The following is a 117,395-nucleotide window of genomic DNA, read 5'->3' as shown; positions in this document are numbered from 1 at the left end:
ATGTTGTCAAGGTAGACATGGCATATCTTCCCAATCAAATGCCAAAGTGCCATCATCATTCGTCTCTGGTGTACTGCAGGAGCGTTTCATACCCCCATCGGCATAACCGTCCACTCAAATTTGCCAAATGGAGTGTGGACTGCTAGATACTTCATATCATCAGGGTGCATGCATGTCTGAAAGAATGCATTAGTCATATTGATTTTCCCAAAGAACTTGCCCTTAGTGCAGTCTTTCAGGATTTCATCAATCCATGGCAATGGATGATTATCTGGTATTGTGTTCAGATTCAGATGCCGGAAGTTGTTAACCCATCGTGGTAGGACAGTAGGGTCCAGTTTTGGTATGATGAAGGAGGGTGAGGACCACTCACTATCTGATGGATGTAGGCGTCCACTTTCAAGGTGCAAGTCGAGTAATGTCTTCCAAGCAGCTTGATATTTTCTTGGACAATCATAAGAACGTTGTTGCACTATTTTGTTAGCATCTTTCAAATTGATATGAAATAAAACATCACTCAGCATTGTGTTGTTATGAGGAATATCTGCTGGAAACTGGTCCTTGAACTTGTTCTTGAAATCTTTATTGCATTTTTTTAACCAGTCCTGCTCAACCAAGTCATCAATCTTGGCTTGTATAGCTGCAACGACATTGATGCCCTTTACTTCCTTGCATTCACATTTGATGAATGTCTTCAGTTCAGGGAGGACGAGGTTAAGTTCATTCACGACATCTCACTTCATCCAGAGCAGTTCATGGCCCAAACATGGCCTTTTGTTTCGCCTTGGGTGTAACTGACATTGTCGAATCCTTCAAAAGATCATAGTTAGTGTCTTTTGCAATGCAAGTATGTAGCTCATGGTCAATGACAATGCAATTATGTTCAAGAAAGGGCCCTCTGAGTAACAAGGGCATACAAAGGTTTGGTGCAATGATTGCGTGTACAGTCTGCGACATAAACATTTGATCAATAGAAGTACAAGTCAACTTGACATAATGCGAGAGAATGAATTTTTCTTTGCTTTGAGACAATGCAGGCGTTAACTGGTAGCGGTTTGGCGAGTTTTTGACGGTGCAGACCCAGTCTTGCAATGAGAGCTTCACCAATCAGAACTAAAGAAGAACCATGGTCAATAAGTGCCGACACGGAGATAGGAGACATGACCACAGGCCCATCAAGAAGACAGTTCCAGCGAAGGTGAGGAGTTTGTATTAGGGCCACACACTCTTTGCCAGAGTCAGTACCATCCCCTAGTACCACTGACAGGCATCACAGCAGCAACCATGTTCTTTCCTTCATCCTCAACATCCACAGCAGCCACAACATTTCCGCCCTTCTTGGCCTTCTTGGCAGCGATGGTGGCTGCTGTTAACACCTTGTACATTGCTCCATTGGGGAAACCCTTTGGACATCTGTTCAAAGTGTGTCCAGCAAAGGGTTCATGACATTTGAAACATCCTTTGTTATTACATAGGAGCTGTCGTTCAATATCGGTTAGGGTAGGTAAGTGTATGAAGTTCTTGTTGGTAGCGGACAAGCCATTGTTTCTGACATTAGGACATGAGTTCATTGTACTCTTCCTGTCGGCACCCGCATGGGCCCGTTCAGCTCACAAGGCAGCGTCAACTGCTTCCTTTTGTCATACAAGGTAACACAAGCACTTCTCATCGAGAAGGCGAACCTTCTTGGTCCACTTGTGTAAGTCCTTCTCTGTGATATTTTCTGCATAGTAGTCAGCCGCAAGGTCAGAGTTCATGTGCAATTCCAGATGGTAGAGTAGGCTTTTGTCGTCAAGATGTGAAGTCATGCCATGCAGGAGTGTGTTTTGACTCTGAATGTCAACAGCCCACTCACTGAATGCGCAACTTCCTTGCATTGACACTAACATCTTGCGACGGATGGTGTCTGACCAATTGGTTGGGAGCCAGTAGGTATGGACTTATGTGAGGTAGTCCTTGAAGGTCAGTGTGTCAAACTTTGCTTGGTTATTCAGATACCAGTCTTGTATGATAGGATCTTGCATTCCCCAAGCAACCTTTTTCACCTCCTCATCATCCTTCACCTCCTTATGTAGGAAATATTGGGTGCAACCCATTTCCCAGCCGTGTAATGCTTCAGGCGTGATTTGCCCTGCAGTAAGGAATGGTGGTTTACTCGCCAACACTTGTTCTATGCAGGCCATCTTAGTAGTTGCTGACATAATGTGTGTTGACAGGTCTGAGTCTGTGGATTCTGAGGTGGATATATGTGTAGGTGTCAGCAATGGTTGATGATTTGGATTCAGAGGCGGTATATTCAATGCAGCAGTAGTGGTAGGAGGGGTCAATATATCACTGCTGGTCGGCACAGAGTTACTATCACCGAGCACAGTAAGGGCTTTACTATGACTGCATGTAGTGACAGTTGTTGAAGGGACAGCACAATAGCGGTGGGGAGGCAGTTTGTCGATAATGCAGCAGCAGGTTGACCTGAGTCAGTACCCAAACAGCTGCTGCAGTGGGAAAAAACAATGGCATGAGAGACAGGAACGATAACAGAACGATGTATCAGATAAGACTTAATACACTCAGCTGAACGTTAAAAAAAGTGTAAAGCCATCATGTCAACAGAAACACTGACAGACAAGCAGTAACATGGAAGAGCGTATGGATTGATGATACAGTAAGAGGCTAAGATGCGAGTGTGTATATGTCGAGCTATATATATGGACCAAGGTCGTTGATCCAAACAGAGGCCAAATAGTATGTGGTGCCCAATGAGGAGGCATGTCTGTCACATGTGGTAAGCCTGGCTTACAATTACCCCAATGGACAGAAATTGGATTTTTTTAAAAAAAAGAGTTTCCTATCAGGTAACTGAGATTATACTTTACTAGCTCTTCTATCCATCCACACTCAGCCTCTCATCATGAGATGTGACTATATAACAACCCAGAATTCTACTCTTTATCATCCATACCATCAAGATCAAGGAATGCCATTGTGGAGTCAAATGATCCTACTACAGCAGCATTGCCATTGGCACAGGTTTCTTATGAAGAGGTGAGACTCAGATACGATAGTTAATAGCAGTGTAGAAATCAACTCACTGTATAGTGTCAAAGATGTTGGCCATCATTTTATGAAACTTGCCTGGTGCGGTCCCCCTCATTTTCTTGAGAAGTTTCATGTGAAAAAAGTAGACCTCACTGAATAAATTACCAGTAAAATTGAACTTGATTGGAGATCCATTGGCCTTCCAAAGGAGTGCAGCATACACCTATGCACCCATTGTTGATACATGGACTTGGAATAGATTAAAAAATATACCAAAGTACTGCTTAAGGCAACCATTGGAATTGTCACCTCGGGTCACTTGGTCTTGTTGCTCGCAATCTCCCTGAAACAGTCTGAAAATTTCATGCCAACTGACTTTAGCCCATTGAAATAGTGCCCCTTCATTAGATATGGCAAGATATCACTGTACAAGCAACAAGGGCAGTAAATAACAATTAAGTGAAGTGGAGTCAAGCGAAACAGTACTTGAACAATCATTACCATATATGGAAGTGACGGGTACACGGCGGGTCATGGGTCTTTGAAATCCCGACCCGTACCCATACGCCTGATGAGTATGGTATGACCACGGGTAGCACATCTTGACACCGTACCCATACCCGCCATACCCGTGACCCCCATACCCATGCTATACCCTAGGCATAACAAGACTATTTGAGTCACTGCCTGCAGCTCAGGGTTCAAACATTCGCACCTTCGGCTTCCGGCATTAAAGCCAGCAAGCACATGAGCGTCTGACTGACATGATGCAAGTATGAGACACCCGTAAAATTTTTTGTAGACATAATACATCATGTTTACCACCACGATTGACGCTATATATAGTTGTGCCTTGAATCATGGGGCGTAAGGTGACTTACATAGATTAGTTTGATGATGCGGCTTCTCTCATTATGCAATTGGATAAACCCGAGGGAGAAACATGCGAACTGTGCGTATCGTAGTCATAGAGCGCTCGTAGCAATCTATGATAGAACCCTGAGGCCTGAGGCCTGATGAAGTAATGAATTTCAGAATACTGCTGGGAATGGCAAGTCGAGTGGCAGACTCTGCCTGCACAGGTTGATCAGGACACGATGTTGAATTGTCGGAAACGGCTATTGGTCGTTATATCCAGAAGGAAACCGAATAATTCTCGCGCTCAGCTTGGCACATCATCGATCGAAGGATCCCCTGAAACCACGCAGTCTGGGTGAAGGGAAGGGCCAAATAAGTCATCATATTAATGTTCGATCCTTTGAATTTTACTTACTAGTACTAGTACAACCGCTCTGGATAAATATGAACTTATCGCTGGATAGCACAACGTTGCGCCATCTCCAGCAAGTCGTCATATTACTCCAATTCCAAGGACCAAGTGTCCCTGTCATCGCAGGCCTTTACAACTGTGACTCCATCAAGATTTCGTCTCGTTCTCATAGGCTACCACCACCACAATATCATCCATGAAGGTCTCGGAAGTTCTCGCTCGATTGCAAGCCTGGCTGAAGAAGTGGGGGTTACGCTTGCTATTTGCCAGCCTTGGGCTTGGTTCGAAGTCGGTACAAGAGGCGAACGTCAAAACAATACTTGACAAGAATACGAAGAATGTGTTTGTTTTTTTGTGTCACGCAATTTTTACTTAGTATCTATGGATTATTAGTTTACTCGACCTCACTGAGCAAATAAGCAAGGAGTCATCCCGGTACCCTGTCGCACAAGGCAGCTTTGGGGATGTCTGGAAGTGCACACGCGAGCGCCCTCGAATCACGGTAGAGGCGAGTACTTCTTTCAAGTTTGCAGCTGTTGATATGCGTCCATGACTGACTGTCTCCCTGTATACCTCTGCCAGGTTGCAGTAAAGTGTTTGCGACTTGAGATTCCAAACGATAGTTACAAAACAACAATCATTGAGGTTTGGGCGTCCCTGCGCGCGGATACTACATGTTTATTTGCTGCTTCAGAAACTGGAACGGGACTTGCAGCGCAACATTCAGCTGAAACACGCCAATTTGTTACCTTTCCTGGGAATAACTCAAGGGTTCGGTCCGCTACCTGCTATTGTCTCCCCATGGATGCACAAAGGCTCACTTACCATGCTTCTGGAACGTGATTTCCAGCAACTCACTCTTACTCGAATACTTCAAATTGTGGGTGTTTTTTCGTAGTATGGCTCGCATCTTAATATTTGCTGTGACAGCTCAAAGATGTTGCTTCAGCTCTTCAGTACTGTATGCGACAAATGTCAGTATTCGGCTCAAAGCTAACATGGATGTTAGTGCACTCCAAAAAAATAGTTCACGGCGATCTCACCGGCGTGAGTACCACAGATACCTTCTTCATCGAAGGAATTATTGACACGACTCAGAATAACATTCTCATTGACGAGAACGGCAACGCCTTCGTGGCTGACCATGGGATTCTCATTTTTTGTGCCGAGCTCCATGGCACGTCATATATCAGAAGCAATGTGCGATGGGCTGCACCTGAAAACTTTCAAGTCCCGGGGGATGACGAGTCAATAAGCTCGCCCCAATTAGCGTCAGACATCTATTCTTTCGGGTGTATCATGTTGCAGGTATGTGGCGGATCTTGGCACCATGCAATGTGATTATCACTCTCTTTGTAGGTTTTTACAGGAAAAGTTCCGTATTTCGAATTTCGAAGTGACCATCAAGTTACTGTGCAGATACTCAGAGGCCGGAAGCCTGCTCGACCAGTGACTCCGCCTATTGCGGATGTTCTATGGGATTTCATGCAGAAGTGCTGGGTTGATGAGCCGAAACACAGGCCTTCAGCCAACGATGTCCTGATATTTGTACAGGGACAACTGAAAGTGCCATAGGAAAGCTCCTGGCTCTCCCATGCGACTCGTGATGCCGTGACATGGCAATTTTGTATGTTGTATTCTCCGTCTTACGTTCTGTACGATATGATGTTCACGAAATCTCAGATATCATGCCTTATATCTCTCTTGACAACTCACTCCTGCCGCTCCCAGGCTTGGGATTATCATGTCAACATATCTACAGTTTTCCCGATAGGCTTGAATGCAGAGTAGTAGACATATGATATTATGCTACACCGTAACACACCTTGGGTGACGCACATTAGTATTTAGTCCTACCACTAGTGTACATAGTCATAATGCTACCGTCAGAGGCCTAGCTAAAGTTGTTCCTGACTACAATACATCATTTCAGCGCTTCAGCACTCACAGTATTACTCAAAGCAGGACAGGTTTCAAACTTCAGCGCTGTTTCAATATCCCTTCACAGGCTGCAACAACCAATTTCGTAGTAAGCCCGATGGCAAATACGACTGTTGTAGCTGCTACTGCGGTATGTTGGCCAATGTCAGATGTCGTAGTTGCCCTCAGTTACTAGACCCCTTCAGCTTCGCCAATTTGCGTTTTTCGATGTTCATCCTGTGAAGGACGCCCATGACCTTGCTAGCTCACCCGAGATTTTCAAAAACGCTTCAGAAATTTCAACTGTCGTCTCCTCCAGTGCTGGGTTGCTCGCTGCGGATATTCACGGCAGTGTACACATTCTAAACAAGGAGTTCGTATCGACAACGAGTTGGGTCGCACATGTGGGAGGACGAGTGATACACATGGCAGAGAGGAAGGGTGTGTTAGTGACAATTGGGGAGGAGAATGCAGTGCGGGGTAGTTTGCTGAATATTTGGGATCTTGGGAAGACGGACAAGAGAAACCAAGCGCCAGTGTTGTTGAGATCTTCAAGATCCAGCCTAGCAATAAGCCTCATCCGGTGAGTGGCTCACTACCTTCTGCTTTCGTTTGGTGAGCTTGTAATTCAGGTCTCTTGCTTTGCACTTTCCTCAGCGTTATCTTTCCTTGCCATCGGATTGGCCGACGGGACGGTGCTACTTTACAGGCACTTGGATCAGTCACTATCTCCCGCAGCGTCCCTGACTACACTCCCTAAGACACGCACTATCCATGAATCATCCCCTGAACCTATCACAGGCCTCGGTTTCCGAGAACTTCCGAGTCCCACTAATGCCGATGCTAAGGATAACAACTTGCATCTTTTCATCGTGACTACGAACTCGGTATACTTTTACCATGTGTCCGGAAAAGGGAGTGGAGGATCTAGCGTGTTGCTGGATGATATTGGATGTGGACTGGGATGTGCGGTGATGGATTGGCGCGCCGAGAAGATTGTGCTTGCGAGAGACGAGGCAGTATATGCGTATGGTTTACAGGGGAGGGAGCCGCCATATGCTTATGAAGGTAGGTGCATTGGTACGAATCTAGGTACTGGGAGGTGATGTTACGTCTTTCACAGGCTGCAAGTCGTCGATCCACACCCACCTTAACTATGTGATAGTTGTTTCACCACCCACAACAGTTGCAACGACGCGAAAGCTTGCAGCACCAGCGACAGGTGGAGATGGTGATGCGTCGAGGGTGACTGTGTTTGACATGGAGAATAAGGTAGTTGGATATACCGGGATGTTTCCGGAGGGCATCAGAGAGGTGATCTCGGAGTGGGGAAATATTTACATCCTCACAAATAATGGGCAGGTGCGTCCCAACAATGTTCGGAATTATGCATTGCTTGTTAATCTGACGTCGCTGCCCTTGTTTAGCTGACTCGCCTTGCCGAGAAATCCACCTCTGCAAAACTCTCCATGCTGTACGCAAAGGCTCTATACCCACTTGCACTGAGTCTTGCGCAGACCCAACATCTCGACGAGAGCTACGTAGCTGATATTCACCGCCAGCACGGTGACTACCTCTACACAAAAGGAGATTGGGATGGCGCGATGACGTGCTACCTGAAGACGATAGGGTGGGTGAAACCGAGCTATGTCGTTAGAAAAGTCAGTTATTCGTTTTTTTTCAACGCGACAGGTCTAACAATCGGGGTACAGTTCTTGGACGCTCAGCGTATACACAATCTTGTTACCTATCTGCAAGAGCTACATGCTCTTGGCCTTGCAAACGCTGACCATACTACTCTTCTGCTTAATACCTACACCAAACTCAAAGATGTTGCACGCTTGGACAACTTCATTAAAACAGAGTCTCGACGCTCTGGTGCGGCTGAGTCGAACGGCGACCTTCCATTTGACCTGGACACTGCTATCCGGGTGTGCAGGCAGGCAGGGTACTTTGATCATGCCAGCTACCTTGCAAAGCGCTACAAACGGCATGAGGAGTATCTAAGGGTTATGATCGAGGATGCTGGGAAGTACGGGGAGGCATTGACGTATTTGAGACACTTGGGAGCAGCCGCGGTAAGTTCAATCCTCTTTTTTTTCTGTTTGGATGTTTTTCCTGTGAGGCTAATATATCTATACAGGCGGAAAGTAACCTCGCAAGGTACGGACGCGCTATGCTAGATAATCTCCCAGAGGAGACGACGCAGCTTCTCATTGATCTTTGCACCGTTTCTGGTCCCCTCACCATACCCGAGGCAGAGGACACCACTCCACAACAGTCGAGCACACCAGCAAACGCCCCATCGTACCTCTCGTACCTTGCCCTCTCCCGTGCACCCGCGCCCGAAGACAAAGTTGAGGAATTCAAAGCGGACGAAGAGGAGGACCTTACGGAGGCTCAAGCAACGCAGCCCGGCGCACCAACACCGTCTCAAGAGAAACGGCCTTCGCCTACACTCTATTTTGCGCATTTTGTCGATCACCCGTCATATTTTGTCCGTTTCCTAGAAAGCGTAGCTGCACGTCGGTGGGGACAGTCGCTCTCCTCTCTCCCATCCTCTCTTCCAAATGCCAGTTCGGACGATGACGAAGACTCGGAGAAGCGCAATCAGGCAGCAGTTTGGAACACGTTGCTTGAACTCTACCTTGACGGGGGCTCCCCAGAACAACAGGACAAAGCACTCAAAGTTCTGACGAGCGACTCCTTACCATGCGATAAGACACATGCACTGATTCTTTGCAGCAGCTACAGCTATACCCGAGGTCTGGTTATACTCTGGGAAAAGCTGGGGATGTATGAAGACGTTTTACGGTTTTGGATGGATAAGCACAACACATCGCCATCCGAGTCATCTGCGTCAACAGAAGTCGTACAGGCCCTTGTACGATATGGTCCAACGCATCCGCACCTCTATGAGCTGGTGCTGCGCTTCTTGACAAGCACACCGGAGCTGCTCACGCGGCACCAGGCAGATGTGGAGAAGATTCTGGAACATATCGAGAAGGAGCGGACAATACCTCCGCTGGGTGTAGTCCAGATACTGAGTAGGAATGGAGTAGCGAGCGTAGGACTTGTCAAGGACTGGCTGATGGGACGCATCAAGGAGGCAAGGGAAGAAGTGCAGACTGTGATTTCTTTATATTTCCTTCTCATTTTCGCGCTGATGATTTTTTGCGACAGGACCAGCAACTGATCAATTCATACCGGCTGGAAACGGATGCGAAGTTGAAGCAAGTGGCTGAACTAGAGGACCCGATGCATGCAAAAGTATTCAGTGTGACGCGCTGTTCTCAGTGCAGCGGGCAGCTCGACCTGCCCAGTGTCCATTTCATGTGCAACCACTCATATCACCAACGGTACGTATTCATTATTTGAACCAATCTATTACTTTTCGTGGAATCACACCTTCTCGTCTGGCTATCTCGTGATGTCAGTGCTAATGTGCATTTAATATAGGTGCTTGCTGGACCACGAGACCGAATGCCCGCTTTGCGTACGTCAACATGGGGTCATCCAGGAGATTCGGAGGAATAATGAGAGGATGGCAGATCAACACGAGCTATTCCTCGCGGATGTGCAAGAAAATGGGTTTAAAGTGGTTGCGAGTGGATTTGGTAAGGGGGTGTTGAATATGACTCGATTGGATGATGTTGCTGTATAACGTGTATCGCGCCACGCTATACTTCTCCCACATGATCTGCATCTGTTAGACCTACGGTACCCAATAGTAAGTGATCAAACCAATGCCCTCAATAACTTCGGGTTAATGTCTATTCACGCGCGATGGGCATTTGCAGATTGATTTGGTCCAACACTAATATTGATTACTCGTCCTTTCATAAATGCAATGATTTCTTCTTCACCTGACAGACGTTTCATGTTTGCTGACCATCACCTCTAAACTTTGAGCGAAATCACAGTTACCTCAGTTATGTGGGCTTAGTTCGGCCGCTGTTCTGTGTCTATTTAACCATGGGACTTTGTCCTTGAGGCCTGCAGGGAGATGAGTGTCTTGGTATTGATAATTACTGAAGTATGGTCCTTCCGAGATTAGACTTCTGGGGGGGAATACCGCTAACACTGATCATCAGACCCCAGGCAATGCTATCCTTCGCATCCAGGTGCCGTGCCTCGAGGCTTGAATTACTAACAAAGAATCTACAATCGGCGAGGTTAAGTTTTTTTTTGTATTTTCGTCAACAGAACAGCATTCTAATTAGGAACTCATGGACTCTATGCTTAGATACGCACGCACATCACTCAAGTTTCCGTGGATGATGGACCGTGAAGGGACTGTCCGACCAGCTCGATATGATTGATCGATGATCAAGATGTAAGTTCGCTTTATCGCATATGGGTGATCTAAACAGTGGAGTTACGGTGGACAGAACAACACGAGTCATATAGCGCCGCCTCGAGTTATTATCATAGAGGAGGTAGAACCATTCATTTTAGGATGAGCGCATATTTCTCAGCGCTCGAGGTCAGATGACAGGCAGCATTTGCTAACATAGAATTGGTTATCAAGGTTCACGTTTAACCACGGGGCTGTTACCAAGGCCGATACCTTGCGCAATGGCGTAGTTTGGGCTAAAGTTTCAATTGATAGCTCCACATCCCTGGACACGCCTCAGGAAGTCTGATAAACTCGTCGTCTGCCTTTCTCCACTTGACGCATTTAGAAATGAGCGTTTATATGGTGGCAGGTCAGTATTCAGCGTGGATTTCATTCGATCCGTGCCAGTTGCAGCTATCCTGGAGGCTGGTGCGCCCTCTGCAATTTCTACTCCCCGGAGCTATAGGTCTACTTCGCGATGTCAACGGGAACCACTGTAGCTCTTGTGTATAAGACGGCAAACTACTGTTGCTAGGAAAGTACAACTGTATCCTTTTGTGTCTGTGCTTCTCCAATCGATATGCTGGCTCCTGTGAAGCATGTGAAGACTCTTGCACATCGAGTCTCTCTTTACCTTCGTCGACCCAGCTCACTCTCCACATCTGACGTTGCTCAGTCTTCTTCTGATGAGCGACCGTCCTTAAGCCAGACCTCCCTTGTCTATACCTCCGAAAACGGGCAAAGCGGACGCTATCCCAGCTCTGAGGAAGATGACTCGCAAGCTTGTTTCTTTAATTCAGATCGCAACCGATTCAGACAGCAATGTATGGTTCGTTTGTTATAGACACAAGTCGCATTGCCACCAGGCAAGCCAATTTTCCGATCGCTTCGGGTGGACTTGGAGATGTCTACAAATGCATATTGATCAGAGACGCGAGTCGAGAAGAGGTATGCCACACATTGATCCTCTCCATACTCATGCTCACCTATACTCAGGTTGCAGTCAAATCTCCACGGTTCCCAAGTCTCACAGATGCCGAAGTTGCCAAAATAAATCGTGTATGTTTGGGTAGCCTCTGAAACTGCCGCGTGTCTGAACTTTATTTCTGTGGAACACAGAATCTTGACCGCGAAATTAAAGTCTGGGCCAGATTAAATCATCGATATGTATTATGCCTTCATGGCACCGTAACAGGTTTTGGTCCGTTTCGAGCATTAGTTTCCCCCTGGATGCCGAACGGGACATTGAGCTCCTACCTTACAAATGAAAACCTCACAACGATGGGTAGGCTTCACATTGTAAGTTTCTCTTTCGACGCCGATTACGGGAGCTTACTGTTTCTCAAAGCTTAAACACATCACCGAGGGGCTCAAATATCGTAAGTAACGGATTGGCTTGGAAATGATTGGTCTAACCAAATACTGTGGACAGTCCACGACAATAACGTGATTCACGGGGATCTGACCAGTGTAGGTTCACCTACACTAGACATTCTGTGACCCACTAATTGTGATTATAGAACAATGTCTTGGTTGCTGCCGATGGTTCCCCGCGCCTTGCCGACTTTGGTGTTTCGAATATCATGGTAGAATCCAACCCGGCATTCTCCTACCAAACTGGCGCGGTTCGTTGGGTAGCTCCAGAGCTCATTGTCCTCCAGGAAGGTCAAACCGTGCAATGTGCCACAAAATCCAGTGATGTATATGCTCTTGGGTGTATCATGCTTCAGGTCAGTGTCTCATTTGCCTTTGTTTATAATGCTGACGCTGTACTCGCAGGTATTATACGGCAAACTACCCTACTGGTGGATCAAGACTGCCCTGCAAGTCATGGCATCGAAGTTCAATTACCAAGAGCCCATCAATAACACCATGCAAATTCAAGCACATCACCTGGATTTCATGCGGCGGTGCTGGTCAATTGAGAGTGAGAATCGTCCATCAGTGGAAGAGGTACTGGACTTTCTCCAGAAAGCTATTTCTATCGGGGCATTATCTTAAATCTACGTTATGTCACCGTTCGGAACTGGTTCGTTCTCGTCTTTTTTATTCTAGCTGCCTCATTGGCATAGCATAGTGTCTAAGTATAATATGGGCTCGCATGTCCGCTGGCTCGGTACCTGTGACTCATGATAATGCTATTGTACGTGCATGGAGTCATACGACTTTCATACATGCTATTGTAAAGTAGAAATCCTTTATTGTGCCTTCAATGATATGGAAGACCTCCGGATGCACGCGCCAACAAGTTGTTAGGTACACGCTTTAGCTGTCTGACAGTCGAAGAACTCAGGTTCTGCTGCATCGCCGGCCTAAACCTGCATAGGAAAGTATCACAAGGATCATAACAAAATCGTAACGTCGCTCGGTCGTGCCATTCCCCGACACCTACTTACGATGATTAATATATTGGTCTGACCAGATCCCATTGAGTTGCACCTCTACAGTCTTTGTGCAGTGCGCATTCTACAGCTAAAAATGGAACGGACATAACATTATGTTCACTGTACAGCATCTGACAGGACCATCGATCATAGCAGGCGTACAGTGACAAGAAGCAGCCTGAGAATCCAGTGCTTTTGGCGCGCACAACACTTGGTACACAAAAGTCGGATCTCGATAACTTGCGTAGTACAGAGGATAGAAGGGCGTTTTGTTTTTTTCGAAAAACGCGGGGACCGTAGGACCGTCCAAGGTGAATAAATAATTATTGTCGATCAAGTCGTAAGTAGTATGACGGGGGAGAACGCTCACCTACTTTCGCACTCATTCAACCAAGGATGACTACAGCAAACCGTAGCACTGCATACGGCACCCGACAACTAATAAGGAAAGTAATTTCCACGCATGCGGCACTGACATTTACCCTCTGCCATTACATAAAGTAGGTGTGACCCAATATTAGTACCAACTCGTGTAACAATATCTCACAGTATACACTATTGACATGATATCTCACTACATGATGACGTTTATCGTAACCCCAGATCTCTCATGATATCGACCATTGTCGGGCGATTGGCTGGTATCTTATTTAAGCACGGTGAGAGTTGTTGATACACCTCATGACTCTGTATGTCCTTGAAAGGCACACGTCCCCCCTGCATCGCGCCCATAACTTTAAGAGCATTTTTTATCCATGCGTAGGGCTGATTTCCCGAGAAGATCTGGAACTATTGTAAGACTCCTATTGTCATGCATTAACAATTCGACAGACCTGCATCGCCACGCAGCCATATGAGTAGACATCCCAAGCTTTGGTTGGCTTTTCGTCTTTAGCTTCGTCTTCGTCTTCGTCTTCAGCTCCGGCTCGGAGTGCCTCAGGGGGCATCCAGCGTACGTTTCCTGGATGACAGGAGTTGAATGTGGCGTTTCCTGCCTCAGCAAGGATCATCGATAGACCAAAGTCTGCGAGACGGAGGCAACCGGAGCTGTCAACCAAAACGTTGGTCTATCATTGAATTCAGTTACATACTACATTTGGATTGGGACCAGACCTACCGCTGTCAAGTCACCGTGCACGATACCCTTGCTGTGCACTAGTGGGTGGTCATTAGTAATTGGTGCGATCACTACATCTGTTAACAACGCACGGTAACTAATACCAGCAGCTACCTGCCATATCTGAAATCATGGCTAAGTATAAGCTAGTGCGGTAGCCATTTGGCACTTACAAGCCCTCGTTTTCCATACTCAGACAGTCCGGGAAACCCGCGCTTCAAGTAATCGTCCAGCGATCCTTCTTCCATCCATGGAGAAACTAGTGCCGGGAGTGGCCCGAATTCCTCAGCGACAGTCACACCCTCGAGAGGAAGAATGTGGTCGTGTTCTAACTGTATCCAAACATAGGTCTCGCGACGAATTCTCTGGAGAGTAGATACATCAGAGACTGGAACTGCACATCAATCCCCGCCCTAACCTTGGCTATCACTATTAATATCGCCGCATCTGTTACTGAAAGGACCCTGATAGATTTGACAGCGACCTTGATTATGATAAATGACGAATCTTCTATCCATGTCTAAACTTACAAGGCGTTGTGTTCCAGACCGTGTAGTCATCGAACATTTCCAGATGTCCCCGAGCCCTCCTCTACAGGTCAGGAAATTTACCATCTCTTACGATGTTTGTCCCAGGAATATGAAATGGTTCAATTTTGAATTGAACTGGCTCCTGCCAATAATATCAGTGTATCGTCAACGTAGAAGTGATATCGACTTACGGAGGGGAGATCACCCATTGCGAAGTGAATCTAAATCTCAAGAGTTCAAAATGATAGATGCCAGACAAGGGGATGTATAAGACGAAGCAGGCATCCTTATATACCACTATTAAAGAGACAAATTAACGATGTCATCAACCCAAAAATACCACAACCATGAGGCCCCAATAGTGACCTTATTTGAGTGCGAGGCCTAGCGTCTTGATAGCAAGTGTGACGAAAAACCCTGACGGGCTGTGTCATTCCATGGTCTTATGCATCAATGATTGGTATATTCCACGTTTTCCATCAGACACGGAGGAAGATATATTGCGATGCGCATGCTTGTTATGCGCATATACACGCATGGAAGATCATTAACGTTAATTAACACTCAAGGATTCCATCCAAAGCTACGATCGAAGTATTATATTTATTATATTTCCAGACCTGTTATGCAAGTACACGCAAACGCGTGGCACTTGCAAGTTATATGACCTTGATGTGGCCTAGATCATGCCGCCTGTCTTGTTGTTAAAGGGTTGCGCCAGTGATTGTAGCGCTAGATCGTAAAGCTCTCACCTGTCATTGGCGGATACGATCGATGCTAGATCACTAGTAGTGACAACACAATGAGTTGTTATCTGAGTCCTGCGTGGCCTGCAGAGAAATTAGCTAAGGGGGATGGTGAGAATTCTTTCGTCTTCGATGAGCGAGCGCGTCCCACTGATCGACAGTAGTCTGTCGAGCACCTAGGTGTCAGAACCGGGGCGTCAAGCATTGCTTCTATGACACTAAACACGCACCTTGGATGAAGCGGAACCTAGCAGACTAGTTATGTCAAGCGTGCGTTTAACTCAGGGAACTATGTAGTCCCGACTCATCAGACGTTCTACGCAGGAATCCGAACCCTGGATAAAGCCGGACTAGCGCAATTCTTGAAACGAACACTGGCACTGGATTTCCCCCGGCACACAACGTCTCATTCGTGCGACAAAGAGGTGCGACTGAGGATAAACGTAAGGCTACTTGGACTGCGTTCACGCGCGAGGCTTGCCTGGATTTCCAGTGTTTAAGAGCGAACCCTCTCAGATCTGGAGGAAAGCAATAACAGAAACGGTATGTTCCCGCAGGCTATTCCGCGGCAAGTCTCGGCGCTCAAAAAGCTGGTCAGGGAACGGCCAAGTACTAGTGTGTACATTAGTGCACAAAATCCTTTTTAATTCCTGTTACGGACACACCTTACATGCCTTTGGGAAATTTTATAGCGCTCAGGAATTCGGTTTTACGATAAGCACTGCCAACCTGTGCAGCGTTAGTGGAATCCTTCGTGATAGTCTGATAGAAGACCTATGTTTGTCCACGAAGATTTTATCCATCGCGTGACAGAATAGGTGGGCTCAGAGTAGTCCGCGGGAGGAACACTTCCAAGTCCTACAGAGTCTTGTGTACCTACCGATCTGGGTTTTTCGAATGTCGACATAATATTTATGAAATGAACGTTGAAGTGTACTGTAGAGTTACGACACTACCTTCAACTAGTTTAGCTGTGACCATCTCAGGGCTCCTTCCCAGCCACTGGTTGGAGTGTGGAGGGCTGGGTGCGGCACTATCCGAAGTCACGCGAAGAATTCAAACCCAGCACAACCTCATTCCCCTCACTCTCAGCAGCGGCTGGAACATAACACATGTAAACATTGTCAGCCACAGTGGCTGAAACAGCAGAAAACGAAATCTATTGGTGTAGAATGATACTAGGGTTAGAAAATATTTGGTAATCATATTGCTGGAGTTCGAAAAACATGCAACATGTTTGCCATTAATGGTGCAATGGCTCCTATTCAATCCCTCAGTCTGGAGATTCCTTCTTTATCTCAGATCTGATCTGTGACACAGGGAAAATTTGGAATCAGGCCTTGTTTATGGCAACTAAAGATTGCAGAGGCATTATTAAAGGGTGACCATGATGTACTCTGTACTGTGGGGACAGGAATGGGCAAGACATTAGTGTTCTGGATGCCTTTGTTATTTCATCAAGGTATTCAAATTGTCATCACTCCCCTCAATATGCTTGGCAAACAGAATGCTACATCACTTACTAAGGCAGGCATAAAAGCCATTTCAATAAGCAGTGAGACTGCAACACCTGAGAATTTTGCTGTGAGTATGACTTTCAAACTGTAAAGTCATTTGTTCACCAGATAATAATAAAGGCTATTTGTGCACTCAAGTATCAAGCAGTCCCAGTTAGCCCTGAGCAAATCATGAAACTGAATGGTGAATTTGAAAAGTTGTTGAAAAATGACCTGTTCATGGCTCAGATCATCAGCATTGTCATTGATGAGGTGCACTGTCTTACTAATTGGGAAGAGTTCTGCCCAGAGTATAAGGAGCTTGGGCATCTTCATTATATCCTGCCATCCATCATTCCTATCATGATTGCATCTGCAACACTTACTAAATATACACTTACTAATGCAGTGCACCTCCTTCACATGCATGCTGACAAGCTGACTGCTATTTGATGTTCAACAGATTGCCCAAACATAAAGATTGGGGTATGAAAAATCAAACATGCACTTAGCAGTTACAATAACCTAGTGTTCTTGATTCCAATGGGTTAGAAAAGAGAGGATGGACCTCTCCTGAAATTCCTCATCTTCTTTGATGACATACAAGATGCCATTAATGCAACACAGTCACTTAGGAAACATCTCCCTTCCAAGTTCAGCAACAAAATTAAATGGTTCAATTCAGAGATGTCAAGTACTTACAAGGACACTGAACTTGAGAATCTTGTATTGGGAGAAACATGGGGGTTTTGTACAACTAACTCATTTGGAATGGTGAGGGACAAAAGGGTTAAATTAAATACATGACTTACAGACTGTTTAAAGGATATGGATGTCCCAGATATTGAACTCATCATCCAATGACGGGCAACCTGCCACCTTGCTACATTATGGCAACACTTTGGGTGCGCTACAAGGAATAAGGAGTTGATGGGGATGGCACTGCTCTTTGCTGAGAAAGAGCATTTTGAAGAAGAGTGGGAGGCAAGGGCTGTCAAAAAAACTCAGCATGACAATGCTTGAAAGTGGAAAGCAACAGACTCACTTGCAGCACAAAATAATAAGTGTCATGCAGTTATCCATTTAGCATCCTCTGCCAACAGTGCCCACCCATCGGCTTCTGCCCCCCAAGCAGATAATGAAGATTCCATGGCAGGAAGTGTCAACAGTGGTTTACAGGAGTTGAAGGATGCAATGGTAAATACTTACCAAGAGTTAAACAAGGCTGGTGTGAATGACCAAGCTGCAAAACACAAGAAGAGAGAGTTGGATCTCAGGATGGATTGTCTTATCAATGCTGACCAATGTACAGGACTGATGTGCAGAAGGAAAGTATTTGATGTCTGCTTTGATAATGAAGTGGCTGGTGAGAATTTTCGAATTCAATTGAACTGGACTGCACTTACACCCTTACAGACTTTGACCACCTTGACTGCAACCCAGAGTGCATTTTGGGCTGTTCCTGCTGCCTGATATTACAGCCTATGGTTTGCTGTGATATTCACCATCCTGACCATTTTTCCATTTATGCTGATGAACCTTCTGTTATGTCACACCATTCATGCCTTTCCAAGTACACAAAAAAAGTGCCTGACCTTGTATTGCAAGATGCCCTTGATGATTGGCATGAGCAGAAAACTATTTCAACATATAGCTGGTCCCACCTCAATGATCTTGGTCCTTCCCTTGTTCTCCCCAATTGCATGCTAGACCGCATTGTCAACTGTGCTCATCACCACAAAATCAACAGCATATTTGACCTGAAGAAGGAGACAGGGTGGATGGACAGTGATAGGTTTGGCAATGAGATCATTACGCTTATTCAAAGGCATGCACCACCCATTGCCAGCCCTTTTGTCACAACACCTCTAAGTTATCCATCCACTGGCAATGTTCCAGTACTTGCTACTCCTTGTCCCACTGCAAGAACCAACACTCCCAACTTGAAGCATAGAAATAAGTGTGGTGCCTGCAATAATGAAGGTCACAATGGTAAGTTTCAAGTTCTCAAGTTCCCCTGATTCTCATTGAAGCTTTTTATTACCAGTGCACAATCATGTTTGCCCTAGATATCCATCTTGCACCACACAGAACAAAGAAAATGATCAGTCCTAAACCAGCTCAACTAATACATCCTCTAAATCCACTCTGCCCTCTTCAGCATCCAGCCATAGTTGTAGTATTTGACCTATGATACTGGGTAATGGCCACTTTTAGCATAGACATTTTCATTGGCAACTGCCATTTCACTCTTTTGACCTATGCTGTGGAACTTACCAGGTCTCTATTTTGGTGTAATGTTTTGGCTTTCACAGCCACTTTTTGGGATTTTTGAAACTCAACTGTTTTTCAATCCAGGATACATTCCACATTTGGTGAAAGATATATTCATATGTTATGACCGCAATTTTGGCTTCCCAAAGTGGAAATTCACAAAATACACCCTATGCTTACTATGTGCTCTTTGGCTGAAGACCAAATGTACTCTCAAAACATGAAGTCACGTGTTGGTCTGACTAATCATGTTTTGAGAGTGCATTGTCCCTTGACTAACACAAGCTCAAATATAAAATGTTTGACAAGTATATAACAGTTTTTTTGGGGGGTTCTGGTTTCTGCATGCTGGAGGTATTGCTGAGTCTCTGATGTGTGAGTGTCTCTGAAAAACATGCAGCAGTCTTTTTTGCGCAGGGCAAGTTTTTGTCACATGACCAATGCGCATGCCACTGATACATTGAGAAAGACATGTAATGTAAGCACAAAGATATTTGCATGGAGACTTAAGCAAATTCAGCAAAGCAGAATAAAAGAACCCTCAAGTGTGAGGTAGATCAGAGAGTTTTTGCTGGGAGCATGACACTACTATGGGGGACTGTATTGGACAAAATTCACGCTTTTGATTTTGTCCAAAAAAATCTGACTAAGAACTCAGTAGTACTCAATCATTGTGAATCAGCATTGCAGATGCTCCAAGAGAAAGTTGGAGTCTAATTCTAGTTTGACCTTGGATTTTGAATTTTGCTTTCACAACTTCAACTTCCTCTTTAGACTTTGTATCTCAGACTCATGACTTGTCTCAGGGTATTTGAATTTGATTTGAATGTCAAATCTGCCATCTGCAATAATTGAATCTCCATGCATGCCTTGCACTGTACTACTCACTGGAGACCTCACAACTCAATTTCAATGCTCCCACATGCCTCAAAGCCCTGCAGGGCCACTCAAAATAACTACCGCTCAACAGGATCCATCTTTTCTATCAAGGATGCACCACTGATAACTACTGGATCCCTCAGAGAAGCCATGTGGATAGCGTCTTTGTGGGCAATGATACAGAGCCCTTCCTATAATGCTGGAAATGTTCAGGACTGTGAATCTGTTATACATCTGTGATATCTCCATGTGCTAGTTATGACATTTGTACTGATTAGTCTCATAATACAAGGATCCCTTCAGATCCCTTAGTGCCATGTTTCCAACCAAACAGCATGAGGTTCAACTGCTATCTGAGCCTGGATTCGGCTCTGCATACACTGCATACACTCATTATCTTACACTGCAGAAAGTCTGTGATGCACTAGGTCTCGATATGCAAAGTCAATTAGCGGTCACTTCAGCAGGCATAATGTGCAAGGATGTCATTCATTGGACTGGGGCAAAAGAAGGAACATTTGTGAATCATAGGAAGGATATTAAAAGGTCAGAGGAATTGTGTCTGAGGTTTGGAAGAGCATTTTCTCTTACCGCCAGAGAGGCATCTCTGAAGCTGTCACTTGATAACTTTGTCATTTCTCCAACTGCTCATCTAGCTAAACCTGTTGGTGAAAGAGCTCTGGAACTTCAGTGGACACATGTACAATTACAGCTTGCCATGAGCCTGATAGATCAGTAGATCACATTGATGTAGCAGTTTTTTGCACTACAAATTAGCATGAGATTCAAGGATGCCTGACAAAAAGAAGCTTATGTGCAATGAACTCACAGGGTGCAATTATTCCTTGGAATTTCCCTTGTGCTCTAGACAGTGGGGAACACATTTGCAGTTCATTAGCCATGAGTGTTCTGAACTGATGTTGCAGCAGCCTGCATGATTTGAAGGTATGTTGCTAAACTTCTATCACTTCACCATCAGCAGCTGCTTTTATTATTTTATTTTTTTATGTCATGGATACTATAACATTGACATGGGACATACTATGGATGATGCCCTGTTCTGTGATATCTGTCATCTGTTTTTTTCTGTCTGTTTCTCTCTCTCCCTCTTCCAGCATTCATACAGTGGCTCAAAAAACTGTCCACATGTTTTTGCATTTTTTTACTATTTACAATATTGTGTGAGAATACATAAAGACCTCAGTGACATGCTGATACAATATTGTAGTGCTGCTTCAGGGCTTTGGATTGAGCACCACATCGTGAGAATCAGAGGAGATATGGTGGAGGTACAAGGCTCACAAAATGGTGACTCATGTGGACAGTTTTTTGAGCACATATTAAAACTATATAAATCATCATTTATGACACCATAACAATCATGCCACCATTAAATAAATTATAAAGTGGTGTCATTATGTCATTTTAAAACCATATCTAACTATACAAACCAAAAATTTCCATATGTCATGGTTATATTCACCATGAAAGCCACCCCCCCTGCTTAAAGGGACAATATCCTCTCTCTTTCCTATTCTGGCCTCTCTGCTTGTCAAATTTCCTCTAGCACTGGAGTATGCAAGTCCACTGTGGCCAAGTTCATCAAAGAAAGTCACACAGACAAGGAAAACTTCTGTGAAGGGTGTCCATCCAAGCTCACCTCTACTGATAGGAGGGCTATTATTCAACATATCACTACAGGAAAGGCTGATAATGCTGTCCAGGTCACCTATTATGTCAATTCCACCATCACATTCCCTGTCTCTTCACACACTGTGAGAAACATTCTCAAGACAGCTCATCTCAGGTCAGTAACAGGGAAGAAAAGGCTCTCCTCTCTATCACACATAAACAGAGATGACTAACCTTTGCCTTAGCCCATCAGAATTGGATTACATGGACTGGAAGCATGTTATATGATCATATAAGACCACAATAAATAGGATTGGGTCAGATGGCAAGGTATATATGTGAAAAAAGAAGGGTGCTAGTCCTCTCTGCATATGTGTGATAGAGAGGAGAGCCTTTTCTTCCCTGTTACTGACCTGAGATGAGCTGTCTTGAGAATGTTTCTCACAGTGTGTGAAGAGACAGGGAATGTGATGGTGGAATTGACATAATAGGTGACCTGGACAGCATTATCAGCCTTTCCTGTAGTGATATGTTGAATAATAGCCCTCCTATCAGTAGAGGTGAGCTTGGATGGACACCCTTCACAGAAGTTTTCCTTGTCTGTGTGACTTTCTTTGATGAACTTGGCCACAGTGGACTTGCATACTCCAGTGCTAGAGGAAATTTGACAAGCAGAGAGGCCAGAATAGGAAAGAGAGAGGATATTGTCCCTTTAAGCAGGGGGGGTGGCTTTCATGGTGAATATAACCATGACATATGGAAATTTTTGGTTTGTATAGTTAGATATGGTTTTAAAATGACATAATGACACCACTTTATAATTTATTTAATGGTGGCATGATTGTTATGGTGTCATAAATGATGATTTATATAGTTTTAATATGTGCTCAAAAAACTGTCCACATGAGTCACCATTTTGTGAGCCTTGTATCTCCACCATATCTCCACCGATTCCCACGGTGTAGGGCTCAAATGAAAGCCCTGAAGCCATACTACAATGTGGTATAAGCATATCCTTGAGCCATTTGTTCGTACTCACACAATATCATAGATAGTGAAAAATGTCAAAACATGCGGACAGTTTTTTGAGCCACTGTACTGTGTTTTCTCCCGTGTTACCTTATGCTCATAGCAGTCTTATTTCACTCACTGTAGCAGTCTTATTTCACTCATTGCAGCCTCATTTCGCTCATTGCAGCCTTATTTCACTCATAGCAGTCTCATTACACTCATAGCAGCCTCATTTCACTCATAGCAGCCTCATTTCACTCATAGCATCGCTCATGGCAGCCTCCTTTCACTCTCAATCACTTTTGACACTAATAATGGCCTCTCTTCCGGCTTGTTTTTCATGCTGATCTTGCACAAATGCCAATGACTCTTGCGCTGAATTTACTCCTCAAGATTTCCAGGCAGGTCCTCTTAAATCTGAAATTGACTCCATGCTAACTGCTGATTTATTGAAGAATGCAATAAATCCTCTATGTTACTGTTCCCATCCATATTTGGACCATGATATGAGTGAAGGTCCTCCTGTACCACCAGCAACTAATCTCCCCCTGAAAGGGGGCTGTATGACATCTAACTGCCTGCAATTTCAGACCAATGTGAGTTTTGTTGATTCCCACGAAGATTTCCTCATGTTCGGCATAGAATCAAGCCTTGATCATCAATGTGCATAGCATTTGTGTGTGTGGTAAAGGGTGGCTTGCACATGCCAACTTGTGAGCACCACCTAGCACTCAGTCTGTCTTTCCCTGTATTTCTCCCATCTAATACCAATTTGTCAACTCCATAGATGTTGTGCAGTCAATACCACTCCTTACCCTGTTGGGAGCTCTGCAGATCAAATTCCTGCCAAAGCTTGGGCTCCACCACCTGCTCCTATAGCGGGATCAGCAAATGACCGCCGAGTGGCATCATACCATGGTCATGCACCCTGTCACACAGGCATTACATCAAATGGTGGCCCTTTTGTAGCTACTACGACCACTGTTGCAAACACCTGCCATTTGGGAAATACCACTTCTTGTTGCCGGCCTTTGGGGCCTTTCTTACAATCAAGCTGGCATTCTTAAAATGTTCACACTGCATGTGATAGTATCACCTTCAAGGTTGTATTGATACCATACCCAGTGAGTATCATGTCCCCCTCACTGATTCATTCCCATAGCTTATGACTCTTGTTCCAGATCTGTGCGTGAGGCACACTTATAATAGACTCCAAAGAACCCCTGCCATCTAGCCTCAAGCTCAGTTGACAAAAGCTTCCTGATCTTTATTGGCGGCTAGACTCTCACCATCTTGTCATTGAGATGACAGTGACAGTTGGCGACTCTGTGATTCTCGATCAACTTGACTCACAGATCAACACCCACTTCTCATGTCACAACATCTGCTTTCCTTCATCACTTTATGGGGACCACCAGCCCACTAGTGGATCTCTTGAATATGAGAAACTCAATTGGGTCATACTCAAGCTTGGGAAGCTTAGTGCCAACCAAAATACCCAGCTCTTGAAGATGGCCTTGTTCACCTCCAGGGATATCACGGGCAGTGCACTCTCAGTGTTGCTGTGCAAAATTGCCATGACCATGAAAAACCCAATCGATGATATACCACTCCTTTTCATTGGTATGATTGACTCACTCTTTGACAGGTGCTCATTCTAACTTGATCCTACTTAAATATTAGCACTGAGGTTTGGGATGCTGAGAGGGAACATTGTGTCAGAACCACAGGCAGCTGGTACTGCTGTCCACCCCTGTTTTGCTGCGCATGTCATGGACATGTTTTTCACCGAGGCCATTCCTGAGCCATCACAAGAGCTGAGATGTTTATCTTTGTGTCCATCATAGTTTAATGATCTCTTGGACTCTGATGATGATAGTGTATGCTTGTTTGGTCCTCAATGTTGTTTTTCATGCTCACTCAATTACATTCTAGCTATCTATGAATATTTTGGAGCTGATTGTGCATCAAAACGTGAGTAGTTCATTCCTTTGGCTTTATTCCAGTCTAATAATCACAAGCAGAGTGCTCCATCGCCCTCTTCAGCTCAGTCAGCTGTCCCAACTCAGACCCCCATTGTGACCCATACTTTTCATTCCAGACCTACATCAGTTTGCCATGAAGCACCATCTCATGCTCCATTATCTACTATGTGTGCGCCATCTAGTACTATTCACCCATCATTATCAGAAGGGTCATTGATATATATGACTAGGTCACTCACTTGATGGCCCACCAGTCTGCCAAATTGTGCACCACTTCCCAGCACTCATGCTTCAGCTGTGATCATTGATCTCACCAATAACAATACTCCTGTATTCAGCTCTATTGTAGATTGGGCAAACTACGTACAAGTGCATGGACCCAGAGAGACTTCCACCATAATTCCATGGAGAGTCAGGGCACTGAACGTTGAGCTGGGTGCCCTGGCACTGATTGCATTCATTGAAGCCAAGCACAGCCACACCATTGTTGACCTATCTGGAGAGATGTTCAAAGGTGCACAGATAGGATTTACACCTGGGAATGATGGTTTGGATATGAACCTGTCCAGCCTCTTCATGGCCAACTGCATATTCAAAGTGTATGTATTAAATTCCTTGCATTGTCTGCTATGCTTACCAGTGCTCCCAGCGGGGAAGGAATTGGTCTAGGTGTGGAATGTGCAGTGATTTCTAGGGTAATCAAAATTGTTCTCAATGAACATTACATGTGGCAGGTCACCAACAATGAAGGATTCTGATGCCCTTCAATCATTCCATTTGCCTCCAACAGCGGAAGGCTCATTTGTTTCAAAATGCACAGAACATTATGTGCTCTTTATATCTTCCGCCTTCATCTGCCACCCATGCCATGCTCTCCTTTCTTATTATGTTATGCCATCTGGGGATTTAATGCCTTCATTGATCCTGCCTTCATTCAGAAACTTGCTCCCAATACTGCAGCATCCCTTGCTGCCCTCCCTCTCAATCCAGCACAGCCACTGGACTACTCTCTTACTGGCCCTCTTTCTCTACTGCTTGTGACTTACTCTAATATTCAAGTATGTGTTGCTTTGATTTGTTTATTGTTAGCAGCTGACAGCACTACAGCCAACACAGCTGCCTGCCAACATGTCAGTTGAGCAGTGCATGGAACTTATTGGACAAGTCTACGCCAACATGCTCCTTGGCTGCCCTCCCAGAGCTGCACTGGACATGTTGAAGGAGGTGTACTACTTTTGTCAAGGATTTGACATTGCCTTCAGCAATGATGCAGTATCATTTTGTGATGTGAGTAGTCAACCATTTGGCTCACATAATGCTGACATGTCAAAATAATAGACCTTGAAACCTTCTGTGAAGGATTTGCTATGCCTATTGTATGATCAGTGCATCACCTCACCTAGCCAGGTCATAGAGTGGCTGGAATTTGAGGTTGCCCTTGTCAGGTGGCCTGATGGTACTGAGGTTGATGTTGTTGACTCGGCCACTGAGAATGCCTTCATCCTGTGTCTTACTCATTACCTGCAAGGCAAAGGACATCCTAATCATCCTTTGATTTCAGACTGTGTCCCTGAGTCTGAGAGGAACAGCCAGGAAGGTAGCCCGACCTTCAGGGCTGTGCAATTGTTACTCTCTGTATCTGGAAATTGCTGCCTTCCCACTGACCCCATGCAGAAAATTATTGTACATCCCAACTCCCTTTTGACCCATGTATAAGTATCATATTAATACTGACCATTGTGTTGCTAGTTCTGTTTTGTGAAGAACCTGCCTGTGCGACATACATATGTCAAGCCTGCCAGAGCTGATGACAGCTGGGAGGTTTGTCGTCTAATCCTTTCATCATGGTAAAAATTGGCTGAACATCATAATCTAGCCTCTCCTTCCTGTTCAGTTTCAGTACTTATCAAGTTTGTGTTCCAGTCACTAGCACTCTCATGGCAGCACTAGCTGGAGAAATTCCCAAGGATGATGATATTGTCACTCCATTTGATCTATGGGCTCATTTGACCTTGTGCCCTCTCTCAGCCAAAGGACCTGCGTACTTTAACACTTCCTAATCATGTTGCTATACGACTCTCAGTACAAGCATACACTGTTACACTTGCAGTCTGTCATTACATTCATAATTGCAGCATATCCTTTACAAGACCATCATGAGTCCGAGTCAGGGACATGCTCCATGAGAATCCTCTCTGTGTCTAGCTTTTAATGACATCTTGACTTCCTTCTTCCTATCAGATGGTGCCTTCTGTAGGCACATTGCCAGGGAGGGTTTTGCTTGCAAAGAACCTTGTGGAGATGCTTCCACATGAACTCGCCTCCATTAACCAGCTTGAGGAACAAGCCACAGAATACCTTCACTACAGGCAGTTCTTCATGATCTGGGACAATCTTGACCATGTCATTGAGTGCTGGAGTATAGTAGTGTTGATAATGAACTGGGACACCAGGGCCGCTTGGTTAAGCAACTACAAGGGACTTATCGACCAGGCTTATGATGCAGTCATGAAACTGCTTACTTCAGATTGGATGATGTCCAGGAGACTGTGGTTCCCACAAGCTAATTTGCATTCAACAGATATACTACACCCCCAGGCTTATACTTTGGCTGCATGTTATGCTTACCAGCTTTACAGCACTCATGGGCCTGCAATGCCTTCCCTCCCAGGAGGAACTTGACATTTCCTGCTGCCCTTTATTTCCGGTACAGAGTTGTAGAGGTTAGAAGGGACCATGAATGGTGCATCCATTTCACTAGTCTCAATATGCCTGCATACCGTGTTTCAATACATCACCATATGTTCAAGGTCTCATCACAGATATAAGCTGGGTCATGTTCAGCAGCTCATGCATGCTGACATTGAGTCATGTTTCTAGTGTGTATTGAGCCAGAAGGATTTGAGATCCCAGCCAAAGAACTGGATGAAGCACTCAGTTATGAAAGAATTTTCAAATGCATCATGTCAACGTACCATAATCAAGTCCTCGTATAGTTCATGGATGATTGTCGATGGGAAAGTGCTGGAGTTGATGGCAGCAGTGAAGTGGTCAGCAGCTTCATCATGACATGCACCATCCAAGGCCTCAGTTCCAAGCTGAACACATAGATATGCCTAATATGTGAGTTGCAAAATTCAGTGTTGATAACTGAGTATAGCCACACAATACTTACTTCTATGACATGACACATGAGAAGGTCAGAATTTGGACAAGCAACAGTTAGCTCTTTGATGAGCAGCATTGCCTCATCATGTTGGTCCACATTGAAGAGGGAGATTGCCTGAAATACAGAATGGAGCAGAGAGCATGTGAGATGAACTTAACCCACCTTGATCAAGAGAAGAAAATGAATGGTGTCTGAATCTTGGTTCATGAACATGGATGCAACGTCAAATGCTACCCTTGCATCCCAGACATTGCCTTTTCCACAGAGGGCAACATCCATGCGCAGGCCATTGGCTCTGCCCTTGGACATCAGAGGGAAGAGGGAGAACATTGTGAAGTTGATTGTCTCTCCGATAGTGCTGGGACCATTGACCGTGACTGTGAAGTTGTTAGCAGTTGATGCAGAACTTGAGGCAGGTGTAAGAGGCACCACGACCTGTGTCCAGGTTGTGGTGGAGCCAGAGACAGGGACAGAAGCGCTTGCATAGACTGCACCAGTAGAAGACTGAAGCATGACAGTGAGCTTTCCAGAAAAGTTGGATGCACTGGGGAATTTGTAGTAGAAAGAGGAGTTGACATTTATGCCTGGAGGGAAGGTAGTGAACTCAGTGTATAAAACCCCAAGGTCAGTTGGACATACCCTAATAGCCCTCATTGCCGAATCTGACTTGACCAGAGGCACCAGATGGGATGATTAGCTCGAGGGAGTTGGGGAAGGCATCCATCACTGGTGTTGGTTGACATGACGGCATGTTCACCCTTGAAGTAGGAAGTGCCATCACACTTTCAGTTGTATCACAGTTAGCTTCCCAGTATGATGTGATGCAAATGCAGAGCATATGAACCTCGAAAGAATCGTAGTAGAACACATTTTCTGCAAACCAGCCAGGTGTCTGGTACATGTGGTTATAATACTGCTTCGGGAAGGGAACAAGGGTGGGATTGAAGGGGTATGAGGTCACGATGAGCTCTACCTAGAAATGTATAAGTTAGAGGCAAGCTCCTGTACAGCAGTGTAGCGCTTACCCAGTTGAGGGAATGTGGCAGTTGCGCTGTCAGGAAAGCACTGCCAAAAAGTGAAGTTGAAGGTGGTGTCAAGTTGGAGAATAATATGTGTGCATGAACAGGTGCAATGCACAATGTACAGTGGCTCAAAAAACTGTCCACATGTTTTGACATTTTTCACTATCTTTGATATTGTGTGAGAACTCACAAATGGCTCAAGGACATGGTTATACCACATTGTAGTATGGCTTCAGGGCTTTCATTTGAGCGCTACACCTTGGGAATCGGTGGAGATATGGTGGAGATACAAGGCTCACAAAATGGTGACTCATACGGACAGTTTTTTGACTCAAGTATTTTACAATAATAACCAGGTATTCTAGTATTTTGTATGACCTCCCTTGGCTTTAATTACTGCCTCTATCCTTCTAGGCATACTCTCAATTAATTTCTGGTAATCCTCAGCTGTGATCTTCCCCCATTCCACTGCTACTCTCTCCCAAAGCTCCCATACTCCTTTAGGGGGGTTTTCATAGGCTTGAACCTTTTTCTTGAGTGTTCCCCAGAGATGTTTAATGACATTGACATCAGGAGACTGTGCTGGCCAGTCAAGAACATTGATGTTATGTTCTTCAAACCATTCCTTAGCTCTTCTGGATGTGTGCTTGGGATCATTATCCTGTTGGAAAATGATATCTTCTTCATCAATCCCTGATTCTGCCAAGCTAGGCAGCAAGTGGTCATTTAAAATGTCCACATACTGCTCAGCATTCATCTTCCCCTCAACCTCAGCAAGCATTCCCACACCATTCCATCCCATACAACCCCATACCATTAAAGAACCTCCTCCAAACTTGACAGTCCCATTAACCTCTCTGTCTGTTAGGCCATCTCCCTTCTTTTTCCATACATATACCTTCCTATCTGACCCAATCCTATTGATTTTGGTCTCATCTGACCATATAACATGCTTCCGGTCCTCTACAGTCCAGTGTTGATGAGCTAAGGCAAAGGCTAGTCTTCTCTGCCTATGTTTGATGGAGAGAAGAGGCTTTTTCTTCTTTGTTACTGCCTTGAGATGAGCTGCCTTGAGAACATTCCTCACAGTTTGTGAAGAGACAGGGGTAGTGATGGTGGAATTGATATAATGGGTGGCTTGGACAGCATTATCAGCCTTTCCTGTAGTGATATGTTGGATAATAGCCCTTTTGTCAGTAGAGGTAAGCTTGGATGGATGTCCTCCACAAGAGTTTTCCTTGTCTGGGTGGCTTTCTTTGATAAACTTGGCCACAGTGGACTTGTATACTCCAGTTCTAGAGGAAATTTGGCAAGCAGAGAAGCCAGCATAAGACAGAGAGAGGATATTATCTCTTTGAGCAGAGGAGATGGCTTTCATGGTGATTATGACTATGATACATGAGATATTCTGGTTTATATAGTTAGATATAGTCATAAAATAACATAATGACACCACTTCATAATTTATATAATAGTGGCATGATTTTTGTGGTGTCATAAATAATGATTTGTATAGTTTTAATATACACTCAAAAAACTGTCCACATGAGTCATCATTTTATAAGCCTTATGTCTCCACCATATCTCCACCGATTCCCACGGTGTAGGGTTCAAATGAAAGCCCTGAAGCCATACTACAATGTGGTATAAGCATGTCCTTGAGCCATTTGTTTGTTCTCACACAATATCATAGATAGTGAAAAATGTCAAAACATGCAGACAGTTTTTTGAGCCACTGTATGTTATATCTATTTATGTAGGATGCTTCAGGGGGTCAAATAAAGGTGGGGGTCTCTTCATATATACTCTAAAACATGTTCTAAATACCCTAGAAAACTTCCCTGTCAAAGGGGCAAAAGTGCGAACATGTTCTGTACCCTAAGCAATTTTGAAAGGGCCATGTAGGAGGAGCAGTCACACAAATAGACAAAAAAAGTGGTCTATTATATTATATTATACATATATATACTAAACTACTACTTATATATAAAGAGGGAGCTATTATGGTGTGGTGGTGAAGCTGTAGTGAGGTAGGGAGGGTGTGGGGATAATTGTAATTGTGGGGGATGCCATATTGGGCAATATTTTTTTGGTGTTGTGGGGTAATTCCCACACTGTAGCTGAAAAATGCGAACATGTGGAGTGTGGGAATAATGTGAGGAGGCCTGATATGAGTAGGTGACCAAAATAGGGTGTATTTTGTGAATTTCCGCTTTAGGAAGCCAAAATTGCAGTCATAACATATGAATACATCTTTCACCAAATGTGGAATGTATTCTGGATTGAAAAAACAGCTGAGTTTCAAAAATCCCAAAAAGCAGCTGTGAAAGCCAAAACATCACACCAAAATAAAGACCTGGTAAGTTCCACAGCATAGGTCAAAAGAGTGAAATGGCAGTTGCCAATGAAAGTGTCTATGCTAAAAGTGGTAGTTACCAAAATACAAGGTCAAATACTACAGCTAAGGGTGGAATGGCCTTCCCCCTCTCTCCCAGAAACCTGTCAAAACCCTGATTGATAAGATGTGGAAGAATTCCTGCTTAAAGAAGGAAAAATGCCAGTTGTAGTGCTGCCGAAGGCGCCTCCTGTGCAGTCCACCCCAATCAGAGAGCAGCTGAAGGCACCTCCAGAATCACTCCCTTGTGTGACCATTGAAGAAATCACAGATGAAGAAGCACCCCTAGTATTACCCAACCTTGACCCCATCCCTGATGATGACAATGACTCCTTTGACACCAAAGACAATGTTTGGACCCAGGACTATGCACTGCCAGTACATGAACTTGCCACTTATCTTCTTGACAACAATGACTTTTTGTTTGAATACTCCATTGACGCTACCAAGCTCCGGGTTATCACTAATGTTTCAATGGACACCCCATTAACCAAGGATGGTACTAGTCTTGCAGAACAGAAACCCATGGTCATACCCCTGTCACGACCTACTGAATATGTCAAAACCAGCAACAAAGCCCAGCAGTTTGTGTTAGCAGCTGGGCTTGAACAGAAGAAGTCATTACTTCCTATCTTCATGACTTTGCTGACATCTTTGCCAAGGATGGCCTTAATCAGTCACTGCAAGAAGGTTCTGGTATCAACTATCACATTGAAACTAAACCTGGTTTTGTTCCGAAAACATCAAAAGTCTACCTGTTGTCTGAAGCTGAGCATACCACCATCAAGGTGTTCATTGATGAGAACATAAAGAAGGGTTTTATCTCTGAATTGAAGTTGCCACAAGCCAGTGGATTCTTCTTTGTAGGAAAGAAAAGTGGCAACCTTTATCCCTGTCAAGATTACTGGTACATTGATGACTGGACAGTCAAGAACACCTATCCCCTCCTGCTCCCACTCTCATTGGTCACTTGGTTACACAGTACTAAATATTTCACAAAGATGGATGTCCATTCCAGTTACAATAACATCCAGATTCATCCAGACAATCATTGGAAAGCCACCTTCACCACAGAATATGGTCTCTTTGAGCCCAACATCATGTTTTTCAGTCTCTGCAGCTCACCTGCTACCTTCCAAGTGTACATGAATTGGACATTCCAGCAGGAGATTAACAAGGGTTGGTTAGTCATTTACATGGACGATATCCTGATCTTTTCCAATGACCTCATTGCCCACCATGCTCATACCCATCGCATCTTGGAAAGAATCCGTGCAGAACACCTATTTTTGAAACCAGAGAAATGCACCTTTGATGCACAAGAAGTGGAATATTTGGGTATGATCATCTGTCCAGGTTGCATTGCTATGGACATCGCTAAAACTGATGGTATTCATGATTGACCTGTACCCTCTACAGTGAAAGAAGTCCAGTCGTTCCTCAGGTTCTGCAACTTCTATCACAATTTTGTCCCTCATTATTCAGATATTGCTAGACCCTTGATCAATCTCACCAAGAAAGATATGGTGTTCCATTGGACCAACCTTTGTACCTCCACCTTTACCATGCTGAAGGAATGTTTCCTAAAGCAGCCTGTCCTATGTAACCCAGATCCTAGCTGGCAGTGTGCCATGGCTACCAATGCTTCGCTTGTTGCAGCTGGTGCAGTGCTACTGCAGACTGATGAGAATAGAGTTTACCATCTGCATGGATATCTCTCGCAGACCCTGAACCTTGCAGAATGTAACTACCAGATCTTTAATCACGAACTCCTTGCAGTTATTCATGCCCTGACCAAATGGCATCATCACTTAGAAGGGAACCCCCATCCAGTCATTGTCTTCACTGACCACAAGAATCTGCTCTATTTCCATACCACACAGAAGTTGACTTGCTGCCAGGCTCACTGGCAGCTCCTTCTCTCCTGCTATGATATCGAGCTCCACCATGTCACTGGTACTAAGCTTGCCATTGTTTTAAAACTGAGGAGCTTGTCAAGTGGGGCTTTTGGTGGCCTTCTATGGGCTCCTATATCCAGAAATATGTCGATGGTTGTGCTTTATGTCAGCAGATGAAGTCTGACATGCACCCCATGATCCCCTGCTTGTGCCAATTCCCTCTGTTGCCTCTTTGCCCTTTGCTCAGGTATCTGTTGACCTCATCACTGACCTTCCCTTGTGTGTGGGTTTTGATTCTGTTATGGTTGTGGTCAACCATGGCCTTATGAAGGGGGTGATTCTTGTTCCTTGCACAAAAAATATCACTTCTGAAGGCATCACAAAGAAGTTTTTCAAATATGTCTACCACTGATTTGGCCTGCATGAGAAAATTATCTTTGACTGCAGTCCACAGTTCATATCAAATTTCTCAAAAGCTCTTACCAAGCTTTTGAACTATGACATTGCTGCTTCTACCACCTATCATCCTCAGACTGATGGACAGACTGAGCATCTCAACCAGGAACTTGAGACTTATCTTCACATTTACTGTTATAACCACCCAGAAAACTGGGTAGAACACCTACCAATGGCAGAATTCATTCATAACTACTGAAAACACAACTCTCATAACACTTCACCCTTTTCCTTATGATGGGATATGAACCCCAGGCTCTCCCTCACACCCTTCCCGACTCTACTGTGCCTGCTGTGGAAGGACAACTCCATTTACTTCAGAAGTCTAGAGAGGAAGCACTGTCCTGTCACAACCTTGCTATGCAGTGAATGGCAGAACAAACTCATGGGCAGAAGTATCACCTGTGGAGAGTAGGCAATAAGGTTTGGTTATCAGGACAGAACCTGAATACACAGTTGCCTTCACAGAAGCTTGCACCAAAACATTATGGTCCCTTTCCTATCATTGCTGTCTTATCACCTATCACATTCACACTCCAGTTACCAACCCAATGGAAAGTTCACCCCACATTCCACACTTCTGAACTATTGTCCTATCAGGAAAATGAGATCCATGGACCAAACTTCCATGAACTGCCACCTGACATCATCGATAATGAAGAAGAATATGAAGTTGAAGCCATCTTATTGCATAAGGGGCTGGGTAAATGAAGACACTATCTAGTGTCCTAGAAAGGATACTTGTTGGCTAGCAATGAGTGGATTCTGGAAGGGAACCTAAGTCATTCAGAAGCATTGCTCCAGCAGTATAAGAAGAAGCATTGTGCATAAGAGCATCCTGCAGTCCACTATGTCTTCCACATCTTTCCAACTGCAACTTAACCTCCTCAATGCTATCACAATGCCCCTTGACACCATCACCACAGTCCCTCCTTCCACTGTTCCATCCCAGACCCCTACACTCTCCACCTCATCAGAGTCCTCCAACCACTTCTTCTGTATTATCAAGCAGATTGACGACCAGGCTCTTATCGAGTCAGCCCTCCTTTGTCTGTTACAGTAACGGTTGCCCCCTATCATTCTTTTCTCTCTTCCTTTGTATTACGTCATGACCGCACATCCTGTGCCATCACTAGACTATCTCCGATTGTTGGATCCATGTATTACAGCACGACCGCCTCATGCCATCGCTAGCTGACGTCACTTTCCTTATCTATGACTCGTCCAGATGACGTCACCTCCCTTATCTATGACTCGTCCAGATGATGTCATTTCCCTTATCTATGACTCGTCTCGATGACGTGTACTTACCGGCCCTAAAGGCAACATTACCTATATAAACAGGGTCCTGTACTTAGTTAGACTTCACTTTAATCTACTAGGTTTTACCCAGAACATCCTTCGCTTAAGACCTCCAATCTTAAGTGTCTGATATCGATATTCAAGTCGGAGACACTCTCTCTAACTTGTCTTAAGAGCCTTACATTTGTGAGGTTACGATCCGACTTTAGACGTCACTCTTATCGAGTGTCTACTGTCGCGCCTATCCTAGTCAACCTACGGTTCGCCGTAACAAAAGATTAAAGTCCCTCATCGACCCTCTCATCAAAGAGGTTATACAGAACCAAGAAGAACTCAGCGAGAGAACGAGAACGTTCCCCTGAAACCAAGAAGAACTCAGCGAGAGAACGAGAACGTTCCCCTGAAACCAGAAACATCTTTTGACTAGAAACGTTCAGGATGTCCACCGTCGCCACCGCCCCAGAATTGAAAGCCGGAGCCCCATCTACCTATGATGGAAGTCCCTCCCAAGCCCTACGATGGCTATACGCAGTCAAAGCGTACTTCGCGCTTAACGCCACCATCTATAACACCGACGATAAGAAGGTCATCACCGCCCTTGCTTACATGACAGAAGGAAGCGCTATGGGCTGGGCGCTGACCTTCTATACAGAAGTTGACAGCTCCGTCGCTAAGACTTATGGAACCTTCGCGAACTTTGAAACCAAGTTCAAAGAGGCCTTCGTACCAGCCGACGCCACCGGAACTGCCATGAACAACCTCCGTACGTTGAGACAGACAGGCGACCTCACATCCTATATCGCCAGCTTCAAGACGCTTGCCGCGCAAGCATCCGTGAAACAGGACGCTGTCCTTATCACGTTCCTCAACGATGGACTGAAGAAGGGAATTGTTAACTCCATCTACCAAATGGAAACCATCCCTGTAGATTTCGACAAGTATGTCGCCGCCGTCATCCGGCTAGACAGTAACTACCAGAGAGGGGTTGCGTATCGATCAAATCATCGCACCACTACCAGACCATCGGGACAAAGATATGTTCCCAGACCCTCCGTTGACCGTCACGACCCAAACGCCATGGAGGTAGACCGGCTTACCGAAGCAGAAAGAAGTGACCATATGAAGAAAGGACTATGCTTCACGTGCCACCAGAAGGGGCACATGACTAAAGCATGCCCGTCAAAGAAGAAGATTCCTGTTCGCAGAGAAGAGATAAGCGACAGTGAAGAAGAAGACACGACGATCCGTCGTCTCGCAGAGGATTTTTGATGTGGAAGACGGGATCGACGTCCGTATCTTCCGATGTACCCATCAGACTTGTACAAAGTATTGGAATAAGAAAGGAACTCCGTGTTCCCATTTCCCTCATCTCCAAAACACGTCTGAAAACCGTCGAAACAACAGCAGTTGTTGACTCCGGCGCCGCCGGAACCTTCATCTCAGAAGAGTTCGTCAGGACTCACAACATCCGAACGCATAGATTGTCGAAACCGTTTCGGGTTACGACCACGGATGGAAGTTATGCAAAGGGGGGCGCTATCACTCGATACTGCGTCCTCATAGTCAAGATAGACAACCGATCAATGATCGGAAAGTTTAACATCACGCGACTAGGTCGACGTGATCAGATTTTACTCGGGATTCCTTGGTTACGCGCTATGGACCCAGTAATCCGATGGAAAGCGGAAACGCTAGAACTCTCTCGAACTGAGAAGAGCGATCAAATCGAGGAGGAAGTTGATCAAGAACGAAAGAAGAACAAGTTGCCTCCCCTCTTTCGAAAGGAAACAAAAGAAGAACCAATTCCAGTTGTAGTGCTACCAAAAGCGCCTCCAAGAGAAACGGTCGAACAAAAACCATTGCACGCCACGATCGAGGAAGTTATTGATGAAGAAGCAATCCCGTCTGCATTGCCCAATCTAGACCCTATACCTGACGACGATGATGACTCCTTCGATACGAAGGAGGACGTATGGACGACAAACTACGCACCACCCGTGCGAGAAATCTCCACCTATCATCTAGAGGATGATGAATTTCTAGTCGAATACCCTGCCGACGCTTCAGAGCTTCGGGTAATCACCAACGTCTCGCTTGACACCCCTTTGACGAAAGACGGCACTAGCATCGCTGAACAACGACCCAAAATCACCCCCCTGACACCACCCGCCGAATACGCAAAGACAAGTAATAAAGCTCAGCAGTTTGCGCTAGCTGCTGGGCTCGAGCAGAAGAAGAAATCATTCGAGGAACTCGTCCCTTCTTACCTTCATGACTTTGCCGACATCTTCGCAAAGGACGGCCTGAATCAATTACCGCCAGAGCGACCTGGTATAGATCATCGGATAGAAACCAAACCAGGTTTCATCCCCAAAACGTCCAAAGTATACCCACTATCTGAAAAGGAACGGGTCGCGGTGAAGGCTTTCATCGATGAGAACGTTCAGAAAGGGTTTATTTCCGAATCGAAATCGCCGCAAGCTAGCGGTTTCTTTTTTGTAGGAAAGAAAAGTGGAGATCTTCGTCCCTGTCAGGACTATCGGTATATCAACGAATGGACCGTCAAGAACGCCTACCCACTCCCACTGCCGCTCTCCCTGGTTGCTCGGTTACATGGTGCCAAATATTTTACGAAGATGGACGTCCGGTCAGGATATAATAATATCCGCATTCATCCAGAAGACCGATGGAAAGCTGCCTTTACTACGGAGTACGGGCTTTTCGAACCTAATGTCATGTTTTTCGGTCTTTGCAATTCCCCGGCCACCTTCCAAGCGTATATGAATAGGACGTTCCAGCAGGAAATAAACGAAGGATGGCTTGTTATATATATGGACGACATTCTCATATTCTCCAACGACCTCACTTCCCATCGTGAACGCACTCGACATATCCTCGAACGAATCCGACAAGAGAAACTTTTCCTTAAACCGGAAAAATGTACCTTCGATGCTCAAGAGGTGGAGTACCTTGGAATGATAATCCGTCCTGGATGCGTAGCAATGGATGACGCGAAAACCACTGGTATTCGGGAATGGCCTGCACCTACCACCGTAAAAGAAGTTCGGTCATTCTTAGGCTTCTGCAATTTCTACCGGAACTTCATTTCCCACTATTCCGACATCGCTAGACCGTTGATTGATCTTACTAAGAAAGACGTCAAGTTCCTTTGGACGGAGCAATGCACTTCCGCCTTTGCTGAATTAAAGGAATGCTTTATGAAGCAGCCGGTCCTCCGGAACCCAGATCCCTCCAGGCAGTTCGCTGTCGCCACTGACGCGTCTCTCGTCGCCACCGGGGCAGTCCTGCTCCAGACTGATGATAACGGTATCTATCACCCGTGCGCATATTTGTCCCAGACCCTCAACCCCGCGGAACGGAATTACCAGATCTTTGATCGCGAACTCCTTGCAGTTATCCGTGCATTGACGGAATGGCGTCATTACTTGGAAGGAAACCCCCATCCCGTCATCGTTTTTACCGACCATAAGAACCTCCTATATTTCAGGACGGCCCAGAAACTGACCCGCCGCCAAGCGCGGTGGCAGTTAATACTGTCATGCTATGACATTGAGCTGCACCATGTTGCAGGAACTAAACTCGTCGCCCCCGATGCCCTATCCCGCCGTCCCGACCATGGATCAGATTCTGCCGCTGATAATACCAATGAAACCCTTCTCCCTGATTCTATGTTTGTCCGACTTCTCGACACCGAACTCATGACCACGCTCGTGAATCCTGATCCCTCTGATCCCGACCCCATCTTCACCGCCGCGTCCGATGCATTAGACGGGTTATCCCTCCCTCCTATGAAGTCTGCCCTCGCAGACTGGAAAATCACCGACGACATTCTTTATTACAAGGATCGCGCTTACGTCCGCCCTGCCGGGCGGCACCTGATATTAGAACGATGTCATGACCATCCTACCGCCGGCCACCCTGGTCGTTTTAAAACTGAAGAACTGGTCAAACGTGATTTTTGGTGGCCCGCCATGGGCACTTATATTCGTAAATACGTCGAAGGCTGCGCTCTCTGCCAGCAGATGAAGTCCGACACCCATCCCTCGAACCCCCCCCTTGTCCCTATCCCTTCCGTTGCCACCGCACCCTTCACTCAGGTTTCCGTTGACCTCATCACCGACCTTCCTCCCTGTTCTGGTTTTGATTCAGTTATGGTCGTGGTCGACCATGGGCTTACGAAGGGGGTAATTCTCATCCCATGTACTAAAACCATCACTTCCGAAGGGGTCGCCAGCAAATTTTTCAAATATGTCTACCGCCGATTTGGCTTGCACGAGAAAGTCATTTCTGACCGCGGTCCCCAATTCATATCCAAGTTCTCCAAAGCCCTAGCTAAGTTGCTGAAGTACGATATAGCGGCGTCGACCGCCTATCATCCCCAGACCGACGGACAGATGGAACGGCTCAACCAAGAGCTAGAAACTTACCTCAGAATCTATTGTCGAAGCAACCCTGAAAATTGGGTAGAACAACTCCCTATGGCGGAATTCGTCCATAACCATCGCAAACACGACTCTCGCAACGCCTCCCCATTCTTCCTCATGATGGGATACGAGCCACGAGCTCTCCCACATGTTCTCCCTAGCTCCACGGTTCCAGCCGCAGAAGACAGACTCCGTACACTCCAGAAAACTAGAGAAGAAGCACTCTCTTGCCACAACCTTGCAATGCAACGTATGGCAGAAAGAACTCACGGACAGAAGTATCATCCGTGGAAAGTTGGAGATAAGGTTTGGCTATCTGGAAAAAACCTGATCACGCAGCTACCATCACAAAAACTCGCCCCAAAACGATATGGTCCATTCTCGATCACCACCGTCCTATCCCCCATCACGTTCACACTCCAATTGCCACCCCAATGGAAAGTTCACCCCACGTTCCACGCTTCTGAGCTATCGTCCTATCACGAGACAGAGATTCACGGACCGAATTTCCTCGATCCACCCCCTGACGTCATTGATAACGAAGAAGAATATGAAATTGATGCGATCTTATCGCACAAGGGAACGGGTAAACGAAGACGCTATCTCTTATCATGGAAAGGATACTCATCAGCCAGTAACGAGTGGGTTCCAGAAGGAAATCTCGCTAATGCTCCCGACGTCCTTAACGCCTATAAAAAGGCCCATGGACTGTGATTCCCTTAGAATGTCCTCCATCGAACGACTACGCCTTTGCATCCTCCGCATCCAAGAAATCACCACTGCCATGAACATCGCTGCTGAACGTGAACGTGAACGTGAAGCACGTCCCGTAACACTCCAGGAATATCAGAACGCCACCGCCGCCGACTTCGCACGGCACGCATTTTCCCCCGTACCCTCACCGCCAACCTCCAACTCCACCCTAACCCTTACCGACGATTCCACCCTCACCGATTACTTTTCGGTCATTGATCAAGTTGAAACCAGCGCCCTGTTTGAATCCGCCATCACCTCCCAGCAGTACGCTATTGAGATTGACCGTCTCCTCGGAGAAAGAGGAGCGATCTCTAGCGGTCTCATAATCAGAATAATCAGAGACGCTAGTCTTATAGAACGCACCGCCGCCCTCCTTGACGATGAGCGTCATCAAACCATCTTTCGTCATCTTCACATCCGCATTCGCAACACTGCCATCCGCCTTCTCCCTGAAGACACCAGAGACGCTATCAGAGAAGCTATCCACATTGTCACAGAGCGAATTGCTCTCGACCCCATCGCACGACCACCTTCCCCCCATGTCGCTACTCCTGTACCTCCGCCAATCCACGACACAGTTGCCGTGGAACATCAGGATGATCTTATCCCTCCTATTGCCGTACTTGACGTACCAACTTCTCCTTCGCCTGACCCAGTTGCACGAACCAAACGACGGTTCCCGCTCAAACGAAGGTCTTCCCGCCTCGCCGCCAAGCGAGCCACATCTGTCTCTCCCACTAAACTGCCGCATAAGAGATCACGATCACCTTCCCCCCCAAACCAGTCTTCCTCTGTCACGGTTCTGAAAACATCACCGATCGATAACGTCGTATGCCGTAATTGCCACATCGCTGGCCACCGTCACAAGAACTGTCCCGCGTACTATTGCAGAGTTTGCAAAGAATACGCACCTGGTCATCTATCAGTCTTTTGTAAAGACTTGAAAGGAGAAGCTGTCATTCCACTGGTATGGACTGACGTCGGTTTTTACGACGCGCTTGCTCGTTGGGAGATTGAGCAGGACGCCATTGCTCACGCTGAGCATCTGGCGCAACCCTTCACCATCACGGAGGAACAAGACGACCTCCTTCATTCCAACTACGACGCCGACCCCATCTACTGGGCAAATCAGGATATGTGAAGCCGGTGACTTCATCGATAAACGAGGGGTAATGTTACAGTAACGGTTGCCCCCTATCATTCTTTTCTCTCTTCCTTTGTATTACGTCATGACCGCACATCCTGTGCCATCACTAGACTATCTCCGATTGTTGGATCCATGTATTACAGCACGACCGCCTCATGCCATCGCTAGCTGACGTCACTTTCCTTATCTATGACTCGTCCAGATGACGTCACCTCCCTTATCTATGACTCGTCCAGATGACGTCATTTCCCTTATCTATGACTCGTCTCGATGACATGTACTTACCGGCCCTAAAGGCAACATTACCTATATAAACAGGGTCCTGTACTTAGTTAGACTTCACTTTAATCTACTAGGTTTTACCCAGAACATCCTTCGCTTAAGACCTCCAATCTTAAGTGTCTGATATCGATATTCAAGTCGGAGACACTCTCTCTAACTTGTCTTAAGAGCCTTACATTTGTGAGGTTACGATCCGACTTTAGACGTCACTCTTATCGAGTGTCTACTGTCGCGCCTATCCTAGTCAACCTACGGTTCGCCGTAACATTGTCCACAGCATGCCATGGAGATTGAATGAAGTGCTGCAAACAACTCAAAGGTGTCTCTGTCATACCAATGGTTTTCACTGATCTAGGCTTCTATGAAGCAGTCAGGAAATAGGAAGCCACTCATGATAAGTTGATGAATGAGTGTTCTTAGGAAGAGGATGAGCTCCTCTACTCTAATAGCAACACTGACCTGTGCTACTGGGCTAATCAGGATAATTGAAGTTGGTGACTTCAACAGTAAATGGAGGGTAATGTTACAATATGCCCTGTCCTGCCTTACTTTTTCTCTTTCTTGTCATCTATTGTCTCCATCTGACTCATATTACATTTACTGTATTATGTCATGTGCTGCTACTGCCACCATTAGATATCATCTACATGTCCTGCCTATATGTATGTTTCCTTTCTTGTATCTCTGACCTCATTGCTTCATTCATATTAGGCCTATGCTTGTATCCTTGCCTACTTGCACCTGCCCTAAACTCCTCCTAGCTATTCCCTATAAATACACGACTCTAAACTGTGTAGTTCTTTACTTTAATCTTACTAGGTTTTACCTGGAACATCCTTCACTTAGGACTACCAATCCTAAGTTGTCTGAACTGTACTTTAAGTCAGAGGCACTCCCTCTGTCTTAGCTTACCTTGAATGTTTGGCTTATCACCTTACATAGATTCTTGGCAGAGGTCCTGACTCTTATCAAGTTGTCTGTCATTAGAAATATCCTAGTTTGTAACACTTTGATACATACTCTGTCTTGTCCACTTACTATTCATGTAATTTGAATATGTAGTAAATTGAGCATGATATATAGTATGGATGTTGCACTACCTTTGGCCCCCTGAGCCCAACATTCTTCAACATAAGAATGGTAAACATATCCTTGAATGTTCAGTTCAATATAATTTTAATTCAGATCTAAATATTAGGTCTAGCAGCAGATGCATGTCCTCACAGATCACACCTATGCTCTCCTCATTCTGAGCCTCCATTTTCCCAGCTCAAGAGCTCGGGACAGAAGGCAGGAGAAATGGTGCTTTCTGGAATTTGATCAAGGTCAGGCACATTGACAAAATCCAGCATACAATGCTTGAGGTTCTCAGCACAGTAGTAAGCTTCCAGCCATCTATACCTATACATCTTCATCCATTCTAAAAGGTAAGCAATATGAGTTTCCACACCCTTTAGCTGTTCCTTGACATCACACAGCTCAGATTTTAGTTCACTTTTGGATTCATTGTCAGTGCCTAGGTGATGTTTTTCAGACCCACCATACAGTTTCCAGTCAAATCATCAAATCTCACCTGTCATTTGAGTTTCTGAATGAACCAACTAGCTCATTCAAAGGAATTGCCTGTAAAGCAACATTGGTTCTGAGCTGTTTTCTGCAACACTTCATTACTCACTCTGTGCCACATAACTCATCTCCCTCTGTGTTTCTCAGCATGTGTAGTGAGGAAAGTTAGAAGCTCAAGGTAATTTTATGGGTTTGCTTCTCCTGTGGATACTGAAGAGCTTACTTTAATGTGACATTGCTTCCAACATGGACACATCATCACAAACTCTCTCTTGTGGGTGAGCTGGGCATTGAAGGGGGAGGTTCAATTGCTGTGAGAGCAGCTGCAGTTTGTAGACCTATATTTATGTGCAATGATGGCCATACTCTCAGCTGAGATAATGTGCTGTCATCATATTTAGATTACAACATCTATGGTGCTCAGACAGCAAAGCACCAATTTAAAAACAAAAATACTTGGATGGTCAAGTGTTTTTTCAATATGATGGCACCAGATGCCTGGGTATATAAAGTCCTCCCATTCACTACTGATACATCAGAGCTACCTAGTTCCATTCATAGTGGTAATGAAAATAATGCCTCTCCCAGCAATGTTTCATGTATGCGTAGTGCTTCAGTGCTACATACTGGCCCACATAAAAAGGTGCAAGTGTTCTTTCTAGTGGTAAACCCTAGCATTCTGACTCACTCTTCATCAGGACTTCATCAAACCCCCTGGTACTTCATGGCCGACATTTTGGTTGGACAGTGTTTGCCTTATGCAATTATCCTGCCCTTCTGACTGCTGGTATACTGCGACTTGAAGAATTACAGGACTCTCCCATTGAGGATTATTTGGCAGAGTGAGTGCATTTTGACAATTGTCTGTTGCAGAGACTTACAAATTTTTCAATGGAGTGTTCAATGTGAACATAGGGTGTTTATGGAGTTAATAGATTCTTATCCTGGTCTTTTAGCTTGTCTAATGGACAGTGAGGAGGAGGACATTATTCACATAGGAGAACTGCTAAGTTTTCATTCTGCAATATCCTCATACTCATTGTTTGCAGCTCAGTAAAGGAGCTTCTGGTGCACGAGGGGATGATACAAAGACACTAAAATCTGCTGTCCTCAAATGGCTTATGCCCAGAGGATAGCCACTCATACTGCCACTCTCCTGGAATATCAAGTCAGACCATAGGTTTAATCACAAAGTCACTGGTAGATTGCTATGCCATGCAGGCCTTGAGTGGTCAAATACAGAGTAAGCCTTTCCACTATCATGTTAAGTATTCATTATAACACTACCCAGAACCAAGAAGAGGCTGAAGAGTGGCAAGACTGCAGTCCATGTGACCAATGGCCCATATTCTTATATACCAGGTACAATTATGATCCTGATGATCCATGAAAGGGCTTACTTAGGAGTGAGATTCTAATTTTTGTAAGCTGATTTCATTGCTGATGAAGTTCTTAATCCAAGCACCATAGGATTTCAAACATGTGTTACATCTCTGAGCTTGGTGGATAAGGAGCCAAAGGATATGTGCTCTGGTAACACTTACCTGCATGGTATGAAATCTGTGACCAAAGGCTCTCTAGCTTATATAGCTATACAGGCATGTAAATCTCATTGTACATGCCTTCTCCTGCTAATTGTACCTTCAGATCCGGTTTTCATTAAGTTCATTGTCAGTATTTTCATGTACCAACACAGTCACGGATTCTGAGAATTTCTATCATAGCATTCTTAACTTACTAGAGGATCCTGATGAGATCGAGGAAGTTGCTGACCTGATGATGCGGTGGACACAGTTCGTAATGCATCTCATCAGCTCTAAGTTCTCTACATTTATACCTTTCATAATTGAGTGTTTCCTAATTCTTCTTCTTTGCAGTGCAGTATCAGCAAAAACAGTGTGTTGTCCAAGATTCAGGCAAAACGCGCTGCCTTGCAGGAACTAGCTGCTGCTCATACCAATTAGTTATTCATTGTTTTTGTAACCATGTTGTCTTGTAATACAATTGATGTTAGGGTCCCATGTGAAGCTATATATGACTAAAACACCCTAACTTGCTGTAACTGAGTGTCAGAGGCTTAATTCAGTGTCATTGATAACAGTTTCTGGCATCAGAAGCTGTCCCTGTGATGGCAGATATGCCCTGTTGACAGGGGCTACTTTGTTGTGGTTTGATAACAAATTGTCAGGGGCTCAACTCATAGTCAATGACTGTAGCTTCCCCCATTGGAAGCTGCCCCTGTAACTGCAGATATGCCCTGTTGATATAGGACACCTTGTTATGACTTGATAATGTAGTGCCAGAGCTCATCTCATAGACAGTAATGGTAGCTTCCCCCATTGGAAGCTACCCCTGTAACTGCAGATATGCCCTGTTAATAGGGGGCACCTTGTTATGACTTGATAACTTAGTATCACACACCAGCACACTAACAGTGATTGTAGATCCTGTCATTGGAAGCTGGCTATGTAAAGCTAGACATATTGGGCAGATAATCAACACCTTGCTACAATATGATAACTTGGTATCATACACTGTCATTAATGGTGGCTTTTACAATCAGAATCTAACTATTTAAAGCTAGACATCCTTGGTAGAAAATGAGCAGCTTGATAGGGCAGTGACAACTCAATATTATACCCTGACACTTTGTCATCAATGGTGGCTTCCAACATTGAAAGCTGCCTATCTAAAGCTAAACATACTCAGTTAAAGAATAGCATCTTGATAGGGTTGATAACTCAATATCACTTTCTGGCACACTGTCAATGATTGTGACCTCTGCCATCAGAATCTGCCCTTATAATCATAGACATACTTGGTAAAATTTCAACAACTTGATAGATAGTGGTAACTCAATATTATCCCCTGTCACACTGTTAGTGATTGTAGCTTTAGCCATTGGAAGCTGCCTATCTAAAGCTAGATATGCTTTGTAGAAATTCAACAACTTGATAGATAGTGGTAACTCAATATTATCCCCTATCATACTGTCAGTGATTGTAGCTTTGGCCATTGAAAGCTGCCTATCTAAAGCCAGATGTGCTTGTTAGAAATTCAACAACTTGATAGACAGTGGTAAATCAATGTCATGCCAAAGCACATTGTCAGTGATTATATATCCTGCCATTGGAAGTAAGATTAGATACATCTGACAACAATACACCAGTGTGTTAATGTGGTACCATAGACCTGTCAATATTGCAGCTTTGGCATATTTTACCTGCATAGGCTGCCCATCTATTCCTTTATCATGTGGTCTACAATTGTGATACATATTATTAATATTATACATTAAATAAAGCTATCTAAAGCTTTGTCAAACTGTGGTCAAATGCCTGATATAGGAGACTGCACTCACCCTCTATGACAAGGCTCTGTTTATATGCTCTAGAGGGTTGGCCACCCATCCTTGGAACACTAGGGAGAAGCCCCCTGGAGGAGGGGGTCTCTCAGACTATATATTCACTACATAATAATAGGGTCTGACAGTACATGAGAACATCATCAAAGTGCTGCCAAGGGTAGTGTTCCAAAGATGGGTGGCCAACCCTCTAGAGCATATGAACAGAGCCTCATCACAGAGGGTGAGTTCAGCCTCCTAGTATGTTCTCTGGGGAGCTTCAACATAACAGCTTCTCCAGGTGCTCATTGCATGCCTTCCAGATCCCTGTGTCAGCATCTCTGTATGTTCCCACAATGTTGGTAAGCCTCTCATATGTATATGTTTTTCATACTTCCAGACTTTGAATGTTATATTTTATTTCTCTCTCTCTTATTCCTATTGTCCAAATGAGTCATTCAGACAAAACAATGTGCATTGAATGCAGATGCCCGAAATTGAGGTACATGGTGATATATAACATGTGTGGCAGAGGTGCTAAGTACAATAGATATAACTAACTGCACAAGTTGCAGACAAGGCTCATGAGCTTAAGGTGCTCATCCACCATTGTCCAAGTCATTAGGAGACTCACACCCATAACCATGCTGATACATCCCTCCAGCACTATGACACACAGCACTCACTGGGTGCCAATAGTCCTCACAGTATTTATAACCATCTTGAGGGTTGTGGTAGGGACCCTTATGATACCTGCTGTTGTAAGGATAAGTTGGTCCCACCTGGTGTTCATGTTCACCATACTGCAGAGGAGGCTGAGGACTATGTGTGGGCTGAGTGTGCCCACCAAATTAAGGGGCATGAGACATGTGTGGATCATGATAATTGTGTATATAGTCTGATGGTAGGTATCAGGTGAAGCTGCAGCCAGGTCCTTGGAGGTGATTCTCACTGTGAGGGTCGTTCCACTATGGGGATAGATAATGCAGCTGCATCTGAGCTCTCTGGCATGGGGCATGCATCCAAGCATCAGCATGGAAGTTGTGTGGTCTACAGTGATGCTCACTGGAGTCACCATCTTGTGGAATGTCCATGCTGTCTGCTTCTGGATGGCACCCATGATGAGCTGTCAAAAGATGACATCACATACTGTTTGAGAGTGAGACATGGCTGTGATATTATCAGCATGGGGAAAGTAGCTCAAAGGATGACATTATGCACTCTCTGAGAGCAGGACATGGCTGTAAGCCCCAGTGATGTTCCAGCTTGGCCTGAAAGCCATGGCTTTGGCCTGGCTTTAGGTGGCTCTGGCTGTGAAGAACTGCAGGCCAGGCCAAAGCTGTCAATGACAGCTTGTTTTTGGCCTGGCTTAGCCTGAGCTGCAGTCCAATACAGGTAAGTGAGAACACAATGAGTAGCAACAGGTAGTGATTATCAAGATATGACCTTTATATGTACTTAACCTTTTTCCTTTTACATACACAATCACTCCTCCTACCATGCATCATACACGTTCCCCATTGATTCTCCATCTCAATCAAACATATTAATTCCTCTCTTTGTTGAATAATCTCCCTCAGTCTTTCAATCCAAGACTGAGGTGAGCTTTCTTATTAACAATTCTACTCTACCCTTACTAACTACTACTCTACTAAGTCTGTTCCCATCCTTAGGTATGATCCATAGTTAATCTCAGTCTTTTGATCCAAGACTGAGTCCATTCCCGTCCTTAGTTCCTTAGTCTGAGTCTTGTCACCTCTCACAGTGATGAGTAGTCAAGCTTACCAGAGAGGTTGTTTGGATTGGTGTTGATATCTTGGGTGAGTAGTTCCTCAGTGGTAGATCAGTCTCCATTTAGACATGCAATACAGGCAGTCATGATGGCTAGGATCTGCATGAAACATGCTTGAATTGTGTGTGGTATTGTCATATGACTGCATTGTGATGACCTGAAAAAGATGTAGGCAGCAACTCCAAAACATAACATATAGCAAACCTGCAGATAAAATTCACATGATGTATTGAGATTATGATTGTATGCAGTAAGGCCACTAGTCCAAACAGATGTGAATTCAGTTGAACCTGAGAGATAGAAAATACATATGCCTCTTTCAACTGTTTTGCTTGCTCTGGAGTGAGGGTACCAAGAGTCATGGAGATTTCCATCCCCATACCCCAGACCTCTGGAACCATTTGAAGAATTCTTTCAAACCCTCTCCTGTGTCCTGTGAGGTCCCTCCATGCTGCACCCATGCAAAACCTTGTGCTTCCATTCTCTTTGACTTTTCATGCTACTTCAATGACAGGTTCGATATTAGCAAATGTGAAGCCTCTGTTGGAGTGGAATATCTGGGTGACTGAGAACAGTACAAGCTGAGTGAATGAGTCAGTATCGTTATTCAGTAGTACAATAGGCTCCTTACAGTCCTCAGAACATCCACCAGCTATAATGCAACATTCAGGGCAATGATAGAGGGGATAGAGTGGGAACAAAGTGCACTCTTGATATTCATAAGTGTGCATAGTTGGATCTTGCTAGGGTCATGATTCTGACAATGGGTGCTACTTGTACAGAAGATGGAATAGAGTGGGGCTAGTTGTTCACTTTCCATAGGGTCCATCTCGGAGATGTGTAGATGTTAGAACAAGGGCAATGAGATGAGCTGAATAATAGTAAGCTTCAAGTTGGAGAATTTGGAGGTACATAAGGTCATGTGACAAGACACATCACATTGTGAATGTATCAACAGAGATGCATGTGTGCCCAATTCAAGAGCTCATCTCACCTTATGAATCCTCCTCAGTACTGAGTCTTTGAGAATCACCATGTAATGGCATGACAACATGACATGAATCACCTGTAGAACACTGGATGTGGATCAACTTCAGGTGCCTGGGCCTGTGCTATGGCTGGCAAGGGCATCTCACAAGGCTTGTGAGATGCTCTCAAGAGGTTTAAGCAGCCAATCAAGTAACAAATAAAACTCCAACTAAAACATAAAACATTGATTATGGACTGGATACTGATGATAACAGCATCTGGAATGGTCTGGAATAATAGCACAGCAGTCCCTACATATAATAAGACCACCATTGAGTACTATTGTAAGGCAAATGCTACACTTTGCATGAAAATTGCAGTGCAATGGGTCATTCACTCTACATGATTCTACTAAGAAGGTTGATCACATATGGTTGGACTGAAACCAATCTTATGCTCGCAACTTTACTATCTACTTCAATTTCTTTGCTGTCCAGCTTTCTGTTGCATACAACAACTGTAGTAGAGACTGTTCACATACTGTAATATTTCAGCTACTAGTAGGAATTGGTGCAGGTATAAATCATTATCAAAGTTACTTATTTCCAAGTACATGAGTACAATACTACAGGCATGATGAAGGAGATGCAAGACATTTAATAAGGGGGAACACTACCGCTTGACATGTCATCTTGAGCAACTCACTAACTATCAGAAGATAAAACAAGGCCTCACAACTTTTCATTGGTGCAGGAGTAGTGTTCTTTGATATATGTACCACATCTTTGCACTCGTGGTCTTGCCCATTTTTTTGGTGTGGTCATGGCATGCTGAAGGTATCAACAACTCTGCTGGCTTGCAGAGCTAAAGAAAGAAAGATGGCTCTACCTCTGGGGTGAGAGAAAGGCCACTGACTCTCTAGATGTTGGTCAAAGTGCACCAGGCGATATGTTCGACCCTTAGGGGAAGCAAGGAAAGCAAGATCCACAAAGTGACACCAGGTCAACTCTGGTGAAGCGTGCTGGGAGCGTGCACATGGGATTGTCAAGCATGTAGGAGTGCGAAGCATGGGAATAAGGTGTGTGCTATGCGCAGACATATATGAAACTGGTAGATGGCATGAGGACATGGACTGAGACTGCTGAGAGGGGACTGATGATGATAATAGACTGTTGCTGAGGACTAGGGCAATGACTGATGCATACTGACTGAAGATGATAGATTCTGACTCTAGATGATGACTACTGACATGATAGTGGTAGCTATACAAAAACTTCCTAGGCCACAGGTAAGCTGTGCCTAGGCGTGCTCCCAGGGCTCAGAAGCGAATAGGGAGCACTGTATGTATGTAAAATGATGTAAAGTAAGGGTCCATGATAAAATAAAGTATCATACAATACCAGACATGAGAATAAATGGAAAGGGATGCACCAGGGGACTGGTTGGACATTGGATGGATGCTCTAGGATGCTGTGTGACAAAGGGTGACTGAGCATGGGAAGAGCGCGCTAAGCGTGTGTGTGGGAATGCGTTGCGTAGTGTGGGAAAGCATCACACCTCTGGTGTGTTTTGTGGGACAGTCGTAGACAGTGAGTGATGTGCTGTACCAGTTGTCATGAGTTGGAATATGGGCGATCTATGCCTGGAGGAATCTCATTCTCTACAATGCATGGACATTTCATTCATGGGTAGATGTAGTATTATCATCAGCACTAGAATGTCAGGTCAGTAACAAGCATTAGTGGAGGCATTGGAGGAGTTGTAACTTGGAAGTGGTCACATGAGTTGAAGGTGGCATTTTAAGAGCACTTGCTGCTTATCAAATAAGTCTTCTCATTCATGGTAGGAGGGAATTCATTTGATGTTGGGGATAGATGCTTTGACAGCAACAGTAAATCCCTGCTGTCTCTTGAGTCTAGTGATATCATAACCATTGCATTGGGTTCAAGTTAGTGGGTGAGAGTGGCAAGCAAGTGAATCGGCGAAGTTCAGACACTGAACTGGATGTCGCATTCAGTTGAATCAGTTCAGCAATTTTGCTGAACATCAGACTGAACATGCTTGAATGCATTCATGTGTTGAGTGGGTTTTGAAGGTGGTAGGAGTGGTATTGGAGGATAAAGTGGTGGGTGGTGCTGGTGGTGGAGCTGATGTGGCCCCATGAAGTGATGGGAGGCAAAATTGAAAGCAGTGTTGTGGGAAGGAAGGTGGGATGCATGCATACATGATAGCTGAACATTATTAGCTTTCTCCTCAAGTCTATGATCCCGCCACCAGGTGTGAGTAATGATAAATAGCTCACACCCCAACTTGCAAGACTGATCTCCGGTGCTAAGCTCTGGGATGCAACAGCAAGAGTCATGTCCATCATGGTCTTCTGCACTGCTTTTCATGACCCATGCTTTCCTTGTTTCTTGGTTGAGTGTGAGCATCTATCATCATCTTCATTGTACTCATTGTCAGCCTCAAGTGGCAGCACTTGAGAAAGGTCCTCTGGCTCCTTGACTAGCAAATACACACTTGAAGCCCTGCTCAATGACCGACTACACATGAGTGGCATGCACAGCGCTGTGTGGGATGATGGGCAATGAGAGGGTGGGCATGATAATAGCAGGTGTCCAAGTGTCAACAAGGCAGTGCTGAGGGCATACTTGTGCTCTTTTTCCCTCAATCAGCCACATCATAGGTGGATAGCATTGGAAGGTGGAAGCTAACCTCATGAGCAGGATGGCAGATGAGTGATAGATGTTTGAGCACAAGGACATGTGACTCGAGATGGTGTGAGACTGAAGTGACAGGGGCATCAGTTAGTAGGGAAATAAAACTGGATAGACACACCCAAACCCACTATACTAATCCTAGGTAAAGACAATTGAAGATATAAGTGATGTGAGGCAGAATGAAGGCGAAGATAATGAAGTGAACAATAGTGCAAATTGTTGCAGTGCAAGTGTGTTAGTCCTGGGACAGGGATGCTGGTGAGATCAGTGAGGCATTGCAGATGATGTATGGGATATCCAGAGGGTCAGGAGAGGGCTACAAGGCTTGAGGGAGGCACTATAGGAGAATTATGGAGGAAGGAAGGTGTGCTATAATTAGAACATCCATGAGGCTGGGTCTCTTAGACCATATAATCCCAACATAAAAATAGGGTCTGACAGACCTTTAATAGTACTGAGAACTGCTGCCTAAGGTGGCCACAGAGGGCCAAGAGGAGCAGTGGGAGCTTTGAGACTGATAACAGAGCTCACAGGAGGGAGACTACAGAGAGGCATGAGAGAGGTACTACTATCCTCGGAGGTCTCATGCTCACACAAGAGGGTAGGTCTCAGAGACTAGTTACGCTCTACAAGGAAACTGGATCTCTTAGACCATGGGAATGGGGCAAAAGTACTGCCAAGGGTGATGTGACTAAGCAAACTAACAACCTCTGTGCTGGTTCACTACTAGCTAGAATTCCTTAGGTGGCACAGCAGCTGCGCCTCAATGATTTCCATCTACTTATAAGTATGAATCAGCTGTCAGGTCTGTCAACATGATATCTGATGTTTGATTTGTAATTAGTCTCACACTACATTAATGTGGAGGGAAATCCTTTAGCCTAGGAGACTAATTATACAAGTTGCAGATGTTGTCAGTGGAGCAGCTATGTGATCAGTGAAATCATCACCACCTTGGCACAAAATATATGTGCCCCAACTGCACACACAGCCAGAGATTCACATTTTACAATGATTTGTCAATGAAATTGGTGACTAGATGCTGTTGCACCAGCTAGCAATGACCTTGCTTTAGTTGGTTATTGTTGATCCTTGTCTTTTTATTGGATCCGTTTTATGCCTACACTTTGCTTTCTTGCAACTGAGGTAAAGAAACTATCAGGATTCAGATTACTCAGAGATTTTGATTATGAATTACTTACCCATTATCCCTCTGAAGACCTTCAGAAAGAGGATGAAAGACTCTCTGGTTCTGATTTGGCCACAGCAACAATAAATAGTAATGGTATTAAAGATATAGGGTAACTGTGGGTACAGAGTCAGACATAGGAATAGATGGCATTAGCCGACCAGGGGACCTACCTTGCTTTCTAGATCACACTCAATACCCTTGTCCAACTCACCAAACTTTGGCATGACACTTGCACTCCCTTTACCAGACTGACACAAAACAGTCAGAGCATGTTAGTGTGAGTTATCAAGACACAAAGAAGGTGCATAGCTATCTTCGACATTGATAGAGTTTTCTGGCTTGATATCAACCATTGGCATGTGGTGATTTAGGGTTAGGGTTAGGCTCCAGCAACCTTCTCAAGTAGATGACCAACTTGTCTAGATCTCATCCAAGAAATCTAGATTCAGATGTTCCACCTCCCTATGCTGCAGCCATAGCGGCCACCACCCTGACTACTCATATCAACCCTGCTATCCATAGGGCAGCTACCAACCTGCCTCCAGCTATGAGTCTACCACATCATCTCATACCAATCAACCTCCTATAGTGAGCTGTGTTTTACTTCTAGACTTTAGCAACCTTTGCTCACTTTTGCACCTTTCTGCATTTAATCTAGAACATGGAGGCTTCTAACCCCTGCTGTGTGTACTATGCTGTCAGAATTGGGCATGTATCAGGTGGTTTCAATTCTTGGTGAGCTCTTATTTATTTACCATTCTACTCACTCACTCCAAGTGTGCACAAACAGGGACAAGGTAGACAGACATGTAGCAGGTTTTCCTGGTGCAGAATATGACTCCTATTCAACAAAGGAAGAAGCAGTTGTGGATTGGCAGCAGCTCAGAGCTGACTTCAAGGCATTCTGAATTGCAAGGCATGGTGCATGGCTCATTGCCTGGGCCCATACTAGTAGTAGAAACAGACTTGGCACTTGGCATTCATTCTTCGAACCTTGCTTAAATTACTAGCTCAATGCTCAGTGCTTAGCAGCCTAGTCATTTTGTCAGCTGCAATCTTGACCAAGACTGATGTGCACTGAGGGTGAACACAGGCAGACCATTAATTATTGCTTCTGCACACAAAGATTGTGACACTGCGGAAGTTAGCACACTCTTTAACAAAGAGTGGGTTGTGCCGACACAGTGCCTACCTTCCCAAGTTTTTGCACCATAAGATCCTTGAATTGGGGGATGATTCAATTGCACTTCTCCTTTTCATAATCCTGGAGGTGCTTAAACTTCTTTACAGACATGATTTCAAGCTTATGCTTAGTCTTGGGTCATGGAGGCTCAAAGGGTCAGGTGAGGATTGTGAGGCACACATCACACACACAAAGGGGCATTTGTTGGTGGGATATATCTTTGTCAATGAGAATGCCCTTGATCAGTGTCGTGCATGTCAGCAAGACAGCTACCAACTTTGCTGTTAACCTTGATGAGGTCAAAGGGAACATCATAATGTTCAAGGTCTGCAACTGTTAGAACAGCATCAACCATGATCTGAGTGAACTGCTGCAGCTCCTTCGACACACTAGGCCAAATTTAAAGCATATTCAAGGAAAGAAAGAAAGGACTGGTGCACATTTTGCTGCCTAGACAGGTGATTGCAGTCCTGGGAAGATTTTCTTTGTTCTCGGGTGAGAAGTCAACATAATCTGAGATGCTGTTGAGCTTCTTGCAGGCAACAGCACAGGCCCAGTCAAAGCTATCTGCTATGAGAGGCCCAAAATCAACCTAGACTAATTTCAAGACCCAACAATATGTATGGCCTCTTTGCTGGAGCAACTTATGAATAGTATGATAAGGAGGCCAACAAAATATAAGATGACAATGATCAGAAAATGGACTCATGGTGTTGGGCACAGGTGTGTGCTTTCTAGTTTGTTATATCGTTTCATTGTGTTCACTTGTTAAGGTTGTACTCAAGGGATAACTGGATCCAAAGGGCTTCGGCCTCAGCTTGTGTGCTGTGCCCCTTACCTGAGTATTGCCCCTTATTTCAGGAAGGCAAGACTAACATGTCTGGAAGGTCGGACAAGTAGCATAGTGGATCCAGATGACTTCCGGATGAGTCCAGACTAGAAACTAACAGTAATGGACTGTTAGAGACAGAGGCAGATACAGATAGACTATAGGAATCAATCCTAAGTCTTGGAGGGTGACAAGAGTAGAGATACTCAAGTCCAGAGGACAGGAATGAATAGAACTAAGATGATATTTGAACTGAGGTACTACAGAGAGTTACAGGAGGTTATATACTATAGGTATCTAATGGAATGATCAATCAGCAGAGTCCAAGGCTATGTACAAAGCATATGAATGGTCTATTGGTAAGTAGAAATGGATTACAAATAATGAAATGGAGATGAAGCATAGGTAATGGATCAGGGAGCAGGATGGATATACAGATAACTGAAATACCAGAGTTAGGGGATTACCAAAAGGAGACAAGCACTGGTTGTGGATTCAGATGAATTGTGGACCAGACTGGACAAGTGGGCAGATTGGATGATGAGATGTTGGAGGAAGATAAGATGTGGATAGGATCAGAGATAAGATGTGGATTGGATCTGAGATCTGGATATGCAGATATGACATCACTCCACTTTGTTTTTATATCCAGGGAGGTGAGAGAAAATGCAGGACTTCCAAAGCAGAAAGTTGAGTGTCTGAAATTCAGCAAAAACAGCGCTAACCTGAAGCACAGTTTGTCCATCATCACAAACCAGTAGGGGGAGAGCTTACCAGAAGTGAGTAATTCTACTAGGTGAAAGATGAATGTTCCTGACATCCTCAATACATATTGCATGGTAGATTGTTGTGATGTTGGCTAGCTATGGCTCTGCCAGTCCATTGATGCTAAGGGGTACCACACCTCACTCAATAGTGTCATTCTCAAGCTGAGTTCTCTGACATCAGATGCATTCTCATGCTCTTTGACTTGCTTGTCAATGGTTGGATTGCAGCTGCACATCCAGAAGAACATGCTGGTCACATGGTTGCTGCAAAAGTGAACTCATAAAGCAGGTTGCCAGTCCCACAAGCAATGATATATGGCTCAAGGCAACAGGATTACACATGCATCAAACCTCTGTGATACCCTCTGTGCTGTCACTGATACCCCTTCTAGAATGGTGAAAATGCCAAAGCCATCCTTTCTAACACTGTTGAATATGTTGGTCAGAGTGTCAAGATCTTGCTTGCAGCAGCCAATCTTGGATAGGATGTGGAAGTGAAGAAAGGCATATTGGGTAAATGTATACCCCTTTTGTCCTCAAATTTCCCCCCATTGACTTACATCACATGGACACAGTGCTCAAGAACATCCCAAACACTGTTGTAACAGGCAAGGACTACAAGGAAAACCAAGGCCAAACCTCTATAGTGGGAGGCTGTGGCTCTATCTATTGAGGACCAACTACAACAAGCTGCAGGACTACTGACTATGAGCCAGGGCTCCTACTACTGTGCCAGAACCCCTGGCACTCCCTATGACCTGTGCCAGACCATCCTGGCACCCCATGCCAGATCTCCCCACTACACTGTTTGGATATGGAAGGAGGCTGTCAATATCAAAGAATTAGCTATGGGTGCTTGCATACTCTGACTAAATACAGATATATGTATGATTAATCCTCAGTCTCAAATAAAAATGTTTGTATTATGTAAGTAAAGAGAAATGGTAGATTGGCACTGGGTTGTGTCCAACATTAACGAGTGTCAAGTTATAATCTACAATCTCAATATCCAACATACTCCTCTCCAATGCTATGTGGGTGATCCCTCTTTCCATTCACCTCTGGCTGGCTCTTTCCCATCTCAAAACACCTGAGCAGGCCAAAGTTATTTCTACTAGAGATTTGCATGTCCGATGAAGGCTGGAAGTTTGAAACCTTTAGTTCATTGGCTGTCTAAACAACCTCAACTCAATAATCTGTGAACAGGAAAATCTGAAGTGATCCATCTGTGAGTTGAACATGGCATTGAAATCTTCAAGAGATACTGGCTGTCCTCATTGAACATACGTAGGAAGGTCTGCTTGAATATTGATGTAGCATGTGAATCTGATAGTACAAAAGTGCTGTTTGTCAATTTTGGCAAGCACTTCATTTCAAGCAAGCCCACTTGATCCAAGCAACCAGAAAGAGATCAATAGTGTTCACATCATACTGATGACATTGTGTGGAGCTGGTGACAATGTTGTAAAAAATCTTTGAGCAGTAGTTAAAGATGTGATGAGGGATGTAACTGATGATGTGGACATGTCTCAAATCTTGGGTTGAATTTTTGCAACACCTATAGATTTTTTTTTCTTATCACCTGCCAAGCTCAATTCTCCTGCTATCCCTTCAATCTCCTTCACATCCTCAAGTCTGATCTTTGTTCTTGGGATAGCTTCAAATGCCTCAGCATCTGAATTGGAGTCAGGATCCTATTAGCGTTTGATTGATCCAACTATAGCAGTCTCTGTATCAGAGTCAGATTCTGAGTCTGAATAGACTGTGAAGAGTGAGGGTGGATTGGCAGGTTGCTATGAGGTAGAATTGAAGTCACGCTCACTTATCAAGGTGTAGCAGCCCCCTGCTTCTATACAGCTGTAGCACAGTCTCTCCCTTAATCCCATACATTTTATGTCTCCTAGAATGCAGGAGTCACACATTGGGATATTATGTGTTGGGCAGGGAGGTCAAGTAGTAACCATCTGAGCTTTGTTAGTAGGAATGTGTCAAGAAAATTGCTGTGCAGAGTTTGCAGACATGATTGGAGGTTTGAAAGAAGTTTTTTACCTTCCAAGCTAGCCAAGGAATGAAGTCTGGCACAGAACTTATCCACATCTAATCCTCCATTAAATCACAGACAAATACTTCATCCAAAAAATTGCCCACAAATTAAATAACATTTTGTCTCCACAAAGTGACCACTCCATTGATATTGGTGATCATGATAGGTCAGCTGACAGGACCCACTGGCCTTTAGTGCAGACAATGTCTGTGACAGGTGGACTCATCTGGTTATATGTTGCCCTCAAAGGGGACTAGAGGATATGTACTGCTAACCTTTAGTACCATGACCTTATGTTTTGTCATTTAGTTGCAATTTATAACCAGTTTGTATTGATCCACATGTCATGATTGCAAAAATTCTTGAATTTAATGTACAGCCATGGATAAAACAGATTGAGGGTATGGACTGTGCTCCTTTTGACTGCTATTTTCCAGCAGCCTGCATAATACTGGTGACAATTCCCATGCTACTGGTGACACTCCACATGGCCCTAGACAGCATTCATATGGCCATCAAATCCTTGAGACACTATGACTCTTCAATACAAAATACTTCTCGCTTGCTTGTAATCTATTTAGCTACAAAACTAACTCTGCATGGTTGACCAGCATGGCTTGTACATAAAGATGAGTGCAGTTGACATAATCTGAGATGCTGCCAAGCTTCTTGCAGGCAACAGCACAGGCCTGGTCAAAGCTATCTGCTATATGGATAGGATGAATGTCATGGTCTAGTAGATCTTTGCTCTGCTTAAAAAGTGCACCTGCCAGTACTTCAAATGGATTTTGATAAGAGGAAAGAGATGGTCACAAGTGAGGATTGCATCAACAACACCGGTGGTCCTATCTCAGCTTTCAATTTCATGCTTGACCTCCATTTACTCCAAATAGTTGCATTGTTATTCAAGAGCCTTGTTCATGATATGATTGCATGCAATAGACTTTCTTGCAGAGCTTGAGGTTATCAGATTGGAGATATCTGACTTTGGTGTGGAGTTCAGAGATGGTGTGGTAGTGTTTGCAGAGCTCCTGGGGATGAATTAATGTCAGGTGTGGTGAGTGATAACACAAGAGGTGGACATGAATGCAAATGAGACACCTGGCACCAACTTCCTCAAGCTCTGTGTTCCATTGCTGGAAACAATCCCACTGGCTGGTCACAACAGGAAGGACCAATATATTGGTGGATGATGTGAATGGTATTGGTGTTGAGCATGTGGTGCTTGGGCCTGCTATGTCCTGCAGTATCAATTGTATTGACTGCCAGAATCAAATGTAGACACACCTTGGTCCATAAGCTGAGCTTGAGCTCCAGCCCCAAAATCCTACTCTCTCCACTCTCCCTGCCCTCCTCTCTTGGCCTGCTTCTGCTGTTGGTGTTCAGAGCAAGTAGATCTGTCTCAAGTTTCTCACATAGGACTTGTTACTTGGCAAGTTCTGTGTGTGTCAGCAAGGTCATCCTGTGTGCTTTTGAGAAAAGCTTCAAGTGATCTGTGAAGGATCTGTGAAACAAAAAGTTTAAATGAAGCATAATGTAGAGGCCAAAATTAACAGTAAATACTCCCTAAATTGAGTCAACTCTTCCCATTTATTCTTGTCACAAGGAGCACCTTGGGACTCTTGACATGCTGTACAGTTGCCTTGTCCACATTTGGATTTGGCAGATACATGTGGTCCTTGTCTTTGTCTTTGTCAGGACTTGACCAATCATCATCCAGGTTGAGACCTGCAAATTCAACATACTATCATGGGGTTGACATGATGAGAATGACACATGAGGGAAAGGTGTACCTTCAGAACCTCCAGTTCTCACTTCACAGCTCATCATAGTCTGTGTATGTTATTAATTCTGTTGTCGGAGCATCTACTTCTGTGGGAGCAGCATTTGCTTTGTGAGCATGTGGAATATCTATTGTTCCTGTCAATCAATCATGTATTGCTGGGCTCAAAACAAAAGCCACTTTCTCTAAAATCCACTCCTCTGATCATGCTGTGGCGCTTCATGCAATATCAATGGTGCCTTCAAGTCTTGTGCACTTGGACTCAAGCTCTGAGAGACAAAATGTTAGAGATCCAATAGTGTTTAAATATATGCACATCAGTTGAATTAAGAGCACATAGACAAGCAAAAATACTCAGAAAGAGCGGGCAGAGGGAGAAGCAGAATGAAAGATGAGAAACAGACATACAACTCGCTGCTTTTGCTGCCAGTGTGCAATGTCTTGATCTCTCCACAGAGTGCTTCCTGTGGAAGAAGTTGATGTCAATTGAATTTCAAAGGGGCAAAACAGATAAAGAAGTTGTGGTAACAGGAAGGAAAATAGCAGGGTAAATTGTACACATAGCAATGAAGGGAGGTGGTCATATGCCAACCCAATAGAATAGAGTATACAGTGGCTCAAAAAAGTGTCTGAATGTTTATGCATTTTCAAGTAATTGGATAATAGCAAGCCAGCACACAAGTGTGACATAAAGGCATAGGGATATGTCTGAAAGCCCTATATCATGGCTAGACTCTGAAACATATATTGTGGGAATTGTACCATATATAGGCAAGATATGGTAATTCTAATTACATGACTCATTCGGACACTTTTTTGACTTTATATTCAAATCACAAAATCAAACCATTCACACATAATATTCTTAATGGAAGTGGTGCCATAATAATAATTTGGTCTTATTTTGATAATTTTTGAATATATAAACCCACATAACATCATAAACTTTGACATAATCATCATGAAACCCATCTCCTCTGCTTAAGAGGATAATATCCTTATTCTCTGCTCCCCTGGTTTATCTACTAAGCAAATTGCTTCTACAACTGGTCTTGACAAGTCTACCATGACTGCAGTCACTAAGCAGAACATGCTAGAGAAGGAAAATCATGAAATGGAATGTCCTCCTAAGCATACTCTACAGAATAAAAGGGTTATTGTTCATTAGATTCTATCTAGCAAGGCTTTAAATGCTGTCCAAGCCTCCAAGTTCATAAATTTCATCATCCTCATTCCTATCCCCAGTTAAACAGTCAGAAATACCCATAAGGCAGCCAATCTTATGGCTGTAACAAAGAAAAAAATACCTCTTTCCTCAGCAGCTTATAGGGGCCTTTGCATTAAAGCATTAACATTGGACTGTGGAAGGCTGGAAGAAGGTAATTTGGTCAGATGACACAAAAATCAATAGAATAGGATCAGATGACCAGGAATATGTGTGGAAAAGGGCAGGGGAACCATCAGGAGAAAGAGAAGCCAAGAGTACAGTAAAGTTTGGAGGATGAAGTATGATGGTAGGAGTTGCATGGGGTGGAATGGTGTGGGGATTCTTTGTGAGGTGCAAGGAGGGATAAATGGAGAGCAGTAAATCTCCATTCTAGAGGAGTGTCTATTCAAAAGTATGCAAGAGTCATGAATTAATAAAGAAGATATCATCCCCTAACAAGATAATGACCCCAAGCATACCTCAAAGTTGGCCACAAAATGTGAAGACCATGATATCAATATTCTATCTTGGCCAGCACATTCTCCAGGCCTCAATCCCATTGAATATCTCTTGGAATTACTCAAAAGACTACTTGCTGCCTATCAAGATCATCCAAAGGGGCTATTTAAACTATGGGAGAGAGTTGCAGTAGAGTGAGAAAAAATTACTGAGGAGGGGTGTCAGAAAGTGATAAAGTATGGCTAGGAGGGTAGTAGCAGTGATGAAGGCCAAGGAAGGTAAAGATATTATATGTGAATGGTTTGATTTTGTGATTTGAATATAAAGTCAAAAAAGTGTCCGAATGAGTCATGTAATTAGAATTACCATATCTTGCCTATATATGGTCTTATTCCCACGTTATATATCTCAGATTCTAGCCATGATGCAGGGCTTTCAGACATATCCCTATGCCTTTATGTCACACTTGTGTGCTGGCTTGCTATTATTCAATTACTCGAAAATGCATAAACATTCAGATACTTTTTTGAGCCACTGTATGACAGCTGTGTGGTAACTGGGGGTGCATGCATGCAAAATGATGTGTAATAAATAGTATAGAAAAACAGTAAATTGATGAACAAGGGATTGAGGCTGACAAAACTTACATGTCACTGCTTGATGGTCGTGACCCTGTTGTTTGTGTGTTCCAAGTCAGCCATGATCATGTCAGCTTCAGCAAGATGGGAAATAATCTTGTGGTCTGAGTAGAAGTGTCAGTGTGCAAGACAAAAGGTACAACAATGAAGCAAACAGAAGGGAGTGGAGGAAGGAATGCAGCATAGCTCACCCTGACACTGGCTGTGATTAAAAAGGTTTGCCTGATTTGCAAGTCCCATTCCCTGAACTTCCATCAGCACTGTGCAATTGCAAAACACCAACCTAAACCAACAACATACCACATAGCACTCTACATAATTAGGCATATGTTCATTGTACACAGCATTGATCTTGGACTCCTGCATAACAAGCTTGTGCATACACACATCCAGCTGTTCAATGTGGTGTTTGAACACTTCAAAAGTGCTAGACAACTGTTGAAACCCAGTGTTCTCACCATGCAATTGAGTAACTTCAGCCTCCAGTGTGTGAGCCTCTGTGGCTTTGAGTGTTTGGTCCAGTGCACATGTGAATGTGTGGAGAAGTGAAGTATATGTGTGAGATGCACAACAGCAGCTTCAAGCAGGGGATATGGATCTGGTACTTTGGCAAGGACCTTGTATATGTTGAGGAACACATTCTCAGAAATGTTTGACCACTTCGTAAGGCTGTTGATTTCTGTCTAGAGTTAGCATCTGATAGCAGGTCACTGAGAAGAGGATATGCAGACCTTTGAGCAGGCCTTTGAACAAATTCAGCTTCTCATCATCTGGGATCTTCTTGAACTCTGCAGAATGTTCAGGTCAGCAAGCTGCTTGTGACCCAGTACAGACTCCTTCTGGTCGTCAACAATCTTGATATCTTGGGTGCCCAGTGTCTTTTGCAGCTCCTGTAACTAGATGTACTATATGCTTGTTTATGTTAGCTTGTGTCACACATATAGTTGGCTTCACACACCCTTCATTTGATAATGTCATCATGACAATTGGTAGGTGCTTTCAATGCACTCTGTGCAACCCATTCAGGATCTACTCCCCAATTCTTGAAGAACTTGTCTCAGTAGGATTCAAAAACAGGAAAAACAAGCATTTTGTGAATGGCTCTCCAAGTGCTATCCAATGCAGCCTCCACCCAAGCATGCTGTACACTGATGGCTTTGTCAGTGAAATGAAGATAACCTCCCACAGCAGGATTGTCAAGGCTTGCATAAATATTTCCAAACTTTCCTGGTCCAAAGAAAGCAAGGGCACCTTGAAAAAAGAATACAAGTGAGACAATTTAATTGAAGACTTGAGGGTGCATGGTGCTGACTCATCATATATGAATCATGGGACCAACTCCATCCCTCGCATTCGATCAGCTGGTTATGTAGATAGTTTATATCAATGTTGTGTGAATCTGTCAGCTCCTTCATCACAAGCTGTACCAGTGTTGTATCATCTTTGCATATCAATGCACCCAGCCTAGTAGTATCCTCTGTCCATCAATAGCTGGTGATAAGTGCAGTTGTTGTCCCAGCCTGGACAAATTCTAAAGGAAGGATAAATGACAGTGTGCAAAGGCCTGTCAGTGCACATCTGCCCTCCAACTATATTTGGAGGATTTCCATACCTTTCAGGTGGGATTTTCCAAAAATGTATAGGGAATCTTCCAGCAATGTTTCTGGTTTTGCATGATACTAGTGGTGGGAAGTTGTGGCATGAGCAGAGACTTGGTGCACAGAGACCTCCAGAGAGTTTGCCAGGCACATTCAAATAGACAGTGTGAGTGAGAATAGTATGTACAGCATCAGAGCTATATCAATCAAAATAGATGAATGAAAGAAGCCCAGTAGAACACCAGTACAGTACTGAAAAGAAATTTTCATGATAGACTGGTTACAACCCTAAGACTGACTACAATCAGACTGGAACATTGATGTTAGTTGGCAAGGTAGTGCTGCTCATCATCCTACATGATTTTGAAGGGGCCAGTCAGAAGCTAGACAATAGAATATACAGGCCAATAACTTATGGAGACTATGAGGGGAGCTTCCTTTTCCCCTCTTGCATTCACAGAAATGTGTGCAAAGATATACTGCAGTGTGTTTGCAAGCTGGAAAGCATCAACATTGCCAAGGCGGAACTGAACATGGGCATCAATGACAAGCTTTGTAAGACACAGAATCTCACAGCACAAGTGGAAGGTGTTTCCAAAGCGAGACTTTTTGCACTCCTTCATAGTAAGCATCTTCACTGGTTTCAAGTTCATGTTATTGTCGAGATGCAAGTAGTTCAAGTTCTGAAAATGAAAATTAGCTTTGATGTACCCCAATGGTCTCTATGAAAGCTTACCTTTCTGTGAATGAGAAGGTTAAGCATGTCATACCCTTGTCTGCACATTTGCAAACTGACTTCCACCCAGTCAAGCTTTGTTGTTTAGAAGAATTTTGTTACCTTCAACTGCTGGAAGAGATTCTTTTGAGTCATCATATTCTCAGGTTGACTCTTGAGCTCATTGAGGACAAGGCACTTGAGCAACTTCTGGTATGATATGTGTTATGAACTAGGATAGTTGCAACAATAGCAGCTCAATAAGAGCAACAGCTAGAGTCGGTTCAAGACCTTGCAAATGCAAGGGTCATAAGACAAGGCAAGGAGAGTGTCCTTGACTTGAATATTGATGTTCAGACAACTTAAGATTGGAGGTCTTAAGTGAAGGAAGTTCCAGGTAAAACCTAGTAAGATTAAGTGCAGAACTACAGTGTACCAGGTGGACTATATATAGTGAACTACAGGTACTTTAGGGTAGACATGGGATTGAAGATGAGTCAGAGATAACAAGAGTAGATCACCTAGTGATGGTGATAGCGATCATGGTGTAATACAATGTGAACCAGAGATAAGACAAGTCAGAGATAAGTCTAGCAGCGGTGATATGCGGCACATGACATAATACAAGGTAAGGGTAAGAGAAAATGAATAGGGGCATATGTTGACTGTAACAATACATGAACTTTGACTGGCTGATTGGGAGGACAGTGCTCCAAATACCAGTTCTTCACTAAAGGTATGTCCTGTGCATAACACATGTGACCAGAGCACTAATTATAAGGCTCAGGCACCCACCATAAAGCAATACCATCAGCAGTGAGGTTGTTTTCAAGAGGCTTGTCTTCAAGGAATGGCTGTACATCATCAGGCAACTCAAAGTCATTGTCGGTGCCATTCAGACCAAAAATCAAGTCTTCATGAGAGACAAGCAGTGCATTCTTAGGAGTAGTGCCATGCAGGGAGATAGGATTAATGAGTGGGTCGAAATAGAAGGCAGGTAGGCTGGGATCATCAGTGTGAATATACACATTCTTGGGTGCATGATATGGAGAGAGGTGAACAGAGTGTGGGAGGGAGTTATAGAGATGAGGGAAGGTGACCTTGTACTTGGTATAGATTTGTTGATGAATGATGACTTTATTGACATCATTGAACTTGTTCCAATCTTTGTCAAAAGCATCCATGTCATGATACAATGGCTCAAACTTCGGCCCTCCAGGAATTACCAAATTAAAAACTTTTACAATAAAAAAAGATTTCTTATCAAAAAGATAGCTTGTGTTGCTATCAGGTTGGTCTGACAATAGGGTTCTCCCAAGACAATATAAATTTGCCATAACAGGTAGTGTAAGCTGCCAATAACAATATGAGGGACCATTGACTGCAGGTATGTCCACCAGCAGCTGTGGGTCATAAAACCAATCAATAATGGCAGAATCTTTCTCTGAATTGAGCTTCAGCTGAATGGCTTCAAGAGGCTCAACATCCAGTATGTTATCACCATAATCCAAAGGTGGCTCTTCATCATCAAAAGGTGGGATGGAGACCCAGGCAATATTCCATTTTAGGGCAGTCACTACTACTACTAATAGTACAAGTTATTAGACATCTGTAAAGGGCCAACATCAATAAAAGCTTGTTGCAGATGAAGGATGAGGAGACCAGGACATACTAGTAATACTGAGGATAGCCTGCTTCTCAATGGTTGAGTGGCTTGAGCCTGGAGAGCTTTGATTTGAAGAAATATGTCACTGTCCACAGTGTGGATGACAAAGTAATTGCCAGGTGTTTCAGGATCACTGGCAAGAGCAGCTCCCTGAATGATTGACTGGACAGAAATGATCTCAGAGGATAATTGAGGTTTGGCCCACACACACCACAGTCTGAGCTCGCTGTCTCACCTTCAACAACTACTAGGCATACTAATACCATAGGGATGAATAAGGGCAGGAGGGGGATCAGTGACACCAATCAAGCAGCTGAACATATACATGAAGTGAGTGAAAAACAGCTTGTCTGCAGTATTCACCAAGACACAGTCATACCTCAGTGATCTGTAGAACTTCAGGTTACACCAAAGTAACTCTCAGTGCAGGCACCAGTCAACTATTGATTCATAATGAATCTGCAAAAACCAAAACTCTGTTACCTGATAAAAATGTATCAGTATTATCAATTGGGTTGAAGCAAATTAGCATACCATGTCCTCCACATGCAGGTGAATGTGCCTTCTATCTGGTAATGGAATATCATTTTGTGGTAGAAAAATGTTCAGGAAGCTGTTAAGCTTCATCCGAAAGTCGGTGAAGGCCCTATCAGCTCCATGCAAGTGCATGATATTGGAAAGGTGTGATTGCCTTGCCTCAAACCTAAATGTGCATGGACAGTAGTAGATTTGGGGTTTCCAGCATCATCCAGTGCTTCATTGGTCTTGGGGTCACAAGAGTCTCTTTGATTGTACTTGTCAAGTTTGTCAAGTTCAGTGCACATGGACGTCAAGGTCAGAAGCCATTCATCATAGTGCAGGATCTGCAACAATAGAGCTATTATTAGGCTGAATCTGCATGACAATATAGTTAGAAGTGACTCACCTGAGAAGCAATGTTCTTGAAATTCGTGCATTGAAGGTAGATTTTTCAAAAAGAGTCATGCATTTTTTCATTGGGCTTGGTACTGTAGTTGTGGGTCACACCTTTAGCTGAAATATCATTGAATACATGCAAGATTAAATGCTTCTTTGGAAAGTTCCAATTTTTTAATGTTTCAGGCTGCAATTCAGCAATATATTCCTAGCAAAATGTTAGACAATCATCATCTGAACAAATAGTGACTTGCATCCATAATTTCTGAGAACTTTTGCAGTACCAACCTTCCAGCTGCAATTGTATCTTCCATGTGGACTTTGAACAAGGCATAGATGTCAAACTCAATGTAATAGTGAAGGCAGCGAAGAAGTAAGTATCCCAGTTTACAGTGGAATGAAGAAAGAATATCCTGTGCTGCAAAGATAATCATCTAAATTTTTTTAGTACCTAAAATCATTTATGATGTATAGACAAACCTTCAACAGATCCCCAAGAGCAGTACCATCAGTGAAATCCACTGCAATGACAGAGGAAAAATGCATCACATTAGGCCATTGTGGAAGTGCATCAAAACTAAAACAGCAAGTCAGCACTAGTATTAATATATTATAGTCACAATACATATTTGTTGAGTTTGACAGTGGCTTCCTGCCCAAGATCCTCAATCCAAAACTTTACTTCCTTCCACAGATGGTTGCCCCATAATCCTTCCTTGGTGTATGCAGGCAGTCAAAAGAAAGAGCACGATGAATGTCAGTGTGAAGAATTCTCGAGAAGACATTCTTAAATCAGCAAGTTTGTCAGTATTAATAGACATTACAGCAAAAAGGGCATACCTGAACATTTTGGAGTAAGAAAGCCTTCAAGTGATCCTCCTTTTCCTTCTCAGAAGACATTGATCTCACAGTATGGAGTATGTCTTCAGATTGGCAGCTTGTGTGTACAAAGATCAGACTGCTGATCTTGTGGAACAAAACAAACTGGACATAGGAATTTCCCCTTAAGTTCACATATCAATGCCATGACACATCTACAATTTTTATGAGCCTCACAGTAGAGTAGTTGTTAAGAACCATGCTCAAGGAAGAGAGAGACTGACTCAGAGGGGCTTGGCCTCAGCTCATATGCTGTGCCCCTTACCTGAGTATGTGCCCTTCATTTTAGATGAAGTCTGAAGGACTTCTAGAGACTGGCCACTCTGGTGGAGTGTGGGAGGACTTCCAGAGGAGCATGGGAGAGTTCCAGAGGAGTACAGGAAATACTCAGAGGAGTTCCCACTGCACAGGAAGTGGAGAGACCCCAAGGTAATATCTCTATGGGAAACAGGATGGAAGGATAGGAGGTCCAGAGAACAGGAAGACAGGAGGACAGGATATCCAGAGGTCCAGAAGGAATAGGGGCTATATCAGACAAAGTCCAATGTAGAAACAAACAGAGGTAGACTACCCTAAGGTAGAGTTAGAGAGACAGGAATTGGACCTAAGTCTGGAAAGAGGGTTTTGCTCACTACTAGGTCTTGAGGTTTTATGGGTTGATACACTGCCACAGTATCAGAGTTAGCCCCTAGGCAGAGCATTGCAGCTCTTGCCCAGCTGCAACCTCTTGCATGTCTGTTGATGGGGAGAGTTATCATTTGAAGTTCCTTTTTAGATCTAGTACCCTGGTGATGGACTGATTTGTTGGAGTGTATTTTCTCCCAAAAGACAACTGATCTATCACCCAGGGCTTGATGAAGCTTTTCCAGGCAGTTGTTTGCTTGACCCTTTTGAAGCTTGAGTTCTTCTTGACCTAATGCCAAGATGACATTATCCATGATGTGACCAGAGGCTGCCCATGATGGCATCCAAATCTTGGTGACTTCTGCAGGTGAATCAATATTACTGTCAAAGTCCAAAATGTCCTCTTCCTCTAGATCTTCCATATTGGATGTGTCAGCATCCTCCAGCACAGTTCAGGGTTGTCCAGTGGTGCTCCTTCATCTCCCTTCAATTCCATACCATTAGTCATGACCTCTGTAGCCTCATGGAACTTAATAATCCATGTCATGAGATTTTGCCTTCTTTCTTCTATCATGGTCCTCTGAGAAGCAGTTGAATCCTGGGGCAGCTGCCTTATAGACAATCTCAAGGCATCTCTAGTAACACAATTTAAGTCAATCCAATCCCAAAGTTAAAATACCTTACTGAGAATTTTCTATATTTATACCCTCGATCAACCATGCAACAGACCCAGTCCTACCATTAGCAGATAGTTCATTTTCAGTCAATCTGAGACATATTTTAGCCATAGAGGGTGCTTTAAATTATTTTCCATCAGGGCAAAATCAATGTCCACAACACAAGACCTACCTTTGTCCATTTTAAGCTGATAGATGTCAAGAAGCTCTCCATGGTCCTGAGCTGCTTTTTCAGCTGCCTTTTTCCACTCCTGAACATCATCCAAGTTGAGTGATCTGGTTAATTCCTCATATGGACCCTGAGTGTCACTAACACCCTGTAGGGCTTGACAATACTTTTGCCAAGTTTATGTCAGGTGAAGTAACAGAAACCAGAATAAATTAGATTTGCCAATGCCAACCAGCTTCTTCCAATTGGAATCCTGCATATGGTCATCCAAAACTTCCTTTTGGTGAGCCAAAGACATGGATCTTGCAGTAGGGGAAATCTTGTTGAAAGGAGCCCAGAGCATCTCCAATATTTCCCCATCAATATGCCCAGCTCTGGTCATAAAATTCAGGCTGAACCTAGGAAAGCATTGAAGCTTATGTGTGCTCAAATGAAACTTGCCAACTGCAGGTAATATTTTGGTCCCCTTGGGAAGGGACAGATGATAGCTTTGGTCTACCCATTCAGCAAAGTGAATACTCCACTGACATGCAACATCATAGATGATGAGCATACTGCCAATATGTTCGGGTGTATATTTAACTGCATTGCAAATGGAATAGTCCATGTTCATGTGCCTGACTACAGGGTCAGTTCATTGTCTGAAACAACAAAACAATCACAGACCACTCTCCCTTTTGGAAGTCCACCACTGTGTGAGGAACAAAGCATCCATGCCTAGCACATGCTGTTGCCCCAACCCCTGTAGCTCTAAGGTTGCTTCTTTGGATATTTGTTGCATTCACTGCCCAATGATTGCTGCAAGTGGATTTCTTCAAAAATATTATAAGTCAGGAGTAATCAATCATTCAAAATCATCACTTGCCTCTTTCTCTTCTACAGAATCATGGATGTGAGCTTGATAAGGTCCCTCTGTTACCATGTATCCCTTTCCATCTGCTAGGGAAACATTGTCTTCCAGAATTTTCATTTTCATATGCATATGTTGTGCTGTGAAATTTCCATCAACCACATATCTGCATATAACTAACCACCTACCACAGACCAATAATGAGTGATATACTACTGCAATAATTATGAGTCAGCTTACTTTTCATAGTCATATCTCCAAGATGTTGGCAAGTTGATTCCAGGTTGTGGACATGCTGGGCAATAAAGGGCTAAATCCCCTGGACCAGGGGATTGTTCCATTGACCAAATCCTGCCATATATGTGACACTTGCATAAGCTCACAGTATCAGTCCTTTTTGTCCTATCAGCAGGGCACACAATCATATAAAATTACTCACTGGTATTTTATCAGGGAATGCATTGTTTGTGAACCAACAGAGCTTTTGATAGAAACTCATGGCTGAAGTCTTGCACTCCAAAGCATCTATGAGGAAGTTATCCAGGACATTGAATGTGAAAGCAGATCGAGGGTGAGTGATACTGGTAGGAAATAACCTTGCTTTCATGAGATGGAGATGCCATGCCTTCTCAGCTCCAGGACACTGGCACCATGATACACTGTGTGAGTAAACACCAGTAGAGTGTACAATGACCAGGTTAGATACTCCTAACTGCATGTCATTAATTGTATCCCCCTCCTCCTGTGCAAACACATCTTCCATGGACCCAATATCTTCCCAGGGAGATGGGTCTGGCTGATGTGAGAGATTGGGGCAAGGTTCCCCCCATGGCCAAGATACATTATATACCCTTGAGCCTGCAGGGTAGTAGTCTTGTAGAACCTGCCATTCCAGAGTTGAAGGTTGTGGAAGGGGTTATGTTGATGAGCTTTAAGAACACAAGAAGGACACCAGGCATGTGTTCCTGAGCGAGACAAACACTGGATCAACCCCTCTCCTTCTCCACAATCTTTGCATTTCCCATCATTGACCAGCTGCTCTAACTCCAATAACACTAAAAGATATTCAGTGCACCAAGGCAAATAATCTTGAAGGAAATCATTTTGGGCCTGCACATGATTTTTTGTAAAAACTTGAGACTCCAAAATTCAACAAACTCACTTTTGTTTTTCTTTTCATACCATCCAAGCTTCCCATCCAAAAATCACCATAAACCTCTCAGTTGTATTCCAGTGGTATATGATCTTCAATATGGTGATGCCTGATTTGTTTTGATGGTGAAGCTACTTCTATCTCACTATCAGAGTCCTCATAGACAAATGAAGCATTAGCTTCTTTCCACAAATCTTTTCCCCTCCAAGTTTTTGAAGGGATATATGCATATTTATAAGCCCCTCTTGTTCTCTTTGATGGGCAAGTTCCAGATGAAGATGGCTGGACTCTGACCCCGTTTCTATTCCTTGGTGTGATTTGTGAGCTCATGAAATTGAGAGTCTGTCAAAAGGGACAAAACAACAAGAACATTGGCATTATCCGGGTAGTCCACCACCACTACTGCCCACACACCACAAAACAGTCCTGTTCCTATCCTAACCATATTTGTAATTTATTGGCTCTCCAACCTGCAGGTTTGGGTTTCCTCCCTACCAACTGTAAAAAGTTCCTCTGCAAAGGAAAACTTGGCCTTGGCACTTTAACTCTATCATGCACAGCATCCTTCATAAAATGGGCAACCACAATTCTTTCTCCATTAATCCAAGGACCCACAGAGTGCTCCAGTACCCTACCAGTGATGTAGACCATTGCACCAGGGGAATAGTCTAGCTCTGCATAGACATCAGCCAAAGAAAGAGTTGCATGATGGTTGCAACCTAAACTGACTAGAAGATCAAAAAGTGAAGGAGATCCACCAGGATCTCTGTGGCTGAAGGTTGTTCAGTTGGCAATGATTTCCAACCCTGAAAAGATAGAGGGCCAAGAATCTACCAGAGCCAAATTATTTTTTTGCTGCCGAACCTCCTTGACAACCTTGGAAAATGCAGAAGTGCCTGATTCAAAAAGTTCTGGTGCCACTGCTGCAGTAATGGAGTTCCATAGAAGTTCTGATGTTGTTAAAGCTTCTAGCCATTTTTGGACCTCCTTTGAGTTGTAAGACTCCAATGTTACAAGAGGATCTATCAATCGCTAATCACCAAGTGAGAACTTGGAAAATTCAGCACTGAAAATACAATACCTCTTGTCTTTGCATGAAATATGCAGGTGACACAGTAATCCTACCAGCCCCAAATTCACCCCCACCCTCTGGCACCACAAAGCCATCATCTCTCCAAATCTTTTTTTGATCTGAAATGGGCAGCAGGGTATCAAGAAGAGAATTTCATAAGCCTGAGGTGGCATTGTTAACATACTCCTAATTAATCAATCAGTCCCTGAGGGAAAATCCCATCCAGAAATATACCAGGCGAGCAGGTGACAAAATATTGGGCAGGTAGACCATCAAAATTCTGCCATGCCTGTCTACAATAGTAGCTGGAGTTGAAATTTTGCTGAGCACTGCCTCAGAGAAGTACTTCTTTAGCCTTTCTGGCTCAGAGGTTGCTGACCCATCCTGATTTGGTGGTGACAACTTGACCCTGTCAGCATATCAATCCACATCCCAATCAACATTGACTATACTTCTGCTTAAGAATTCATGACAGTTAGAAATATTTGGGGACACTCACTGGGATTGACCATTGCATGGGCAATAGTTAGTGTGGCCCGATCAATTTCATATTCCGAAATTGATGTATTGGTAAATGTAGTGTCATCTGGCATTGCCAAGCAAATCTGGAGGTGCACCAATATTCTCATTCTAAAAGATTAATCAATTAGAATTCAGCTAAAATTGATGATCTACCATAGATACCTAGCTTTATGCAACAGCTTAGTTACCACTTGCCCATCTTTCAGGACACCCATTTCAGATGAATTCCCAAGTATCTTGCTGATCCTGCTACTCAGAGCTTCCCTTACTTCAGATGCCTGGCTCTTCAGGTTCTCTTCCATGGTGGATGTAAAAAAGAAAATGAACCAAAGTTCTCATGGACTTCAAACTTAGTTGTGATGTAATTAATGAGTCTATAAATAAACATGATTAGGCTAATTATTGCTAATTAAGGCATATTTAGTAACTGACACCCAAACTCTTGGTGATGCTAATGAAGTTTACAGTACTGTGCTGTCATTCAGACCTTTCATCACCTGTTATTCAAAAACATGAGCCCGTGCCAGTACCACCGCCATCGAAACACAGGATGTTTGCATTCACATTGCTGGCTGTTTGGTGATGGCAACTGATAGGGTGCATCATGGTCATTGTGGTGTTTGTTCTATCACCACTTATACACTCATTTTCCCCCATCTCGATGATGCTGCTAACATATACACTTTCATCACTGTCGGTCACCATCAGTAGTGGTGCCTTTATTTACCAGGACTATCTATACCCTACAGTATCATTACTTGGCCCAGTGTCATTCTGGGACCATGCTTCACTTACTGCATTATCAATAACAGGGTACCTACAACTCAGAAAGGGAATATGTTAAGGAACTCTGATATGTAGAAAGGGGATATGTTAGGGGACTCAATCCTAATAGATGGGTTATAAACTGAGCACAATAGAAGGAGCAGATGATATGTAGAAAGGGAATATGTTAGTATGACATATGACTATGAATTTTGTTTGAAAAAAAAGAAGTGGTTGTATGATAGCTATGATAGTAGTACAATGTTTACATTCAGGGGTATTTCCAGATTCCCTGGTAAATGATAAATCCACAAATCACATACTGCCTTTGTTAAGAACCATGCTCAAGGGAGAGAGAGACTGACTCAGAGGGGCTTGGCCTCAGCTTGTATGCTGTGCCCCTTACTCAAGTATGTGCCCTTCATTTCTGAGGAAGTCCAATGGTGGTCCAATGAAGTCTGGAGGACTTCCAGAGGCTGGCTACTCTATTGGAGTGCTAGAGGACTTCTGGAGGAGTGCAGGAAATGTCCAGAGGAGCACAGGAGAGTTCCCACTGCAAGGTAGTACTTCTACAGGAAACAGGATGGAAGGGTAGGAGGTCTGGAGGACAGGAGAACAGGAGGACAGGATGTCCAGAGGTCCAGAAGTATGGAAGACAGGAGGACTGAAGGTCCAGAGGACAGGATGTCCAAAGGACAGGACACCTGGAGGTGCACAGGACAGGATGTCCAGAGGTCCAGAAGGAATAGGGGCTACATCGGACTTCATCTGATGTAGAACCAAACAAAGGTAGACTACCCTTAGGTAGAGTCAGAGAGACAGGAAGTGGACCAAAGTCCAGAGAGAGGGTAAGTGCCAGAAAGGCAAGACTCCAGCCTAGGGAAGCAATCCCTAGACTTGGGACAGAGACATAGGGGACAAATCCAAAGGTCCAGAATTCCGGCCTAGGGAATCCATCCCTAGGCCTTACAGAAAAGGACGAGACTCAGATGGACTGAAGTCTGGAAGATGATTGGGCAGATCTAAGGTGATATTCAGACTAAGGAAACTACAGGAGTATCTACAGGGGTTATATACTGGAGAATATCTGAGGGGATCAGTAAGCAATAGAGTAAGGCTATGTATGAGCATGTGGAAACACATTAGTAAGTAAGATAGAACATAACTAAATGAACTCGGAGATGAAGACTCATACAAGGATCAATCAGCAAGATGGAAACAGAGATAACCAAGAACTGGAAAGGTGGAGATGCCTAAATGGGGATAGGCGCAGGATCTTGGATGGAGGGTGGGAATAGGTCCGGAGATCTGGAGATCTGGAAGGCAGGGCAGAAACAGGACTGAGATATGTGAGGTGGTGGATGTAGTCCAGAATCTGAGAGGAGGTAAAGTCCAGATGTCTTGCTGGACAGAATGTGCATAGGGTGGACAGGATAGGGGATCCAGGAATGAGTTGGATATGGGGTCCAGAAATAGGTCCAGAAAGCGTGGGAATATGATGGGATATGACAGCCTTCCTATACCATAATCTCATCCTCATCAATATTCATGACATCATCTTTATCAAGGCTGAAGACGTCCATATCTCCCTATGATAGTGTAGAAGGAGGAGTGTAGTGTCAATATATAGTGGCAAAACATAATATAATAAACTCACATTGTTTGAGCCATCTTGGTCAATAAGCATCACATCCTCCTTGTCAAGGCTGAACATGTCCATATCCTATCATAGTGTAGAAGGAGGAGTACAGTGTCAATATATAGCGGCAAAACATAATATAATAAACTCACATTGTTTGTGATGTCTTGGTCAATGAGGATTGCCTCTTTGTTATTGAGGCTGACATCATCCATCTCTCCCTATGTAGTGTGAAAGAAGGAATGAAGTGTAAATATAAATGAATACAAGATATACACTACTCACCGTTTTCATGATTTGGGATTCATGTTCATCAATAAGCATCTCATCTTTGTTCTGGAGGTTGAAAAAGTCCATGTCTTGCTATGGTGGTGTTGGTAGAGTGAATGAAGGCGAAAGTCAAGATTTAAGCTAATTAAAAGACTTAATCTTTGACAGTTAGAAGATCAAGTCCTTCTAACCATCAAAGATTAAGTCTTGACCATAAAACATTACCAAAATCCAATGTCTTGGGCTAGGCATGCTGCTGGAGTTTCCTTGAGAAACAAGTAATGATGCTGTAGGGTATAGATAGTCCTGGTAAATAAACTCACCGTTACTGACAACACTGCAACATATGGATAATAATGCAGTAAGTGAAGCATAGGGTATAGATAGTCCTGGTAAATAAAGGCACCGCTACTGATAGTGACTGACAGTGATGAAAGTGTATATGTTAGTAGCATCATTGAGATGGGTGAAAATGGGTGTCTAAGTGGCAACAGAACAAACACCACAATGACCACGATGCACCCTATCAGTCGCCATAGACAGATATAATCTAGACATTATTACCCTTTAAAGTGCACTCTCATGATCATGTGACAAATATTTTTGGCAAAAAATTAAGGATCACATGACATCAAAATACCCATAAAGGGCAATACATTTGTGCTATGGCTTCACATCTAATCTAAAGTGTACAAGGTTGGCAAAAATAAACAAAGACAAAAAACTAATGTAAGTGATGCAAGACAAGGATGAAGGGGCCCTCTCCATCCAAGCCTTGCACCCTATAGTACAAAATATAGGTAAAATGCACAGTAACTAATAATCTAATGTAGTGGAAGTCAGTATGATATTGAATATTAAACCGGCACTTACCAGTTTGAAAAATAACCAAGGAATAATGAAATCAACAAATGATATAGAAAGCTAGAGAAAGAAATGCAGTTAGTGTTAGAGTATGATTGAAAGAAGAAAAACCCACTCAACCAGACAGGCACAAAGCAAGAAACTGTTATAGAAAGCTAGAGAAAAAAATGTGGTTAGTGCTGGGGTATACTTGAAGAAGAAGAAAAAAGGGGGCCCAACAAGGCAGATGGAAAATCTGAAAGAGAGGTGAATAGGCGCAAAACCTGGACAAAAGTAAAGGTGCCAGTCCCTAGGGACATGGTTGGCCAGGAAGAACTAAAAAAGAAAAAGGGTTAGAGGTGCCAGTCCCTGGGGACATGGTTGGCCAAGAAGAACTAAAACAAAGTCAATCAAGAATCAAGAGAAAGGACTGACCTTAAGGTGCACTATCAAAAGCTTGATAGCACGCCAGCTGTCAAGATAAAAAAACCAAGTCAGTACTACAAATCATATGACTTAAAATTACTTACTGAGAGCGGCAAAAAGTTAATGTAATACTGCCTTTGAACACTTGCAGCTGCAGTCTGCAAGTGGCCAAAGGATAGGTACAAAAAGATAAGGAAGAAAGGTGTGATATATATGTATGAGTTATGGGATGAAGTGGAAACATGGTTGAAGTTGAGAAAGATGAACCATGGGAACAAGATTGTTGGTTGAAGTATTGTTTGTTGATTTGTTGATGTTTGTACCAAATGTTCCCATGCTCAATTCCACTGGTTGACGGACTTGGCCGGTGGAAGTCATGTGCATGTTTGGTTGGTTTTTTGACTTGTTTCTTTTGTCAAAGTCTCTTCTCTCTCTTGTCAATGTGTCTCTTGGATCATGTGAGTGTCTTTTTGTTTGTTTTTGTCCACGTGTCTCTTTTCTGAATGCTGTGCAAACACAACAATGGCCAGACACTTGTTAAAGTGCCTAACTACAAATATTATTGTAGGTCGATGCTCTGCCTAGCTGCTACACTTGCAAGCAAGAGTGTTCAACCCTAAAGGGAATTGCTACTGAGAAAGGCCAATGATACTAAAGACCCAAAAGTGCACAGAGCATGGGAATGTGGAAGTGCAGTTGATGAGCAGTTGATGCAGAAGTGTGAGATGCTAGGGTAAGGGGTAGGGAAGTCTTAAGGAATGGCGTGGGTAGCAAGTGAGGGCAAGGGTATTGATTGCATGGGTAAGGAAAGTCAAGACAAGGTGTCCAGGTATAAGGTAACCAATAGGGGCTAAAAGCGCGCACTAATGGTGACTGCTCCTAAGTAAAACCTAAGGGAAGGAAATACTGTAGAAGGAAGTAAATATGAAGTAGTCACTCTAGGCACTTTATACTAGCTAAACCCTCTTGGAAATGGAAGGGACAGGACAGACAGGCAGTAGGAATATGTAAAGACATGTAATAAGACTGCGACACTTGTTACAACACACAAGGCAAGGCAAAATATGTACTAATGAGGTAGGATGGATAATGGACTGATACAGGACATCTGTAAGGTAGTCCAAAGGCGTGGGAAATCGACCGCAGGTATGCGCACAGCGTGGGAGTGAATGTGTGGGTCCACAGAGCGCAGGAATACATGTTTGGAGTGGGTTGAGTGCAGGAAAAGCAGTCAATGGTTTTGTAGCTTTCCATCACCTATATCAAAAGATGGCCATTGCAAGCCTAGTGGGAATATGATCATCACAACACATCTCTTGTGCTGACACATCTCTTTAGTCATGTGAGTTTATCTTTCTGTGGCTTGTGGTATACTGACTTGATACTGACTGTTTCAGCTTCTCTTTTGTCAATGCGCCTCTTCTGCTTCCACATCTTTTTGGTCATGTGAGTTTTCTTATTCTATTTTTGTGTAGCAATTTCAACTATGCTAATACTAACTACAATCTCAGCTTTTTGCATGTTCAAGTCATTCACTATGGCCTACACCAAGAACACTGCCAAAAAATCCAATGGTGGCTCAGTGCCACACGTCCTCCTCAAGCTCTCAAGCACCCAGATTTCTGGAGTAGATAGGCAGAGAAGGAAGGCTTTGACTGCCTCCAAGGTCACACCTGTGGGAGGTGGGGACTTTGAAAAGAGAGATGCTCACCATAAGGTGCATCTATTTTTTCTGTCTTGTATTTGCTGACTTACTTTATCTTTGTCTCTTATTAAGGCTTTGACCACTGCAAAGGCTGGGGACTTGGAAAAGAGAAGTGGTCACAATGAGGTGCATCCATTTTCTCACTACTCTAGTTGCTAATTTGCTTTATCTTTCTTGTTTTTAGTATTGCATACTCTGCAGGGATGGTGCAGACAGCTATGGAGACAATACTCTCTTCATGTGCACTCTGTGTCCCAGAGTAGTGTGCAGACTCTGCCTGCAGCTGCCACCTGACATAGAGACCAAAGTCCTGCAAGAGGATGTCTCTTTCTGCAGCAAGTATAACACTCAGTGATGCGGTAAGTCACTATATTAGATATAAATACCTGCAGCAAGTATAACACTGTAGTACAGTCAGTATAAGTAATGCTATGAATGAATGAATATCTCACCTCAGTGATGCGGTAAGTCACTGAGGTCTACTGAGTGCTAAGCGATAGGTAAAGTTATAAATGAACCAAACATATGTAAACTATGGTAATGTCTGATGTTTGTCCATTATCCAACACTTTCCAGTGCATTTGCTGCCATATCAAGATGGAACCAGGCAGTGCCTACTTTGTGAGTTTTTTTTAAATTTTATTTGTTTGTTCATGCCTCATTGATAACAGGGTTTCTATAATGCCAACTGCCTTCTTGTCTTGGACAGGTTCTTACCCATCAATGGTGCACTCAAGGTGTCTGAGTGAGCCGAAATATCCTCGGCCCTGGTCTTTTTTATTCACCTTATCATCATTGACTTCACAGTGGCTGGTAGCCCTTTTGAGTTTGCTCATGCCTTTCTCAAACCTTACTATGCTGGCGATGGCATCAAATATCTTGAGGTCTACTATGACATTGGCACTGATGCCAAGCTTTGCCCTTACCATAGCAAAATCTGGCAGATAATCAAAGGTTTGAAGAACTCATTTGTCTGGGAGCATGTTATCATTGGCATGTCTACTCACACCAATGACAATTATGGAGACCCTTTTACTGGGTATGAGGATGATAATTCAAAGGTCTATGTCAGCACTCCAGTCAATGATGTGAGTTTTTTTTTGTCATAGTCGGCCAATAGTGACTCTTGTTACAGTTCTTGGAAATAATTCTCAAACCCTGGCAAAGTATCATCAACAGCGCCCAGGAATCTTACCTCTGGATGCTATGTTGTGGCTCCCTTGTCACCAACTTGGACTCATTCCATGGCTTGCAAGAGGCTGTTGTCTGGTAAGTTTTTTTTGCCTTTATTTGACATGCCTTACATATCTAATGTTCCTACAGACACAACTTAACTGGTACCATCACATTCAATGCTCTTCAGTTTCAACTGTCTTTTGCCTTGCACTTGCTCATTGCATTATAGAGAGGGTTCTCATTGGACGGTGACCACTTTGTTTGGCATTCAAGGATATGCTCGCACAGTCCTGTGACCTTGGTCACCACTCTGACATATTTCTGCTGACACCTGTCAAGGAGGGCACCCTCACTTGCTCTAGGTTTGCATGGGCTAATGTGGAGGTCCATCCTTGGGGCAACTGCCTGCCTATCCAATGCAGTGGGTGTGGTTGGGCTAATTCTTGGAGGTCTGCCTATGTCAAAGGCAGCAAGGATAAGGCTTACATTTTTGAGTGCAAAAATGACTCTTGCAATGTAAGCCATACATTCTCTCAGCCACCTGGGTCCACAGTACTGTATTCTGGTAGGAAGAATGGTAGTACTTGGTTGGATATTCCATTGGAGACACAGTTAGCTTGATTTACATGTTTTTCTGCAATTTCTGTCTTACTTTGTACTTTGCTCATGTTATCATTGTTTCTGAGTTTGAGTAACCATTTGTTTGGTGTCTGAATCTTGAAATTTGGTATATAAGCTAATGTCATTAAATTTGTGAGTTGGTCAGATGTATACTTAGGTGATTTTGTACTGGTGATTTGAATCATGTGACATGGTTTGTTGATCTGTTGTCAAGTGAGTTGGGACTGGTTACACATCCTGCAAACTTATACCAGCCTGTATTCTCAAGATTTTTGCATACAATGGCTGACTGGACACATGTATTCAAGGCTGTTTTGGATGAGCACAAGATTTCCTATGTTTCAGCCAAAGGAAACCCTGCTGAGAGGGCAAAAATCCTCAAAAATATCAAAGATACTATACTTGAAAGCAATGAGGCTAAGGATCCTTTGACTATGCTTCCAGGCAATAACATTCAGAAGGTGAACTTCCAGTCTCTTTGTCTATATTAATCTAATGTTATAGGCTATCCATACATATTACTTGCATTTTCTGGAGGATGATGAGGACTGCGATCTTGAGCAAAAAATCATTGAGGGAGCTCATAAACTCACATCTGGTGCAGGCATCATCACTGTAGATATGGTCAAAGACTGTCAAGATGATAAGCCTCTGGATGCTGCAGCATTCAAGACTGAATTCTTGACTTTTGATGTCACCCAGAAATTGTTCAAAGAAGAAATTGGGGAGTATGACAAGAAGCACCATGACATCTCTGACTTAAGGTCCATGGGGACAAGGACAAAGCTGGCCCAGTCCTGATACAATGACCTATCACCAGATGTGCATGAGAAGCTCAGACTTGTGGCAGAAAAGTGGAACCAGGAAGGTCCTCATTCTGACACCAAGGACAGGTATTTTCTCACACTACATTTTCTATATTTAGGAAAAACTCATGTGTATCTACAGATACCACAGCTGACACCAAAAGAAAATCATGAGGGACTTCATGGAGATGGCAGGAAGAACTATGGGTTTACATGTTGTAATGCTTGTAGCTCATGATTGAGGGGAGGGAAAAATGCCTGTAACAACCATGTCAGTGTTATGTTTTCCCATTGACATTACTATTAATAATCTATTAGTTTAGCTGGGAATCCTGTTCCAGGATGGCGAAGGAAACTTTTACTCTGACTTCCAAAGAAAACAAGAAATGGGCTGGAGAGTCACAAGACTGACTTGCTGACTGGCTGAATGAAGCCGAGTATAGTAAGTCTTGGATACTGTAATGTATTTAATTGCTAATGATCTAGCAACAGGCATAGACCCTGAGGACCAATCTGATGAGGAAGGTGAGAAGTTGCTCAATTTAACAGTGGATGTAGACGATGAGGGCTATCCTTGCCTACTGACAGGCTTTGAATCTCTCATGCTCAAGAACCAGTAGAAGGTCATATGAAAGGTATTTCAAAAGGCTTATGGTAATTCATTTCTATTTTTGAAGTACTGTATTTTTCTGACAGCTTACATTCAACAGCAGTCATCTCAAACAACCCTTGGGCTGCAGTCCCCTGGGGTCATGTTACCCAAGATCCAGACCATTACCTTGACATGGACTGTATCTCTCAGAATGTTGTCATCAAGGATCCTTCTCACCTGCAGAAGGAAGCCATCAGTATGATTTTTTCACTTTGGAAATATTGTGCTAACCGCAATGAACCAATTGTACAGTTTGTTGGGTATAAGGAAGGCAACTTCTATGATTCACTGGCTAAGAAGGGGGATGTAAGTAAAAAATCAAGGAAGAACTGAAAATATGTCAAAGTATCATCAGATGAGGATGAGGTATTGAAGAAGACCCCCCAAGCCATTGCTTCTGACAAAGAGGAAGACTTGGAATGCCACACCCCATCTCTTTCCAATTCCTGCCCAAAATTCCATATGGGTGGTGACACAGTCAGTTATCTTCAATCCCACTCTACCCTCCCATCATACCATCATCTGTTGGCCACAGTTCAAAAACTTTCCAACACAGTATGTATAATTCACTACTTTTGTGATACAGCATTAAATTTGACTCTTGTTTAAAAGTACACTCCAGATCCTAAGGGCAAGGCTAGGAAGCAACATCTGCCTGTCTGGGCATCTTGGACATGGTCTGAGGCATATCTACCTCAAAATATGCACAATGATGTTCAGGCATCCTTTGTGGCTTTGGAGGAACTAGGAAACTATATCATCAAATCTCATGATTGGGGTATGATTGTTGTCCTAGGCCTTGGACCCCTCCTTCATGAGTGTTGATGTGTGAGTGTTGATGTGCTCAGGAGTATGAAGCAGATGAGGCTGGAGATGATGTGCCTCAATATTTGGGTGACTCCATCCTTGGCTTCAAGGTAGGGGACAAGATTGAAGAGGCAATTACCAGAATCCAGGTGAAGGTGGACACAATGCTGCCAGATGGTAATGAGAAGCAGATGACAGTGGGAGAAGAAGTTCATATGAGGCATCTGGAGAACAAAAGGCAGGTGAAAGAGAGGAGGGAGGTGGAGTAGGCACAGTTAGCAGAGGAAAAAAGGGTGGCTGAGGAAAAGAGGGTGGCTGAGGAGGCTCAGGTTGTTGAGAAGGCTCGGGTTGCTCAGGAGAAGAGGGTTGCTGAGGCATCTTGGATAACTGAGAAGAGGGCTGCCACATCAAAGAAGGCAAGCAGTACTAACACTGGGGGAAAAGGGAAGGGTAAGCACACAGCAACAGATGTGGATGATTCAGTCATGAAAAAGGTGAAGATATCTGCTCCTCCTGATCCTCCTTGTCACTCTGCCAGAGACAGAGTAGCTTCAAAGAAGTATAAGAACTGAGACATTATTATTAGCACAATACCTTAGAATTCCCTTCTTGCAGTTTGTTGTCATATACACTTCAATTTTCATGTCTATTTTGAGTAACATTGATATTAGCACTAACAATACTTTAGCAGTATGCATAGATGGAATGACTAACCCACTGATAACTTATTGGCCTATTGGCCAGCCAGTCTGTACAGTATGCAGGCCATGGTCGGCTACCCTACTGATATTATATTGGCCCAGTGGGCCAGCTACCCTATGCTGTATGCAAGGCAGGGATGGCCGCCACTGAATACTTTTTGGACCACTGGGCCAGCCAGTCTGTGCAGTATGTAGGATGTGGCCAGCCAGGCTACTGATAACATATTGGCCCATGGGCCAGCCAGTCTGTGCAGTATGTAGGACATGGCCAGCTGGTCTGTCAATAACATATTGGCCCATTAAGCCAGCCTCCCTAGTCACCATGTAAGGAGTGTAGGTAGACTGTATTTTTATTTTTTATTCAGTCACCATTTATATTATCCTATATAAGATATATCTTTTGTTACATGAGTGAGGTTGGCTAGACCTACTCCTGTATGGAATCTCATTTTATATTAGAGCATTTAGGACAGCCTGCATAAATATTCAGGGTGCAAGGTTGGCCAAATCTACAGTTATCAATCAGTCCATGAGACACTATCACTCTATGATACAAAATGCATCTCACACATCCACAATTCACTTTATGGCCTCAATAATACCTCTGAACTGCTATTTGGCAACTGATAATGATTTTGCTAATGTTCAATAAGCAAAGATTAGCTAATGAGTCACATGTCTCATGGAGTGATAATGAGCAAAAAGAGGTCCCTTCACTGTTTTGAGTGTTGTCCATGAACAGTTTTATATTGTTCTCTGAAACTTCAGATATGCAATTTTGACATATACTACTTGCTAGGAAAAATACAACCAAGTTTGTATAAAGTGTTGTAAAAGCACAATACTTCATTTTTCAATTTCACATCTCAAGTACTGATTGATAACTGTACTTTGATATGCTGGTTTCACCTATATAAGTAGCATAAAAATATCATTCTCTATATGAGGCATGAACCTGCAGGGGTCCTACATCATCAGCAAAAGGTATCTTTTCTACTTATGGGGCATTGGCCTGCAAGGGTTCTGTGTGACCGGCCTATACAGGGAGTGCAGAGATATTATTTTCTGTCTGAGGCATTGGCCTGCAAGGGTTCTGCATGGCCGGCCTATACAGGGAGTGCAGAGATATCATTTTCTGTCTGAGGCATTGGCCTGCAAGGTTCTGCATGGCTGGCCTATACAGGCAGTGCAGAGACCAGCCAGTGTCCTGTACACCTGGTTTTGCAGGTCAATGTACACATCCTATCAACAGGTTATGCAGTACTATAAGACTGAAAGGTGTGGTGTGCAATGGATGCACCACAGGTAGTTCAAATGCTACTAATGCATGGCTACCCTGCTGAAACATATTATTTTCCTCTGAAATATTATGTCCATGTTAGAGCTGTCAGCTGTATGACAAAAAGACTTACCAATGATCCAGCCACATACTGTGTTAGAAGACAAGGCATTAGGTATATTCTTCCAGTCTTTGTGAAATGCTTTCTTGCATGCAGGGACTATGATCTGCTCTGAAAAGATATCCTTGATGAGATCGAAAGTGTTGTTGGTTTGATCATTTGCAAGCTTGTGGGAATCATTGCCAGTTAGATTCTTTGACCTCATTCAGTTCAGAGTAATGATGGGGGGTTGGCAAAAAGTTCCCGTGTTGCACTGCCAGCAAGCCAGCCAGATGTGTGCTTTGATGTTGAGGGTGAATGTCAGCTAGATAGTGTCAAAGTTAAAACTGAACAGAGAGATCAAATGGTTGTGTCTATAAAACTTACAGTGCCAGTTCCATCATGTGCAAGATCCAGCCAATGAATACTTGATAGTGTGGATGCACTCATGAGAGGAAGGTTCTTTGAACAATTGAGAATGTCAAAGGCATCTGCTATTGTTTGAAAAGCAAGTTGTATGAGTGAGATGTGAGTCTGAGTTAATCAAGTATCAAGAAAGGCATTGGTATGTGTTTGGTGCACCTCAATGTCCTCCTCTGATTCCTCTGTCAGGGTCTCCAGAAATTCCAACTCCTCCATATTCCAGCACTTGAAGTCTCCATCCAAGATATTTAGTGCTAGCTTTAGTTCCTGGACAGCAGGGCTTAGGTCATTGATGATGGCAAGTGCTTGCTTATAGTTGTTGTAAAAAAACTTGCCTACAATTGGAGCATCAAACACTAATTCAAGAACCTTAAATAAAACCATACTTAGTTCCAGGTACCTATCAGAATCCCACTGCTGAAAGTGAAGGTTGATAAACTGAAGCCAGTGAAAATAAGATGCATGATGGATAACAGGAGCTACAGCATTTGATGCAGAGAATATGTGCTCACACATTTCAAGGTCCTTGAGGCCAAGGCCATGTTGATATAAAGGATGGAACCAAAGCTGACAATGGCAGTTGTGGGCATGTCTGTGAAATGAGTTGATGATGAAGTGATGATGGTTGGAGTGTGCCTTGATGGAGATAGAGCTGGCATCAACAGTTTTCTGATAGGAACATCTAATATCATATCTAGTTACTCCATTCAGATTGTAAACATCAAGAACTTTGTTGGTTGTTGTGAGAGCATATTTAGCACTATAAAATTGTTGACATCAGATTACAAATGAGGGCTGAAGAAGGCTCACAGTTCCCCATTTCACCACATCTCAACCAAGGTCTGGATCATGCTGTGTTGACAGGCACTGATGAAAATACCTGTTTGCTCAAAAACTTTGACAGTGTTGTCAGAAATCATGTTTGCAGTCTTCCAATTGTCAGTGCATGTAGACTCAGAAACATTAGGTGGACTGATGTCTCCTGCTGTGTTAGTAACAACTGCTTGTGTTCCTGGCTGCAGTTGCACATCATCCTTAAACATATCAACTTCATCAGGAGGTATCAAATACAATGATTTGAAGATTCACTGTGACAATCATGTTCAGGCTAGCCTGTTAGGACCCTATTCTGCAATCCCCATCCAGTCTGCACATCTCCTACCCATCTCTGATGCTCTCCCACTATCTCCACATCTCTGACACATCAAACCTGCTCAGAGATCCCACACACTTGTCCTACCATGTCCAGTCCAGTCCTGCTTAACCCCACTGGTGCATAATCAGTTATTTCCCATTACTGATTGAGTAGACAGCATTATTACATGGATTTCCACAGGCCACAGTACCTCATGGCCTTTTAGCTACATATCATTGGACCCACATTTTTGCTACTACTTTTGCCTATGGACTCCAGACTTTCACGTAGTTAGTTATATAAGGTTGGGTGACCAGGATTACAATCACCACTTAGTAGGAGGGAGAACTCCCTGATACTGGTCATCCCATACCTGTCCTTAGAGTTACCCTTTGTTACAATTATGTATGCCCCTATTCATTTTCTCTCTCTTTACTGTGTATTACATCATGTGCCGCATGCTGCCACTGCTAGACTTATCTCTGACTCTTGTGTATTACATCACGATCACTACCGCCATAGTTAGGTGACCTATTCTTGCTATCACTTATGCATCCTTTATCTCTGACTCATATCCATTCTCACATCTGCCCTAAAGCTCTTGTAGTTCCCTATATATAGTTCTCTTGTACGCTTTAGTTCTGCACTTTAATCTTACTAGGTTTTACCTGAAATCTCCTTCACTTGAGATCTCCAATCTCTTGTCATATGAACTGTACTTTAAGATAGAAGCACTCCTTCTGTCTTAGCTTACACTGAACACTTGACTTATTGTCTTGCATAGAATCTCAGCAGAAGTCTTGACTCTTATTGAGTCGTCTGTTGTTAGAACTATCCTAGTTCATAACACCCTTGCCAATATACCTGTTGACTCACTCTCCTTAACCTGACACTATTGTCACTCATTCATCTGACATTCCCTAACATCTCCAAGCTAGTCCTGACACTTTCCCTTCCTTTCCCTTACTCTCCCACCATCTCCGCACCTGCAGACCTGATTTCCCGCACATCAGACTTCATCCCATACCTTTGGACTTGATCCCTGACCTTCAGATTTTTCATCCTTTGTGTAGTACTGACTATTGAACTTGACTAGACAGCAGATCCCTCAGGTTGAATGTTCTTGCTTGCAAGTGTAGCAGCTAGGCAGGACTAGTAGACATATATTGGCTAGGTATTCTAACAACTATCTAGCCAAGTTGTGTTATCCACATCACTCATCAGCATGTCTGGAGCTGTCAACCCATTTCAATGAGTTATTGCTGTCCATACTGTCCATCCTTGCAGGGATCAATGTTGGCTCATTCTCTTGCTGTAGCATAGTTCACGTCACATAACAATAACAATAACAATAACAATAAATGCACCTTGTAATTACATGCAGGGCATGAGTGAAGCATGTGCCAGTGAGCAGTATCATGCTTCAATGCAGTGTTAGCTAATTCTTGAACACGCTGTAAAACATTGAGATAGACATTGAAAGCAATTGCAAATTGATCTTGCAGTGCTTGAAAATATGAGCACTAAAATGTAATATTAGAAACACAATAAACTCAGGTACACATTACAAAAACATACATTATGAAGGGCACCGGGTACTTTAACTATTGCCTGTTATGAACTAGGATAGGCGCAATGACAGATACTCGATAAGAGTAATGTCTGACATTGAATCAAGACCTTGCAAATGCAAGGGTCATAAGACAAGTCAAAGAGAGTGTCTCTGGCTTGAATATCGGTAATCAGACAACTTAGGATTGGAGGTCCTAAGTGAAGGATGTTTCAGGTGAGAACCTAGTAGATTAAAGTGAAGATCTACTGAGTACATGGCTGAGTATATATAGTAAGTAAGTGCTTTAGGGCAAGCGTGATGAGTCAGAGATAAGAATGAGTCATAGATAAGAATGAGTCAAAGATAAGAATGAGTCAGAGATAAGAGTGAGTCATCTAGTGATGGCAATGGCGATCGTGATGTAATACAGATATAGCAAGAGACTAGTCTAGTGATGGCGCAATGAGGCGTGGTCATGATGTAATACACAAGAGAAGAGGGAAAATGAATAGGAGTAGACGTGACTGTAACATTACCCCTTGTTTAGGAACAAAGTCACCGACTTCAGTTATCCTGGTTAGCCCAGTAGATAGGGTCAGTGTCGTAGTTCAAGTTGAGCAAGTCGTTCTGCTCTTCAGTGATAGGGAATGACCTATCAGCTAACTCAGCGGCATGGTAGATAGCATCTTGCTCAATCTCCCAGTGAGCGAGAGTGTCGTAAAAACCAGCATCAGTCCATACCAGTGGGATGACCACTTCTCCTTTCAACTCCTTACAAAAGACCGATAGATGGCCGGGTGCATACTCTTTGCAGACCCGGCAATAATATGCAGGACAATTCTTGTGACAATGCCCAGTGGTGCGGCAGTTACGACATACAATGTTGTCAACTGGTGGCGTTTTTACGATTGTGACAGAGGTGGACTGATCTGGGGGAGAAGGGGATCTGGATCATTTGAGCATTTTATGCGGGGAAACAGACGTGGCTTGTTTGGCAGCAATACGGGAAGATCTGCGTCGGATGGGGTATCTATGTGTGGGGGCGTGATGGGGGTAGGAGACGGAGAAGTTGGTATGTCAAGTACAGCAATAGGAGGGATATTATCATTCTGATGCTCCATGGGAGCTGCTGCAGGGACCGGCGGTGGGACTGGAATGGCAATATGCGGGGAAGGAGGGCGCGTGACTGGGTCAAGAGCGATTCACTCTGTGACGATGTGAATAGCCTCTCTGATAGCATCTCTAGTATCATCAGGCAACAAACGGATTGCAGTATTATGAATGTGTATATGAAGGTGGCAGAAAATGGTCTTGTGGTGTTCGTCATCAAGGAGGTTGGCAGTGCACTCGATGAGGCTGGCATCTCTGATGATTCTAATGATAAGTCTGCTAGATATCGCCCCTCTTTCTCCTAAAAGACGGTCTATTTCTATAGCGTATTGCTGGGACATGAGGGCAGATTCAAAAAGGGCGCTGGTTTCGACTTGGTCAATAATCGAGAAGTAGTCAGTAAGAGTAGAGTCGGTGGTAAGCGTGGAGTCGGACGATGGTAGGGAGACCGGTGGTGAGGATGCATTATTGGTGAGGTTAATGGTGGTTGCAGTCTGATAATCAAGGAGGGACAATGGGTGGGCATTTCCTTCAGCTACAGTGTTCATAGCAGCAGTGAGTTCTTCTATGCGTTGGATGCAGAGGCGTAGACGTTCGAGAGACATGGTTCTTGGATTTTACAATCGGTGAGCCCTTTTATATGCAGCGAGGGTATCAGTGGCATTGCCAAGGTTCCCTTCTGGGATCCATTCATTACTGGCAGAAGAGTATCCTTTCCAGGATACCAGATAGCATCTTCATTTACCTGTCCCCTTGTGTGACAAGATGGCATCAATTTCGTATTCTTCTTTGTTATCAATGACGTCTGGGGGTGGATCATGGAAATTCGGACCGTGAACTTCTGTCTCATGATAGGACGATAATTCAGAAGCGTGGAATGTGGGGTGAACTTTCCATTGGGGGGGTAATTGGAGTGTGAATGTGATAGGGGAAAGAACAGCGATGATTGGGAAGGGGCCATATCATTTTGGTGCAAGCTTTTGCGATGGTAGCTGCGTGATTAGATTCTTTCCTGATAACCAAACCTTATCTCCTATCTTCCATGGGTGATATTTCTGTCCATGAGTTTGTTCTGCCATTCGCTGCATAGCGAGGTTATGACAAGAGAGTGCTTCTTCTCTGGATTTCTGGAGCGAATGGAGCCTATCTTCTGCCACAGGGATGGTAGAATCAGGGAGTGTATGGGGAAGGGCTCTTGGTTCATATCCCATCATGAGGAAGAATGGTGAGGCGTTGTGAGAGTTGTGTTTTCGATGATTATGTACAAATTCTGCCATTGGAAGGTGTTCCACCCAATCTTCAGGGTGATTTCGGCAATAGATCCGAAGATAGGTTTCGAGTTCTTGATTGAGGTGTTTGGTTTGTCTGTCAGTTTGGGGGTGATAGGCAGTGGATGCGGCAATATCATATTCCAGGAGCTTGGCAAGGGCTTTTGAGAATTTTGACACAAATTGCGGACTGCAATCTGAAATGACTTTCTCATGCAAGCCGAATTGGTGATAGACGTATTTGAAAAAATTCTTGGCAACTCCTTCAGAGGAGATGGTTTTAGTATAAGGGATAAGAATTACCCCCTTCATAAGCCCATGGTCTACCACGACCATGACAGAATCAAAACCGGCACAGGGTGGAAGATCAGTAATGAGATCAACGGAGACCTGGGTGAATGGAGCCACAGCACTGGATGGAATAGGTACAAGAGGAGGCATAGTGGGGTGAGTATCGGACTTCATCTGCTGACATGGGGCGCAACCCTCAATGTATTTACAGATATAGGTACCCATAGAAGGCCACCAAAAGTCCCGTTTGACCAATTCTTCAGTCTTAAAACGCCCAGGATGGCCAGCAGTAGGGTGATCATGACAACGCTCCAAAATAAGGCACCATCCAGTGGGGCGGACGTAAGCACGGTCTTTATAGTAGAGAATATCATCTTTAATTGCCCAATCTGCAAGGGCAGATTTCATCGGGGGGAGGGAAAGGCCATCTAATGCATTGGAGGCGGCGGTAAAGATGGGGTCGGGGTCGGAAGGATTGGGATTCGCAAGAGAGGTCATGAGTTCGACATCAAGAAGGCAGACAAACATGGAGTCTGGAAGAAGGGTTTCATTGGTATTATCTTCTGAGGAATCTGATCCATGGTCAGGGTGGCGAGAGAGTGTGTCAGGGGCGACAAGCTTAGTTCCAGTGACATGGTGGAGTTCAATATTGTAACAGGATAAGATCAGCTGCCATTGGGCTTGCCGTCTGGTTAACTTCTGGGCCGTTCTGAAATACAACAGATTTTTATGGTCTGTGAAGACGATGACAGGATGAGGATTGCCCTCCAAATAATGACGCCATATGGTCAGGGCACGAATAACTGCAAGGAGCTCACGATCAAAAATCTGGTAGTTGCGTTCTGTGGGGTTCAGCGTCTGGGATAAGTATCCACATGGGTGGTAAACTCCATTATCATCGGTTTGCAGCAACACTGCACCAGTCGTGATGAGCAATGCATCAGTAGCAACTGCGAACTGTCTACTGGGATCAGGGTTTCGGAGGACCGGTTGCTTTAGGAAGCATTCTTTCAAGGTGGAGAAGGCCATTGCACACTGTTCTGACCAAAGGAATTTGACGTTTTTCTTGGTGAGGTCGATCAGGGGTCTAGCAATGTCAGAATAATGGGAAATGAAGTTTCGATAGAAATTGCAAAACCCTAAAAATGACCAAGTTTCTTTCACCATTGTGGGGGTAGGCCAGTCTCGAATACCGTTGGTTTTGGCATCGTCCATTGCTACACATCCTGGACGGATGATCATTCCAAGATATTCCACTTCCTGAGCATCAAATGTGCATTTCTCAGGTTTTAAGAAAAGTTTCTCTTGGCGAATTCTTTCGAGAACACATCGGGTGCGTTCGCGATGGAAAATGAGGTCATTTGAAAAGATCAGGATATCATCCATATATATGATGAGCCATCCTTCATTAATCTCCTGCTGGAACGTTCTATTCATATATGCCTGGAAGGTAGCGGGGGAATTGCAAAGGCCAAAGAACATGACGTTTGGCTCGAAGAGACCATACTCTGTGGTGAAGGCAGCTTTCCACTGATCATCTGGGTGGATGTGGATATTGTTATACCCTGAACGGACATCCATCTTCGTGAAGTATTTAGCACCGTGTAACCGAGCGACCAATGAAAGTGGTAATGGGAGAGGGTAGGCATTCTTAACCGTCCATTCATTGATGTACCGGTGATCTTGACAGGGATGAAGATCTCCACTTTTCTTTCCTATGAAGAAGAAGCCGCTTGCTTGCGGTGACTTTGACTTGGAGATGAATCCTTTCTTTACATTTTCATCAATAAAGGCTCTGACCGCTGTGCGCTCCACTTCCAATAATGGGTACACCTTGGACATCTTGGGGATAAAGCCGGGTTTAGTTTCAATTCAATGATCTATACCAGGTTGTTCAGGTGGTAACTGATTGAGACCGTCCTTTGCAAAGATATTGGCGAAATCATGAAGATAAGAAGGAACGAGTTCTTCGAACGATTTCTTCTTTTGTTCTAGTCTGGCAGCTAATGCAAATTGTTGTGCTTTGTTACTGGTTTTGATATATTCCGTTGGCTGTGACAGGGGTGTAACCATGGGTTGCTGTTCTACAGCACTAGTGCTGTCTTTGGTTAGGGGAGTATCCAGAGAGACATTGGTGATAACCCAAAGCTCCAAGGTGTCGAGGGGGTACTCAACTAGAAATTCATCGTCCTCGAGGTGGTATGTAGTGATCTCGTGCATGGGTGGCGCATAATCCTTGGTCCATACATCATCTTTGGTATCAAAGGAGTCATCATTGTCATCAGGGATGGGATCAAGGTTAGGGAGTACCGGGGGTGTTTCTTCATCTGGAATTTCTTCAATGGTAGCTCGGGGTGTTGGTTTCTTGGGTGATGCAGCAACTGGAATCAGTTCTTGTTCTGGATCATTCTTCCGGAGTTTCCGGAAGAATGGTGGTAATCCGTTCTTTTCTCATTTGATATCAACTTCTTTCTCAATCTGATCACTCTTCTCAGTTCTTGAGAGTTCCAGCATTTCTGCTTTCCATTGTATTACTGGATCCATAGTGCGTAGCCAGGGAATCCCGAGTAAAATCTGATCTTGGCAGCCGAGTCATGTGATGTTGAATTTTCCAATCATGGATCGTTCGTCGATTTTCATGATGAGGACGCAATAGCAAGTGATAGCGCCTCCTTTAGCATAGCTTCCATCTGTGGTCGTGACTCGAAATGGTTTCGTGAGCTTATGCATCCTGATTCTGTGACTTTTTACGAAGTCTTCTGAGATAAAGGTTCCGGCAGCACCAGAGTCAACAATGGCTGTTGTTTCGACGGTTTTCAGACGAGTTTTGGAGATGAGGGAAATGGGAACGCGAAGTTCCTTTCTGATTCCAATACTTTGTACAAATCTGATAGGTACATTGGAAGATACTGATGTCGATCCAGTCTTCCATATCAAAAATCCTCGGCAAGGCAACGGATCGTTGTATCTCCATCTTCGCTGTCCTCTATTTCTTCATGACAGACAGGAGTCTTCTTCTTCTGCGGACATGCTCTAGTCATGTGTCCCTTCTGGTGACATGTGAAGCATAGTCCTTTCTTCATATGGTCACTTCTTTCAGCTTCCGTGAGCCGATCTACCTCCATGGCATTTGGGTCGTGCCAATCAATGGATGGTCTAGGTACATAATGTTGCCCAGTCGGTCTAGTGGTGGTATGGTGGTTCTGTTGAAATGCAGCACCTCTCTGGTAGTTGCTGTCAAGCCTAATGGCTGCGGCAACGTACTTATCGAAATCTGTGGGAATGGTTTCCATCTGGAAAATGGAATTAACAATCCCCTTCTTTAACCCGTCGTTGAAAAATGTGATTAGGACTGCATCTTGCTTTACGGAGGCCTGCACAGCAAGGGTCTTAAAGCTGGCGACATAGGAGGTAAGATCGCCTGTTTGCTTCAGGGTTCGGAGTTTGTTCATGGCAGTGCCAATGGCATCAGCTGGTACGAAGGCTTCTTTGAACTTTGTTTCAAAGTTCACAAAAGTTCCATAAGACTTGGAGGAGGTGTTATCGACTTCAGTATAGAAGGTAAGTGCCCAGCCCATGGTGCTGTCTTCAGTCATATATGCGAGGGCGGTGATAACTTTCTTTTTGTTGGTGTTATAGATTGTAGTGTTAAGTGTGAAGTACGCCTTAATTGCATACAACCATTGCAGAGCCTGCTGAGGGCTTCCATCATAAGTGGAAGGAGCTCTGGCTTTCAGTTCTGGGGTATTGGTGACGGTGGACATCCTGATTGTTCTGGTCTAGTGATGTTTCTGTTCAGGGGATGTGTTTGTCTCTCTCTGATTCATTCTGGGATCTGGGACCTCTTCTGATGGAGAGGGTCGATAGGTGACTTTAATCTTTTGTTACGAACTAGGATAGGCGCAATGACAGGTACTCAATAAGAGTAATGTCTGACGTTGAATCAAGACCTTGCAAATGCAAGGGTCATAAGACAAGTCAAAGAGAGTGTCTCTGGCTTGAATATCGGTAATCAGACAACTTAGGATTGGAGGTCCTAAGTGAAGGATGTTTCAGGTGAGAACCTAGTAGATTAAAGTGAAGATCTACTGAGTACATGGCTGAGTATATATAGTAAGTAAGTGCTTTAGGGCAAGTGTGATGAGTCAGAGATAAGAACGAGTCATAGATAAGAATGAGTCAGAGATAAGAGTGAGTCATCTAGCGACGGCAACGGCGATTGTGATGTAATACAGATATAGCAAGAGACTAGTCTAGTGATGGCGCAATGAGGCATGGTCATGACATAATACACAAGAGAAGAGGGAAAATGAATAGGAGTAGACGTGACTGTAACATTGCCTGTATACTGAAGGATGGTTTGCATTGATGGATTTGATGATATAACTCAAGACATTGAAGCAAAACAGCTATTGTAGGCTGAATGGGAGAACACCTGAGGAGTCCAATGTTAATGAGTGACACATTTGCCAATTTGTCAGCAGCTTGTGGGACTGATATTGAAGACATGGACACTGTAATTTATGAGTGGCACTTGGATGTTAGGCACAAAAAAATGTACCTAGAATATCAACTGTGCTGACATGGAATGTAAATGTTCCAACTTCAATATCAGGTGTCAGTGTCAGTGTAGCTTCACAGTGCTTCCAGCACAAGTAGCCTGCAATGAGGGCTGGCATTTGAGACATCCATGCACTGTGACAATGATGGTTGTGTTGGAGTCAACTGCATGGTGGCCAGTGGTGGTGATATCTACCTTGTAAACTACACAAACCATTATTTGTAAAAACCATGAAAAAGAAAGCTTACAAATATACAATGCAAGCTTGTGCAGCATCAACTGCTGAGCCTTTGTATCTGCCCATGGTATTTCCTTCCAAGACACTCTCATCTTCCTCCTCCTGTGGCCCATCCTCCTTGGCTACATAGTCTTCATCTTCACCCATATTGAAGTCAATGTCAGGGTGGGAGGTTATACTGCCAGAATGATACATCCAAACTGGACTATAAACCTAAAACTAGGATACATCATCTAGGTAGGTTGTCCATTATCCAGATGGATGTATCCTTTGATATATCCATGGTGAATCCACAAATTTGATTCTTGGAACTTTCCAGGGCTTGTTGGGAGGGGTCAGATACCAAAATAGATACTTTCAGCCCCCCCTCCGGCTAGCCTTGGTTCCCAGCCCCCTTTGTTGCTCTTGATTGATTTGATCTGGGTGAGATAGATCTTGACTTCCAAAGAACTGATCGTAAATCTAACCTGTCATCACATGATGTTTGTATTCTTGGTAGTTCATTTTCTAACTTTAAGCTATGGTACTCACATTAGCAAGTTTTTACCAAGTGACTTTCGCAAGATCTAAGTTATCCAGGCTCCAATTGTTCTAGTTAAGTGTAAATCAACAGTCTTGTAAGTTAATAAAATCCTTCACAGATGTCTTAGCAAAACTCCTGATTGACTCCTCCACACTGACTTGTGTCACATGTAATTTAAGTCAACCTGTCATCATGTGATGACATGTTCCCACATTTCCAAGTCAAAAATTCACACAAGTACAGTCAAGCCATTGTCACATGATGTCATGTTCTCGCATTTCTAAGTCAAAAATTCACACAAGTACAGTCAAAATGTCAAAACTTATAGATTTATTATCAAGACAACAAATATAAACAGCAACAATTTAACTATATGCAAAGATAGGTATGGGATAATGACATATGCAGAGCTTTGAAACTTTAAACTTTTGTTTCCTGTTGGTCATTTGATTTACTGAATTTACAGAAGACAAACAATGCACCTCTTCTTGTGACCTAAGACACCATCTTCAACTGTCCCTCCATGATGCTTGCCAGAAATTGAACAATTCTTGCCAATACTGTTAGTGACAACATTGTGTGAGAATGGAACACAGACTCAGCTGGTTCTGTGCAGAAGGGAAGACTTGGTGAGTGTGGGAGGCTGACCTTGCTGATCAGTTATGGCAGATGGGGATGAAACTAATGTAGCAGATGAAGGAACAGCTGGAGCAAGTGTAAGTGAATCCTGTGGAGCTAAGATGGGTAGAGGATCCAGGGATAGGACCAGGATTTGTGTAGGAGATGTTATGGGTGAGCTTTGTAGTGGTACCATGGTAGGCACAGGCTAAGATATGTTTGGAAGCAGTGCTGAAACTTTAGCAAACATATTTGCAGGGTAAGACTGGGATGAACAAGCAGCCTGAGGTACTGGCAGTGGCAGTGGCTTGAAGACAGGAGGTAGAGTTATGGGGGGTGACAGCGACTCCAAGGCAGATGCTGCTTGTGAGTAGGGAGGTAAGTATGGCAGGTCCAGATTCCCACCTGATGCCTCAAATGCATTGATTTGGGTACTATGTCCCTCCCAGAATGAGTTGTCTACTGGCCAACTCATGTCAGTCAAGCCCTCAAAATTGATATCTGTGACTTTGTCTGCATGGGACAATATATCTGAAAGTGAGAATATCACTTGATCAGATGTGTCATCAGGTAACCCTATACCAATCAATGTCAAACGACCACCATCCCCTAGCCTTGCCTTCAAAGCTGCTGTGGCCTCTGCTATTGATAGATTTGTGAATTGAGTTGGATTCTATCAGTAAATATGTTAATTCATAATATACTTGGTGCAGATAGTCTCTGAAAGGAGACATAATGGTGCTTTCAAATTCCAAATATGCCTTACTAAAGTCATTCCCATATTTCATTTTACATATGTGAAAACTTCATACCTGAGGTGAGTACTAAATGCTGCAGATGAGCATAGATAACTTACCTATAGACATCAATCAATCCACAAAGCTCTGGAGAAGGACCACCCACAAGGAGGGAGAATGAAAAGCCTGTTGCATCTGCAAGTCCCATCAAGAATTTGTTGACCATAGCAGCAAGTTTTCTATATTTCTATAGAGTTATGTCAACTTATTGACACATTAGAATTTTTGAATCATTACCTCCCATAATCGTCTTTGCTCCACATAACCTCCTTCTCATTGTCTCTGTGCATCTTTGCATCTTCGATGTACCTCCATACCTCTGCCTTAACCTTATCAGTCTCTGCTTCATATAAGTTCCCTGTCTCCTTGTTGACAATGGCTACATGCATTCCATTGGTAAGTGCCTCATTCTTTGTTTGCAGTACCTCAGCTTCTGCCTTTAGTTCATTGTCAACCATGGACTTTACATGCCTCTGGTAGTAAAGTTTGGAATATGCCTCAACTTCCTGAAGGGAACACATCAGCTTTTCACATTTGGTGACACTTGTTAGCACTGCATTGAAGATGTTCACAGCCTCCGCCTTCACTTGCTGTCCTGTCTTCATAGTCCTAAGACTATTCTTGAAACAGTTCTCTAATTTCTGTGAGCCTCCATTAATATGACCATTTCAACAGGACATTTTGTGGTGACAATGCACCTTTTTTGTTCAGTTTCAGCCTGATCCATGATAATGAGCTCATCCTTGGTCAGTGGGCCAATGGGTGGCAGTACTGCCAGTCATGGCTCAGGGAATACATCAAGCCATTCTCATAACAAGTCAGTAAAGAAATTTGGCCAATTTTTGGTTCTGTCTGATTGCTTTGCACCATGCTTTTCATACCAAGGTCCCAGCCATTTGTCTTGTTCAGGAGTACTCCATTTTGGGGGTGCCATCTACATTAATTGTTATGCAATGAGTGTCATTTTGGACAAATTCACATACATTGCCTCATGATCGTGGGATGGTGGTATACTTATGTAGCACAAATTGAATTGATAAGAGTTCCTGCTCAGCTCTCAAACATCTCACGCATGGGCCCCTGAATGCACTTTTCTTCACTGGAAGAAGCTCGCAAGCTTGTATTTTGGCTTGATGTAGGTATCATGAATTATGTACTACTCAAATCCTGATACCCTTCTAATACATTAGCTCCCCCAACCACTGTGCTGTTGTGAGCTCCGCAATTCCTCCAGACATTTCAAGACACTGAATGTCCTCCAGGTATGCAACTGTAGTCTTTAAGAATCAAGAGACTGTGTCAGTGGCATGTCACTCAGGTGATAGACCACAAAAATTCAAGATTTCATTTTGCACAGGCATCACATGCTTGAGTATCTTTTTAATCTCACCAATTGAGTCCACAATGATAGAAATATCACCCTTAGCACTGCAATCTTCTGGGATGCTCTTGATGTATTCAGCCAACTTGTTCTTGGTGAACTTGCAGGGGTCATCACCAATGAATGTGAGCATCTCATCCTTGGTGATTTTGATAGTGTGTAAGCATGCTGGCAGATCAGGTCTGTTAAATGTTTAATTTCTTGTTTTAATACACATTTCTATTTTTAAAACAGAATGGAACTTACAGTGCTATGTCAATTCCGTCATTGTCACTGGAACTATTGGTGTCTGATTCAGACTCATTATCATTGTCATGGCCATGCAATGCTTTTCCCACAGCTCTCGAGATATCTTTTCCCAATGCCTCTGCTTCCTTGTCACATTTTCTTACACCCAGCATCCTCCACTGGTGTAAAATTGCATCCCTATGTCTTTACAAATAAGCGTCAGACATAAGGGTCAGGAACAATTAATAAAATTATGAGATACTTAGCATAATAGTGTCTGTGCTTTTCTCATGCAGCTTCCATTCTTTTTTGAACTGTGTTATGAATAGTTGGATGAACCATCATTGATAGTTGTTGGAGAGGATTAGGTTGAAAATTGTAGTGGTGTAGGTTCAGAAAAAGTTCAAAAGAAGCAGAGCTGAAAGAAGCTCAGGTGTTCATCACTCACACTCGTAGTTTGTGCCAGTCCAACCATAATAAATATATTGATGTGTCTCTGAGTGAGCCATATAGTAAAATGTATGCAGGAACTACTGGGTGGGCCTCCTGAACTTGTGGTACAGTTAGATACAAGGTTTGTTTTGCATGGGTAGTATGTGTATTGTGTTCATAAATTGTAATGGTTGTACAACGATCAAAAATGGTACTGGCACAGGCCATACTAAGAGGCTATACTCTTGGTCCAACCAAAACTCCTTACTCAACTGTTCCAATTCACAAGTGCTTACAACAATTCATTTTCATACAAATCACTGCTATGTCTTTGGTTTTCCCACCTGATACTAGTAAGTTTGCATCAGTCCTATCTCATTGAGCCAGTAGTACACAAATTCAACTTAAAGTCAGCTTAGTTGAAGTTTATTATGTCATAATGACAATGCTGTGCTGTGTGCCATGTGACTATTCTTGTATTCTGCTCACAATCATGGCTGGAGCAAGTGGCTGTCCCAGCAAGAGGCCTTGACTTGTTCACCATCCTGTCCTAAGTTCTACCAGACAATCTTCTCAGAATTATGTCCATTGCCACCAAATATTCACAATTCAACCTGGACAAATCAACCTGCAGACAAAATATCTCGAGGCTGTCCTACCTGCAGATGATGTTTCAGAGACTGTCTGTGATATTAGTGCTGACTGCTGCGAGAGTGATCCCTGGAATGAGACTCATATTTCTCTTGATACTGAACCTCATGATGTTCTGACTGAAAAATGAAAGCAGAGAAGTAAAGTGAGCAGAACTTCTTATATTTTTTTCTTTCAAGTAAAACTGACTTCTGCATCACCTTTTTTCCCATGATAGGATGATCTGATGTGCATCTGGATTCCAGAATGACTGCATTATCTAGATGAACTGATTCAATTAGAAGGGCGTGGGAGGGCTAACCACTCATGCTATGCTTGTGGAAACTTAAATGCACCATATCACTGTGAAGATTGTTTTTTGGTGGATTTATTTTGTCATTTGTGCATCATCAAACTCCCTCAGACTGTACCACTTCATCAAGTCAAGGTTAGCATTTCAAATATCAAGTGAACCTTCCTCTAACAACACTGTTTCAGCAATGGCAGGATGGATATTTTCACTCTACAACTTTAAAACACCTTGGCTTGCACATCCAATTAGGAGATCACACCAACCAGCCCTGCTGCAATCCCAAACCTGCCCAAGAAGATGATTTTGTTGTAATCAATGTACATGGAATACATGAGGTTGTGCTTGACTTCTGTGACTGCACAAATGCACCATCCCACTACAGACAACTTCTATGTTGTTGCTTGTTTCCAGCAACTTCAACAGATCTGAATACTGCAGCAACATTTGCAGTCCTCAAACATTTTTACCTCCTTTCCTTTGAGTCCAAAGTCTCTGCTTATGAATTTAACCATTGCCTTGTGCATCAAAGTGACAACACAGGCATTCAGCCAATCAAGGTGAGACTCATTTCTTACTTCAGTGAGCATGGAACCTGTTACTGACTAATTTATCCACCAGGATCATTACTCTACCTTTTTAAGGATCATGAGACAGTGGTGAAATCTCACATCACTGAAATGATCAGGTCATGGTCATGACCCTGCAGGAATTGACACAATGCAAGAAGGACAACTTGCAGTCCTTTGCCCTGCATGTCCACAGCTCAGCAAAAATGTGCCTGAGAATCTAGCAAATGTCAGCCCAAACAAATGGTGTGTTTTCCTCTGTTTACTCATCAAATCATCAAATTACTAGTTATACAGTGGCTCAAAAAAGTGTCTCAATGTTTGTGACTTCTTGTGTAATTGCTGTATTATGAGCTAGGGTGTGAGAGTATGACTAAGCCATAGGGAGGTGTGGGAAAGCTCTGCTTCTAGGCTTTATGTTTGATCCCTCTAGCATGAGAAAATTATGGCATCAAGTGAAGATATGGTTAATTTAATTTGGTGACTCATTGAGACACTTTTTTGACTTTCAGTGTGACCAACACAATCTCTATAATTATGATACTTGGTGTTTCCTCCTGTTGCTCTAATTACTTCTGCCACTCTTCTATGCATACTATCTATCAATTTGAGGCATTCCTCATCAACAATCTTGCCCCACTCTGCTGCAACTCTCTCCCACACCTGAAATAACCCCTATTGAGGATCTTGATAGACTGCAAGTGATATCTTGAGTAATTACCAGGGTTGTTTAATAGGGTTGAGGTCTGAGGACTGGACTTGCCATGATAGAACACTGATACCATAGTTTTCAAACCATTTTATGGTCAACTTGAAGTATGCTTAGGGTCATTGTCTTGTTAGAAGGCATTTCATTATATATATTCCTAGCCATCTGGCCCCATCCTATTGATTTTTGTCTCATGTGACTAGGTAGCCCTATTTCAGTCCTCAACAGTCCAATATTGAGGCTTTAAAGCAAAGACTAATCTTCTTCCTATATAGGCTGAAGACAGGAAAGGCTTTTCTGCCTGTTTACAGCTTTAAGATTGGCTGCCTTAAGAGTACCCCTGATGATTTGAGTGGAGAGCAGTGTAGATGATGTAATTAATGAATTTGGTGGCTTGAGTAGCATTGGCAGCCTGCCTAGTTGGAATATTATGAACAAGAGATTTTTTGTTATATGATGTAAGCTTGAAAGGACAATCCAATTTGATATTTTTCTTGTCTGGAATGACTTTTTTATGATCCTAATGATAGCAACCCTACTCAGACCAGTTTTAGTAGCAATCTGCCTGGTATACAGATTAGAAAAGCTAATGATAATAACAATAGGGGCTATTTCAGCTGTGAAAGAGAGTTGCAGCAGAGTGGGGCAAGATTGTTGATGAGGAATGCCTCAAATTGATAGATAGTATGCATAGAAGAGTGGCAGAAGTAATTAGAGCAACAGGAGGAAACACCAAGTATCATAATTATAGAGATTGTGTTGGTCACACTGAAAGTCAAAAAAGTGTCTCAATGAGTCACCAAATTAAATTAACCATATCTTCACTTGATGCCATAATTTTCTCATGCTAGAGGGATCAAACATAAAGCCTAGAAGCAGAGCTTTCCCACACCTCCCTATGGCTTAGTCATACTCTCACACCCTAGCTCATAATACAGCAATTACACAAAAAGTCACAAACATTGAGACACTTTTTTGAGCCACTGTACATATATGGCTTTACTCATTATTCTTGGTGATTGATGCCAATTTTCACCTCAAACATCGTTTCATATCAAATGATATCAAGGATCCTGGGCTCAGTTATGGATGGGGATATTTTGTGGAAGAAGGACGGTACAAAGCATACCTTCACAATCACATGGATGTCACACAAGAGGTACATTATTGTAACTAAACCTATATTATTGTATACTAACACATGCTTTAGAAGAGCACATGTGTTAGTCACAATGCCATCAACATGGCAAATACAAAGTTTTCCAAAGGGCTTGCAGCAACTGGTGTAGGCTCAGTGGTTTGTGCATGGTATGACATGTGGCTGGCAAATGGAGTTGGAGATTTGCAAAAAGGAGAAAAGTGAGTAATTTAACAATGTATTACTACAGGTACTGTACTCATGCCTCCATCAGATATATGAACATGGACTACATTGTATTTTTGGCCCTGTCTGCTTTTGCATCCACACCTATAGTCAACTTTTCCTATGATGTCACCTGTCAGTGGCACAAAAGACTATGGCAGCGTGTTTCAGCCCTTCCTGTGCAACTCCAACCAAATCGCATGCACATGGCTTTCAACTTATTTGTGCCAAAGTTCCATATTGCAGCTCATATTGCATCATGCCAGATCACTTTCTCCTTCAACTGGACCCCGGGAGTCAGCCAAACAGACAGGGAAGTACCAGAGCATGGATGGGCAGATATCAACCATATCGCTGCAAGTATGAAGGAAATGGGGCCTGGTAGTCATCGAGAAGTCCTTGACGATCATTTTGGAGATTGGAACTGGAAAAAGGTAGCTACATTTGGTATGTCTTTACAACAGTTACATCATTGATATAAAATAACTACAGTGTGTTTTTTAAGGTCATGTCTTACTGTGTAAAATCAAGGAAGCTGTCAAAGCCAAAACAGAACACTGTCATGCCCTTACAGAGTTGGAAGAGTCCATCAAGGAATCAGACCTTGGCACTATCTCTCTCACAAATTGGATGAATGAAGTCTTAGCATGGGAGCCAGACCACTCTAAGCCAAATCCATTTGAGAGCAGGGTCACAGGTGATTTTTTTCAGCTTTCATCAACTTGTTTGTAGTCTCATTGAAACCTCAGCCATAACACAGGTGACTGTTCATCTGGAGTTAGTAATGAAAGACACAAGATTTAGAGGATGGATCTTCAGTTTCACTTTATTCTGATGTGACACCAAGCATTCTCATTAGCACTGGCCTAGATCTCAAGCATGCACAGTAGGTGACCAGTGAATTTAAGTGACATGAAACTAACTTTGTTTCTAGACAGCAGCTTCATGCAGACAATGAGAGCTTAAGTTAACATGCAATGAATGGACAACAAACAAAGATCCTGGCATGCAGCAATAGTCTCCAGCATTGCATTGAAGCATGGACCAAGATTCAAAACTTATACATCCCATTTGTATCTCAACTCCACACTACTAATACTATTGGCCTTGTGAATCCCCTCAGTGGTACTTGGCTTAGTGATGATGAAGAGAGTGGGTGTTTGAGGCTGAGGCCCAATTCTGCCAAACCTAAGGACTTTCAGCTACTATTTCTTTCTGATATCTGCAACTTCATACCCTGTAGTCCAAGACTCCTTTGCATAGAGTGGTCATTGCATTTTTCACAGGCCAATGATGCTCTTGAGGAGTGCCATTCTCATATCTGCCTTCACCATCAGCTCTTACATTTTAAAAGCCAGCAGCTGCATGGCCAAAGTGCCAACACCCAGGTGTGGAAGACTATACAAACTGTCAATGATTGGCTGATCCTCAGCCATGATAAGTATCTGTGTGCATGTAGTGCATTGGTCAGCCTGTCAAGGCACATTGATTGTGTCAGGTGGGATCAGGACCTATGACCACTAAAAAAATCCAACCTTAGACCAATAGGTGGCCTTGGGGGACAGAGTCTGGGCACAGCAATCATGCCATGGATCTGGCTTACTCATGGACTCTCTTTGCATAATTGTTACAAACTAGGATGGGCACAACAGCAGATACTCGATAAGAGTAGTGTCTGAGGTTGAGTCAAGGCCTCACAAATGTAAGGTTTCTTAAGACAAGTCAAAGAGAGTGTCTTTGACTCGAATATCGGTATGTGGATGACTTAGGATTGGGGGTCCTAAGCGAACAATGTTTCAGGTGAGAACCTAGTAGATTAAAGTGAAGATCTGCTAAGTACATGACCAAGTATATATAGATGTAAGTACTTTAGGGCAGGTACGTATACATCATCGGCGAGTCATAGATAAGGTGAGTCATAGGGAAGAGTCATCTAGCGATGGCAATGGTGATCGTGATGTAATACAACTATAGTAAAGTCTAGTGATGGCACGATAAGGCACGGTCATGACGTAATACAAGAGGATAAGAGAAAAATGAATAGGGGTAGACGTAACTGTAACAATAATGGTAAAGGGCTACAAGACAGTAAGTAACCATGCTGTCATTCAAAAATGGACTCACTCTGCTATGGATTCAGCACTATGTGTTAAATGGTGTAAAGCAAGAGCTCAACATACCCAGTGGCAAGAAGAAATACAATTATTGCTGTTTGAGATGCAGCATGTGTTGGTGTTTCTCGCATGGGAAGCCAAATGGTGGGATGAGTGAGCAACCCTTCAGATGGTAGATCAATCAGAAGATGTGGAAGGTCTGATTGCATATGCAAAACACCAGGCTGCCATCTGTCATAACTTGTCTGCAAAGTTTTTGGGAATGTGAAGGGATGTGGGAGCTCTAGTAAGTGCAGGTTTGGATGATGCTTCAGAAGGCCAGCGGACCTTCTATTGATGAACCTCCACATGAAGATCTAGATAAGCTTCTGTACCTTCATATGTAGTGATGTCTTCAATCAACCTTGGATCTCAGATTCTCAACTCGGATATTTGCAGCCTGGGCATCAACCATCAAAGTAATAAATGCTCTGGCTTTCAAATGGCAGCACTGCCAGGAAAATGCATGGACAATTAGCCTACAGAGATGTATCACATCAATAGATAGCTGAGCTGAGTGATGTATCCTAGTTTTAGGGCTATAGCCCATAATGATATATCCATCCACCAACATCAGGTGAGAGTGGTCCAGATACTGAGCATCAGTGCTCACATCATTTGTGATGCCTACCTTGAGTGCAGCTTCAGCAAGGAGCTGCCTTGCAGCAATGTTGGCTTCTGTCTGATGGGTCAGTGAAATAATAAAATAGTCAAAGAATAGAAAAGACCAACCTAGCTGGCTCTGGACCTGCTCTCTCTCAAACACTATGTGATCAGCTTGTAACTTTGCAAGGTTAGTGTGCAGAGTTCTGAGATCACCAGTAGATTGCATGATGGCCTCCTTGACTTTGCCTACAGCTGAGAGCTTAGAATGCTTGCAACCCATGTTGACAATGTTGAAGCTTGAGCATGGGAGCTATACATCAGTGATGCTATCAATAAACAAACATAATGTCCTGGGGAACCCCAAGGACTTCCGGCACCACTTTAGCAGCAGTCTGGGTCAACATAGTTATAGTACTAGAGAACATTGTACATACCTTGTTGACTATAACAATGAGAAGCTCCTCAACCACAAAAGAAACATCTAAAATAGGTGACAAACAGGTGAGTAGCAAGGGCAACATAGGTTAGGAAAGGAACTCACTACAAGGACTGAGCACAACACATTCATAGGGATCTTGATAACTCACAAATTGGCGAGTGTCACCCTTGTAACCCATTGAAATAGTGGGTTAACCACCCTTGTCAACAATGTTGAAGGGAAAGTGTTTGATGTCATACTTTGATTCCAAGTCATCCATCATTTGACAGATAAGATGGGTGTGGTGCATTGATGATAGGTCCAACAATGGGACAGCAGATGCACTCAATAGGGTATCCCCTACATGATTTAAAAGGATTACCTAGAGTCAGGCCAAAAATGAGGGCAGGAGACACAGGAAAGTGAGTTCACCATGGGTATTGTTGAGTAGCACAATGACAACCAGTCTAATGGTGGAGGAGATGTGCCACATGTATTGGATAGACCAGTAGCTATATACTGCATGAGTCCCATTGAAAAACAGGTAAAAATTGAGGGTAGGAGAATAGAAAGAATGAGCTCACTGTGGGTATTGTTGAGTAGCATGATGCTGACCAGTCAAATGGTATATGAGAGGTGCTGAATACATTAATTAGGCCAGTGGCCACCCACTACACAAGTCCTGCTGAAAAACAGATAAAAATTAAAGGTAGGAGAGGCAAAGGAACAAGCTCATCATCATTGACGATAAGCAAAAGCTTATGAGAAATGTAGTGGTGGGAATTGACAGCACCAAAGGCTATTTTAGGCAGGTTAGGGATCAGCCAAGGCAGCAATGATGAGCTCAGACTTACCCAATAGAGTCTTCCCATTATAGCAAGCATCTATGGTAGTAGAAATTGCCCAAGTGACTCCTGAGTGCTGATATTATTGCTGGTAGTATGGTAGATAGATATTCTTTACAAATTAGTAACAAGTACAGGTATGCAGTATCATCAGCAAACTAGGGGGGCCTTGTACAGATTTGTACAGATGTGTACAAACAGTACAATTCCACAGACAAGTCCCTTATTTACAATTCTGTCACAAAGGTGTACAATCCATACACAAAGACACAATGTAGACACACTAGACAATATAAACAAACTTGACATTGTGGACAGACTAGATTATTGTAGACAGACCAAGCATGCTGCACAAACAACATTGCAATGGCTTGAAAAATCTACTAAATGATGATGTTGATATCCTTGCTGCCCCCTGTGCTGTCCAAGTCATTGTGATGTTCACCTATCATCCCCTCCTCAGCCCACTCCCTCAGCATCTCTTCAAGCTCCACATGACACTTGGGAATAGGCATCAATTTGTCAATGGACTTGTGCAGTGTGTTGAAGTTGGCCCTGCATGCATCAGCAGTAAGGTCAGGCACCTTGTCAGTACCACTGTCATGGAAGCCAGTGTGAAGAAGTAATAGGTACTAGGCAGTTAGCAACTGGCACTACTTATCCTAAGAGGCATGAGTTTAATTGATTGGCCCAAGAGGACTGCTATTGAAGCACTTCCTTCAATTATGTGCGAGGGAAGTAAGTGAGCGAAGGAGTTATAACCTATATTGGCCTAAGAAACTTGAACACAGACCGTATGTATACCTCTGAATTTCTATACCAAAGAATCAACTGTGAGCGCAGGCAAAAATTGACTGATGTTAATATCACAGGAGCAAGATGAACCATTAGAAGATATGTGCGAATGTATTGGATGTCAGATGCCAGTGTGGCAGATGTAATGTGCATAAAATCAACCATGCTCTATGGAGTGGCCGGTTGCAAGGGATATAGCACGAGTGAAGAACAGCGCTAAACTACCGGTCATGGGTCAGGTATTCTTGCAAGAGCTTTAAGGGTAAGATCCTAGTGGTATGGAACTTCAGAGTGGTCAAATTGCACAGGATTGTCAAGAAAGAGCAAAATAGATGGATTGTGCAAGGTCTACAAAAATAACACGAGAACTACTCTCCTATAGAGCTGAGTCCGGGGGAAAGGGAACTACTCAATTGTATGTACTGTGGTCATTTATATCATAGCACATGAATGTCCAGAATGCATAGGCAAGAATTGTAGTGTAGTTAGTGAGTGCATGATGAGTCTATAGGTAATAAAACATCATGTGCTGCAGAACATGAGTAGTCATGTAATAAGACCTGCAGCTCATTTAGCAATGACATTTGGGAAAAATAATGCACCAGCAGAGATAGGTGGACATGGATAGGACATGGGAGGGCAGATTCCTAGGACCAGACCAGAGTAAGAGCGGGTGGGTTGATATATATGGATTTAATGATTCACGCTTTATCGCCTTTTCTGAAGGTGAGAAGAACTGTGCTATTGATCATACACACCTAGCGCCAGTATGATCGTCACACTGGAGAGAACACCCTTTGTCTGTTAAACATTGATCAGCAATGAATATCAAGATTAATTGAACTGAGGCCTACAACCATGGCCACCAGAATAAGGCCATTGACAGGAATTTGATGTTGAAAATCATCAGTTAACTTGAGTGCTTTTTTACCATTGCTGTAGTAAAAATTGAGGTAGGCATCCTTGAGGACTTGTGACACAAAGTTGGTATATTTTCCCTGCAAATGTCAATAATAAATGTCATACATCATGACATTGTCACTGACCTCAGAAGAATCAAGGAGCCAAAGATATTCACCAGTCTTCAGGAGCTTAGCCACTGCTGCACTGACACACTCCTTGTGCATTGAGTTGCCCTTCGAGAATATACTGTACAATTACTTTGCAATAGATATCACAATTTTTTTGAGCTCCATATGAAATGTGAATAGGTCATCACAGAGCTGTTGGCTCATTAGCAAGGTTCATATTTGAGCTCAGTACTTACTAGTCATGACATTGGCATCTTATACTCTGGAAAATAACCTTTGTGAGGACATCAAATTGGAGCAACTTCTGATGGTGCTGGACAACTTACCATTGTTGAGCTTCAGCTTCCTCATGTGGTATGTCCACAATATAGCATCCAAAACTTCTTGTGCCAGTAACACTGCATCCTGATGAACTGGAAGAGGATATGATAAAACTGCCTGCAACTGCATTTCCACCTTTGCTCGCTGTAGGAAAGCTTGCCAAGACACTGCATAGAAGCTAAGCTTTGGGGGGTTACCTTGTTGGGTGGTGCAGCACTCACTGTGTTGGGATTTGGTGTGTTGAACAGGTGAGGCACTATGAGAGGAAGCTTGGCTTGAACTAGGAGGGGGGGAAGGTGTCTGAGAGGGAGAAGGTGTCGGATCTGGGTGAGCAGAATGCCTGTGCAGAGACTGTGACAAAGAATGTTTACAAGAGGATGGCAGTTTGTGACTGGAAGAAATCATAGACTGAGTTGGAGAGTGCTGACGAGGGGACAGATTGTGAAAGGCAGAAGAACAAGGTAAGTGCTGAGGGGACTTTGAATGAGGAACAGAGAGGCATGCAGGTGGCTGCTCTGGCTGCACATGGGTCAATGTGACTTTTTCAGATGGTGCTATGAAAACTTACATGTGTGTTTGCTAAATGAGTTGGGGAGGGAGCTTTGTGTTGCCCATTCTTCATTTGATGGTGTTCAAGCACATCAAAAGTGTCTGTGGCTTCGCACTAAGTAGGATTGTCATCCAAGACTCAGCTGTTAAAATCCCCCTGGTCAAGATCCATGTGAGTATCACCATCTTCATCATCATAAGAGGCCCTGCAGTCAACCAGTGCCCTTGAGTAGATGGGTAGAATGTGAGAAAAAGATACAAGGAAGGTACGACTTACTCCTGCATGTTATGCAACAAACCATCTTCATCTTCACAGGGTTGGCCATTGCGATCTTGCTCATCAGCATCATTCTCCAACTCATTACTTTCATCCAAATCTTGCAGTCTTCTATCCTCCCTCATGTCATGTTTGAAGGATTCACCTACACCTTTCTTGGAGCTGTGACCGATGGACTGGGTTGCCTCCAGGGAATCCTGTGTATCAGTGGAAGATGGCTTGAATCCAAACCTATCATCAGGGCCAGCCATGTGTAGGTGTGGATGATGGCATTGGATATCTGGTTGTGGGTCGTCGTCTTTGGCGGGGTGGGGTAGGGGATTTGTATCAGCCTAAAAGAATGTTAGCTGAGGTAGTTTGAAAAGAACCAGTTACCTTGGTAACAAAGATCCATAAGCACATGGATCACAATGACAAATCAACAAGGGGCTGCACCAGATATTAGGCCAGCAATATAGCACTAAATATCATGGTGACTTCTACCCGTAACTTGCTTCAGCTTGGATATTCCACCAGAGAAGTGGCAATAGCCAGTAGTCAGCTGTAATATCAAGAACCAAAAATCCAGCTCCTGTGCTCCAATGACCATAATACACTACTGAAGATCATGATTGTAAAATTCTTTGTGCCAATGGTGCAATGGTTCTGGCATGAGAAAGATGGAGGGATCAGCAAGTGGCCAATCCATCCAGAATGGTGTGTACACACCGTTCAGCCACATGCCAGCACAAGCTTCAAAATAAGCCTCCAGGTCATCAGGATTGACTGTGATGCTAGCAATCTGTCCAAGAGTGATGGAGCGCATATGAGCAGGGTGCCAAAAACTATCCCCAAACTGCAAATACAAGGCCATGGTGAAAGGAGAGGACTTCCCATGCACACATGTAAGCATAGCCACCTCTTGGGTGTCAACAATGTATGCTGCAAGGGGGGTAAAGCAATGGCAGACATTTCCTACTGGATCAGACATCATAATCCCGACTTTGGCAGCTTTCATCAATGGCTTTAACACGATTGAAAGGCATTCATGGATGAGACAGTCTTCAAGCATGCCCCGCATTCATTGATTGGGATATAGATACTTTGGAATTGGGAGGAGAGTGGTGAGTAGGAAAGCCTTAGATGAGAGTTTCATGCAGGTGCACATGTGGATATTGGTGAGGCCTAGAAGAAGAGGGTGGGTGACCCTGGCACCAGTCATGGTGGTGATGTTGGTTTTGTCAGACAAAAGAACAACACCGAGAACTATAGTGCCTCTGGGAAGTTGTGTCTGCAGAATATATGGTGAGATGATGTGAAATTCAGTAGAATCAGTACTTACCTGCATTTTCCAAGCAGAATCTCCTGTTAACCATTCCAAATACACACTCAGAAGCCACTCTGCTGTTTTGTAAATGTGGTGAGGGGTAAAATCCAGCTTATCATGAAACAGCAGATTGCTAAAAACACTCTCCAAGCATTCCACAGGATCCCTCCAAAAGAGTCAGATTGGAGACTTGGTAGGATGGATGGAGGAGAGAGTCTGGCATTTCCAACTTGGTCCACTAGGGAGCATTTCAGCATGGCTTCATAGTTCTTTGGCATTGTTGAATGAAAGGTGCAATCTTTGGACCTGAAAACAAGAAGTGTAGGTTGCGGCTGATGTGCCAATGCTCTAGCCTGAGAACACAAAGAATGCACACCATTGAAAGCTTCAAAAATTCATCTATCACTGCCATGCTGAGGGACAAGTGCAGCAGATAATCGGCAACTTCTCACTCTTCTTTGGATGTGAAAGGATAGTAGAGATTGTCTACCCTGTATTCTGTGTATTCATTGGCATCGAATAAATTCAAAAACATCGAGCCATCTTGAGAGTAACAGACCCCTGCGCCATCATGCTCTTCCTCCAGTGACTCTCCAAATCCATTGTCAATGTTAGCATATGAGTGATCATCTTCGTGTACTTCCAGGATGCTGTTGGTATGATCCATGAGTTCTGAGTTAGATGCTCAATGAGGTGACTCTAAGTCAGCCTGCGCATGATGCCAAGGAGGAACCACTTCTGTGAACTGTAAAATATCAACAATATCATGCATATGACTATGACATGAAGATCAAGGCTGGCTCAAGTGTTGAGTGATGCTGCTCTCCTTCATAAATGTTCTCCCACACTTTGGGCATGTTGGTGATGACATAGAAGATATCGAGTAAAGATTCACACAATCTTTGTTGATATCCACCTCACTGTTATGCCTTATCAGACCCATGCACATGCAGCCTATAATCCCCAAGACAATCACGACTCAGCATTTTAAACATTCTGGAGTACTACATCCTCTTCTCCAAGTCCTGGATGACATTCACATGTGTCACGCCACCAACCTCAAACCACAAATCAATCAATGCACTGGTCTGACTTTGGTGAAGCACTGTCAACCAAGGATAAGAAACCCCCTACAGTGCTGCACCTTGTGAGTACCTTGCTTGTTTTTACCCGTCATTAGGAGTCACATTCTACAGCAAGGTGACTATGCCTTGTTACCATTGGATGGAGAAATAGCAGATGATGAGCACTCCAATCTCGTGCTTGCAGCTGCCAAGGCTAAATGAAAGGTGTGTGAGGCCAAGAAGCACCTGGCTGATTGCATTGTTGCACACCAATCAGCGATTCTTGACATCTGGTATCAGTGCATCCAGGCCACAAATTCTCATTTGTTGACTGCAAAACTCAACATCAGATGCCTACATATGGAATGGAAGAAATTTGGTATCTGTTAAGGTCGTACTCAAGGGTTAACAGATCCTAAGGGCTTCAGCCTCAGCTCGTGCACTGTGCCCCTTACCCAAGTATTGCCCCTTATTTCAGGAAGGCAAGACTAACACATCTGGAAGATTGGATGAGTAGTGTAGCAGATCTGGATGACTTCTGGATGCAGGATAAGTATCATAGGGCTAATCCAGGCAAGTCCAGACTAGAAACTAACAGTAATGGACTGTCTAAGACAGAGGCGGATACAGATAGACTATAGGAATCAATCCTAAGTCTCAGAGGGTGACAAGAGTAGAGATACTCAAGTCTGGAGGACAGGAATGAGTAAAACTAAGATGATATTCAGACTGAGGAAACTACAGGAGTATCTACTGGGGTTATATACTGGAGACTATCTGAGGGGATCAGTAAGCAAAGGAGCAAGGCTATGTACGAGCATGTGGAAACACATTAGTAAGTAAGATGGAACATAACTAAATGAACTCAGAGATGAAGACTCGTACAAGAATCAATAAGTAAAATGGAAGAAGAGGTAACCGAATGCTGGAAAGGCAGAGATGTCTAAATGGGGATAGGCGCAGGATATCAGACAGAGGGCAGGAATACATCCAGAGATAGTTATGGTTGATATCTGGAGGTCCGGAGATCTGAGGATCCAGAAGGTGAGGTGGATACAGGACTGGGATATGATGAGGTGGATATAGTCCTGAATCCGAGACGAGGTGAAGTCTGGATGTCTTGCTGGATGGAGTGCACATAGGGTGGACAGGATGGGGTGGTACGAATTAGGCTAGCAGTGAGGATCCAGAGGTCTGGAGCTCAGGGGTAAATCTGGAGCAGAGTCAATCCTACTGAGGTATGGAGCACACTGTCATATGCCATTCTGGACTCTCAACTCTAAATCTGCTTCTCCGGATATCCGGATCTGAGATCTGGATCTCAAATGATCTGATCTATCTTTATCTTCCTTCTGGAATCCAAACCCTATATCAGCACCCAACCCCATTTAGACTTCCCCTGTCTCCAGACTCCAGTTAACCATGTTTCCCTTCTGATTATTAATCCATTACATACATTTCATTTCTGGTGTTCATTATTTGTGATCTGTCCTACTTACTAATAGACTTTGCATATGCTTCATACATAGCCCTTATGTTTGCTGATTGATCCCTATATGAGGTCAGTAACAAGGAAGAAAAGGCTCTCCTCTCTATCACACATATGCAGAGATGACTAACCTTTGCCTTAGCCCATCAGAATTGGATTATATGGACTGGAAGCATGTTATATGATCATATAAGACCACAATAAATAGGATTGGGTCAGATGGCAAGGTATATATGTGAAACAAGAAGGGTGCTAGTCCTTTCTGCATATGTGTGATAGAGAGGAGAGCCTTTTCTTCCTTGTTACTGACCTGAGATGAGCTGTCTTGAGAATGTTTCTCACAGTGTGTGAAGAGACAGGGAATGTGATGGTGGAATTGATGTAATAGGTGACCTGGACAGCATCATCAGCCTTTCCTGTAGTGATATGTTGAATAATAGCCCTCCTATCAGTAGAGGTGAGCTTGGATGGATGCCCTTCACAGAAGTTTTCCTTGTCTGTGTGACTTTCTTTGATGAACTTGGCCACAGTGGACTTGGATACTCCAGTTCTAGAGGAAATTTGACAAGCAGAGAGGCCAGAATAGGAAAGAGAGAGGATATTATCCCTTTGAGCAGGGGGGGTGGCTTTCATGGTGAATATAACCATGACATATGGAAATTTTTGGTTTATATAGTTAGATATGGTTTTAAAATGACATAATGACACCACTTTATAATTTATTTAATGGTGGCATGATTGTTATGGTGTCATAAATGATGATTTATATAGTTTTAATATGCGCTCAAAAAACTGTCCACATGAGTCACCATTTTGTGAGCCTTGTATCTCCACCATATCTCCACTTATTCCCACGGTGTAGGGCTCAAATGAAAGCCCTGAAGCCATACTACAATGTGGTATAAGCATGTCCTTGAGCCATTTGTTTGTTCTCACACAATATCATAGATAGTGAAAAATGTCAAAACATGCGGACAGTTTTTTGAGCCACTGTAACTGAGATGGAGGAATTTTTATTTTCAACCTTCAAGTATAGTACCATAGTTCTATTTATGTTGTAATTACATTGTCACCTTGTGGTCCTTGTGTTATTCTGTGGATCCTTGTGACACCTGTGGTACTGTACCCATGTACCATCTATGGACTTGTATGGCTTTGTATTGACATGTTGTTTCTGTGACGAAATTTGTAGTTTGCTGATGATTATTACTAATTGGTAAGATGAATGGTGTCACCCAGGTGCTCTCGTGACTTTTCACTGGGATTAAGTCGTGATTAAGTGATGTGTAGATTTCCTGATGCAGGATGCTGTGCACTCCGAACAGCATCACAGTGCTTCACTGCCTTGTTTACATGTACTATGAGAACTGGTCTTGCATGCAGTCTGCCGGCACATGAGTAGTGCTCCCACATAAATAGGAATCCAGGTAGTGTATCATACGACACAGAGAAGTGAGGGTATACGTGGAGCAACATGATATATAGTAATAGGACACAACCGGAGTTAACATAAAGACGAGAAAGAGGATCGCGTCAGAACTAAGACCTTATACAGACGAAGTATCATTCGACAGTGCTTCTTGAAGGTAATCTATTGCCTCTGCTACTGACGGACGATCATCCCTTGCCGTTGACCAGCACCGCCGCATGAAATTCAGGTGATTAGGTTGGATCTCGATGGAAGAGTCGATAGGCTCTCCTTGGTTGAACTTAGCAGAAATAACGTGTAATGGCGACTTCAGCCACCAGTAAGGCTGTTTCCCATATAGGACCTGCACGCGGGCGATATTAGTGTCACTAGCAAGCCAACGACAGACTACGAACCTGAAGCATGATACCGCCGAGAGCGTATATGTCGCTGGATTTCGTTGCGCATTGTATGGGTTGATCTTCCGGAAGATCAAGGAGCTCTGGAGCGACCCAACGTATTGCACCGGTGTGGTAGGAAAATGTAGGGTTTGATTGTACCATGATATTGGAGATACCGAAATCTGCAAGACGAGGGGATCCATCGGCAGCAACCAGAACATTATTCTACAATCACCATAAGATGATTCCACTTGCACGACATGTATTGACTTACGTTGGTGAGGTCACCGTGTATCACGTCGCGATCGTGGACTGCAGACAGCATAATTATATCAGTCACTTTATAGTCAATCCGTCACTCACGATACTGGAGCCCCTCAGTGATTTGTTTAAGCTGTGCAAACGTACTGAATTCCTGTACTCGGCTTCGCAGATAAAACTCACCAGCCGAAGCCTATCCATCATCGAGAGGGTCTCATGTGCGTGATTAAGGTAAGAGTTCAAAGTCCCGTTCAGCATCCAGGGAGAAACTAATGCGCGAAATGGGCCGAATCCCTCTACAGTGCCATACAAGGGCAATACATATTGATGCTCCAGCACGGCCCATATGAGGATCTCCCGGTCAAGATCCTGCGTCTCAAAAGTTAGACATGCGGCCGTCAGACTGGATTTAGGTTAATATACCTTGTTGATTCTAACATATTCACGATCACTCAGGATTGGGAATCGTTGGGATTTGACCGCGACCTGAAGTTACAATCAGGACATGCAGAATAAACAAGTCTATGAAATACCTCATCCGAACTTGCACCGCGGCTCCATATGCACTTGTAAACATCTCCGAGACCATTCGAGGCGGTTGGGTAGTTAGTTGTCTTGTGAATATCACTTGGTTTGATACAGAGAGCACTACTATTGTTCGGTGTTTACAAAGTCCTGTCCTGAGGCAAAGAAATAACATACGTGTCCTCTGCGTCGGAAGTTCTATCGGGAGTGTCGACAATCGAGGTCTGGCTTGCGAGAATATCATCGACCGAAGGCTGAACAGGAGATGCTTGGCCACTTGGTGCACGGCCACCCTGTTAGAGTGAGATGAATGGATGGCTCCACCGCCAAACAATGCCAACAAACGTACAAGACCAAGGAACTGTTGCAAGCGGTTAACGAACATGTCCATTGTTGACAGGAAACTACAATGGGAAATAGTCTTGTTCCTTAGCATTAATGAACCACAGTCTTATATGCAGACAACATTCGTGCGACAACATCGCAAAGTCATCCCTCCGACGATTACGTGGAAAGAGACTGTAGGGTCAAACTAAAGATGCCACGACTGGTATTAGTCGAAGTAATGCTGTGGGTGAATCAGATCAATAATGAATACTGTCCTTCCACTACAAACGCCCATTTTCAAGTATCTACAGGCGCCGAGCGATAAACCTACTTCTAATGTTGGGCAGACAATGAGACATCTTGAAGCGCGTTGTCAGGGTGTCAGGGATGCGAAGAGCCCTGGCAGCACTGAAAAGGGCAGTAATTGCGCGAGGCAATATTTGCTCTCGGCGGCTTTGTTAGCAGAAGACAAACCTCGTAGCGAAGAGATAGAACTTCGAGAAAGTTCGACTGGCAATATTATAATAGTTCAAACTTCGCCAGGCTACAAAAAATTGTTAACACAAGTCGGTCGTTCAGTGACGGTCAACTTGAAGACTTCAACCAAATCGAAGAAATTGACAACTTGTACGTCATGAAGCCCTTTCAAACTTGGCTGGGAAAAGTAACTTGATGCGGTCGCACCGAATAGGTCCGTCCCATTTTACCTGCACCAATAGAACTTTCGAACCACTGATCTGTTCATATATTAATGGGACCTGCACAAGGCCTGCAGGGCTCTGACGCTCGCAGGGGGTTTGAAAGAAACGTACCCACATATGACAAGTTCTGAGGTGGGGACACGCCGCAACGGCTTGTGCTGTGTTCA

At 43.6% G+C, this 117,395-nt stretch overlaps 31 protein-coding genes across 31 annotated transcripts; 13 read left to right on the top strand and 18 right to left on the bottom strand.

The window, feature by feature from the left end:
- Positions 1-1,238: 1,238 nt before the first annotated feature.
- On the bottom strand, positions 1,239-2,517 carry BJ212DRAFT_1304647 (uncharacterized protein; the record flags this gene model as incomplete). Its single annotated transcript, XM_041333651.1, has 6 exons — positions 1,239-1,413; positions 1,615-1,634; positions 1,683-1,782; positions 1,856-1,939; positions 1,999-2,388; positions 2,423-2,517. 6 exons carry the CDS (start codon positions 2,515-2,517, stop codon positions 1,239-1,241), a joined length of 864 nt encoding a protein of 287 aa, XP_041186513.1.
- Positions 2,518-4,502: 1,985 nt separating this feature from the next.
- On the top strand, positions 4,503-6,207 carry BJ212DRAFT_1581217 (kinase-like domain-containing protein; the record flags this gene model as incomplete). Its single annotated transcript, XM_041342301.1, has 8 exons — positions 4,503-4,648; positions 4,700-4,814; positions 4,889-4,951; positions 5,001-5,186; positions 5,237-5,353; positions 5,405-5,614; positions 5,666-5,933; positions 5,990-6,207. 7 exons carry the CDS (start codon positions 4,503-4,505, stop codon positions 5,879-5,881), a joined length of 1,053 nt encoding a protein of 350 aa, XP_041186512.1. The 3' UTR covers positions 5,882-5,933; positions 5,990-6,207.
- A 1-nt stretch (position 6,208) lies between these two features.
- Positions 6,209-10,237, top strand: BJ212DRAFT_1396444 (uncharacterized protein). The gene is made up of 11 exons (XM_041337207.1): positions 6,209-6,377; positions 6,433-6,762; positions 6,783-6,809; positions 6,859-7,294; positions 7,350-7,588; positions 7,654-7,887; positions 7,939-8,304; positions 8,370-9,356; positions 9,410-9,585; positions 9,686-9,956; positions 10,027-10,237. The coding sequence occupies exons 1-10, from the start codon at positions 6,345-6,347 to the stop codon at positions 9,888-9,890; spliced, it is 3,033 nt and encodes a 1,010-aa protein (XP_041186511.1). The 5' UTR covers positions 6,209-6,344; the 3' UTR covers positions 9,891-9,956; positions 10,027-10,237.
- A 908-nt stretch (positions 10,238-11,145) lies between these two features.
- On the top strand, positions 11,146-12,926 carry BJ212DRAFT_1581215 (kinase-like domain-containing protein; the record flags this gene model as incomplete). Its single annotated transcript, XM_041342300.1, has 8 exons — positions 11,146-11,350; positions 11,410-11,513; positions 11,562-11,624; positions 11,685-11,864; positions 11,914-11,944; positions 11,998-12,035; positions 12,086-12,295; positions 12,345-12,926. The coding sequence occupies 8 exons, from the start codon at positions 11,146-11,148 to the stop codon at positions 12,564-12,566; spliced, it is 1,053 nt and encodes a 350-aa protein (XP_041186510.1). The 3' UTR covers positions 12,567-12,926.
- Positions 12,927-13,484: 558 nt separating this feature from the next.
- Positions 13,485-14,805, bottom strand: BJ212DRAFT_1581214 (kinase-like domain-containing protein; the record flags this gene model as incomplete). The annotated part of the gene is made up of 8 exons (XM_041342299.1): positions 13,485-13,732; positions 13,783-14,016; positions 14,067-14,104; positions 14,159-14,189; positions 14,240-14,454; positions 14,597-14,657; positions 14,688-14,738; positions 14,788-14,805. 8 exons carry the CDS (start codon positions 14,803-14,805, stop codon positions 13,538-13,540), a joined length of 843 nt encoding a protein of 280 aa, XP_041186509.1. The 3' UTR covers positions 13,485-13,537.
- Positions 14,806-16,668: 1,863 nt separating this feature from the next.
- BJ212DRAFT_1285273 (P-loop containing nucleoside triphosphate hydrolase protein) lies at positions 16,669-17,291 on the top strand (the record flags this gene model as incomplete). Its single annotated transcript, XM_041331879.1, has 2 exons — positions 16,669-16,926; positions 16,980-17,291. Coding segments are annotated over 2 exons (570 nt in total), but the record flags the coding sequence as incomplete, so codon positions are not given.
- A 741-nt stretch (positions 17,292-18,032) lies between these two features.
- Positions 18,033-18,859, top strand: BJ212DRAFT_1285275 (uncharacterized protein; the record flags this gene model as incomplete). Its single annotated transcript, XM_041331880.1, has 2 exons — positions 18,033-18,204; positions 18,255-18,859. 2 exons carry the CDS (start codon positions 18,033-18,035, stop codon positions 18,857-18,859), a joined length of 777 nt encoding a protein of 258 aa, XP_041186507.1.
- A 4,281-nt stretch (positions 18,860-23,140) lies between these two features.
- Positions 23,141-27,301, top strand: BJ212DRAFT_1549700 (uncharacterized protein; the record flags this gene model as incomplete). The annotated part of the gene is made up of 16 exons (XM_041341898.1): positions 23,141-23,230; positions 23,277-23,347; positions 23,422-23,552; positions 23,738-23,758; positions 23,916-24,257; positions 24,318-24,403; positions 24,482-24,514; positions 24,570-24,608; positions 24,641-24,786; positions 24,874-25,218; positions 25,260-25,353; positions 25,558-25,677; positions 25,712-25,906; positions 26,006-26,329; positions 26,369-26,440; positions 26,861-27,301. 16 exons carry the CDS (start codon positions 23,141-23,143, stop codon positions 27,299-27,301), a joined length of 2,550 nt encoding a protein of 849 aa, XP_041186506.1.
- A 194-nt stretch (positions 27,302-27,495) lies between these two features.
- Positions 27,496-29,017, bottom strand: BJ212DRAFT_1487111 (uncharacterized protein; the record flags this gene model as incomplete). Its single annotated transcript, XM_041341236.1, has 7 exons — positions 27,496-27,540; positions 27,595-27,735; positions 27,795-27,902; positions 27,951-28,391; positions 28,456-28,761; positions 28,814-28,946; positions 29,001-29,017. 7 exons carry the CDS (start codon positions 29,015-29,017, stop codon positions 27,496-27,498), a joined length of 1,191 nt encoding a protein of 396 aa, XP_041186505.1.
- Positions 29,018-43,632: 14,615 nt separating this feature from the next.
- Positions 43,633-45,021, top strand: BJ212DRAFT_1304640 (uncharacterized protein; the record flags this gene model as incomplete). Its single annotated transcript, XM_041333650.1, has 8 exons — positions 43,633-43,700; positions 43,756-43,899; positions 43,973-44,028; positions 44,279-44,300; positions 44,349-44,419; positions 44,528-44,608; positions 44,705-44,727; positions 44,935-45,021. The coding sequence occupies 8 exons, from the start codon at positions 43,633-43,635 to the stop codon at positions 45,019-45,021; spliced, it is 552 nt and encodes a 183-aa protein (XP_041186504.1).
- An 11,022-nt stretch (positions 45,022-56,043) lies between these two features.
- BJ212DRAFT_1487103 (uncharacterized protein) lies at positions 56,044-56,337 on the top strand (the record flags this gene model as incomplete). The annotated part of the gene is made up of 2 exons (XM_041341235.1): positions 56,044-56,124; positions 56,245-56,337. The coding sequence occupies 2 exons, from the start codon at positions 56,044-56,046 to the stop codon at positions 56,335-56,337; spliced, it is 174 nt and encodes a 57-aa protein (XP_041186503.1).
- A 2,460-nt stretch (positions 56,338-58,797) lies between these two features.
- BJ212DRAFT_1304639 (uncharacterized protein) lies at positions 58,798-59,726 on the bottom strand (the record flags this gene model as incomplete). The annotated part of the gene is made up of 6 exons (XM_041333649.1): positions 58,798-58,927; positions 58,998-59,137; positions 59,184-59,268; positions 59,312-59,400; positions 59,509-59,624; positions 59,690-59,726. The coding sequence occupies 6 exons, from the start codon at positions 59,724-59,726 to the stop codon at positions 58,798-58,800; spliced, it is 597 nt and encodes a 198-aa protein (XP_041186502.1).
- A 5,087-nt stretch (positions 59,727-64,813) lies between these two features.
- Positions 64,814-66,228, bottom strand: BJ212DRAFT_1449927 (uncharacterized protein; the record flags this gene model as incomplete). Its single annotated transcript, XM_041338776.1, has 4 exons — positions 64,814-64,886; positions 64,963-65,039; positions 65,088-65,734; positions 66,198-66,228. The coding sequence occupies 4 exons, from the start codon at positions 66,226-66,228 to the stop codon at positions 64,814-64,816; spliced, it is 828 nt and encodes a 275-aa protein (XP_041186501.1).
- Positions 66,229-68,789: 2,561 nt separating this feature from the next.
- Positions 68,790-69,180, bottom strand: BJ212DRAFT_1285254 (uncharacterized protein; the record flags this gene model as incomplete). Its single annotated transcript, XM_041331877.1, has 2 exons — positions 68,790-69,015; positions 69,065-69,180. Coding segments are annotated over 2 exons (342 nt in total), but the record flags the coding sequence as incomplete, so codon positions are not given.
- A 446-nt stretch (positions 69,181-69,626) lies between these two features.
- BJ212DRAFT_1245414 (uncharacterized protein) lies at positions 69,627-70,390 on the bottom strand (the record flags this gene model as incomplete). The annotated part of the gene is made up of 4 exons (XM_041329650.1): positions 69,627-69,843; positions 69,893-70,038; positions 70,107-70,260; positions 70,317-70,390. Coding segments are annotated over 4 exons (591 nt in total), but the record flags the coding sequence as incomplete, so codon positions are not given.
- Positions 70,391-70,497: 107 nt separating this feature from the next.
- Positions 70,498-70,794, bottom strand: BJ212DRAFT_1285260 (uncharacterized protein; the record flags this gene model as incomplete). The annotated part of the gene is made up of 1 exon (XM_041331878.1): positions 70,498-70,794. One exon carries the CDS (start codon positions 70,792-70,794, stop codon positions 70,498-70,500), a length of 297 nt encoding a protein of 98 aa, XP_041186498.1.
- A 92-nt stretch (positions 70,795-70,886) lies between these two features.
- Positions 70,887-71,093, bottom strand: BJ212DRAFT_1241279 (uncharacterized protein; the record flags this gene model as incomplete). Its single annotated transcript, XM_041329592.1, has 1 exon — positions 70,887-71,093. A coding segment is annotated over one exon (207 nt), but the record flags the coding sequence as incomplete, so codon positions are not given.
- A 919-nt stretch (positions 71,094-72,012) lies between these two features.
- Positions 72,013-73,125, bottom strand: BJ212DRAFT_1304636 (uncharacterized protein; the record flags this gene model as incomplete). The annotated part of the gene is made up of 4 exons (XM_041333648.1): positions 72,013-72,261; positions 72,311-72,420; positions 72,801-72,931; positions 72,986-73,125. 4 exons carry the CDS (start codon positions 73,123-73,125, stop codon positions 72,013-72,015), a joined length of 630 nt encoding a protein of 209 aa, XP_041186496.1.
- A 1,980-nt stretch (positions 73,126-75,105) lies between these two features.
- Positions 75,106-77,150, bottom strand: BJ212DRAFT_1304635 (uncharacterized protein; the record flags this gene model as incomplete). The annotated part of the gene is made up of 11 exons (XM_041333647.1): positions 75,106-75,177; positions 75,246-75,311; positions 75,380-75,448; positions 75,513-75,590; positions 75,723-75,784; positions 75,821-75,834; positions 76,154-76,179; positions 76,371-76,421; positions 76,776-76,796; positions 76,871-76,924; positions 77,034-77,150. The coding sequence occupies 11 exons, from the start codon at positions 77,148-77,150 to the stop codon at positions 75,106-75,108; spliced, it is 630 nt and encodes a 209-aa protein (XP_041186495.1).
- Positions 77,151-78,303: 1,153 nt separating this feature from the next.
- BJ212DRAFT_1304634 (uncharacterized protein) lies at positions 78,304-79,744 on the top strand (the record flags this gene model as incomplete). Its single annotated transcript, XM_041333646.1, has 9 exons — positions 78,304-78,483; positions 78,544-78,597; positions 78,656-78,810; positions 78,864-78,884; positions 78,929-78,935; positions 79,048-79,092; positions 79,143-79,216; positions 79,289-79,559; positions 79,607-79,744. 9 exons carry the CDS (start codon positions 78,304-78,306, stop codon positions 79,742-79,744), a joined length of 945 nt encoding a protein of 314 aa, XP_041186494.1.
- An 805-nt stretch (positions 79,745-80,549) lies between these two features.
- On the top strand, positions 80,550-81,069 carry BJ212DRAFT_1304633 (uncharacterized protein; the record flags this gene model as incomplete). Its single annotated transcript, XM_041333645.1, has 2 exons — positions 80,550-80,729; positions 80,773-81,069. 2 exons carry the CDS (start codon positions 80,550-80,552, stop codon positions 81,067-81,069), a joined length of 477 nt encoding a protein of 158 aa, XP_041186493.1.
- A 466-nt stretch (positions 81,070-81,535) lies between these two features.
- BJ212DRAFT_1487098 (uncharacterized protein) lies at positions 81,536-83,105 on the top strand (the record flags this gene model as incomplete). Its single annotated transcript, XM_041341234.1, has 6 exons — positions 81,536-81,599; positions 81,785-81,922; positions 82,073-82,281; positions 82,339-82,512; positions 82,575-82,793; positions 82,842-83,105. The coding sequence occupies 6 exons, from the start codon at positions 81,536-81,538 to the stop codon at positions 83,103-83,105; spliced, it is 1,068 nt and encodes a 355-aa protein (XP_041186492.1).
- Positions 83,106-85,156: 2,051 nt separating this feature from the next.
- Positions 85,157-85,792, bottom strand: BJ212DRAFT_1285236 (uncharacterized protein; the record flags this gene model as incomplete). Its single annotated transcript, XM_041331875.1, has 2 exons — positions 85,157-85,366; positions 85,418-85,792. Coding segments are annotated over 2 exons (585 nt in total), but the record flags the coding sequence as incomplete, so codon positions are not given.
- A 10,748-nt stretch (positions 85,793-96,540) lies between these two features.
- On the bottom strand, positions 96,541-97,734 carry BJ212DRAFT_1487094 (uncharacterized protein; the record flags this gene model as incomplete). The annotated part of the gene is made up of 4 exons (XM_041341233.1): positions 96,541-97,005; positions 97,037-97,136; positions 97,189-97,308; positions 97,367-97,734. The coding sequence occupies 4 exons, from the start codon at positions 97,732-97,734 to the stop codon at positions 96,541-96,543; spliced, it is 1,053 nt and encodes a 350-aa protein (XP_041186490.1).
- Positions 97,735-100,077: 2,343 nt separating this feature from the next.
- On the top strand, positions 100,078-100,715 carry BJ212DRAFT_1285241 (uncharacterized protein; the record flags this gene model as incomplete). The annotated part of the gene is made up of 2 exons (XM_041331876.1): positions 100,078-100,248; positions 100,299-100,715. Coding segments are annotated over 2 exons (588 nt in total), but the record flags the coding sequence as incomplete, so codon positions are not given.
- A 1,814-nt stretch (positions 100,716-102,529) lies between these two features.
- On the top strand, positions 102,530-103,722 carry BJ212DRAFT_1487093 (uncharacterized protein; the record flags this gene model as incomplete). Its single annotated transcript, XM_041341232.1, has 7 exons — positions 102,530-102,547; positions 102,599-102,747; positions 102,801-103,198; positions 103,257-103,448; positions 103,501-103,528; positions 103,599-103,637; positions 103,686-103,722. 7 exons carry the CDS (start codon positions 102,530-102,532, stop codon positions 103,720-103,722), a joined length of 861 nt encoding a protein of 286 aa, XP_041186488.1.
- A 1,537-nt stretch (positions 103,723-105,259) lies between these two features.
- On the bottom strand, positions 105,260-106,127 carry BJ212DRAFT_1304628 (uncharacterized protein; the record flags this gene model as incomplete). The annotated part of the gene is made up of 6 exons (XM_041333644.1): positions 105,260-105,355; positions 105,518-105,582; positions 105,637-105,806; positions 105,853-105,902; positions 105,945-105,991; positions 106,052-106,127. The coding sequence occupies 6 exons, from the start codon at positions 106,125-106,127 to the stop codon at positions 105,260-105,262; spliced, it is 504 nt and encodes a 167-aa protein (XP_041186487.1).
- Positions 106,128-108,309: 2,182 nt separating this feature from the next.
- Positions 108,310-109,997, bottom strand: BJ212DRAFT_1487091 (uncharacterized protein; the record flags this gene model as incomplete). Its single annotated transcript, XM_041341231.1, has 8 exons — positions 108,310-108,369; positions 108,423-108,566; positions 108,615-108,670; positions 108,926-109,087; positions 109,142-109,439; positions 109,489-109,584; positions 109,653-109,693; positions 109,769-109,997. The coding sequence occupies 8 exons, from the start codon at positions 109,995-109,997 to the stop codon at positions 108,310-108,312; spliced, it is 1,086 nt and encodes a 361-aa protein (XP_041186486.1).
- A 344-nt stretch (positions 109,998-110,341) lies between these two features.
- On the bottom strand, positions 110,342-110,599 carry BJ212DRAFT_1487090 (uncharacterized protein; the record flags this gene model as incomplete). Its single annotated transcript, XM_041341230.1, has 2 exons — positions 110,342-110,391; positions 110,455-110,599. 2 exons carry the CDS (start codon positions 110,597-110,599, stop codon positions 110,342-110,344), a joined length of 195 nt encoding a protein of 64 aa, XP_041186485.1.
- A 207-nt stretch (positions 110,600-110,806) lies between these two features.
- On the bottom strand, positions 110,807-111,229 carry BJ212DRAFT_1285292 (uncharacterized protein; the record flags this gene model as incomplete). Its single annotated transcript, XM_041331881.1, has 1 exon — positions 110,807-111,229. A coding segment is annotated over one exon (423 nt), but the record flags the coding sequence as incomplete, so codon positions are not given.
- A 3,779-nt stretch (positions 111,230-115,008) lies between these two features.
- On the bottom strand, positions 115,009-116,591 carry BJ212DRAFT_1581213 (kinase-like domain-containing protein; the record flags this gene model as incomplete). The annotated part of the gene is made up of 9 exons (XM_041342298.1): positions 115,009-115,377; positions 115,430-115,639; positions 115,689-115,726; positions 115,778-115,808; positions 115,859-116,044; positions 116,099-116,161; positions 116,209-116,326; positions 116,378-116,493; positions 116,550-116,591. The coding sequence occupies 9 exons, from the start codon at positions 116,589-116,591 to the stop codon at positions 115,153-115,155; spliced, it is 1,029 nt and encodes a 342-aa protein (XP_041186483.1). The 3' UTR covers positions 115,009-115,152.
- Between the last annotated feature and the right edge of the window lie 804 nt (positions 116,592-117,395).

The sequence above is a fragment of the Suillus subaureus genome (assembly GCF_016647635.1).
Source record: "Suillus subaureus strain MN1 chromosome Unknown BJ212scaffold_69, whole genome shotgun sequence".
Classification (NCBI taxonomy): Eukaryota; Fungi; Basidiomycota; class Agaricomycetes; order Boletales; family Suillaceae; genus Suillus; species Suillus subaureus.
The sequence above is the reverse complement of the archived record's forward strand: the minus strand, read 5'-3'. Positions and strand labels throughout refer to the sequence as shown.

Coding starts and splice junctions, on each gene's coding strand:
- BJ212DRAFT_1396444 (XM_041337207.1), top strand. CDS start 6,345: ATGGCAAATACGACTGTTGTAGCTGCTACTGCG. Junction 8,305..8,369: donor GACACTTGGGAGCAGCCGCG/GTAAGTTCAATC, acceptor ATATCTATACAG/GCGGAAAGTAACCTCGCAAG. Junction 9,357..9,409: donor CAAGGGAAGAAGTGCAGACT/GTGATTTCTTTA, acceptor TTTTTGCGACAG/GACCAGCAACTGATCAATTC.